The sequence below is a fragment of the Theobroma cacao genome, chromosome 2, assembly GCF_053813885.1.
Source record: "Theobroma cacao isolate CCN51 chromosome 2, ASM5381388v1, whole genome shotgun sequence".
NCBI classification, from domain to species: domain Eukaryota; kingdom Viridiplantae; phylum Streptophyta; class Magnoliopsida; order Malvales; family Malvaceae; genus Theobroma; species Theobroma cacao.
The window spans coordinates 39,795,727-39,932,694 of record NC_142640.1 but is presented as its reverse complement, the minus strand read 5'-3'; the positions used below and the strand labels follow the sequence as shown (position 1 = coordinate 39,932,694).

The 136,968-nt window shown below is 33.5% G+C and overlaps 5 protein-coding genes, 1 non-coding gene and 1 pseudogene across 7 annotated transcripts in view; 4 read left to right on the top strand and 3 right to left on the bottom strand.

Annotated features, from left to right (window-relative positions):
- Positions 1 to 3,337: 3,337 nt before the first annotated feature.
- Positions 3,338 to 3,971, top strand: LOC148764262 (uncharacterized). The gene has a single exon (XM_088803874.1). The coding sequence runs from the start codon at positions 3,501 to 3,503 to the stop codon at positions 3,744 to 3,746; it is 246 nt and encodes an 81-aa protein (XP_088660000.1). The 5' UTR covers positions 3,338 to 3,500; the 3' UTR covers positions 3,747 to 3,971.
- Positions 3,972 to 24,405: 20,434 nt separating this feature from the next.
- On the top strand, positions 24,406 to 124,340 carry LOC148764260 (uncharacterized; annotated as a pseudogene).
- Positions 61,817 to 63,659, top strand: LOC18609357 (non-functional NADPH-dependent codeinone reductase 2-like). The gene is made up of 4 exons (XM_007044425.3): positions 61,817 to 62,555; positions 62,666 to 62,909; positions 62,988 to 63,167; positions 63,281 to 63,659. The coding sequence occupies exons 1-4, from the start codon at positions 62,218 to 62,220 to the stop codon at positions 63,503 to 63,505; spliced, it is 987 nt and encodes a 328-aa protein (XP_007044487.2). The 5' UTR covers positions 61,817 to 62,217; the 3' UTR covers positions 63,506 to 63,659.
- Positions 100,969 to 102,533, top strand: LOC18609356 (non-functional NADPH-dependent codeinone reductase 2-like). Its single transcript, XM_007044424.3, has 4 exons — positions 100,969 to 101,413; positions 101,535 to 101,778; positions 101,859 to 102,038; positions 102,120 to 102,533. The coding sequence occupies exons 1-4, from the start codon at positions 101,076 to 101,078 to the stop codon at positions 102,342 to 102,344; spliced, it is 987 nt and encodes a 328-aa protein (XP_007044486.2). The 5' UTR covers positions 100,969 to 101,075; the 3' UTR covers positions 102,345 to 102,533.
- On the bottom strand, positions 102,650 to 107,809 carry LOC18609355 (zinc finger MYND domain protein). The gene is made up of 7 exons (XM_007044422.3): positions 107,226 to 107,809; positions 106,619 to 106,759; positions 106,139 to 106,504; positions 103,826 to 104,068; positions 103,577 to 103,669; positions 103,134 to 103,334; positions 102,650 to 103,048 (listed from the first exon to the last, which is right to left on the bottom strand). Exons 1-7 carry the CDS (start codon positions 107,550 to 107,552, stop codon positions 102,836 to 102,838), a joined length of 1,584 nt encoding a protein of 527 aa, XP_007044484.2. The 5' UTR covers positions 107,553 to 107,809; the 3' UTR covers positions 102,650 to 102,835.
- LOC148764261 (small nucleolar RNA R71) lies at positions 117,180 to 117,286 on the bottom strand. The gene has a single exon (XR_016024983.1). It is a non-coding gene; the product is annotated as a small nucleolar RNA R71 (small nucleolar RNA).
- An 11,163-nt stretch (positions 124,341 to 135,503) lies between the features above and the next one.
- LOC18609350 (zinc ion binding protein) overlaps positions 135,504 to 136,968 on the bottom strand; it is a 4,604-nt gene continuing 3,139 nt past the window's right edge. Inside the window, exons 8-12 of one of the 2 annotated variants that reach the window (XM_007044416.3) lie at positions 136,948 to 136,968; positions 136,738 to 136,809; positions 136,459 to 136,572; positions 135,846 to 136,309; positions 135,504 to 135,723 (exon numbers count right to left, since the gene is read on the bottom strand). The exon at positions 136,948 to 136,968 is cut by the window's right edge and continues 151 nt beyond it. In XM_007044416.3, the coding sequence (XP_007044478.2) occupies positions 136,217 to 136,309; positions 136,459 to 136,572; positions 136,738 to 136,809; positions 136,948 to 136,968 (300 nt within the window). In that variant the 3' untranslated portion in view covers positions 135,504 to 135,723; positions 135,846 to 136,216. Of the gene's footprint in view, positions 135,724 to 135,845; positions 136,310 to 136,458; positions 136,630 to 136,737; positions 136,810 to 136,947 lie in introns of those variants that run through there. The other variant, XM_018115036.2, reaches the window with a different exon arrangement.

The window sequence follows — 136,968 nt, the reverse complement described above, 5'->3', positions numbered from 1 at the left end:
TGCAATTAATGACATCTTAAAGCTGGAAACAGGAGTGAGATATACCCAATTCAACACCTTTAGAAATAAAAATCATATGTTTCTTCTAGCATGAGTTTTTAAGTCCTTTTCGTTATTTCTTAATGGTTATTATAGGAAAACATGCACAGTTTTCTCGTGAGTTCAGATTCTTGAATATGTTCTGCACTTGTCATTTTTGATGGAACTTGTGCATCAGAAAAAATTTTGTTTTTAAAGATGATGATGAATCAGAATTGACAAGATTGAGCAGTGTTATAGTCATTTAGAGCTTTCAAACAAATTCCTTAAGGTAGCTTAGTTAACTCAGTCAGTTAAGCGGCAAAGAATAAAGAATCAAATCATCCAAAGGGATCACTAGCAGACGCCTGTGGCATCAGAAAACGGCCTTTTGCCATGTTAAGGATCTGGCCTCCCATAAATTCTTTTTTAAAGCAAAGTTTGCCTCCATGCAAGGAGAAATGAGTCAAACCTTTTCTGGTTAAGTCTGAGTTAGTCAATCATAAACCCCACCAGATTAGTCGCGTATCAAAATAACAATCTTCGCATTTGTTAATTAAGTTCCAATAGCATGCATTAACATTAATTATCATCTTTTATATATTTAATGTGTATTTGGAAGTATTAGTTGTATAGTGGCTAATTAACTTATGTGGAGCACAAAAGCTAAGCGATATTACTTTAAAATTTCGCTAAATGGTTTGACATTTGAAATGGAATAATTCCCATAATTTTATATGGAATAAAAGTGTTTTATATGAATTTTGATATGCCAAATTTAATATAAATTTAAAAAGGATATATAAAATAAAAAAATAATCCCAGCATAATAAGTTTCAACTCTTCAAATATAATATAAATATATAAATTTAACTACTTAAAAATATGTAATATATACATATAAAGAATATAAAAATTAAATAATAAAAATATAAAGGGGGTGAAATATGATAACTACATAACATAAGCATCTTATTTTGTTTATCCAATAATAATAATAATAATGATAATAATAATAATAATAATAATAATAAGATCATTTTTATTTTGTTTCTACTTTCAATAAAAATTTATTTGATTCAAAATAAATTGATGTAAAATCATGAATCTTTAAATGGAATAAACTCATAAGTACTTTGGGAAAGTTGGGATGCAATAACTAGTTTTCTTGATCACACACCCAAATAAATAAAAATCCTAATCCTTCTTACGTCGATAAACTTAAAAAAAAGATTTAAAAAAGAAAAGAAAAGAGAATTATTAGTAAAATATCAATTCGCTTGGCCTGTTCTTAGGAACGCAGTCGATCCACGCTAAGGATTTTAATCACAACCACGTTTCATTTCTTCCTTATGCACGTTTCCGCCGCCACCCTAGACTCTGCTGTGGCCAAAAGCAGCCTTCGCAATAAATTAATCAGCCTTTTCTGTTTTTAATTTTAGCTGAAAGGACTACATTACCACTTTAACAATAGGCTACCATTGCCTATCGAAGCTTCCATTGAATTGCTTGTCCTAGCTAGAATAGTACTAACCTTAATCTAGTCAGACTTAAACCTAACTGAGCTTATAAAATTATGTGCTTAAATATTGAATTATTGTAATTCATTTATGAATACATTTTCATATTTGAAATGACATTTAAGGTAAATGAAATATATTAATGAATTCTTTTGTAATATAACATGCATCCATATATTTTCTTATATTTGTGGAATTAATTTCTTTGTTCTTGTGGAAAGAAAATTATCCAATAATAAATCTATATGTGAAACTAACGTAATTTCTCAGCTTTTTTTTTTCGCAGATTAAAAATGTTCTGATATAGTAAAAGTTAAAGTGATTTTGTAAGATACTATACTATTATTATATAAAACTAAAAATGAACCCGCACGATGCTGCTGGTTTATTTTTCTAAATTAAATTTTGTACATTTTTTTTATTAATTTTTATATTTTATTGAATATTAATACACATCGACATAAATATAATCAATTTTGTCAATTGTACGCATTGGAGAAATTAAAAAAGTATTATAAAAATGATTTGGAAGCGCCTTTCAATAAAATAATGCATAACTCGAGTGTTGAAGCATTTTTCAATTAATTTTATCAAAAATCAAATTAATATTAACATTTTAAATCTTGAAATTAAATATTAATTAACACTTTTTATTTAAATAATCAATAATGTGATTATATTATGAATTACATTTTACAATTATATCATAAAATAATTTTTTTCAATTAACAAAAATATAGTTTTTAATTTAATAATACTTTTATTTGAGTATTTTATACGTCATTTCAATGGAACTAAAATATCTCATAACAATTTAACAATAAAAAACAAAAAATAAATTTTATATATGGTGATTTGGATAATGATAACAAAATTTTATATATAATTTTTAAAATTTATAAAAAGGAATCGAACTGTGCTCACCTACCATGACAATTCAATTAAAAAGGCATAACTAGGTGGAAGTTGAGTTTTAACCTGACTCTCTCTTTTATTACCAACACCTCTTCCCAACTTAATGCTTATTTGGTCTGATTTTTTTTAGCTTATTTATCTTTTAAAAGTAAAAATCAAACCAAACATAAATTTTGAAAAACTCTTAAAAGAATAATTTTCTTTTAAAAAATAAAATTTTTGAAAAAGAGTTTCAGAAAAAGCTCCTATGAGGAGCTTTTTCTTTTCTTCTTTTAAAAATATAAGAGAATTTTTATTTTTGTTTCAAAATATCCTCATCTGTTAAAAATAATTATAATATTACTCTCTAAAAAAATACCTTCTATGATAATTTTAACAAAAATTATAACTTATAAAAAATAATTTATAAAAAGAAATTTACTAAACAATTTTAACTTTATTTTAAAAATTATTATTTTTCATAAGAGCTTCATGATAGATTTTAAGTTAGAAAAAAATCAGGCCAAATAGGTTTTTAGTATAAAACAAATCTAGTGCTTTACCTCCAAATTAATTCCATTTCTATAATCCTTACTTCCTAAACAGTAAAAAATATTATATTCCTCAGAATGTCGAAAAGCCTCCAACTGTGGTATTCTAAATTCCCCACAACAAAATAGTGTTAAATCTAATTTCATCACTAATAAAACTTGCTTGTGAAAAAAATTTTTAGACCCTATCAGCCAACTTTTGTTGTTTTAGGTCTTCGTTGTTTTTTTATAGTTAATTTTTAACTTTAGATAATAACTTAAGATAAGGTGAGTTAGAGGGTTGATTTGGTGTGGACTGTTAAAATTTTTAACAAAACACAAACAGAATTGCGAATAAAAACATTGTTCTATACATTTTTCGTACGGACGACAACAAACTTCCACCGAGAAGCTTAAAATGCTTGCTTTCGGCTAGACGTTGGTGCGTCTATAAACTCCACGAAAGGGAACTAAACTTAAAAATCCGAGCATTCCCCCTGTAGCTTTTCCTTTTTCTTTCCATTGGTAAAGCTTGAAAATGGAACCGCACGGTTCATCCGGGACCTCATGGGCTGATCAATGGGACTACGGGCCGGACCCCCTACCTACCGAGCCTAGCAAGAGCAGCAGCGGAGGGGCAAAGGCTAAATGTTCAAAGAAGGTTGAAGACGGACTTGGCAAAACGAAAGCTGCAGCGGTAACAGGCATGAAGAAAGCTAAGGTAGGAGCAGCTGCAGGTATTAATTGGATCAAGGAAAAGTGTAGCAAGACAACCCAGAAATAAGGTCATGATGCTTATCAATGCAAAACATACAGTTCGATTCATCGTTTCGTTTGTATTAATTTCTGTTTAGTCAGTTCTCTTTCTCCGTTTATTGTTAAATCATTTGTTTAGAATATTTTTACATGTATTAGGATTTCGATTGTAGCTTGTATAACACAAATCTTCATGTTCATGCCTGATGCTGAGTTTTATTACTTATTAATTACTTTAATTTTTTTGTGTGTATTTTGCTCAGAGGATTTTTCTGTTTCTTAAATCTTTTGCGGGCAATGGCAAGATTTTGATGAAACTGGCAAGTATCTAATTAGTCGTTTGAGATTAGTCATATGTCAAAAGATTAGAAGCAGGAGTTATATTTTGACCAGGGCACTAGATGCCAAAAGTCATGTCAACCACAAATTTTATAAAGGTTGAGAAAATGTTGGTAACCAATAATTTATGCAGGGATTGGTCAAATATCCTTGTCAAATAAGTTCATCCGTTCCAAAATTCTGACCGTGACTCTACAAATTGGGTTTTGGCTGTTGAATATCATCAGGTGTTTGTTTCGCTATGCCATGAAAATAGTTTTATTTCATTTTCAAAACAATTTTCCAAAATACAGGCATCATGGTGTAATTGAATATATGGAAGAGTGAGCTCAAATTTTCCCGGAGTTTCTAGAACTCTAATGAAATTTTCTACGTCGCAATGGAGATTTTTTCCTTTTTGTCAAATGCTCAATTTCAAAAGTTGAATTTCAGGCTTTGAAGGTCTGGTCCTCATTATGTTTTATTTCTTTTGTTGAGTTTGGATTACCTAAAATTCAATATCTTATTTAATTATGAATCTAATCTGTGAATAACATTGAGTACATAGTTTTACAATTTTTAAACTTCTTATTTCTCATTGAGTCTTAATTATCTTATTCTACTTTGATCTTTTATATTATAGAAGTATGAATCTTTAGGCTTTAGAAATTGAGTAGAACACCTTGGAACTATATGCCTTTTGCTTGAGGTGGAGTTAGATAAGGTGAGAGGGAGTGTCTTATGAAACTAATGAGAGAGTACAAGAAGTTAGGTTGGTTTATTTGAAAAACCATTGAAAGAGGTTGTTATTGTATTTTTATTTTTCAATAACATTACGTAAATTTTTATATTTATTTGATTTTTTAAAATTTATCTTTATTATTTTTTGAGTAATTTTCTTAACATCTTTAACAAGTTGACTTTTGCCCACGTGAAATTCCTCCTTCAATAGTTGCAGAATTATGTGGTTCAAGGATTACCCTATAACATGATTAGGAGCAATTCAAATCTTTATGCATCAAATATACTATAAGGTAGCGTTTGGTATGAGAAAAGTAGGAGCACATTCCCTGTAATGTATTCAATTAAATTACATTGTAGTGTTTATTTTGTAATAGACTACTGCAATGTAAGATTGCAATGCAATCACATTACAGCCAATAGATGTAATGTGATTGTAGTCTAAAATTAATACAATCACATTATATTACACTCGGTAATGTTATTAAGGACATTTTTATCTTAAACTTTGTTACTTTGTTAAAACATTTTGTAATGTTTTAATTAAAATAAAAAATATTAAAATAAAATATATAATATAAGAATTAGAAATTAAAATAAAATAAAATACAAGAAATTAAAATTTATATAATATAGGTAAAAGAAATTAAAATAAAATATATAATATAAAAATTATATTAAAGAAATGAAAATAAAATATATAAGATTATAATAAGACATGAAAATAAAATATATGACATTAAAAATATATTTAAGAGATGATATTTTATAAAAATTAATAATAAAAAATACAAGTATATTAAACTTGCATTTTAATAAATAGGAGTAATTTTGAAAATTAACATTACATTCCCAACAAATTACTTGTAAACTAAATACTGCAATGTTATTTTTCCTGCATTTTAATCATTATTTTGCTTGTATACCAAACATTGTAATATTATTTTCCATGCAATCACATTGCTTGCAATCATATTACTTGCAATAACATTACCTGCAATTACATTACCTGTAATCACATTGCATTGTTAAGTACTAAACGTCACCTAAGGTTTAGCTGAGGCTATGAGAGGAGTGAGAGTTAGGTTTGAAACTAAAATCTAATGTAAGTTAAAGTTCAATATACCCTCTCTCCCTCCCTCTCTTTCTCACTTCTGAAGAGCTTGGGGCACCAGAGAGTTATAGAACAGTGTTCAAGTAACTTTCATATTAAAGGTACGGAGTATGGCATATCCAAGTTTTTGGTTTTAAAATGGTGTTCTTTTTCCACAATAAAGAGAAATAAAATTAATGAAGTAAAGTGGTTTTTCCCTTTCAATTAAATCATGTGTTACCGGGCATATGAATCATATGGTGCATCTTTGTTGTGTTGAAAATTTCATATTTTTTATCTTTAAGCATTTGGTTCAATAATAAATGTATGCATCTTTTCTTCGAGAAATTCTCTTTTAACTGTATAAGAAAAATAGAAAATTCCAAATTTTTAGAGTCTGTTTGCTTTGTTTTCAAGACTTATATTTGTTTGGAGGATGGAAAATTTATTCTACACGTAAAACATTTTATGGGCCAACTTGAAAAATACTCATTGGCCACGTAAAATATTTACACCCTTGAGAGGCGTAAGACATTTTTCGGAGAACTGGAAAAACACTTTTATACTAAACTTAATAGTATAGGTTTGATGACTATTAACATTTAATTTAAAATATTAAAAAATTAAAAATATATTAATATTTAATGAAATTTTTTTAAACTTAAAATATCAATATTTAAATTATTCTATACTATTAAAATATTAAAAAAATATTTTTTAATGAAATCATTCAATGCAATTAAAATTTTTATTTATAAATTGAATAAATCTTACTAATAATTATAATAAAAAATATTTCAAAGATCATCATTTAATGAGTACACATTTATAAATATAAATTTTGGATGTTACGCAATTGATAAATATTGATCTGTTTATAGTGTCATGGTAAAAAAAAAAAATGATGAAATGGAAAATTTTTTGAAAATTAAAGTTTACTTTCATCATAGATATATGGTTAAATGCTTTAAACAATATTATTATTTATTTTGTCCATTTTCATTTCCGTTCTTAAGTTTAATTCGAAATTAGTGAGAATCAAATGGCAACTGTGGCGTCCCCCTTGGGGCCCGCTCCAAGGTATTGTTACGCGTGGTCGAATCATCACATTCCCAGTCCGTTGTAGCGGCCCTCCGATCTTGGGATTTGAACCCACGCCTTTTGTTTCCCCCCGAAGGGAACACTTTTAACCATTCTAGCTGACCACGCGTAACAATACCTTAGAGTGGGCCCCGAGGGGGATGCCACAGCATCGTTGCTTTAAATCAACTCCTTGTCACTGCGTGTGGTGCTGAGAACTTATCGCCCTTGACGTGAAAATTTGGAGTCGCCACTAATCTTTTTTATGAGGTACGATTGGCCACCTATTAGATTCGTTCTATTATAATAATTATAATAAAAAATATTTCAAAGATCATTACTTAATGAATACACATTTATAAATATAAATTTTGGATGTTTTACATAATTGATAAATATTGATATGTTTATAGTGTTATGGTAAAAAAATGATGAAAAGGAAAATTTTTTGAAAATTAAAATTTACTTTCATTATAGATATGTGGTTGAATGCTTCAAAAAATATTATTATTTATTTTGTCCATTTTAATTTCCATTTTTAATTTTGATTTGAAATTAGTGAGAATCAAATGGCACCATTGTTTTTAATCAACTCTTTGTCACTATGCGCGAGTCCGAGAACTCGTCTGCCTTGACATGAAAACTTGGAGTCGCTATCAATCTTTTTTATAAGGTACGATTGGCTACCTATTAGTTTCGTTCTATTCAACGATGTCCTAAATTGATTTTAGATTCGTTTAAAGAACAAAAACCTGATTTGCTATTTTTAGAGTTGGATTCGAGAGTATGGTTGTGCACGAGGAAGATTAGCACTCTCATGACGCTTGTTCCATGAACGGTATCATTTAATCATATATTATCTTATTTTAACCTTAACTTTTAATTTTATTCTTATGTTCCCTTAATCATTATTCATTATTTTGTTATTGATTTTACATGTCTTTTCTTTCCTTATCCTTATTTCTTTCTCTAATTATTTTTATTATTTATTTATTTTATTCATTATTATCATTATTTATTATATTTTTTCAATGTGTGAATGAAATATTCTTCTCGGAGAAATTTTCTAAGACTATCCTAACTCTTTGGTGAAGTCTAAGAATTTCTTGTCACCTAGGGAATTTTTTGAGAAAACTTGTCCCTACAAGCTTCTCAAGAAGATCCCATCGTCAAAAATTATCACTCATGAATCTATTGGTCCCGTTAATATGTGCTAGATGGGGGGTGAATAGCACAATTTGGCTCTTGACAAGATGAAGAACTAATTTCCAAAACGAGGAAAGTAAAAACAGAGTAGACAATGAACAACAATTTATAGTGGTTCAGTCCAAGACCTACATCCACTACCTTGATTATCCAACCAAGGATTTTCCCAACAATTCACTAAGAATCTGGTAAAATTCACAAGCTTCCACCAAGCTTTTATAATGACTTTTTGCAGTGTCACGACTCGGCACTCCCTTCGAGCCCGTGACAACAGTTGCGATGTCTCGATTGACATTACTTACTCGGAATGCCAACCGAAACCTCGCAAGGCTTTCGCATTAGTTTTACTTCTCCCTTGTGAGAAGCAGTTATTAAATATCATGTTTTAAAGGAATATAGACTAATTTCAAATAAAAAACAACCAAAAAGTAATTTCTACTACATAGGGGTATTTTGGTCATTTTACCCAAAAATTTTGAAACCTGGTAAAAATATGATACACGAGTAATAAACATCCATTTCATGTCTAAAAATAAGTTTCGTTGTCTAATTCATCGATTTAAAATGAAGTTATAGCTATTCAAATTAAATAAAAATATTTCATAAAATATTCCATTTTCTTATAAAACAATATCTATAGAACTTTGAGTAAATAATATTTGTAGTGTAAAAGCAAAATAAATTCATACATACAGTGGCACACGTAGCCAAGTATATAAAATATTCTACAATGACATGTGGGTCCCAAAATAACCAAAATAAACACAACTGTAAACCTCCGATTTCTAAGGGTGCGAATCTAACAGCAAACCCTCGACAAAATGGGCGGTCTACATATTTCCCTGAGCCTGAAATGTGTGAAAGGAGGGTGGTGAGTTTTTATAAACCCAATGAGTAAGCAAAGTTCTTCTACAACATCTAAAACTGAGTAAATGAAGACAATTTAAAATATCTCATCATAATATGATTCATAACATCAAATCTCTTTTCATTTCATATAAATCAATTTCATTTCGTAAAAATCAACAAGGCTTATGATTCTCGTAAAAACTTGGCTCGTGCCAAGATTTACACTCGATGACACCTTGCACCGGGGCATCCAATCAAGTCTACCAAGGTTGTTAAAATAACATATGAGTATAAAACTTATTCTTTTACATTTAAAAGCACAACCGTTCCTTGGCGTTGGCCGAGTTTCACCCTCACATGGCGGTTCGGTGTGAAGTGAACTCTAACGTTACCTTAGGAGATACCCTCCACGCCTCTCGTACCAAGGTAAAATATAACGGGGTTTACTATGCCCCTCTCATAGGCTGGTCCATGGAAACTCGCCCACTGCAGTAAGCTAATCAGATAACCCACCAATTCAATCAAATTTTCGACAATATGACATGGCTAATATAATATTACCAGCCTGTCAAGGTAAAGCAAAACAATTCATATATTCCACACAAACACAAATCCAGCCATGCTTGTCATCACATTGTCATAAGCCATCAATTCAAACCATATGTCAAACACGAGTATATAACACACGTATACAGTCTTCACTTACTCAATTTCCAAAACTAGTATTCAATTTCAAAACAAGTTATAAATCTCATTTCGTTTAATCAACACTTCAATTGTAAAACATAATAGTTTGCAATTTAAATTCATTTTTCTTTAAAACATAAAAATGAGTATAAACTATTTTAGATAGTTAAGATGAAAGTCTGATTACTCACAGTAGCAGGAGTATGGAACACTCCTATTCTTGGTCCTCGAGCACAATATCTTTACCCTTATCAAATGGCTCACCACCTATACATAATAAACGACACATAATTCAATATATTTGTGCCAAACTGTTATAAAACTATTTCAGGCTCTATATGAATGCATGACATTGAATGAGAATTGTCCAAATAATCAGTTAAAGACGGTGTTCTACATAGGTTCAATTGTGATCAGAATGAATTTGTATTCGACCAAATTCGAACTATACACCATTGATTTAACCAAAACATTCAATTCAACTTCAAATATATTCATTACACTTCCAATATTCCAAATTCACCAAAGTATCTCAATAAGCTTGATTATAACTTAATTCATTGTAACCGAAATTCATTCCGATTCTAGACTAACTTGCTAATCAGTGTCAACACAGTCCAATAAATCCATTTATATCATTAAGAATCAAATCCAAGTCCATTTACTATGATTTTCTCATTATTGTTCAAATCGTTTACTAAAGGAACCATATGTCTCCATAACCGTTTTCAATATCCAGCACCACAATTCATCAAATATGAGCTAAATAACATGAGATATAACAAGATCCATCATCAATATGTCCTTTAGTAAATTCGGCCAAGGAGGATTGTTGAAGAGTATGTAATTTTCTTGCTTGTTTTTCATGCCAAACATCATCAAACAACTAAAAACACTAAGATATCATGAAATCTAGCCAAATTCATCACCAAAACTTCTCTCTCTAGGTTTGGCCAGCAAAGGTTCCCTCTTAAAAACTTGAATTTCAACCATGAAAAATGAAAAAGAATGCATGGGAAAGGTAGATCACAAGCTAAAATTAAAAAATCTTACATTTACTTGCTTGATTCCTTGAAATCCAACAATTTCTCTTGAATTTTTCCTTCCTAGGGTTTGTTCTTCTCTTTTTCTCTTTGTTCCCTTGCTTGGCCGGCCATATGAGTGAATTGGGAAAGGTTTATGTTGGTTTATAAAGAAAATTATAAAAGTATTAAAGCTTGACACTTGTCACCACTTGATTGGTCCATGGGTAAACTTAACCATTAAGCATTCTCTTTTCCACCACATATAATCCCTTACTTATCCAAGACATAAAAATGATAACAGGTGGAATTTATGAGGTTGACAAGTGTTATGGTGGTGTAAAATTTCAATTACGTCCTCATGGACACGTGAAATGATCGTTTCACCCTTATACTCGAAAAATATCGAAATTGAAATTTTTCACTCTACAATTTTAAATTATGCTCCAAATAGTCAAACTTGGTCAAAAATATCTTTCAACATTCCAATTTTATCCTCAAGTGGCAAAATGACCATTTTGCCCCTACATTATAAAAATTCCCAATTGAACTCTAAATAAATTCTCGAACTCCGAATTACCATTTTAAAACATTTTAAGATTTAATAACTCTCAAATACATCCTAAAATTTTTATTTGGACTAGTTCAAGGGTTAATCGACTTAATTGTACCACTAGGTACGATACTAACGTTTTAAAAATTTTTCAGGGCATCGAAGTTTGCAGACATGCTATCAAGCACATGAATGACATGGCAAGTATATAATAGAGCTGGCCTTGACATGCAGGCTTAACCACAACCTTTACACTAGTTTTTCTCGGGCTAAACTAAAACCCAAAGTGGTTTTTCAAGGCTCAACCACAACCTATAACATTCAAGCTTTCCTAAGCTTGAACAACCCCTTAGAGTGACTCCCTCACTCTAAGTATACAAGAAGAAATGGTAAAAGAAAATACCTATGATCATTGGATGATCTGATTGGTATAGGATTGAGTGCTAATCACAATGCAAAGAGTAGGTGTTGAGGTGCAGATAAGTACAGTGAAGCTTTTCTGGTTTTTCAACCTTTTATAGCTCAAATCTCATTCAAAGCTTTTAAAAAAATTCTAAAAACTTGTTTCTCATTGTTGGAAGACCCTTTTATACTTAGAGATGCAACTCTGATGGCAGTTGGGCAATTTATACCCGTTGGAAACAGTTGAAGATGAGTTCTAGCCGTTAATCTGTCTTGTAGTGCTTTGGTTCAAATTACAGATAGAGAGCTCTTAGTCGACTAACTTGGTTGACTAAGTTGATTTTGTTTCTGTTTTGCGGATTCTGGCAGAGGGCACTTAGTCGACTGACTTGGTTGACTAAATTGGTTCTGTTTCTCAAACTTTTCAGCCTACCATTTCTTCAATTTGAAATTTGGTCAACCAATGTTCTTCCTTGTTTAACCAACAACCTTCCTCGTTATTCAGTTACATCTTGTTGATTTTATCCCTCTTTTTCTTTCAAAAATACTCTTTAAAGATTTAAAAAATTAATTTCATGTATTAATTTCCTACACACTTAAGTAAAGGAATAAGACACAAATAAATGGGAATGTTTTATTATCATCAAAAACTAATGGAGCCAACAATCTCCCCCTTTTTTGATAGTGACAAAACACTCCTTGATTAACAGCATAGTGTCATTTTAAATTCTTTTTAGTTTTCTGCAGGAATTGAGGATTGCTCCCCCTAAGTATAAGCTCCCCTTTAGTGTGTGCATAATTTGCTTACTTTATTCCAGCAAGTTTGTTCATTGTTACGTGGAAGGAATGACAATATACATTTAGATTCTATATATGTGTATATACATGTTCATCAATGTAGAGTGATTTACAGTAAAAAATTTTCAGCTGAAGTTTTGACAGATTTTCATTAATATTCCAGCTGCTGTTAACATTTAGATTTTGTCCACATTATTCATGTTTCAACTTGTAGACAGTACACACCATCTATATCTATTTATAACTAGAAATTATCCACAATTGTATAACAAAAATCATCTATCATCATGTGAATCCATATCAGCGTAGCAACAGTAAGTTTTGTTTATGGTAATCAAAATGCTCAAATCATAAGATATCAACAAATTTTAATTTTCAGCAGTTAAGCAACATAAACATGTCAACAGTCATATTTCTCATACATCCACATAAATAACAGAGTTAAAGCTAAGTGTTTAAGTGCCATCAAGGCACAAATAACAGTTAAATAAAAAGTATTCCAAAAATGCCCCTGGACTAGTTATGCTTCCTATCTCCTATTTCTCTAATTTCATGCTCATTTGGTTTTATTTTATTTCCTTTCCTAGGTTTTTGGTTCCTTTACCCTAACATTTTTTTTATTTTTTTAAAAATTATTTTTTGGTTTTTGGTTTTTGCTCCCATGGTCCCTAGTACCATACTTCTCCCCCTTTTTGTTAACATCAAATAAGGGAAATTCTACTCATCGGATGAGGCAAAGGGTGAGGATTCAATTCCATAGAAAGGGTTAAAAGGAAATGAAGAGGGTTCTCGGAGAGGAGATGACTTTCTAGGAAACGATTCTGGAGTGGATTTGTCTGAAATATGAATTGGACTGTGAGGAGAAGAGGCTGAAACTAGTTTAGACTTTTCTGCCAATCTGGAAGACTTTTTTCTTTTGAGAAAAGTTGTCTTGGTTGCCATAGTCTTTCTTCTTTTGGTTGGTTGTTTTGCCTCAGCTGGTGGTGTTGTGGTAGCTTTTGGTTTCCCTATTTGTGCCTTTAGTTTGGGAGTTGAAGCAGGTTTCTTTTCTTTTCTTACATTTGCACCATCCTTTTGAGTTGTTGTCTTGACAGTGTCTTTTTCAACTTGTTCCTCTCTAACGATTTGATGAAAAATGTCCATAATGGAAACTTTTTCTGAATTCGGAGAAGAGGCTTGCTGTTTCTCAGTTTCTACACCAACTACTTCAGTCTCTTGTTCTGAGTCATTTTTGCTTTGAGGTTCAAGGGAGGGTGATTTGGTTGGCTGTTCAACTCCTTGTGGGGAGTCCTCAGTTTGCAGAACAGGACCGGCAGACTTATAGATAGAGCCTTCTGCTTGAGTGTCAGAACTTGCAGACTTCTCTACTGGCTCTGCTGAACCTTTAACACCTTGCTGTGTAGGTGCAGTGTTGAATGTGGCAGAACTGTCTACAGCCACAGGTTCAAACCCCATGTTTTCGTTTTCCTTCAGCTTGTTTTTTAACTCAGTGATCTTATCTTCCATTTTTTGTAGTTTCACTCCTTGGTCAGTCAGCTTACCATCAATTCTCATAAGCAAATTAAAAATCATCTCATTCAAAAATTTGGAAGGAGCTTTTTCAGGTTGAGCAGGTAGACTGTGATCTTTTCTTGAGACAGTTTTAGAGGTTTTGATAAACTTCTCTCCATCTAGCATATACCCCATCTTAATTAGGCTACCATAATAAATGGCTTGGTCTCTAGTTTTCACCAAGTCCATATCATACCTTTTAGCGCATATTCCTTTCTTCTGCACCAAGGATGTAATCACATTCCTATATGGCAGATTGACCTTATCAAGTTTGCAGGTACTTTTCATTTTCTCAATCATGAATCTCCTCAGATTTAGAGACACTCTATTAAAAGCATGCTCCATCAGCCAAAGATCTTGCAGTTTGATGTAGCTAAAACTTTCACTTCTCCCTTGAATATTTGCAGCAATAAAGTAATGCAGTATACTTGGAGATGTAACTCTGATGGTAGTTGGGTAATATATGCTCGTTGAAAACAGTTGAAGATGAGTTCTAGCCGTTAATCTGTCTTGTAGTGCTCTGGTTCAAATTGCAGACAAAGAGCTCTTAGTCGACTAACTTGGTTAACTAAGTTGATTTTGTTTCTGGTTTGCAGATTCTAGCAGAGTGCACTTAGTCGACTGACTTGGTTGACTAAGTTGGCTCTATTTCTCAAACTCTTTAGCCCGCCATTTCTCCAATTTGAAATTTGGTCAACCAATGTTCTTCCTTGTTTAACCAACAAGTTTCCTCCTTGTTATTCAGTTACATCTTGTTGATTTTATCCCTCTTTTTTTTTCAAAAATACTCTTTAAAGATTTAAGAAATTAATTTTATGTATTACTTTCCTACATACTTAAGTAAAAGAATTAGACACAAATAAATGGGAATGTTTTATTATCATCAAAAACTAATGGAGCCAACAAAATCAAATTTCTTATTAATGCACATGATGCAACCATGAAATGGTGGTATGATTTTTCAATTTTAAATAATGATAAATAAAAACCTTGTTTCAAGAAAATCATTCATAAACCATCCCAATGCTTTAGTGAAGTCTAAAAGTTTTTCCTCACCTAGGAAAATTCCTGAGAGAACTCATTCATACAAGCTTTTTGAGAAAATCCTATCATCGGGGTTTTATACCCATTGGCAAAATAATCAAGTTGTGTGCGATGCAAAACCATAGATGATGCATAATGAATGCATTTATAAATGTATTATTTGATCTAGAACTTTGCAATTATATAATTGATATTATTATTTAATTGAATACCTTTTTTATTCTTATTAAATTTCAAAATATCTAATTGAACCAATGGAGTTTCGAAATATAAAATTAAGACTTTCCTAATGCTTTGGTGAAAATCCTAATTAAATTTCTCATCTAGGAAATCCAACTCAAAAATGTGACTCTTCACATTTTGGGAGAGATTCTATCATCAAGATTGGTTCAAGACAATTTACCTCTATCTTTAAATTACCTTTTTAATGGAGTAAATAAATTGACTTCAAAAATCTCTTATTTAAAATTATTACTTGAATTAATTGTTGATTACTATATTAATTTTTAATTAGTTAATTTTAACTAAAATATTTAATAAATTAATTCTCTTAAATTATTAATCCTATAAAGATAATTATTTGAATTAACGAAGTATTGGAATATAAAGATTAGGATTCATCTTGATGTTTCGATGAAAACCCTAATCAAATTACTCATTTAAGAAAGTGGTCCCAAAAATGTGACTCTTCATAATCTCGGGTGAAATTCCATCATCAAAAATTAATTCAAAATAATTAATCTAATATTATATATATATATACATATTTAATAAATTTATTCCCTTTTACTTTAAAACCCTTTTTGATCATTATTATTTAACAAAAAAGGTGTTTATAATGGTTATTTGAGTTAGAAGGCCATCGGAACATAATGTTAGGTTTTTCCAATACTTTGGTGAGAGCCCTAATTAAGGTCTTTACCTAAAAAGTTCAACTCTAAAGTGCGACTTTTCACACTCTCGAGTGAAGTTTCATTATCAAGTTAACTCAAAATAGCCATTTTTTTTTATTTTTAATTTTTTTAATTCTATCATATTTCTCTTCTTATACACACACACACACCTACCTATATTTCATATAGCTAACTATTTCATAAAAAAACTTCACATCAACACATTAACAGAAAACTAAAAATAAGCAAATAAATACTCAAACAAATATAAATAAACAAAAACCCAAAAACAAACAAACCAAGCGCAATAGAAAGTCAAGCCAAGTTTTTAAGTCCATTACCTAGCTTGGGCTCATAATGATTCAGAGGCTTGGGCCTAACAGGCTCTACCTTTTTTTACGCGTGCTAGAGCTTGGTTTGTTTCAACCCTTTCCTTTTCTCACAAAACACACCGTATTGGTGTTCAGTTGTGGGGTTTTTTGCTTCCTATCTAGTTTTTTTTTCCTCCCCAATTCCTCCCCTTTTTTTCTTTTCCTTTTTTTTGTCCTTCCTTATTTATAGGCGAGGAAGAGGATTTTAAAAACTTCCCTCCCATGCCTATTGCCATTGGTAGCGCTTTGGATGCTACCAATGGTAGCCAAACCCTTGTTTCTTTCAAACATTTCCTTTCCCCTGAAATTCGAGGAAGGTAAAATGGCAAGAGTAAAAACCTTTGCTTGAAAATAGGTAGATTTTTCTTGGGGAGAAGGGAAAACTGTCATGGTAGCCAACTAAGTTGACTATCATGGTAGGGCCTTAGCTACCATGCCAAGCATTGCATTGAGGTCAAAGTCTTTTTTTTTTCTTTTTATTTTTTACACTTAGGAGCTTTTGAATTTTAGGAGCCCAAAATGAATCCATTTAACAATGATGTTGGCCTTTGTGCTTCTCAAGCCCAAATGATGCTTAAAAGAACCAAAGTTTAAGTTAGGCTCAATTATGGCCCACAATCAAGCAAATAATAATAATAAAATTAAAATAAATTAGAATAAATAAAATAAACAAATGCTTGAAATTGACTTGGACAAAATGGGGTGTCTTAAATGCCCTTTTTTACATACTTTCTGAAATTCAGGAACTATGCATAGATATATAGATGACCATTTTGTTTGAAAGGGAATTTACGGCCACTGAGACTAGACCCATCTTAAAATGAGTTCGACATTTGATTCCTTGACTTAAAGATTTTGAAAAAGGTTACTTGGAGGTTTTACAAATTCTACTTGAGGTTTTAAAATTGTTACCCAAAGGCTTCAAAGATGTACCTGGAGGCTTTGAAAAAGGTAGTTGGAAGTTTTGAAGAATGTACCTAGGGGTTTTGAAGAGGTACCCAGAGGTTTTGAGAATGCTTGAAATGGTATCTGAAGGTTTTAAAGATCTATTCAAAGGTTTTGCGAAAAAAAAGTTATGCACTTCATCTTTCAATAGAGCTATGTAATTTAAAAGAAATCTTTTGATGATTACGTGAAGGCTTTAGGGATTGTACTTGGAGGTTTCAAAGATTATATTCGGAGGATTTGAAAATGGTTATCCAGAGGATTTGAATCTTGAAAATGATTCCCAAATTAATCAAAACCTGATATCTTTGATATGTCCTCTATGATGAATGGGCTTCTAGTTTCCAAAATGCCTAGAAAAGATGTGTTAAGTTTAATTATTGCATGCAAGTTTCCAATATCAATGTTGCATGGTTGTGTACATGTATGCATGATTATATGATGGAAGGAGAATGACTTTTCATGTCATCATTTCATTTTCAATGTTTTCCCCTATTGAAAAACCATTATTCTTGTCTTTACGCACTATTTGATGATATTTTTGTGCAGTTGTCAATCTTCTAGTCATGATAGGACCTTCTTGCTAGTCTTATTATATTAATTCAGATTCTTGAAATCATTTCCCGAAAACAGATACCAACAAGGAATTATGTATCAATTCAAATTTGATTTCAATGGTTCCATGCCTTTTGAACCTTGGAACATTGTTTTTACATGATATTCTTCTCACTTTTCCTTAAGAAATGATTCACAAAAATACTTGTCTCATTATTTAAAACTTTTGATCTTTATATGATGACAACTGAAGTTAACTTATTGCTAGTGTAGAAGTCTCAATAAGCAATATACCAAAGGGGGGTGAATTGGTATTTAAAAATTCTTTTGAATACTAAGTATAAAAATCAAAACTTTTGCAACCAAAAATCTCTTTTCATGTCAAAAATAAAGTGTGTGATCTTTCTAAACCAATTTTCAATAGAAAGTTGAAATGAACAAATAATACATCAAAGTAAAGATATTTTCCTTAGTCAAATAATGAACAAATAATAAATATGAGTAATAATATTTTCCCAAGTCAAGTAATGAACAAATAATAAATCAAATTAAGAATATTTTCCTAAGTCAAGTGCAAGCAAAATAATGAATTAAGATAAAATATTTTCCTAAGCAAAAATTAATGAATCAAGATATGCAAACAATAAATCTCAATGCGAAAAATTAAAGACAAGACACAAGATTTTTGTAATGGTCCGGCTTTTTCTAGTGTCTACATCCACTCTCTTGGAATATCAAGGAATTTCAAATCCATTACTAGAAATGAGCTTTTTACGAGATAAAGCGAAATCCTCACAATCTTTTTTCTAGGTTTCGCTCGAAACCCTTGCAAGCTTTTCACTGGATAAAGTGAAACCCACCAACAATGGTTTTTAAGGGCTCAACCATAAACCCATAAATAACTTTTCAAGGTTAAGCTAGAACCTTTACAATGTAGTACAAAGTTTAGCAAGAAAATGCCTCTGTAAAGGTTGAGTGCTTGGAGTTTAAGCTTAAGTATGTGAAGAAAAGAAATATCAGCTTAAATAAAGAAAATATAAAACTTTTTTAAGCTTGGCGGAAGAAGCTAGAGAGCCAGGATTGGCTTTTTAGAGGTTTCTTTAGGGTTTGAAACTTTATCTCAAGTCTTCTCTTGCTTCTAAATGTCTCAAAGGTGACTATTTATAGCTAGTGTGAAGTTTGGAGCAGTTAGACATAAGTTTGAATCAAATCTGACAATTGTTAAAGCTTGAGGCTTGACTACAACACTCTTAGGGTCGACTCTGTTTCCTTAAATTTCTCAAATTAGGACTCCATAGTGGAGTACATCGTTCCTCTACTCGATTTAATTCTAGAAAGCTTGATTTTGCAAGTTTGAGCTACTATAGTCGACTATACCTTCTTTATAATGGACTATGTCTGGGTAAAGTTCACTTTTTCATGTTTTTGACTTGTCAGGGTCAACTATACTTGAGCCAAGGTCGATTATGTCTATTCAATTCTTCATTTTCTTAAGCTTTTTGGAACAGGGTTGACTATAGGCTCTCTAAGGTCGACTATGACTTTATATTCTTCAAGTTTTGCACTTTTTTTGCCTTTGGATCGACTTGAGCTTCTCTAGGGTTAACTCTCAACTTGTGTCTTGGGGTTTCCTTAGCTTTTTGGTGCTTTTCTTTAGTTATTTATTCCTTGCCTTGTACTTACAATCAAATAATAATTCAAGGCATGTTTGCTCTTTATTTTCTTAGCTGAATATGCATTGTTTGAAAGCTTTTATGATATTTTCTAATGATGCATGACTTTTTCAAACAATAATGTAACCTCAGAGGATTAAAAAATTTTTTTAGACAATTTCAAATGCTTGACATTAAGTTCAAGATAACATGTAATTTTTTTCAAATAAAAACATGATGTAACTTAAGGCTAACAATTTCTCCCTTTTTGATATGACAAAAATATGAGCATATTGCATTTAAAATTTCTTGAAACCTTTCCCTAACTTAATTAGTCTCTATGCCCTTGTTGAAAACATTTAAGTGTAAGTGAGAAGGGTATAAGAAATGAATATAAACTTTGAAAATTCTCTCTCTCAATTTATGCATGGAGTTCAAAAATGTTTTTAAGAAAAATTCAGCTAATATAAGAGCATTTTAATGTGCTCATAGACCTTTTCCCCCTTTTTATCATATCAAAAAGGTTAAAAAGTGTGAGTTTTAAGCATTTAAACTCAAGAGATAATGGTTAGTAATAATCATCAAGTATAAATAAGCATTAAGTCCAAAAATAATCACTAATCATCAAATCAAAACAATAAGATATATTTCCATGCAAAGTTATTCAATTAGTAGATCAAGAAATATATCTATTCATCACAATATGAGAGCATTAAATGAAGATATATTTCCAATCAATATATAATCAAGCAAAGCGTAGGGAAATATACTCATTTAGCACAACCAATGGGCAATATATATAGATATTTTCAACCAAGATATATTTTCATATAAGATATTCAATCAAGGCATTATGAAATATATCAACAAATCAAGATATATCTCAATTTCATATATTTTCAAGTAAGTCAATAAGGAGTATATTATCAATTAATCAAGAAAGCCACCCATAGATATGTATATACATAGGCAAAAGTGTAGGCATTTTATCCTTGAAGTTCAAGTTGGATATTCATAATTAAGCATAAGACATTCATAAGTCTTTTTATAATGTGAACATGATTTAGTGATGTGTGTGCAATTTTACATACTAGTATGTTCACATATTCATTTGAAAAAAATAATTAAGTAACATATTAAGTGCACAACCAATTATGCAAATATATTCACAAGTGTATACACAACCAAGTTTATCAAAGGATATGGTAATCATTATTCAAGCACAAACGTGAGACATTATTAATTACAGGTTTAATATGGTGTTTAAGAGATATTACCAATAGAGATGAACACCACTTGTTGAGATTTTGTTAAGATCATTGTTGAAGATTTCAAGTGGTCAAGCATCATAGGATAACGTCAATGATCAACTCCCCCTTAAGCATTCATTAGAGTCCTTTCCAAAAAGAAGGAGTTAAGTGGTTACTCACATCAAAGCATAATTTTACCTCCCCTTAGATGGATCATGAGGTAAATATAGGGATAAATAATGATCATATGATAAATGAGTATTTAAATAGAATGTTTAACTAATAATTCTATTTTATAGAATTATTTTATTTCAATTTTGTTATTAAATATTAGCTAAGTCCTCAATTTTTAATTATAATTTATTTATTTTAGTTATTTTTATAATTAGTTTATTTTTAAGTGAGTTATTTTAATTTTATATTATTATTTTTAATTTGGTTATTATTTATTAGTTTTTATATTTTTTGTAGGAACTAAAAGAAATTGGGCTTAATTTTGGAAAGTGAGATTTTAAAAGACCCGAAAGTCTGCTTGCATATGCTTTTGTTTTTTGGCCATAACTCAAGTTACAGAACTCCAAATGATGCGATTCTCTAATCATTGGAAAGATAAGAGATAGAGCTACAACTTTTGTGGAGATTAATTTATCCAGTTCTACCTCGAAGATAGAGAAAATTATGTCAGAAAATGGTTGGGTGTACTGCATCGGGAATGGAAATTTGTAAAGACTGATAATTGATTTTTTTTGGGCCTCTCATTACACTTTTAAACTCAATTAAACCCTAAGTCAAATTAACGAAGTATAGGTTAAGTTATTAGTGTAAATAGGATAGTTTGAAGAACATTAGGGTAGACAACTTTTGAGAGATTTAAAAAGCTAGAAGTTGAGGCTGAAACTTGGAGATCAAGACGACAATTATTGTTTTGTTTCCTTCCAATCCAAAACCCAACACGTCTCCTGGTTTTCAACAATAAGTTAGACCACCAGTTCCTAAAAAGAAGTCCCAAGTGCATGAACTTCTCTTGCAATATATATCAAAGAATGATGCTATAATTCAAAGCTTTGGAGCATCCTTAAGAAATCATGAAACCTAAATGGGATAACTTGCAAATTCCATCAACAATAAACTTCAAGGTTCCCTACCTAGTGACACACAAATCAATCCTAAAGGTAAGGAACAATACCAAGCAATCACTTTAAGAAGTGGAAAAAAGATTAAAGGGGTGAATGAAAAAGCAGTTGAACTTGAGAATGAACATGTTGATAAGGAAGAAATGTGTGAGAAAGAGAGTGAAGTCGAACAGGAAGAAGATGTCAAGGCTAAAAATCAAGGAGCTTCTCAAGTCATCCATCCTTCACCACCATTTCCCCAAAGGCTCCAAAAGCAAAAACTTGAAAAGCAATTTCAGAAGTTCCTCAATGTCTTCAAGAAATTACACATAAATATCCCTTTTGCTGAATCTTTGGAACAAATGCATAGTTATGTCAAGTTCTTGAAGGATTTCTTCTTCAAAAAGAGAAAGCTAAGTGAGTTTGAAACTGTCTCCCTTATAAAAGAGTGTAGTGCAATTCTCCAAAATAAACTGCTACAAAAACTCAAAGATCTAGGTAGTTTCACAATCCCTTGCACAATTGGTAATTTATTTTTTACAAAAGCTTTGAGTGATTTAGGTGCAAGTATCAATTTAAAGCATTGGTCAATTTTTGAGAAACTTGGCTTGGGGGAATGCAAACCCACTTCTGTTACTTTGCAATTGGCTAATCGTTCTTTTGTGTACCTAAGGGGAATTATTGAAGATGTTCTTGTCAAGGTAGATAAATTTATTTTTTTGGTTGATTTTATAATTCTTGACATGGAAGAAGATAGGCAAATTCTAATCATCCTTGGGAGGCCATTTTTAGCAACTGCTAGGGCTTTCATTGATGTTAAAAAAGGTGAGCTCACTTTGAGAAATCAAGACCAACAGGTAACATTTAATATTTTCAAAGCTTTAAAATTGCCTGTGACATTTGAATACTGTTTTTTTTTTTTGTGAGTGTGGTAAATAACTTTACACATGATGTTTTCTTAGAAGAAAATCCCAATGATCATCTTGAAGCATGTTTAGTTGCTAACTCTGATAGGGATGATGATGAATTTGTTGAATATTCAAATTTGTTGAATGCTCACTCCAGATTTAGAACTAATCATTAATTTGAGTATTTAGATATTTCAGCTTCTTTGACGCCAACTTCTAAGCCTTCCATTGAGGAGCCACCTACTTTGGAACTCAAACCTCTACCTGCAAACTTGAGGTATGCTTTTTTTGGAAAATCTTCTACTCTTCCAGTTATTATTTCTGCTACTCTTACTAACATGCAAGAGGAGAAGTTGTTGAGGACACTTAGAGAATTCAAGAAAGCAATAGGATAGACCATATCTGATATTAAGGAAATTAGCCTTTCTGTTTGCATGCACAAAATTCTCCTTGAGGAAAATCACAAAGCCATAATTGAACAACAAAAAAGATTGAATCCTATCATGAAAGAAGTATTCAAAAAGGAAATCATCAAATGGTTGGATGTCAGAATAATTTATCCTATCTCTGATAGCTCATGGGTAACTCCAATTCAATGTGTTCCTAAGAAAGGAAGAATGATTGTGGTTGCCAATGACAATAATGAGCTCATTCCAACAAGAGCTGTGACTAGATGGAGAGTGTGCATGGACTACTACAAGCTCAACAAAGCTACAAAGAAAGATCACTTCCCTTTTCCATTCATTGATCAAATGTTGGATCGCTTGGCTGGTAAGGAATATTATTACTTTCTAGTGGGATATTCTGGTTATAACCAAATTGCTATTGCTCTCGAAGATCAAGAAAAGACTACATTTACATGTCCTTATGGCACATTTGCTTTTAGAAGAATGCCATTTGGATTATGTAATGCACCTACCACCTTTCAGAGATGTATGATGACCATATTCACAGACATGGTGGAGAAATGTTTGGAGGTATTTATGGATGATTTTTCTATCTTTGAAAATAATTTTGATGATTGTCTTTTAAATCTTGCTAGGGTACTCAAGAGATGTGGAGAAACAAATTTGGTGCTCAACTGGGAGAAATGTCACTTCATGGTACGAGAAGGTATTATTCTTGGGCACAAGATCTCTAGTAATGGCATTGAGGTAGATAAAGTAAAAATTGAAGCAATCGAGAAACTACCACCTCTAATAAATGTCAAAGGTATTAGAAGTTTTCTTGGTCATGCTGGTTTTTACAGAAGATTTATTAAAGACTTTTTAAAAATTTCTAAACCACTTTGCAATTTATTGAAAAAAGATGTGCCATTAAGTTTGATAATGAATTTCTTGTTACTTTTGATGAATTGAAGAAAAGATTAATATCTGCACCTATCATAATTAGTCTCGATTGGACTCTCCCTTTTGAATTGATGTGTGATGCGAGTGATTATCCGGTGGGAGCTGTTTTAGGACAAAGGAAGGATAAAATCTTCCATTCCATTTATTATGCTAGCAAGACTTTAAATGAGGCCTAGAAAAATTATACCACAATAGAAAAAGAGCTTTTGGCTGTGGTTTTTGCTTTTGACAAATTTCGTTCCTATCTCGTGAGGACAAAGCTGATAGTGTACACTGATCACTCAACTATCAAATATTTGATTGCCAAGATGGATGCTAAGCCAAGATTGATAAGGTGGATTCTCTTACTTTAAGAATTTGATATTGAGATTCGTGATAGAAAAGGAATAGAAAATCAAGTTATAGATCACCTCTCAAGATTGGAGATTGAAGCTTAAGGTAAGGATTCAACCTTAATTAAAGAGACTTTTCCTAATGAATAAATCCTTCAAGTTCGTAAGAAATCACTTCCTTGGATGCTAATTTTGTAAATTATTTGGTAAACAATATTATTCCTTCTGATTTAAATTCTCATCAGAAAAAGAAATTTTTACATGATGTTAAATTTTACTTTTGGGATGAGCCTTACTTGTTCAAGTAGTGTAAAGACCATATCTTCAAAAAATGTGTCCCGAAAGAAGAGATTCAAAGTGTGCTTCACCATTGCCATTCTTCATATTTTGGAGGATACTTTGGAGGAATAAGGACTACTGCTAAAGTCCTCCAATCAAGTTTGTATTGGCCTACATTATTTAAGGATGCTCACAATTTTGTTTTGCATTGTGACAGGTGCCAAAGGGTGGGGAATATCTCAAGGCGACATGAGATGCCTCTCAACAACATCATGGAGATATAAATTTTTTATGTATGGGGTATTGACTTCATGGGTCCGTTTATATCTTCATATAACAACAAATACATTTTGCTTGCTGTTGATTATGTCTCTAAGTAGGTTGAAGCGGTAGCCTTTCTCATAATGATTTGAAGGTGGTAATGAATTTCATCAAGAAGAATATTTTCACTCGTTTTAGCACTCCAAGGGCAATTATTAGTGATGAGGGAAGTCACTTTTGCTACAAGTATTTTGATGCACTTCTGGCAAAATATGGAGTTAAACACAAGGTTGCCACTACGTACCATCCTTTAACTAGTGGCCAAGTGTAAGTATCGAATTGCGAAATCAAGAGAATTTTGGAGAAACCGTATGTGTCACAAGAAAAGATTGGTCAAAGAGATTAGATAATGCATTGTGGCCATATAGGATTGCTTACAAGACCCCAATTGGTATGTCTTCATATAAGTTGGTCTTTGGCAAAGCTTGTCACTTACCAGTGGAACTTGAACGCAATGCTTAGTGGGTTGTGAAGAAGTTAAATTTTGATTTACAAGTAGCAAGTGAGCAAAGGTTGTTGCAATTAAATGAACTTGATGAATTTTGCCGTCAAGCTTATGAGAATGCCAAACTCTACAAAGAGAAAACAAAGCAATGGCAAGATAAGAAGATGTTGGAAAGAAGCTTTAAGCCAAGACAAGTAGTGTTGCTCTATAATTCTTGCTTGAAATTATTTTCGGGAAAGCTCAAATCAAGTTATTTATGGGAAAGCTCAAATCTAGGTGGCCTGGTCCTTTCATTGTCGATGAGGTATTCCCACATGGAGCGATCGAAGTTAGAGGGACAGATGGTCAAAAATTTAAAGTCAATGGACAAAGATTGAAGCATTATTGGGGAGGCAAAATTAATCGTTAGAAGTTCTCAATTCACTTACTTGACACTACCTAGAGCCCAAATTAGTCCAGCCAAAGACTATAAATGAAGCGCTTCATAAGAGGCAACCTAAGCTCCTCAACCTTATTTATTCTTATCTTTATTTTATTTCATTTTTTTAATTTATTTCTTTTAATATAATTTATTTTATGGCTTCTTTTGCAAGTAATAGGTTTCAAAAAAAATTTAAGATAGGTGCACCTTATTCATGATTGTCCCAACCCTAGGATGATATTTTAATTATCTTTTGATTCTTAGCTTTTGGGAAGCATATAGTTATGATTTAATTTTATGTCATATTCTTGTATTAGCTTTATTTTAGAATGTGACTTCTAATAATTTGAGCACTATACTCTTTTACTTAGAATTTTTATGTGATTTAGAGAAATTTTATGTTGATGAAAAAGTATAGTGAAGTCAAGAATTCTAGAATTTGTTTGAATTTCTCTCGAGGCGAAATCTTAGATAACACTTAGGATAGGAAGTGATGTAGGCCATCTTTGGATCGTTTGAGCCTTTTTGAGCCGACATTGTTATATTTATCCTTAGTCACCCTTTTTAAGCCTAATTTACCTTTTCTTTGTAATTACACAATTATGCTAGCCTTGGCCTGTCTATTTAAATCCAGCGATTTGATCCTTTCACCCTCTAAGTATTTTAATCTTTCTAAGGAATGATTTGAGCCTAAGAATAAATTGACGGAGAAAGGTGAAAGAAAGGAAAAAAAGTGATGGTCATTAGCAAAATTACCCCTTGTTTATAATTGTCAAAAACAAGTTTAGGGGTTGTTAAAAAAAAAAAGAAAAAAAGAAAGAAATAAAATGTGTGGTACAAAGAAAAGTTTACTTTAAGTTTAAGGGTGCTATAAAAAAAATTGAGCTCTTTTTGTGTCTTAGACTGATTAAGTGCTTAGGGTGAATTTAAGCATAAATATATCCTTTATCATACCTTAACCCTAGCCTCACATTACAAGCTTGATAAAGACCTATTGATCCTTGAATAAATGTTAATCTACATTAGTGGAAAGAGAGATGAAAAGCAAACTTATGGGATCCTAGTATTAATCTATGCTTAGATTTGGCATAAACTAATCCGAATTACATGATACTCTTTGTAAGAGAGCATTCACACACACACAGAGAGGAAGTCCATTCGAAAAATAAGTTTTCACTTGAATTGATGCATGAATTTAAGGATTAGCTGTATATTACCTTAAGTTGGAATTGGAGTTAATTTCTGAGGAAAAATTAAAAATTCATGATTTGGTATTTCTATCTCTTGTTCAAGGATTTTTTTTATGTTCAGTTTTCTTTTTGTGATTTTATTTTGCTCGAAGACTAGCAAAATCTTAAGTTTGAGGGTGTGATAATTCTATTTTATAAAACTATTTTATTCAAAATTTGTTATTAAATATTAGCTAATTCCTCAATTTTTAATTATAATTTATTTATTTTTAGTTGTTTCTATAATTAGTTTATTTTTAAGTGAGTTATTTTAATTTTATATTATTCTTTTTAATTTGGTTATTATTTATTAGTTTTTATATTTTTTGTAGGAAATAAAAGAAATTGGGCTTTAGTGTTTTGGCTATAACTCAAGCTACAGAACTCTAAATGATGTGATTCTTGAACCATTGAAAAGCTAAGAGATAGAGCTACAATTTTTAAGAAGATTACTTTACCCAGTTCTACCTCCAAGATAGAGAAAATTGCATTAGAAAATAGCTAGATGTATTGTGTCGGGAATGAAAATTTGTAAAGACTGATAATTGATTTTTTTTTGGGCCTCTCATTACACTTTTAAGCCCAATTAAACCCTAGGTCAACTTAAGGAAGTATAAGTTAAGTTATTAGTATAAATAGGATAGTTTGAAGAATATTAGGGTAGACAACTTTTGAGAGATTCAAGAAGCTAGAAGTTGAGGTTGAAACTTGAAGATCAAGACGGCAATTATTGTTTTGTTTTCTTCCTTGGCTTTTATTTTTTCTTGTTACTTTCAATGGTTGAATTTGTTATAATGTTATTTTTTTTTTTGCAATCATGAGTAGCTAATTTTCTTTTTCTAGGATTGCAATTGAACTCATATGTAGTCTAAATTTTTAATCTTTTTCTTACTTATCTTTAATGGGATTTGAATTGTTTATTCCAATTTGTTATTAATGCTTTTAATTGTCTGATCACCAATTAAATTGATTTAGGAACCTAAACAAACTTGGAAAAGGGAGTTTAGTATAGACTAAAACTGGGATAGCATATTATTATATTAATTGATTTGCATATCGGATAGGGATATAACTATAGGCCATATGTAGCAAGATTAGAGCCTGAACTTAATGAGTCTGTTTTAATTTTAATTCACATAGGGATATAGTGTTTTGGTTAAAATAGATATTTTTATAAGATGAGTCGGGAGACCTTTATAAATAATTTAGGACTCTAGGTTAGCAATTCAACCCATTGAAATAAGTTAAGGAAGAAAGGTAAGATTTAGATGAAGTGTGAGGGATATTGTAATCCTAGACTTGTTTGATTTGATTTTTACCCAATTATACTGTTGCTTTGATTTTTCTTTTTAGTATAAACTTTGGTTAATTAGTTTTAGTTAATTAATTTAGTTATTCAAATTTGATTGTTTGGATAAGATTAAATTGTTATAATTTTAGTACTTAGTAAAATTTTAGATCAATTCTCTGTGGGATCGATACTCTGCTTGCTTATATACTATCTATTTGATACATATACTTGCGTAGTAAAATTTTAACTGACATTAACGTGCCAATTTCATACTCATATATTCAAGGAATCAACAAAGTATGAGTATTTAAAAAAATATTCAATATATGCTTTAAATTTTGATAATTTCAAGAAGTTTATGCACATTAGCTTTAATGCATGTCCAAGATATCATTTTTCATTGAGCATCTTTTTCAATCATCATCATGCATTGTCTAAACATTATCAATCAAGCACTTTGAAGAAATTCTCTAAATTATATAAGAATAACAATTTAAGAGAGAATTTCCTCAATATTGGCAAGTCATCATGAAAACACCATCATTTAGCCTTTTTTGGTGATCTCTTTCCAACAATATTTTCAAGCAAGCATTTCAATAAGAGTTCCAACTGTCAAATCAAGGAGAACTTTTCTCATCAAGACAAATTGATTGTCAATGAAGCATTGCTAAGTCATTTTGCACTTGTTGTAATCATACATAAGAAAATATTATGATCAAGCAAGCATAAGCATGATTACCTAAAGAATTTTGACTATTTACACTAATCGTGATTTCAATTATTTTCATCAAGTCGCAAGCAAAATTTCAAATTCCAAATGTATACATATATATTTATTAAGAATATGTAAGCATTGAATTTCATTCATGTGTGTTATTTCTCAATCATCCATGATTCATAAGTGATACTAATTGTTATGAAATATTTGGAAATAAAATACTCAACTAATGAATATATCTAACGTAAGCATCCAAGCATCAATGAATATTAATTGTTAAGATTCAAGAAATAATCATTCAATTAAGGCTCAGTAGATATTCATTGTTAACTCAAGCTACAAGCCATTTATCATTTTGAACTAAGTCAATCATTGTAGCCTATAAGCTAAGGTTGGATGCACACAAGTCTTTAGATCATGCAATCACTTAAGCTCATAAAAAACATAATTAACATTCAAAAGCACATTCTAAAGATTCTTCAATGCTGTCAACACAATATATATCATGATGTAACTTGAGAATTTAAATTTCTCATTCAAAAGCATAATCCAAGTCAAGTTATAGACTTCAAATCTTAAGATCAAGCAAGATGAGATATCATGTATTCATGTGACTTGACCAAAACGATAGATGAACTAAAAATATTTTTCATTAAGTTCAATGTGTTAATTATAACTAATTCCATATGCATAATCAAGAAATTAATTTTGAAACAATCAATCAAGCACAATCATAAGGCATATTCCAAGAATTGATTCTAAACCAAGCATTTTAATATTTCAATTCCTCAAGAAATGATTAAATCAATATTACCATATGAACTTTTCATTCTTAAGAAATAATGTCATCTATGCAAGCACATAAGATCAACAAATTCAAACATTTATTCATGCATTCATTTTCATCAAGAACAAGTCATAATAGCATTTTCAATATGTGATAAACTTGCTCAAGCTAAATATCAATATAAGCTCAAGCATGGCAAATAATTCTCTCCTATAAGCTCATATTGATGAAATCAATTTAAGTAGTCAAATATTGTTCTGCTCAAATTATCATCTTATCATCCTCATCAAATCATTTATGTTCAATTGTAAGTGCATTTCATGCTCACATTTCTTGCAACCAATAATTTTGCATAATCAATATTTAAACATATATTTTGAAGCAAATGCAAAGGAAGCAACACTCAGTGATCAAATAAGTAATTCACAATAAATCAAATTTCATTCAATCAAGCATTCTTCAAATTTAAAAGAGATAAGAAAATAGATATGATCCATTTTTCATTTGATGTTCAATCTAATTGCTCCTCCTTGTTGGTGATACCTATAAAGATCACTTTTACTAGATTTTTGGTATCCGAATTGCTTTGGATCCTTGAGGGTTATTCTCATCAAACATAGTGATAAGGGAAAAAATTTTTTTAGCCTTTAAAAATAAAGTTTTTTTGGAAATAACCCTCTACATAATTTTAACTATTTTTAGACAAAATAAGAGATTTTAGGACAAAAATACCCTTAATGAGACATCTTCGTTGACGCTCACTCTCAAACACACAGAAAATGGGAAAATAAATATGCGAAGAATTTACGAACATCTACTTTTGTGCAAAACATCCATTTTTTTTGATAAGCTTGGGCAAAACAAAATAATGTTGCATGAAGTGGTTCTTCAGATATTTCAGACATGGAATTCAAATAATACTAGAAGGGTGACATTAAATTGAACGAGGAACTGGTCGTGATGAATCGAAAGCTTTGAGAATGATGTGAAACTAGAAATCTCTGATACGGTGGTGAACCGAAAGGAGAAAAATGTGAATCCAAAGCAGGAAATGGTCGTGCTACAACATGCCATATTTGACACGACTATGTCATAGTAGGGTTTAGAGTTTGTGAAACAGCATGGTGGGAATGTGTGACATGGCATGGTGGGAATGTGTGACACGTCATTGTGAGAATATATGACACGACTGTGACACGACAGAGTTTAGAGTTTGTGACATGCCATGGAGGGAATATGTGACATGACAGAGTGAGAATATGTGACCTAACTCGGAGGGAATATGTGACATGCCATGGTGAGAATATGTGACATGCCAATGTGAGAATGTGGCACGCCATGGTGTGCATATGTGACATGACATGGTGAGAATATGTGACATGATAGTGTAAGAATGTGGCATGCCATGGTGTTCATATATGACATGCCATGGTGAGAATATGTGAGACGGCATGGTGAGCTATGTGACACGGCTGTGACATGGCAGTGTTCAGAATTTGTGACATGCCATGAAGGGAATTTGTGACATGACAGGGTCGAAAGTTTGTGACACGCCATGGAGGGAATCTATGACATGGCAAGGTGATAATGTGTGAGATGACACGGTGAGAATATGTGACACGACTGAGGCACGGCAAGGTTTAGAGTGTGTGACATGCCATGGAGGGAATCTGTGATAGACAGGGTTCAGAGTTTGTGACACGTCATGGAGGGGATTTGTGACACGGCAGGGTTTAGAGTTTGTGACATGCCATGGAGGGAATCTGTGACACGGTAGGGTGATAATGTGTGTGACAGCACAGTGATAATATGTGACATGGGTGTGACACGGCAGGGTTTAGAGTGTGTGACACGCCATGGTGAGAACGTGTGACATGACATGGCTTGAACATATGACACGGCATGGCTTGAACATATGACACCGCATGGGTTGAATATGTCACACGCCATGGTCTGAAATAGAAAAAAAAATAGGCAAATAACGAGGAAAACATTTGGACTTCCACTGAATGAATGAAATGAATATTATAAGGGTATTTTATTTTAATTAAATATTTTTTAGAATTCACAAACGTTTGTGTGAAGGAACTAAGAGAGTTTGGTTCATTCCTCATTCCCAAAGGTACCAAAGTATTCGACTTCATTCTTTACATTCTTAACGACATCACAACAACAATGTCGGTTATCAGTAAAAAGGTCAGTCAATCTCAAATTAAAGCTTTCTTCTGTTCGTTGATTTTTTTTGGGTTGGTTTGATATGTTCGTGTTTTGCAATTGTTATATTTAAATTGTTTTCTTCCTAGTTTTATGGTCATACCAAAAGTTTGAAAGGGGTCTGCATCTACGTATCGTGTAACATGAACTACAACATTTGATATGGTGTGTAGTGGGTTAATTGGTTTTTGGGGTTTTTAACGTGTCACGACATTGGTTATTTTAAGGTAGTTCATGTAACGAGTCAATAATTACAGTGATTTGTGTGTCATGATACGCCATGGTTGGCGTGTCCCCACATTGCATATTTTAGGCTAGTTTGTGTAAGGAGACAGTAATTATAGTGATTGGGGTGTCAAGACATGCCATGGTTGGCGTGTCACGACACTGCTCAGCGTTGGCGTGTAACAACTTTTGACTTGATATGCATGACGTGTAACAACATTTGACTTGATATGCATGGTGTGTAACAACATTTAAGTTTATATGCGTAGCGTTTAACAACATTTTTCTTGATATGCATGGTGTGTAACAACATTTTACTTGAAATGCATGGTGAGTAACAAATTTATTTCTTTCTTCAGTATACCTTGTTACACATTATAGGTTACGTTACTTGTGCATGTGTGCCATGTTTGGCAGATGCAGTCCAGACAATATGAGAATCTTGATAGTATGCTTCTTGTGCCGAGGGAGAAGTGGGCGTTCAATGTCTTTATTAACACCCATTATAAGTGGTCGCAACTGGATTACATTAACAAGACTCTTCAAGAGAAAGGAGAGTACGATGCAGTCCAGCGTACGTGCTTTGGAATGCTACTGGATGTATATCCAGAAGGCTACTTTTGCACTGGTCTCCTGCATAACATCATGATTCGTCAAATCACTGAGAAAGAGTTAATGGACCATGAGCTATGGTTTGCCATTGGCAAGAGCAAGGCGTGTATATCAAAGTAAGAGTTCTGCCTTATCACTTAACTGAAGTTTGGTCGAATGCTTGATGTGTTCACAAGACCGTACGAGGTTGTTCCCGACGAAATTCATGCGAGATACTAAAACGGGCAGCAGAGTGTTAAGCTGTAGGCGTTGTTTGATACGTTCCACAGAGGTAGCTTTTAGCGAGTAGGAGACATGACCAAGATGGCACTCATCTTGATAGCGAATAACATTTTATTTGGTCAAGACTACAGTAGACGAGTGACGCCTTAGCTCTTGTCATTGGTGGAGGACATCGATGCTTGGAATGTCTTCCTCGGGGTCACTATGTTTGGAGGTTGACCAAGGATTACCTATTGAAGAGGTTTGAAGTGCCTGCCTCAAACTTGCAGAAGGATAATCGTTTACGCTACAACATTTATGGATTCATATGGGTGATATAGGTATTGTCACGTAACATTTTTCAGTTTCCTTTTGACATAATAATTTAAGGTTGCACTCGTTTATCATTTATAGTCTAATAATGGTTACATTTGACTTACAGTTCTGGGTAATGGAGGCAATTCTGGCATTCAAAAAAATAGTTACCCCTTTTGTTCTGAAAGACAACGTCTACCCACGTATGTGCAAATGGGCATGCAATTAGAAGTCAAAAGACTTCTACAAGGCAGTTGAGAAGTTGGAGTCATTTGAACAAGTGAGTGAACAGCTACAAATTTGTGCTATAAATTTGTATAATAATTTTTCCTAAAATTTAATCACAATACCTATTTTACAATTGTGGGCATTTGAGACCTTGGATCCCACCCCATACGAGGCCAGACAGGAGTATTTTGTGGACATCGATATCCCCTTATCTGAGGGCCACTAGTACGTGCTAATAGGGCACATGGAGGATCAAGTGGACTGGGGTTTAGGTGCGAGGGAAAAGAGGAGAAACTTGAAGGATAAAAGAGCTGTTGGTGCCATGAAGCAGAGGCACACCACTGCTATTGGAGACGATGAGCTATTAGGCGCTGAGTTGATGGAGGATGAGAACGACCATGGCAATGGCAGTGAACAGCCGATAACTAAGGTCTAATGGTTTGTGTTCAATAATTCCATAAGTGATTATTGAATAACATATTTGTGTTTACAGTTGGATCATACGATGATAACTTCTCAACCACCTAGAGGTCCTCTTCAAACACGCAGTGCTAACGAGCTGTCTGTAAGATCGGTTCTAACGATTTATGTTCAACATTTTCACATATGTTTATTGAGTAACACAGTAATTTCTGTTATTGTTGTTGAGGGAAGAGACGACAGCTCCTCAACCACCGATCGATCCTACTCAACAGCACAGTGCTAACGAGCCACCGATAAGTATATTAAAGTTCTAACGGTTAATGTTCAACAATTCCATATATGACTATTAAATAACATAGTAATATATGTTATTGCAGCTGACCCATTCAACAAGAGTTAATGATAGAGTAGCCATGAAGCGTTAGCTGCACCAGCATAAAAAAGACATGTTAGAGCTGAAGGCTTCAATTCAGTCATTGACTCTCGCAATGCAAAAATTTGAGGACTGTATCATTGGTTAGATTCTAGATGACCTGAAATCATAAGTATGTTATTATATCTTCGCTCATATATTGGTCGTTTATGTTTAGCAGATGTAGTCTTATTTTTGTTCTCAATTTATGGTTTGTGGTATTTTATAAGCTAACGGATTTTCTCATTTGTCTCGTTCTGTAGGGTAGTCCTTCATCTCACTATGATGGTGAAGACCACGATGATGCCGATGATGGGCAGCATGATGAACCTGGGTTCACATTCACCATCACGTTGTTGGTCCTAACGGAGAGAATGTAACTCATATCGATGACGTTCTCGATGATGCTGTGGCAGGGGATGTGACCCTCCAATCAGATGATGCTGAAGGAGACTATGTTCTTGTGGTTGACTCGATTATCGATGCATCTGAGAGAGGGGAGAGGGACCTTCACTCAGTCATGGCTGAAGGAGACCATCTTCCTCATGCTAATGCATTAGTCGAGGCAGTAGTAGGAGAGGATAGGAACCTGGCATCACTTCAGGATGAAGAGGACCATCTTCCTCAGGCCAATGCAGTAGTCGGGGCAGCAGCAAGAGAGGATGGGAACCTTGCATTACTTCAGGCTGAAGGGGACCATTTTCCTTAAAGCATTCCTGAAGCCAACGAGTCACGATTGTTGTCACCTAAGTCGTTTGATGTCCATCATCGTGCAGCACTAATTTCAGACCCAACTAAGCGAGAACAGGTCAAAATGGCCAGAAAATACATGGCAAGCCTGTACGTTGACCTGTCATTGAGCCTCTGAGATCTGAAGGACTCAATGGTGGAAGCGTACGAAGCTTTCAAGAAAGACGAGTGTGCGAGGTAAGCTCCTAAATAACATTGCAAATATTGTTTTTTAATGAAACATTAATCCAACAAGGCTTTTGAAATTCATTCCGTTACATATGTAGGCATAACATCGAGATCTTAGGGGATCAAGGGGCTGACTTTTTCGCAACATTAGAGGATCCCAAAGAGGAAATGACAAGTGAACAAATAGACGCATGCCTCAGTGTATTGTGTAAGCGGATGACAGGGTTGAAGTCAAAGTTGTACAACACTCGTGCATGCGTGGTTGATATGATATTCTTCACAAGTTTACTTGCAAATTTTTCAATTATGAAAATACTAAAGTTTTTGAATGCATTAAGTGTAAGCTAATGTATGCATGTTTCACAAGACACCATCCATATGTTATACACCACATTTCCAACTAAAAATGGCCGGCCCACTATGGAAATTCTAAATGAGTTACGGGGGTACGTGGAGGGTGAGAGGCCGACATACAACAAAAAATGGGAAGATGTCGATTTCATCCTCATGCCTTGCAATGTGGGTAAGCATTGGGTGGTTGCGAAGTTCGACTTGGTGAGGTGGACGATCAAAGTGGTGGACTCCGTAAGAACTTCGGATGCTAAGGATAACGGAGTGCGTACGGCTCAGATGACACCCCTTACAACAATGATGCCAATCATTTACCACCAAGCCAGTTATTTCAACAAAACACATAGAAAGACACGAGATTTGATGTTGATGCCATTGGAATTCATTTGCCAAAAGCTAAAGTGCATCATTAGAATGATAATGTCAGCTACGGTATGTTCACCATAGGGTACATTGATGATCTTTTGCAAGCAGAACCGATCAGAGTTAAGCAGAATATGATTACTAATATGTGTTGCCAATACGCTCTAGAAATTTTTTCTAATAGTTGTGAGAGCGAACGCTGAACATATCCGGAGTTGTATGTACATTTTTTTGTAGATACAATTAATTTTATTAATTTTAATATTCATACATTTTATACATTAATTTTTCAATTTAAACACAGTGCTTATAAATCTCCAAGGCTGATGCAAATTTAAATTAATATTGCAACCATGTGGCGTGTCACCCTGTTGGAGCATGGCGTGTCACCCCTCAATACTGCAACAAGTCAGCATGTCATGCCATAAATCTGCTACCACTCAGCGTGTCACCCCATAAATCTACTACCACTCAGTGTGTCATGCCATTAATTTGCTATCACTTAGCATGTCACCCCATAAATCTGTTACCACTTAGCGTGTCACGCCATCAATCTGCTACCACTCAATGTGTGACGCCATAAATCTATTACCACTCAGTGTGTCACCCCATAAATCTGCTACCACTTAACGTGTCACGCCATCAATCTGCTACCACTTAGCGTGTCACCCCATAAATCTGCTAACACTCAGCGTGTCATGCCATCAATCTGCTATCACTCAGCGTGTCACGCCATCAATCTGCTTCCACTCAGCGTGTCACCCCATGAATCTGCTATCACTCAACGTGTCACGCCATCAATATGCAACAAGTCAATGTGTCACGTCATAAATTTGCTTCCACTCAACGTGTCGCCCCATAAATCTGCTACCACTCAGCGTGTCACGAAAAAAGAGACTAAAGTGGAGAAAATTACACAATCCAGAGACTAACTTGAAATAAATTTCAATGTATGAGGATGAAAATATAACTAACCGAGTTTTTAGATTATTAAGTGTCTTTTCTTGTTTCTATCATTTCAATAATAAATATATTAGACTAAAAACAAAAGTCAGTTGAGCCATATATTAGCTTATGACCATTTCTTTCAATGTTAGTTTGAGAAATAAATAATTATTTCTTTAAAGGTAAAAATCTTAATGGTTAGACTTTTAACAAGAAAAACACCATGCCAGTCACAATCACCCCTAAAAAATAAAAATCAATGACATGGCCCTTTAGAAAACAACCAACAACCCTGTACACCATAAATTATACATAATTGATGTAGACTAAAAAAATACCTGTAACTCAACCTTAAGAAAATGTGAACATTAACAAAATGAAAACCAATAGGAACCATTGTGCAACATCAACCATCCAATCTTTCCAACATTTTGAAGCTTAAGTTATAGTACAAATAAGAAAAAACTTTATCAAAACGATCTGCTGTACCCTAAAAGAAAGGAAATCACTCCCATAAACAGCACCTTCTCTTGTAGCCCTCATTTAGTATTTGCCCTCATTTTTTCCTCTTCTTGACAACCTTTGATGCAGTGGACGTAGCAGCACCTTCACTTGTAGTAGTCTGAAGTGCACTTGCACTAGCAACAACTTCACTTAGTGCACCAGTAGCAGTTTCACTTGGTGCAGCAGCAACAACTTCACTTGCTCTATTAGCAGCTTCAGATTTCCTCTTATGACTTTGACTTTTTTTTGTGCTTGTTTGACCCTATACATAAAAATTTTAAAAAGTCAATAACTAGTGATCTAAATAATAACTAAATGAAGCAACAAGATGCATAATACATAACACTTACATGTCACATTGGACAATTTGACCTATTGTGTCCTTCTTGATGGCAAATCAAGCATTTCATTATCCTTCCCACCCTTGACATCTTTTTCTTTGGCCCTTCACCTTCTTTTTTTCTCCTCTTTTTTTTCGGTCGTCCAACAGATCTCTTTACATATGGAGGTAAGACAACCTCGACATTTCCTTTAGGACAGAACATTGGGCCTCTAATAGGACAGAGCACTTGTTCATAAGCCTTGAGGTTTTTAGTCTTTTTAAAATAATCTACTAAATACTTTGTAGGGTCCTCTCCCTCATAATAGATAACGTTAATGGCATGCTGGCATGGCACTCTATTGATGTCCCAAGCTAGGTAACTACATGTCCCATGCTGCAAAGAGGCCGTGTAACTCTCCCTTACCAGTTTTTGAGGATTGTCTTAGAATACTTCATACAAAGAGGCCCCATTTGAATCCACTTCCCATTTTATTGCTAGCCCCATAGACTTTTCTAATTTTGTGAGTATACGAGGGCCATACTTAGTAGTCCACTTCATGCCATATTCTCTGTTTTGAACCAATTACCTCATGACATAAAGTGTAATATTCTCAAGCATGTTGATGACTGTTTTGTATCTTGCTCTTATAATTACTCCATTAAAGGTCTCACACATATTATTCTTAACAACATCGCATTTGGAGAAATCGGAGAAGAATGCTTAACACCAATGCACGGCATCCCAGTTCTCAATCAAGTGATTCTATGCAACCTCATCCATGGCACATAGAAGTTCCATTTGCTTCTTAAACTCTGGCTGGTTTTGGGATCTAGCACAGCACCAAAATTGGAACTTTAAGTTTTCATCTCTGAACTTCTTCCTCCACCTCGAGTAGATGTGTCGTGCACACATTCGTTGTTTAACGAAGGGAATAAGCTCACTGATAGCACTAAAAAGACTCTAAAACAACAAAATAAATATGGTAAATAATGAGAAGATATACATTAAAGATTTATTGTCAACAATCAGCATACTGTTCTGAAAGTTCATGCACAGATGGCAACCTGTGCATGAGTTTAGGAGCTAAAATTTATGATCTTCATCGTGGAAAAGAATGATGAGATAATTTACAGCATATGTTTATTTATTTCAATATAAAAGCTAAACATTAAATTCATACAAAAGATACACAACATACATACAGTACATAACATTTAATAGTCTTATTTACTATTTTATTTAAAAAAAATGCCTGTTGCATGTTGTTGATGATGGTCCATCCCATTCCATCTTCTATGCCCAAATCAGCACATAAGAGCTCCAAAAACCATTTCCAACGGTCTTTATTCTCAACACCACTAATCATTACCCATGCAAGAGGGAACATTTGGTTGTTCCCATCTCGGCCCATAGCAACCAAAAGCTATCCTTTCACTAACCCCTTCAAGAAACAACTATCCAATCCAAATATACATATGCAACCTTTTAAAAAATTATATGCAACCTTTTAAAAAATTATTCTTCAATGCCCCAAAGCAGATATGCATTCGATGAAAAACTGCTACCTCATCTGGTGCAGACCTATCCACCTCTGTTTTAATTGATGACCCCTAATTTCTCTCTAAAAGCTCACTAGCATACTGTCTTAATCTGTTGAACTCGTCTACATAATTATCTCGTATTTCCTTTATCACTGATAACTTGACTCTTCTAGCCATTGTCAGACTAATTGCCACACCTAACTGTTTTCTAGCCAACACTATGATTTGTCTTGCCTTTAGGAATGGCATCTTGATAATATCATCTTTCAACTTACTAGCCAACCCTTGTTGTCACTCTCTTGTTCTTAATTATAGGCATACAATTGTGTGTTTTGAGATAGGTTTTCACTCTAAAGGAGTTATCATTCTCATGCTTTGAAGCTAGGATCTCCCACTCATATCCAATTCCAGCACATTTAGCTCTAACTCTGACCTTGTCATTTTTTTGAAAATGAAAGAAAACCATTTGGCCATGCTATACTAAAAAAAAACAACTTTGAAATGTCCCGGATCCTTGAAAGATTGACCCACAAAGAAGTTTGATATCAATTGATTCGAGGTACAAAACGGTCCACTCTACCTGATTCTTTATGCCATATCAGCTTCAAACCCAGAGCTTATGGAAATGTAACTCCCTGGGTCACTAGAGTCAATATAGTCACTATGATCTTTTACCGTTGATGGTCCAACAGTCGGGCCTCCATCATTTCTAGTCGCTTCAGATGGGCCTCTAGCAGCTTTAGATGAGCTACCAGTAGCTTTAAATTAGCCTTCAGCAAGTTTGGATGGGCCGTTAGCATATTTGAATTAGCCTCTAGCACCTTCAAATGGGCCTCCAACAACTTTAAATGGGCCTCCAGTAGCTTCAGATGAGCCACCAGCAGCTTTAAATTAGAGTCCAGTACTTTTTGATGGACCTACAGCTGTTGATTTAGATGGCCCTTCCTCATCTAATTCCTCTTATGCAACAGCCAGCAACCTATCTCTGTTTTCATTAAATTCTCTAATTTTCTCCCTAGCCATTGCCAACTCATAATCCTCTTAATCACTTAACCATATTGTCTTAAAATAATCTTCATTTAAACCTTCTTCATCTTCATTTAAACATTCTTCATCTCCAACTTCATTATCTGATGATAAAAACTGCACATCCTCATTGAGTGCTTCAAGCATTAAGTACCATGTTAGTATTCTTCCCATGCTCAACATAAACAACAAGAATACCCTTTTCCTTAAGTAATCCGCACAAACTATTCACACTTTGATCATCTAAAATTGCTCTCAAACTATTCCTATCTTTAAAATATAAGCCTTTAATCAATTCTATATCATATTTTAAAGCCTTTACCGTCTGTAATAGAGTCCAATAACAGATGGTATCAATATTCGGTATATCAACCATCTTCCTTTTCCCGCTCTTATATGCAAACTTGGGTTCATGAACTAAGATCCCCCCATGATGAAAGCATAATTGAAAGCGATTGTTATCTGTGTGATAAATTTGAAAAGCCAATCAACAAACATTAATCAAAATAATAGACATAGGAATATATTACAGCTCAACAATATATAGACTTAGTCATGGCCAATTAAAAGTTACAGGTCAACAGATCTAAACAAATACTAAATCCAATCAATTTTGTTCCAATCACATCCTCACATGTCAATTTCATTTACTAGTATGTTTTGAGGGTCATATTAAAATGTTTAATACACACTTTGAGATATTGCTGTCAACCATGTGTCAAAAATGGATAATTTATTCCCAACATCATACTCCTCTTTATGTGCCCTAACCACCATAAAGGACCCACATGAAGTCATATAATCTGCCAAAGTTGGAAACTGAATCAAGGAGAATCTTGGTGCATTACTTTTTGCCTATATTTTATTTGTATTATCTAACACGTCAACAATAATAACAAATTTAAAAAACAAAGCCAAATCAACATACATTAAAAACCAAACCCTAATAGTATAAACAAATACATCTACAACAATAAAAAATGAAACCACAAAACCCTATATCAATAAACATTAAAAACATAACCTAATACTATTCATCATTAACTTAATGATTCCGTACTGCACTTTTCTAGACCAGTAGCCTGTTCCTTTTCCTTTTCCTTTCCCCTTCCTTTTCTCGATTTTCTTCCTTCTCTTGAGCTTTCACCCATCAGCTTTCTCGATTTCAGCTTTCAAGTGTCCCTAAATTCAAGGTTTGTCTATTTTAGGTTGGGTTTCAAGCTTTTAAGTGGGTTTTCGATTTCAAAGTTTCTCAATTTTTCACTCTCAATTTAGTTTTTAGCCTATGTTTTAATCTTTGTTTAGTTTATTACGTACGCTGGGTTTCACTCTCAGTTTTTTGCTCTCTCTCGATTCAGCTTGTCGAAATTTCTTAGGTTAACGGCTTCGGCATGGATAGCGGTTGGTTGAGGGTTTAGCCACTGCTTAGGGATAATTATCATGATTAAGGAGAAATGGATACTAAAAGCCAAATCTCACCCCCACACCATTTGATCCAAACTACCACGTGGCATTTCTTTTATAAAATTAGCATAATATATTTTTTCTTTTATTTTCATCCTTATACATTGAAATTTTATTCACATTAGCCCTTGTACCGCTATCATACCCAATCTGATAATATGACGTGTCATTGCCACACCATAACCTCAGGTGACGTGGCACTGCCATATCATCATATGTAATGACATGGCATCTTCACATCATTCAACCAGTTACACATATGTTGCACATCACCTAGTTTGCCTAGTTAGCACCACGTCCACGTTCGCTGTTGGGGGGAAGGACTAAATTAGAGAAATTCCCAAAATCAAGAAACTAAATTGCTTTGGTTTAAGTTAGAGGACTAAATTGAACGAAATGGGCGAGTACAAGGACTGCTCAAGTCTTTTGACCATTTAGTTACAACCTTCACAATTTACAAATACACATTCGTTTAAAATTATTCAACTCTTACAGAATTTACCTTTTATTTACATTTACGTTTAAATTGATTTTATTTAAACCCTAATACCACAATCAAATTCTATTAAATTTAAATTTAAATTATTAACTTTGAAACCCTTAAAAATTAGAGGAAATTAATAAAATTAGCTGTCTTCATCCACAACACACCCTAAGTTTTTAGACATGTCTTTCGTAATGGACAATTGTTGCATGTGTGATCGGTTTGTCTATAACTTGAACATGCTTTCGGTCGTCGCACTGGTGGAGGCACCAATTGACTTGGAGATGGTGCTGGATTTGTGGACAAAACTACAAATAGGGATGGGCAATTCTATCTGTTATGCTCGTACCTATTGCATTGTGAACATCTTCGTGCTCGACTACTTTTACCAACCAATGGAATCTTTATCCTCCTAAGTCTTCCCTCTTGGCCTTGCCAAGGTGGTGGAAAGACGACAATTTGTTTCACATGAGGGGGGATGTCCCACTCACTAGGATACCTTACCGGGCGAATAGACCCCACATAACCTTTCATCAAAACGGTTGTCTTACAATAGTCAACATAGAATTCAACGGCTTCACGTTTGCATTTACTAAAAAATACAATGAACTCAGTGTTCAAGCATATTGTAAATGCTATGTCAATTAGGGTTCAAATAAGAAATAAAGATATTTTGACCTTATTTCTGCAATGGCATGGCTGCATGGTAGTAAATCTATTTGAAACTCACAACATGAATACGTCTTCTTGGAAAGGTTTACAAGTCTATCCATCTTCTCGTCTTTAACTTCGAACTCCACTCGATTGATAGGTTTAACTACAAAGCGATGTGCATTATTGAACTGTTTGCTCGACTGGCTGGTAACCTAAGGGCTGAAAGGCGTGGTCACCTTGACGGCCCCCTCGTACTGGTCATGGAACCAACGTTGGAATATGTCTCTAATGAACTCAGTCAAAACAGTTATTGGCATTTGTCTTGCATGCTTCAAGCATGAGTTAACACATTCCGCAATGTTGGATGTCATGAGTTGGTATCGCCTTGCCAGTAAACGTGCACATGTCCATCTCTCAGGGCCTATTCTCATAAGTTTAGCGTGGGCTTCGACGTGAATCTGCTTAAGCTGGTTCATATGTCTGTTGAAATCGAAAACCTGATAGTAATCTAGAGCAAGGGTGAAAATCATTGAAACGTCATCACACTCGAACTTTTAAAGTTTTTCTAAAAGTGGTAACCGCGTAAATTGTGATGCGCTTCTGGATATGCATTTTGGATTGTTTTCTTAATGCTGAGATGCTGATAAGAAATGAACATATTATTTTCAGGACAACCAACCGCATCATGCAGCTTGCTAAGAAATCACATCCATGAGTCTTTGTCCTCAACATGGTCGATGCTAAACATAATTGGATATACGCACTCGTTTGCATCTTTTCATACAGCGACAAACAGAACACTTTTAAACTTGCCTTTTAGATGTGTAGCATCAATTGCAACCGTAGGACGCATTACATCCCTAAACCCCTAAATACAAGCCCCGTATGACTAGAAACAATATTTGAATCTTTGTGCCTCATCAGTAGCAATTGCAGTGACTGTGCCGGGGTTTCTTGTTCCAACATATAAAAATACAAGGGTAGTAGTTGAATGACTCCTTAGAGAGACCAAAAACAAGCCTCTTTGCATACTTTTTCGCTTGCCAGGCCTTACCATACAAGCATTCTAATTCCTATTGAACCCTCATCTCACCAATTATGTCCTTAAGTTTCAATGCTACACCATTAGCCTGAAGCTTGTATGACATAAGTTCATCAATTATCTTCACACTCGTGATTGGAAATTGCCCTTGTAAACCATCGACAGTACAGGTGTACTTTGTGCAATGTCCGAACTTGCTAATATTCTTCTTTAGGTAACTTCGTTGCACACACACCGAACTTTCATACCTTGTCCTTGCAACCAACCTCATAGCAACCTTTACATGACCTTTTTACTCTTATCCCAAACTGCTCTTTTAGAGCCAACATGTTCAAAGCTTGTTTCAAGTCGACCTTCGAGAAAAACATTCTTCCTCTGTATTAGCGATCATCGACACATGTCGATTCCTCAGTGTTAATTGTTTGGAAGGAGAACCTTTCTGCACCTGAAATTAGCCACGTACGAGATATCCCTGTGTTTCCCATTTCTTGATAATTGTTATTGAGCAATGTATCAGGGGAATGAATCCCGTTTTCACCAGCGATAGGATTATTGTATATGGGGTCATCACATTGAACATCTCTTACGTCAACACCTCCAACAAGTTCCATTTCGCCTTAAACATTATTGCAAATTGGAATGTCACTGTCATAAAGCCAGTCATCGTCTGAACTGTCATCATGCCATTCATCAGGCCCATCATCTGAATTGTCATCAAATTTATCTTCAACAGCAGGGAACAAATCCTTATTTCCCTCATCAGATGCAGTATTATCCTTGAGTGTCGCAATGTCACCCTCCAACGTCGCAGTGTTGTCCTCAAGTTTTGTATTCTTATTTGAAATGGCATTACACCCTCTATAGTTTCACTAGATCGTTGCATTTGTTGGACAGAAGCAAGTAATTGGTTTGATGCACATCTTGATCAAAATTGTTTAGCCAACTGTTCTGTGAATGTCGTGTGTCTACCAAGCTGCACAAACACTTGTGCATATGTCAATTTCCATTATTGTGGGTTACAAATTGAATGCTGTGATATATTTGAAGCATTGTAAATCTCGTTTTGATTTAGCTGATTACCATGTTCAGCTTCTTCGTGTGACATGACATTTGTTTGGTATCCCTTAATGCTGACATACACAGCCATTCCTCTATTCTAGCAAAATTAATGCAACATCCTCATCATTTTTGATAATTAGGCGTGATAGCTCTCTGGTTATACTGATCAATACATGTAACTGAATCTCATCAATTTCTGAGTTTACCCTAACAACATCATTAATCAGCTTCATCAAGCCCGTAAATGACAAATCACTCCTAACTCCATATATTCATGACTCACCACCCTTGTAAATGCCATCAACCCACTGACCACCATGTCTTATCACAAGTCGCACAATTGGAACTCCATTGAAATTTTGAAAACAAAAAATATGTCAATCATTTTACACATTGCATGCCATATTCTAAAATTTGTCACTCATGTTGTTACACGCCATTTTCAAAAAATGTTACACGCCATGTTTAAAAAATGTTACACGTATGTTGAAAAAATGCTTCACGCCATGTTCAAAAATGTTACACGCAAGTTCAAAAAATGTTACACACCATGTTCAAAAATGTTACACACAAGTTCAAAAATTGTTACACGTCATGTTCCCAATGTGTTACAAGCCCTGTTAAATAAAAATGTTACACGTTAAGTGCTAACATATGTTATTTCAATATATTTTTTACACACCATGTGTATTATAGATGCATGGCGTATAACAACTCTAGGCAATGTTTCAAATCGATGTTCTAATTTATATAAAAAGTTTCAGAAATTTATGTGTTGCAGCAATAAATCCAATAACACACCTTGATGTCATCTTCGCTATAGGGTCTGTTTATCGACGACAAAATGGTTAAATGCCGAGAGATAGACCACAACACGATGACGATGGTGCTCAATAGAGAGTTGATAGAGCTCATACAGTTCAGAGAGCTGAGAGTGCTAATGACGATGGTGCTTAACAAAGAGTTGACAGAGTTGATACAGTTCAGAGAGCAGAAAGAGAGCGAGCTTAAACAGCTAAGCATTTATTTCTATTTTCTCTACGGCTAGAGGGAGATATCGGGAGCTTAATTTGCCACGATATTTTCAAGGGCATTTTGGTCTACTTATGCTTAGTTTTGGTTAAAAATAGATAACTTTATATGGATGGTTATTTCTGAAATCACCTTATGACGAGGGCTATTTCTCACAATTTCCTCTATTGATAACTTTACCATATAGAGTTATTTTATCACATTTTGGGGACTTAAGTAGCTAAGTTTTTTAGATTTTATGTTCAAAATTTAAGTACTTTAGTTAATTTGCTTAATTTAGTTTAATATAGGTTGATTTGTTAGTTTAAGTAATCTTAGTTTAATTTTATATTATTTTTCTTTAAATTACATTAAGTTTAGTTATTGTTGATTTATTTTATTTTTCTTGTAAGAAAATTGATGAAAATACCTTAGTTGATGAAGATCTGTGCAAGTATGGTGATAGCTTCATTCATATATATTATAGTATTTCAAGGATAACTTGAGCTACAGAAGTCCAATTGACGTGATTCTTGACCATTGTAAAGCTAAGAGATAAGGTTACAACTTTAATGTTTACCACTTGGCCTTGTTCAGATCAAATCGAGTTGAAAATTGCTTTGGAAAAGGTTGGATTACAACAGTTATGCACAAGGTAGCACAAGGAAGTGAAGGCTACGACCTTGAGTTACTCAAGGCTATGGCACCAAGATGCACTAGTGTCCCATAGTAAGACCCGAGATTTGAGGGTCATGGCGTTGGAAGAAAAATGAGCACTATACTAACACTTGAGGCTAGGGCGCTGCAATGTCAGACGTATTTCCAAAAATAAAATTTTAAGGGGATTTTTGTAAACTAGGGCTTTTGTGAATTATTTAAGGGACCTTTTAATCTGTTTTCAATAGAGGACGGCAATCAATTATTTTGGAGAAAAAGAACCATTAACAAATCAAGAAAGTAAAAGAATTTGAGAGAGAATTGAGATTGAAAAGCTTCAATTATTAGTTTCTCTCTTTACTTTTGTTTTTCTCTTAATTTCTTTGACTTGGATTAATGGCTAATTTCCTTTGGACAATGTTTTTATTAGATATCATGAGCTAAACTACCTTTCTAGGATTGTGGTGGATTTCAACATGTAGTTTGAATATTTTTTTTGCTTTTATTTACTATGAATAGATATGATTTTGCTTATTCAAATTTGTTCATAATGCTTTTGATTGTTTGGCCAATAATTAAATAATTTGTGAATCTGAATGAGACTCGACAAGGTGATTTTAGATTGGACTAAGGTTTCAATAGTTTATGTTCGCATCACTTAGGTGATTTGATTCACAATTAGGGAAGACATACGCCTAAATGCTATACATAACCAAATTAGAACACTAGTTTAATGAATCTTATTTAATTGATTACCATAGACATATAGTGACTCAATTAAGTTAGGTATTTATGTAAGCATCTCAACAGAGACTTGTGTATATGTTTGGATTCTAGGTTAGCAAAACTACTTATGAATGTAAATATTGAGAGAAACAGATGTCAGATGAAGTGTTGAATGAACACATAATCCTAAGTTTTAATCTATTTCCTTTTTTTAATGAATTTTTAGTTTCCGTTAATTAGTTTATTGTTTGATTGAATTTAGTTTTAATTGATTTTCTATATAATAGAGTTACTAGAATAAGATTAGTAAAACATTAGGAGTAAATCCCAATGGGATACAATTCTAGACTTATTGTCTCTATTACTTGTTTGATACATATACATGCGTGTGCTAAACTAACAACAAGTTTTTGGCACCGTTGTCGGGGGATTTGTGTTTCCTATTTAGTTTGCTAATATTAAAATTCAATAAATTAGTCTTAATTTGAGTTTTTTTTTCTTTGTTTTTCAAGTTCGTTCTATAATTGTATGAGAAGAGTAAAAAGCTTAGAGATTGTATTTTATGATCCAGAAAGTGAGAGAACATTCTGAAGATTTTGATGAGAGAATCAATAATGGTTTGTTCATACTGATACAATGGCTAATCAACAGGGTGAGCAGTAAATCCAAGAGCGAATAATGGAAAAGAATGCTTAAGGGATTATGTTATTCCATTGGTACAAGGGCTTCCTTCAAGCATTTGTAGGTTGGCTATTTAAGCCAACAATTTCGAGATTAAGCCGAACATCATCACCATGATCCATACTTTAGTCCAGTTTGGGGGACTTCTAAATGATGATCTAAAAGCCCACATCTCGAACTTTTTGGAGATATGTGACACCTTTAAACACAATAGAGTCACAGATGATGCAATCCATTTGATACTTTTCCTTTTTTCATTAAGGGACAAAGCTAAGGTGTGGTTGTACTCGCTTCCTACTAGGTTCATTATGACATTAGATGACCTTGCTCAGAAGTTCCTTGCTAAATTCTTTCCCACTAAGACAACAAAGATGAGGAATGATATCACATCATTCATGCAGCTAGATGCAAGATTATTGTATGAGGCTTGGGAGAGATATAAGGATCTGCTTCATGGTCTTCCAAAGTGGCTTTGAGTGCAAACATTCTACGGTGGGTTGAGTGTACAAGTTCAAACCACTATTAATGTCGCGATAAGAGGTACTATGAGGCATACGACCTATTGCAAAAGACAGCATCAAACAATTATCAATGGCCATCAGAATGATCAATGCATAGGAGAGTAGTTGAACTACATGACGTAGACACCATTTCAACATGATCAGCATAGGTAGCAACTCTAAGTAAAAAAATTGATTCTTTTGGTGCTAACTTAGTTCAAAGTCCATTTATAGTTTGTGAGTATTGTGGAGATGGGCCTGGTAGTAATCAATGTCTAAGCAGTATAGAGATAGTTCAGTTTATGGGGAACAGACAACAGAACAATCCTTATTCCAACACTTATAACCCAAGGTAGAGGAATTATCCAAACTTCTCTCAAGGCAATAATCAAGGGTCATCTTCAACACCAAGGCCGAATATGCCTCTCGGATTTCAACAATAAGCAACAGCTTCTATTCTAGAAATGAAACCATCTATGGAGGAATTGTTGATGTAGTATATGGCTAAGACTAATGCCCTTACATATAGTCAAGCGGCTTCACTAAGGAATTTTGAGACCCAAGTTAGTCCACTCGTTAACTTCATAGACAACATATTTCAAGGGACCTTACCCAGTGATATAGAGGCAAATTCTAGGAGGGAAAGTAAGGAACATGTCAAAGCCATTACTTTGAGAAGCGATAAGGAAATTGAATGCAACCTAAAGCAAGTTGAATAGAAAGGCAAGACAATTGTGAGTGGGACACAAATTGTAATTTCCAATTAGTGGTGTCAAGGAAAGGAAGCAAAGGTAACTCTACCACCATCTCCTTTTCCTCAGTGAGTCAAGAAATAGCAGCAATAGAACCAATTTCAAAAATTTATGGAGGTATTTAAAATGCTTCACATCAATATTCCCTTTGCTAAGGCTTTAGAGCAAATGCCTTTTTATGTGAAATTTCTAAAGGATATCTTGTCCAAGAAGAGGAGGTTGGGTGAATTTGAGACACTGGCACTCACTGAGGAGTGCAGTGCAATCATACACAACAAGCTTCCTCTAAAGCTTAAGGACTTTGGCAGCTTTACTATTCCTTGCACAATTGGTGCATTATTTTTTGCCAAGGCTTTGAGTCATTTGGGGCCAAGTATTAATTTGATGCCTTTGTTTATCTACAATAAGTTGGGTTGGGGGGAGATTAAGCCTACTACCATGACTTTACAATTGGCAAAACGAACCTTCACATATCCCCACAGGGATAATAGAAGATGTGCTCATGAAAGTTAATAAATTCATGGGTAAAATACCCCCACACCCTTAAATTTTAATCAAAATTTCAAGCGAGTCCATTAGTTTTTGAAATGGGCACTCTATCCCAAAAGTATAAACATCATTAATAAAGATTATGAAAGGACTAAAATGTTATTTTTTTATTAATAAAAAGTAAAACTAATAAAAAATAAAAAATATATAATTGTAATTTTTGAAATTAATAAAGGGTAAAATTATCATTTCAATATTGCCACATCGTCAAACTAACGAAAACACTAACGATTGACTAACGGTTGGACCTATATGTTTAGCAGAAGATATTTTTTTAGGAGGGAGTGTCTATTTCGAAAACTAATGGACCCACTTGAAATTTTGATTAAAACTTAAGGGTGGGTGTATTTTACCCTAAATTCATCTTTCCTATAGATTTCATAGTACTTAATATGAAGGAGGACATAAAGGTTCCTATCATCTTTGGGAGACGTTTCTTACACACTACTAGAGCACTCATCAATGTGGAGAAGGGAGAGCTTACATTGCGAGTGCAATATCATGAGGTAACCTTTAATATGTTTATTAATGATCATGATGAGTGTTTTATAGTGAATGTGGTTGATAGGATCACAAATGAAGTTTTCAGGGATAGCCACCTTACTAATCTACTTGAAGCTTCCTTGATTGCGGATTCTGAAATAAGTAACGAGGATGTCCTGGAATGTATAAATGTGTTGAATGCTCCATCTTGAGTCTTGGGGACACAATTTAAGAAATTGAATCTCTCATCTTCTTCATCCTCACCAATAAAGCGTCTATTAAAGAACCTCCTGAGTTAGAGCTTAAACCATTGTCATATCATTTGAGGTATGCATATCTTGGTAACTCGTCCACTTCCTATAATTGTTTCATCTACTCTTACTGACAAGTAAAAGGATAAGTTGTTGAGAGTTCTGAGAGAGCATACGAAAGCATTAGGGTGGACAATTACAGACATTAAGGGGATAAGTCCTTCAATATGCATGCATAAAATTTTGTTGGAAGATGATCACAGAGCCACATCAAGAATTAGAGAAGATTGATCCAATCATGAAGAAGGTGGTGAAGAAAGAAATCATTAAATGGCTAGACGTTGGCATCATCTATCTTATTTTGGATAGTGCTTAGGTAAGTCTGATGTAATGTGCACCAAAGAAAGGTGGGATGACAGTGGTTGCAACGAGAATAATGAGCTTATCCCTACGAAGACAACAACTGGGTGGAGTGTTTGCATGAACTACCGGAAGCTCAACAAGGCCACAAGGAAAGATCACTTTCCTTTACCTTTTATTGATTAAATGCTAGATAAGCTAGCTAGAAAAGAGTACTATTGTTTCTTGGATGGATATTCAGAATACAATCAAATAACAATAACTCCGGAGGATTAAAAGAAGACAACCTTTACTTGTCCTTATGGCACTTTTGCTTTTAGGAGCAAGCCATTTGGATTGTGCAATGTTCTAGCCAAATTCCAAAGATGTATGATGGCTATTTTTTAAAATATGGTGGAGAAAATGCTATAGATATTTATGGATGACTTCTCTATTTTTAAAAGTAATTTTGATAAATGTTTGTTGAATCTTGAAAAGGTTTTGAAAAGAATTGAAGAGACAAATTTGGTGCTAAAATAGGAAAAATGCCATTTTATGGTAAGAGAATGCATCGTTCTTGGTTACAAGGTTTCAAGCAAATGATTGAAGGTGGACAAAGCGAAGATAGAGACAATCAATAAGCTTCCAGTACCAAATTTGATAAAAGGTATTAGGAGTTTCCTTGATCACACCAGGTTTATCGATGATTCATTAAAGACTTCTCCAAAATTGCCAAACTATAGTGTAACCTTTTGGAAAAGGATGTTCCCTTTAAATTTGATGATGCATGTCATGTTGCATTTACAGAATTGAAAAAGAGATTGACATCTGCACCCATTATTGTAATTCTTGATTGGTCACTCCCATTGAACTTATGTGTGATGCTAATGACTATGTTGTAGGTGCAGTGTTAGGATAGAGAAAAGTGAACGTTTTCATTCTATATACTATGGTAGCAAAACCTTAACTGAAACTTAGATTCATTACGCTACTACTTAAAAAGACTTATTCGTTGTTATTGATGCATTTGATAAGTTTTCATTTTTACTTGATTGGCACCAAAGTTATTGTTTATATTAGCCACTCTGCAATTAAATATTTGATTGCTAAGAAAGATGCCAAGCCAAGGTTGATAAGGAGGATATTGTTACTACAAGAATTCAATTTGAAAATTAGAGACAAAAAAGGCACAGAGAATCAAGTAGTGGACCATTTATCGAGTTGGAGAATTACAACCAAAGTAAGGATTTAACTTTAATTGATGAGAATTTTCCTGATGAGTAATTATTACTTGTTGATCAAAAGAGATTACCTTGGTATGCTGACTATGTAAACTATATTTTGAGTAAACTCCTTCCCCTTAATTTAAATTTTGCATCAAAAAAGAAATTTCTTCATGATGTTAGATTTATTGTATGGGATGAACCATTTTTGTTTAAGAAATGTGAGGATAGAGTTTCAAAAGGTGCATTCCAAAGGAAGAGGTTGAAAGTAGTTTGACTGGTTATCATTCTTCAGAGTATAGGGGACATTTTGGAGGAGATAGAATGGCAGCCAAAGTCCTTCAGTTAGGTTTATATTGGCCAACAGTTTTTAAAAATGCTCACAATTTTGTTTTGTGTTGTGATAGTTGTCAACAAGTCGGAAACATTTCAAGACGATATGAGATGCCACTCAATAGCATTCTGGAGGTGGAAATATTTGATGTTTTAGAAATTGACTTCATAAGACCCTTTACCTTTCTGTTCAACAATTGCTACATTTTGTCGGTTGTTGATTATGTCTTGAAGTGGGTGGAAGCATCAGCATTGCCAACAAATGATGCTAAAATGGTGTTGAAGTTTCTAAGGAAGAACATTTTTACAAGATTCAGCACGCTAAGTGCAATAGTGAGTGATGTAGAAAGCCATTTCTACAATAAATATTTCACAGCTTTACTTGCATAATACAGAGTGACTCATAAGGTAGCGACTGCTTATCACCTCCAAACAAATGGACAAGTCAAAGTTTCAAATTGAGAGGTTAAGAGAATCTTAGAAAAGGTTATATCTCCATCAAAGAAAGACTGCGTTATGAAACTTGATGATGCATTCTAGGTGTATAGGACTGCATACAAGACATCGATTGGTATGTCCGCATTTCGTTTAGTTTTTGGTTGAGCATGCCATCTTTTAGTTGAGTTGGAGCATAAAGCTTTTTGGGTAATAAAGAAATTGAACATTAATTTGGAAGCGGCCGTGAGGAGCGTTTGCTTCAACTTAATGAGTTAGACGAGGTTAAATTCGATGCCTATGAAAATGCCAAGATATACAAATAGGAAACAAAGAAATTGGATAACAGAAGGACTACTCACCGATTTGAGCTAGGCCAAAATATGTTATTTTTCAATTCTCGAATGAAGCTATTTCTTGGCAAGTTAAAGTCAAGATGGTCAGGACTGTTTCTTGTGTCAAAAGTGTTTCCGAATGGTGTAATGGAAAATGTTGATGGTACGACTAACAAGTTGTTTAAAGTGAATGGGTAGCGTTGAAGCATTACTAGGGATGTGACATTGATCGTCAATGATCCTCTATCATTCTTTCTAATCCCAAGTGAGTGATAGAAAAAGTCTAGCTAAAGACTATGAAAAAAGTGTTGCTTGAGAGATAACCCAAATTTTTCTTCACTTAGTCTATTTTAGTTAAATTTTGAATTTTTACGTTTAATATTTTGATGTTTTGATTAATAATTTTTTGTTTTCTTTTTGTAGGTTTTTATGTTTCTTCAAAAAAAATTAAACCAATGACGTAACGTTTTTGGTGTGAAGGCCATGATGCCCTTGAAAAAGTCCCTTCCATACAAAAACTCGAGAGTGGAACACCGCAATGGCCTTTGCCCACCACCGAGGTGCCTTCACTCCCCCATATTAAGGTCTAAGGCCAAAGCGCTGTGGCACTCCAAGGCTAGCACCGCATTGCCCACTCAGGCCCTCATGTTATAAACTTGCCCCCTCTCTCTTCCTTTTCACTTTTTAGGTCTTTTTTCTTTCTCTACCTTCCTATTTTCTCTCTCTGGCTTCCATCCACTCAATATTACTTTCAAAAATTCACAACTTTGGCACCAAACACTCTTTTGAAGAAAGCAAATCATCTTCCATTCATTCAACAACCAATTTTTCAGTAGAAAGTTCATGTAAGTGGACTTATTTTTTGAAGATTTGTCTTCTTTGGTAGATTTAGCTATTAGAGAAGCACTTGTGGTTCTTGAATAGTGGGTTTGTGATTAATTTGAGATTTTAGTATGTGTGCTTGCTTTTAAATGCTACTACATTGAATATTTGAAAGATTGAGCGGTATAAAGTTATGAATAGTAAAAAAATTCTACACTTGAATAGTATTCGTGGTAGTGGGGTCTTTGTGCACTAGTACTTTTAGTGGAACATCTGTGGAATAATTTGTGTTATTGCGTATTTTTGTTGACACTTGAGTACATATTGCTACACATTTGTTGTTTAATGGCACCTAAGAAGAGAGCCAGAGGTAGTGGTAGTGTACTTTACTTTGATTAGAGTAAATTTGTTTCTACCAAGGTGGCTATAAGGCATTTGCAATCCATAATGCAAAAAGTCCCTTTTCTAAAGCGAGGCATTGATCTTCATCCCGCCCATTATGGTTATGTTCATAGGCTTATTTGTGAGTAACCTGAGGTGGCAGCATTACCTATTGTTCAAGAGTTTTATGCCAATGTTGTTGAACATGAGAATGGACAAATCTTTGTCCAAAGATGTCACGTACGCTTTGATAGTCAGACGATTAGTCAATTCTATAACTTACTTGACATTGAACGTGATGAGTGTGGTCAATATTTGGCTGGCAATGTTGACATCAATGAAGTTATGGGGGTACTTTGTAATAAGGGTACAAAGTGGAACATGAATAAGGGTGTACTAATGTCTTTTAAAGCCAGTGCCATGAGGAATGATCACAAGTTATAATATCACTTTTGGCAACAAGATTACTTCTTTTGAAGCATCTTAGTGACGTGACAAAGGACAAAGTCATTTTACCTTATGCAATTGTTTCTACGATGTCGATCAATGTGGGTTAAGTGGTGTTCAACAATATTATTCAAGCTACTTGCTTACCCCATGATGGCCTTTGGTTTGTATCCTTGATCACGTCCTTGTGTAAGAAAGTGGGAGTGTTTTGGGACAAAAGTGAAGAAATTTTGCATCCCAAAGTTCCTTTGGATGCGAGAATTATACAAAAGTTATATGTTTGGGAGTATTTGGCTACCAGAGGCAGTTCTTCATCAGCTCCATGCCATCCACCACCACAATGGCCTTCTCAACATTTTTCCATGTCTCAAAAGATGGAATGGCATGAACTTTGAATGGATCATCATGCGACATGTATGCAATCAATTGAACATATGAAGAGAGCTTATGTTGAACATGTTGGCATGGATATGGCTATTTTTCCCACTTTCACAAATGACCCAACAGTGAAGGACCAGAATGAAGACGTAGAGGAGGATTACCAATAGAGGTTGACAACAAGTCAAGGGAGTATTCCTTTTCCTTACTTTTTGTAACATTAAGGATAATGTTATTTTTAAGTTAAGGGAGAATTTTCACTTTTTAAGCTTTATTTTAATTATTTTGCATTTATGTTTAGTTAAGTTGATTATCATTTAATTTGTTCCATGTTTTAGAAACTTGAGCTAGATTTAATTGCGCCAATTTCTTTTAATTTACCTATGCAATGATGAGAACTTAGTTATATTCTCATTTTGATTCTTTGAAACATGTGAATATTTTTTTGAGTATTATGTAAATTCTTATGCTAAACTTCATTGTTAGTATGTGATTTTTACAATTTGAGTATTGTGTCTTTTACTTAGATTCATAGTACATAACGAGAGAAGGTTTATGTAAATGTGAATTTTTGAATTATGTCTTGAGTTCTAGAATTTGTTTGATTCTCTATCGAGGTGAATCTTTGGACCATCTGAGTATTTCGAGCCAACCTTGTTATATATTTATCCTTAGAATTCCCCTTAGAGCCTAATGTAACCTTTTATTCCTTTAAGCACTTAATTAGTAGCCTAGACCCTTACATAAATAGTTTCAATTTGTGCATCTGTCACTCCTAAGTGTATAAATCAATTTAGGAAGTGTAATGAGCTAGATAGCGGAAAAGGTAGTAAAAACGAAAAGTGATTAAAAGATCAAAAGCAAGATTGTATTCATCTCACTACTTAATAAAAGAAATAAGTTTGGGGGTATAATATTGAGAAAAATAAAAGAAAACAAAGAAGAAAAAGAATAAAGTGTTAAACAAAAGAAAATTTTGATGAAAAAAAGGTTTACTTGGTGAAAAAACTATAAAGCTTAGATAGGTCCTATAATGACTATATGCTTAGGGTGATTAGAGCTAATATATATATTACCTTAACTCTAGCCATTTATTAAAATTTGATAAATAACTATTGATCTTTAATTTAGTATTAGTCTACATTAGTAGAGAGAGGGAGATGAAAAACAAATTTATGGAACTTTTGTACTAATTTGAATTTTGCATGCGTATAAACTTATTCAGATTGCATAATATTCTTGGTGAAAAGATTGCACACACACACAGAAATCCACTTGATGGTGAGCTTGCATTGAATTGAAACATAAAGTTGAAGAGTATTTATGTGTTGCTTAGAGTTGAGATTATGAATTAACTTATGAAGATATTAAAGGTGATTGTTGAGTTGGTGCAATTTATTTCTAGTTAAATTGTTTTCTTCATTTATGTTTTTGCATTTTGGTTTATGTTTTGCTCAAGGATTAGCAAATTTTAAGTTTGGGGGTGTGATAACTCTATTATATAGAGTCATTTTGTTACATTTTGGCAACTTAAGTAGCTACGTTTTTTAGATTTTATGTTCGAAATTTAAGTATATTAGTTAATTTGCTTAATTTAGTTTAATGCAGGTTGATTAGTTAGTTTAAGTGATCTTAGTTTAATTTTATATTATTTTGCTTTAAATTACTTTAAGTTTAGTTATTATTGATTTATTTTATTGTTCTTGTAAGAAAGTTGATGAAAAGACCTTAGTTAATGAAAATTTGTGCAAGTATGGTGATGACTTCATTCATACATGATGTAGTATTTCAAGGATAACTTGAGCTGTAGAATTCTAATTGAAGTGATTTTTGAACCATGGAATATCTAAGAGATAGAGGTACAACTTTCATGTTTACCTCTTTGCCAAGTTCAGATAATATCAAGGTGAAAATCGTATTGGAAAAGGTTGGACTATTGCAGTTCTGCATAAGGCAGCATAAGGAAGTGAAGGCTGTGACCTTGAGTTGCTCAAGGCTATGACGCCACGAAGTAGTAGTGTCCCATAGTAGGACCCGAAAGCAGAGTGCCACGATGTTGGTGAAGTGAGGTTATGGTGCTAGAAGAAAAATGGGCACCATATTGGCACTCGAGGCTAGGGCACCACGACGTTAAGGAAGGTAGGGCCACGGTGCCAAACGTATTTCCAAAAATGAAATTTTGACAGGAATTTTTTAAACTAAGGCTTTTGTGAACTATTTAAGGGAACATTTCAAGAGGTTTTCAAGAAAGGACGACAAACAATTATTCTAGAGAAAAAGAACCAAGAACAAAGCAAGAAAACAAGAGACTTTGAAAGAGAATTGAGATCGAAAAGCTTCAATTATTAGTTCTCTCTTTACTTTTTCTTTTCTCTTAATTTTTTTGACTTGGATTAATGACTAATTTCCTTTGAACAATGTTTTTATTACATATTATGAGCTAAACTATCTTTCAAAGATTGTCATGGATTTCAACATGTAGTTTGAATATTTATTTCTCTTTTATTTATTATGAATAGGTGTGGTTTTGTTTATTCAAATTTGTTCATAATGCTTTGATTGGCTGGCCAACAATTGAATGATTCATGAATCAAAATGAGACTTGACAAAGTGGTTTTAGATTGGACTAATGTGTGAATAGTGTATGTTCACATCACTTAAGTGATTTGATTCATAATTAGGGTAGGCATATGCCTAAATGCCATACATAGCCAAATTAGAACACTAGCTTAATGAACCTTATTTAATTGATTACTATAGACATATAGTGACCCAATTAAGTTAAGTATTTGTGTAAATATCTCGACAGAGACTTGTGGATAGGTTTGGATTCTAGGTTAGCAAACTACCCATGAATGTAAATATTGAGAGAAACAAATGTCAGATGAAGTATTGAAAGAAACCATAATAATAGGTTTTACTCTATTGCCTTTCTCTAGTGAACTTTTAGTTTCTGTTAATTAGTTTACTATTTGATTGAATTTAGTTTTAATTGATTTTCTATATAATCGAGTTACTCGAATAAGATTAGTCTATCATAATCTTAATACTTAGTGAAACATTAGGAGCAAATCCTTGTGGGATACGATTATGGACTTACTGTTTATATTACTTATTCGATACGTATACTTGCGTGTACTAAACCAACAACACATATGCACAAGATAATAAATTGAACAAGGTCGACGATATTTGTTCAATTCTTCATTTTCTTGAGCTTCCTAGAACAGGCTCTACGATGGCTTTATATTCTTCAAGTTTCTCACTCTTTCTACCCTTGGATCGACTTGAGTTTTTCTAGGGACAACTCTTAACTTGTGTCTTGTGGTTTCCTTAGCTTTTTGGTGCTTTTCTTCAGCTATTTCTTCCTTACCTTATTCCTACAATCAAATAATAATTCAAAGCATGTTTGTTTTTTATTTTCTTAGCTAAATATGCATTGTTTGAAAGCTTTTATGATATTTTCTAATGATGCATGGCTTTTTCAAATAATTATGTACCCTCAAGAGATTAAAAATATTTTTGAGACAATTTCAAATGCTTGACATTAAGTTTAAGATAATATGTAATTTTTGTCAAATCAAAACATGATGTAACTCAAGTCTAACACTTACAAAGATCTAGAATTCTTTCCTTTCTGAAGCACATTTTTCTTTGTTTTCAGAAATAGATTGAATTTTGACAAAATGACAACAAAATTGTCCCACAATACTATATTTTATCACCAAAGATATTTAAATTTTGGTACAAAAATGAGTCAATTCAACACTTTTGTAACATGTGATACTTCAATCTCTTGAAAATTGATGATTATTGCTTGAAAGGGCTTTGGATAAGTCAAATAACAACTTGGTCTTTCAAATGAATTGGATCGTCTAACACACCAAGGTATCCATCAATAAGAAAGGTTTCGCCACTTCATGGAGAAAGCAAGAAAATTGGTATTTCTTCGTCTAAGCTCACAAATAAAATATGATTTTCTAAACTTGCATTTTTTAGAATCAAATTTTCTATTGCAGAAAGATTTAGCTTAAATCATAATAAATTTTGACACTCTCTTAGTCTCATGAGATGTGGCAAGATGATAAATGTCAAGACTAGCTATTAAAGCTAAAGACTTGCAAGGCTATTTTGGAAGAGAAAGGTTCAAAGTTCAGTATTGATTTTTCTAATAGATCTCGAATCTTTAATGGTGTTTGAGAGTCTTGAGCACTTAAAAAACGATATCCAATGCATTTTAGCTACCTTGAAATGGGCTCTCTTTGGTGCCTCTTGTTATGCCAACTAAGATTTTCATTTGACTTCCTTTTAGGAAAACAAAACAAAAAAAAAAACTCAAATAGAAGCTGAAGAAACCAAGCAAAAAAAAAAACGAGAAAGTTGAAAAGAAAAATCCTTAAACCCTAATCCAAAAAAAAAATCTCAAAATATTTTTAGACATAGGAATTCTCCACTGCAAGCTCAAAAAACTCAAATCCACAAGCCCACAATCATAAAGACATATCATCAAGATGTAAAAAAAAAAAAATCAATTTATTAAAAAACCCAAAATCTTCAATCTTTCATCTCTTTTTCCAAAATCCAAAATTTAGAAAAAAAAAGCAAAAAAAGAAGGAAGAGAAATGAACGCGAAAAGGAGAGAAAAGATAAAAGTAAATAGTGAAAGGAATCTTAGAAGAAGAAGAGGAAAAAATAAAAAGAAGGGTAGGGCAATGGGTAGGACAATTGGGGAAAAATAAAATTTGTAACTTTCCCTTTATGAAAGGAAAGTTACTTTGCCTCCATAAGAGAAGGGAATGATATTCGTTCATCACATTGTAATGACTTTGCAATGGGAGGACTTTCCTATGTCTAAATTGCAAACTAAATAGTGCAAAGTTATTGTAGCCATTTAAATTGCAGGGAATGTCTCCCGCTTACACCATACCAAACAACTCCTTATTTCCATTAGATCCCAACCCAACCCAAGGCCATATTCATTTGCTTTTCTTGCTAGAACAACAAAAAACAGAAGAACGATTCATCTGTTTTTCTCCTCGATTTGATTCCTCTATTAACCCAAGGCCATGAAACATTTGCTTTTTCACCAGAACAATAACAAAAAGAAGAAGAAAAGGATTACCAACCATTGACCGATAAAGAAAGTTGGGAAAAAATATGAGAGAGAAAGAAAGGAAAAAAATTAAACCCAAACGTGTATTATTAAGTAATAAAAAAAAATCAAGTGGCATTTTGTGAAAGTTGAGACACAAAATAAGGTAGGAAATGTATGAATGTCAATGGGTAGGGTACCTGCTAATTTTGAGGTATCCGAACTCGAACCTGATTAATAAATGAGGTAGCTGAACCCTATAATTATTTGAATATTTTTTAAATTTACTACTCTAACTGGAATCCTAATACATGCTTACAACCCGATAATTACCCAAATTTGTTTAAAAATCTGATTATGTAAAAAAATATTAAAATGCTTTTCATGGGTACCCAATTACCCGAATCCAAATCTGCACCCATATCTATATACAATAATATTTCCAATCATATTCCATATAATTCACTAGTAATTAAATTTATAAAAGCACACAAACAATAAAATTTAAATTTAAATAATCAAAAAACAAATATCTCAAATATAAAATTAAATAACTAAAAACAAATATTCAAACAACAACTTAAACATTACAAGTTTAATTAACTATATGGGTTTGTCCATGAAATTAAAAAAAAAATAGCTAGGTTCCAAAATTATTCTAATCTTACAATTTCGTTTATGGTATATATTTTATAAGTTTATAAAAACAAAGGTACTATATTATAATTAATAATTTTATAAGTTATAATTTTTGTAACATTAATGCAAAATAGAAAGTAAATATGTTTATATTTAAAATATATACACTAAAAGTATATATATATATATAATAGTAATTTTATTCTTTATAAATTAACACAATATATAGAGTATATATATTAAAAGATATTATAAATTAATTAATAATCATAATTTCATAAATTAATTTAATTAACAATATGAGTTTATCTTTAATTACATGAAATTAAAAAAAAAACATAATTGAGTTCAAATATCGGGTACCCAAGGGTAGTACCCGAACTCTACCTGAACTCAATATAGATAATGAAATTACTATCCAAACCCTACCCGAACTTGGTTATTGTATATCTTAATCCTTTATAATCGAGTCGGGTATTCACAAATACGCCGTAGCGAATTTCCCATTGCCATCCCTAAGAAAATGGGAGGATTTGAATTTTGATTTTGACGGTTAGACTGGGGACGGTGAAGCCTGGATGAAGAACTGATCCAGTGGGGGAAGTAGAAACAAGAAGATGAAGGTCCAAAGCTCTACGCTCGTGACCAAAGCTATCTGCAAGCAACAGATCAGGCACCATGTCCACTCAGAGTCCAAGGCCACTGAAGAAAGGAGAAAAACTGCAAATTTCTATCCCCAATAGAATTAAACAAAGGCCAAGCCCATGTGTTCAGTGGAATCCTGATTGCAATAATTTAGTTCACGTGCCACGTCCATCCTTGTCGTGTTCCTCGTGTACACTACACTCAAACCATCCAAAAACATGCCAAGGTCAACAACTACTACTTACTTTGCTAAATCAAGACTAAGAGCAACATTTTTGAGTTCTTGAAGAACCCAGGCTGACACTGTGAAGCAGATGGATAGCAATTTTAAGGCAACCTCTTTCAATATTCCAGAATGCGTTTTGGCCTCCAGTGGCAGGCGAATGCCGCTTTTGGGCTTTGGCACTGCAGCTTCTCCACCTGTAGGATCAGAACTTACGAAAACGGCGATTTTCCAAGCAATGGAACTTGGTTACAGGCACTTTGATACAGCTTGCTTGTACGGGACAGAGCAGCCACTTGGTGAAGCAATCGCAGAAGCACTTTCGGTTGGCTTAATTAAATGTCGAGACGAGCTCTTCATCACTTCCAAGCTTTGGTGCGGCGATGCCCATGGGGAACTTGTTCTCCCTGCCCTTCAGAGGAGCTTACGGTAAATTAGTGCCAACTTATATTTCCTCTTTTAGTTTCTTTTTTTACACAAAATTTTCTGTAATCTATGTGAAAATGTAAATTCTTTGGTTTAAACTGTTTGTCCTGCAGAAATCTCAAGTTGGAGTATCTTGATCTTTATCTCATTCATTGGCCAGTGAGCTCAAAACCAGGGATTTATGAATTCCCCATTAAGCAGGAAGATTTCCTCCCAATGGATTTCAATTTGGTATGGAAAGCCATGGAAGATTGCCAAAGGCTTCGCCTCACAAAAAGTGTTGGCGTTAGCAATTTTTCCTGCAAAAAGTTGGCTGACATCCTAGCCTTTGCAAAGATCCCTCCAGCTGTTAATCAGGTTACTCTCCTTTCAAAAGCATTTCAATCTGGTTTGAACTTTGAACAGTGATAAGGAAGTTGTTACAATTTGTGCAAGGTGGAATTGAACCCACTGTGGCAACAAAAGAAGCTAAGAGAGTTTTGCAGGACAAATGGTATCCTCTTGACAGCTTACGCTCCATTGGGAGCCAAAGGTACCATATGGGGCAGCAACAGAGTTCTGGAGTGTGAATTGCTCCAAGAAATAGCTAAGGAAAAAGGAAGGACCGTTGCTCAGGTACTTTCCCCAAATTAAAAGAAAAAAAATTGTGCTCTTTCTTTTCTCCAATATTTTGTTGTGAAAAAAAGTAAAAAAAAATCAACACACAACAATTCTACATCCAAAAACAGATTTGTCTGAGATGGGCGTATGAGCAAGGGATAAGTATATTAGTGAAGAGTTTCAACAAGGAGAGGATGAAAAGCAACCTTGAGATATTCAACTGGACTTTGAGCGAAGACGAGGTGAAAAAGATCAATGAGATCCCACAAAGCAGACTTTGCGGCGGTGAAGATTACATCTCCAAATACGGGCCTTTCAGGACTGCTGAGGAACTTTGGGATGGAGAAATTTGATTAATTTAATCATAAATTTTTAGCTACAGGTTAATCATCTGTTAAATTTTATTTTTAATAAATTATATTAAATCTAGGACGTGTCGTAATTGATATTTAGATCATAAAAGCATATTTGATTCTTAATACATGATTTGATAATAAAAATAATACTCATCAGATATTAGAATTTAATGTATTACGATTTCTTTCGCCTTAATATATAACTTTTCAGTGAGTAAAATTTTTAATGTTCTTTGCAGAGAGGAGGGGAGAACTACCATTTCCTTTATGTAGCAAATTGTTAGTCCCACTCATAGTAAGATTTGAAGTTCTCTATACAAACCTACAATAATAAGTCCACAAATAACATTTGAGTGTAATCCATTTTATTAGAATATATTATGGATTATAATATTATCATTTTATAAAGATTAAATTAAATTAGCTTGACTTTTATAAAACCTTAAAAGTAAATTAAATAATGTAACTGTACACTTCAATTATTTAAGAAAATCTAACAATCTTCCACTTGAATTACATTATTTAAATTTAAATTTTGAAAAATAAATTTTCTTGCCTTACATATCTGGAAATATACTTCACTTGCCAAAGACAATATATTTTCAAAGCTATCAATTTATGCCTCAACCTATGTTTAAGACTAACCCAAGTCTTAAGTCTTCACATATACAAAATGTATGCATATATAAATACTTTATGACTAAATATCCTTGAATAATTATTATTAATAATAAATTCAAATACATCATTAGTGATGTGCTCCACATAAAATTAAAAATAAAGCATAAAACAATGACAAATCCTCCCAATAACTAAGTGCATCAAAAGATTCCACGATACCCATGTTGATAATATGTTTCTTGAAAGTGAGAAGGCACAATCCCTTGCTTAAAGGATCAACTATTATATCATCAGTTCCAATATGTTATACTGAAAAGTCATTTTTTTCATAGATGGGAAAAGCCATCCAAACAATTTGTTAACCTAATTATCTTTTATATTTTGAAATGACAAAAAGAAATGATCAAAATTTCACCTAACTCACAAAGGATCAAAGGTCTCATGTTCTCAAACAATGCCAAGTAAGTTTGAAAAAGAAAAGATGTGAAAACAAGCTCTAAAAATGCATTTTGGTCCAAATCTATCGATACATGTTCTTCATGTATCGATACCTTTGGATAACTATCGATAGATTACAACATCTATCGATACATGTTCTTCAGCAAAAGTCAAAACTCAAAAGTCAAACTTAATCTATCTATACATCCTCAATTGTATCAATAGAATTGAGACAGAATGCATATTGACCTAAAAATATTGATACATTTCTCAAATGTATCGATATATTTTCAACAGAATGCTCACTGATCTAAAAGTATCGATACATAGTGTCATGTATCAATACATATTTAAGCAAATTACAGAGATCCCTACAGGTAAGTTCAAATATATCGATACATGAATAAATGTATCGATACATCTCGATGGGAATTCAAAACAAAAGGCAATGTATCGATACATTCACATATGTATCGATACAAAATGACTGTTGAAGCATTGGATAAAGAGAAAAACGACTGTTTTCACATTAAATGCTCTCTTAACTACCCTTGAAGCTTTAGCAACTATAAATACAAGCTTCCTCAACATTTATGAAGGTTAGAAAACTTGAAAACACAACTCAAGAAAGGAGAATTAGCCAAGATACATTCAAAATCTGTTGTACTCTTCTTAAATACAAAAAGTCTTCTAGTTAAGCATTTATTAGGCTTCCATTCTTTTCTTCAAGTATTGCACCAAATTCTTCACTCAACCTTAAGAAGCACTATTGTTGCACCTACATTTCTCTCATTGTATTTGCTTGTGTGGTTATACCCTAACCAATAGAAAAGGTAGAGTGGTTGTGCTTTAACCATACAAAGGCATTGTATTGTATGGTTATGCTTAATCCACAAAAGGCATTGTATTGAGCTTTTTGATTGAATAGTGGATTCTAAACTGCTTAGTGAATCTAAGGGAGAAGACATAGCTAAAGAGGCTGAACCTCTATAAAACACTTGTGTTAATTTCTCTACTATTCATTTTACTTGAAAATTCAATTCTCTTTCATTGATCTAAAAGCCTATTAGTTTGTTTTCTTTTTAAACTCAGCTTTTGAATTAAAGAAAATATTTTGTTCAAAAAGGAAAATAATTTTTTTTAAAAATTCTGAAAATAGTCCAATTCACCCCCTTCTTAGACCTAATCATATTGAGCTTATTAACCTAACAATTGGTATCAGAGTGAGGGCTCAATTCTACAGGTTTAAAAGCCTTGAGTGATCCGAAAAGCAAAGCTCAACTTATCAAATGAAATCCACCTTAGCTGTTCTTGGCGAAAGGCATTCAGCTCAAAGACGCCCATTCTTCTCAAGTACGAACTATCCCTATTGGAAGAAAATAATGGAAATGTTCACTCAATCAGTTGATTTTGATGTTCAGAATGTTATCTTAGATGGCTCGTATGTTCCCACTAAGGATATAGATGGAAAAACCATTATAAAAACTAGGAAAGAATGGGATGACAAAGAAAACAAGTTAATACAAACAAATTGCAAGGTATTCAATACACTTATTTGTTCTCTAAGTGCTAGTGAATTCAATAGAGTATCCATGTGTGAAACCACTAAACAAATTTGGGATACTTTAGAAACAATGTAAGAGGGAACAAATCAAGTAAAGGAATCCAAGATAGGACTTCTCACACATGATTATGAGCTATTTAGGTTGAAAGAAAATGAGTCCATAAATCAAATGTATAAGAGATTCACTCACATAGTTAGAGGAATAAAAGCCTTAGGAAAAGATTTCCTGAACGCCCAACTTGTTAAAAAGATACTTTATAGTCTTCCCAAAACATGGAGACCAAAAGTGACGGCCATAAAGAAAGCAAGAAGCCTAAATAACTTCAAACTAGAGGAACTTATAAGATTCTTACTTACATATGAGATGACAATAAAACATGAGAATGCTTTAAATGATGAAAAAAAGTAAAACAATAAAAAGAAAGGAATAGCCTTACAATCCAAAATTGAAGAAGATGAGAGAAATGTAAAAGATGAGAGTGAGAAGATGGGCATATAGCCATTCTAGCCAAAAGATTTAGTAAATTTATGAGAAAGAACTATAGGGGTAGGAAGCCTTCTACAAGAGACATGCCAAAAAGGGAACATAGAAAAAACCACTTAATATGCTATGAGTGCAAAAAAATAGGACATACCAAATATGAATGTCCAAACAAGAAGAGTGTTCCAAAGAACTTCAAGGAGGAAGCCATGGTGGCCACTTGGAGTGATAGTGATGACTTTCAAGATGAAGAGGATGAAGTTGCCAATCTTTGTTTCATGGCACTTGAAGACGCCAAGGTATGCTCTACTTCTCATAATTCAAATTCATATACCTTAGATCAAGAATCATACTTATTTGATGAATTACAATGTGCATATGATGACTTAATATTTGAATTTGAAGAAAAAGCATTGAAATACAATAACATTATATCCAAACTTAAAGTAGAAAATGAGTTTTTAGTCAAAGCAAAAATAGAACTAGAAACCATAGTCAAAGACTTGAAAATTGAGAAAAATGAGTTAAAGAGGAAAAATGAAAATTTGCATGCTACATTCTCAAAGTTTAATATTCAACAAAAATTAATTGATATGCTAGAAACACAAAGAGCATTCTTTGACAAAGAAGGAATAGGCTATGATGGAACTCAAAAGGAAACACATTTTAAAAATTTCTTTGTTAAAGAAAATGTAAAAGTTGGATCCTTTATCAGATGCATTTATTGTCATAAAGTAGGACACTCCACTTACACTTGTCCTTTGAGAACTACAATTTTAGGGGTAAGGAAGTCAAAAGTGTGTGGGTTCCAAAAGGAACAAAACCTCCACATGGTAAGATAGTGAAATTGGAGTGGGTTCCAAAAAAAGCCATGGGCACTAACATATGTGGACCTAAGAAAAATTGGGTACCAAAGTAAAATGTTTGATTTTTGCCTTTATAGGAGGAGCTCACTTGCTTGAAATCAAGAGCACAAGAAAAAGGAAAGTGGTATCTCGATAATGGGTGTTCTAGACATATGACTAGAACTAAGGAATTCTTCAAGGAATTAAAGCCAAAGAAAGGAGGAAATGTAACCTTTGGTGACAACTCAAAAGGTCAAATAGAAGGTATTGGCACAATTGGTAAAAACTCCTCCTCTTAAATTGAAAATGTTTTTTTTTTTGTAGATGGTCTTAAACATAATTTACTGAGCATAAGCCAACTTTGTGATAAGGTTATTAGAATCATCTTTGAATTTTCAATATGTCATGTTGTTGATATCAAAACAAATGAAACTTTATTTGTTAGAAATAGACAAAGCAACACATATGTTGTTTTCTTGAATGATTTATCTTCTAATAATGTGTGTTTCATGGCTAAAAAGAATGAGGATAGTTGGTTGTGGCATGGAAAACTAGAACATGCTAGCATGAATACAATTTCAAAATTATTGTCTCTAGATCTTGTGATAGGACTTCCCAAGCTAAATTTTGAAAATAATCAACTTTGTGATGCTTGTGCTCAAGGCAAACATAACAAAAACTCATTTAAATCTAAAAAGGATGTAACTACCATTAGAGCATTGCAATTACTTCACATAGATTTTTTGGACCAACTAGGACCACTAGCTTAGGTGGAAAGAACTATGGCCTAGTAGTTGTGGATGACTATACTAGATTCTCTTAGGTTTTCTTTCTTGCACACAAAGATGAAGCTTTAAAAATATTTACTTTTTTTTGCAAAAGGGTTGAAAATGAAAAAGGGTACAAAATAACAAATTTTAGAAGTTATCATGAGAAAGAATTTGAAAATCTAGGCTTTGAACAACTCTATGATGAAAATGGATATTATCACAATTTTTTAGCTCCTAGGACACCACAACAAAATAGAGTAATGGAAAGAAATAATAAGACTTTAGAAAAAATGGCATGTTATGTGAGAATAACCTACCTAGATTGTCAAACCCTGCTTTGTAAAATAATTATAATGTCATTCACATGCTCGATAGAATGTTTGTATATTTAGGAAGTTCGAGAAATCGTTAAAAGATGATATTGCCCTAATGGTACTATTGAGTCGATTAAGCCTCGAACTAGTTCAAATAGGAATTTTAAGGTGAAATTAAGAGTTTCACAGTTCAGGGATGACTCAAAATGGTAATTCGGAGTTCGAGGATCAATTTGGAGTCAAACTGAAATTTTCACTATCTAGGGGTAAAATCGTAATTTTTCCACCCATGGATAAATTTTGAGATTTTGAGAGAATTTAGATGACATTTGACAAATTGGAGAATGGTATGAGTATAAGGGATGAAAAACATGTCTATGGGTAATTTTTTCAGTTTTTGGGGTAAAAACGTAATTTTTCACTCTACGGGGGCAAAAGTGTAATTTTTAAAAATTTGCTCCACCAAAACTTTGGAAAAGTCTAGAAATTTCATGGAAGATATGGATAAGTGAAGAGGATTGAGTGGTAGAATAAGAAAGTCAAAAAGAGGGCTAGAAAAAAATAAAATAATAAAATATTTAAAAAGTAAATAAAATAATAATATTTTATTAAACCTATTAAAAGGCTTGAAAGTTCCAGAATTCTTCATTTGGAGGGTCAGCCAAAACCAGCAGGAGAGAGAGAGAAATAAGAACAAACCCTAGAGTGAGAAAATTCAAAGAAAAAGTGTGATTTTTCAAGGAATCAAGTGTTTAAAGGTATGATTTTTCAAGCTTAGCTTAAGATTTAGCATTTCCATGCATTTCTCCTTATTTTTCATGGTTAAATTATGTGTTTTGATGATGGATTCAAATCTGATCATATGGGTTTAGAGAGAGAAAGCTGTTAGATTAATTTGATTTTGAACTATGTTAGTGTTTAGTGTTAGTTTAGCATGTTTATGAGTAAAACAACAAGAAAAATATTCATTTTCTCCATGAATTTCTCTAGGCCGAATCTAGCCAATGGTGTGTGAGGATGAGGTTGACTTTATTTTAAGAGAATTAGATGAAAAAATGATGAATTATGAGGTTGGAAATTAAATGGGAATTTTTGGTGCAAAAAAATTAAAATTTTTACCCACTAGAGGTAAAAGCGTAATTTGTGATCCGAACTGATAAATTGGACCACATTCACAGTCATTGAGGTATTGTGGATATAATTGGATAATTGAAATTGAAATGGATGAAATTGGAGTTGAATTAGAGATTTTAGAAATTTATACCGTGTATAGGCGAGTTAGGTTGGACACTGTGATTAAGCGATTATCCAAACATTTCACACCCTATCTAGTGCATACGCATGGATAAGAGCCTGAAATAATATATATTGATTTGACACCAATTATTAAATTTTTTGTGTCATGTATTGTGGATAGGTGGTGAGCTATCTGATACAGGTAAAAGGCTACACCCGAGGACCGAGAATAGGAGTGTATCTACTCCTATTACAGTGAGTAAACTTACTATCGTCTTAATTATCTAGAGTAGATTTATTTAATTGTGTGATTTTATGAAAAAATGGCTTAATTGGAAAATTATTGTGTTTTATGAAAAAATGGGATTTTATAAAATAATTTTATAAAATTTTTGAAAATTTAATAATGATTTCAAAAATAGAGTAATTGGAGACCTATACTATGATTGTATTGTTTATCCATGATTTTACATTAAATGGCTTATGATAAATGTGGGTATGACTAGTTATTTTTATGATTTAAAGAATATGTGAACTGTTTTGATTTACCTTGAATGTGTTAAGTGAGCCATGTCATACTATTGTAATTTTATTGGTTAGTGGATTATAAAGTGGGCACTGCAGTGACGGGGGTTCCGTGGGCCAGCCTAGTTAGAGGGGCACGGTTCTCAATTATTGAGCTTACCTCGATTGGAGAGGCGCGTAGGATAACTCCCGAGGTAGGATTTGAGTACACTTCACGCTGGCCACCACGTGAAACTTGGACTCAGCCAACGCCAAGGAACGGCTGTGTTGTAAGAGGTGAAATGTGTTTGTGTGTGTGACAATAAACAGCCTTGGCGGTCTCAGTAAGATGCCTCCGCGGGGTATCCCCGAGAATGGATTTTTGGCAAGGGCCAAGTTTTTGAAAAGTGCATAAGCCATGTTGAGTAATTAGATGAAATCCAATTATTTATGTGGGTTGGGATGAATTATTTTAATTGTCTCCTATTACTCGGCTTTAGATTATTTTGATGATATATGTCTACTCACTGAGATTTTATAATCTCACCCCTTCTTCCTATACATTTTTCAGGCTCAGAATAGGCAGTAGACTGTCAATTGCATCGAGAAGTAAATTTCGGAGTTGCATCCTAGAAAGCAAGGTTATAGACTTAAACCTTCTCAGTTATTTAGGGGCTCACGTGTCATTGTAATTTAAATTGCATACTCTAGTTTTCTATATTATAGTATGTATAAATTTATTTTGTTTTTATGTGCAAAAAATTAATTTTTTGATGTTTCAAAAATATACATATATATATATATATATTGTTTTACATTAAAATATATTATTTTAATTAATATTTTTAGTTTATTTTATTATTCAAAAAAAAAAAGAAAAGGAAAAAAGAGAGGAATGAAAAAACTGGTACAAAAGCCTTACGAGGTCTCGAAAGGCATTCAGGGGAAGAATGTCTATCGAGGCTTCGCGGCGGTTGTCACGGGCTCGATGGGAGTTCCGGGTCGTGACATAGATACTTTTGGGTAGAAGCTGTAAATACATCTTGCTCCACCATAAATAAAGCTATGGTTAGACCAATTTTGAAAAAGACTCTTTATGAACTTTACAAAGAAAAGAAACCCAACATAAATTACTTTCATCCATTTGGTTGCAAATGCTATGTCCTAAACAATGGAAAGGAAAATTTAGGTAAATTTGATGTTAAAAGTGATGAAGGAATCTTTCTAAGATATTCCTTAACCTCTAAAGCATGTAGAGTATTCAACAAAAGAACATTAGTTGTTAAGGAATCCATTCATGTTTTATTTGATGATTTTAATCCTCTTTCTAGAAAGGAACACTATGATGATGATGCAGGCATCCTTCAAGAACAAGTCAAAGAGCTTGATCTCTACATTGAAGGATCCAAGGTAAATTGAGAGGTATCACAAAAGGAAGAGCAAAGCATTAAACCAATAATTGAAAAAGGTGAGCCTAGCTATCCAAGGGTAAGAAAAGAAGTTGATGAAAGCAAAATCATTGGTGATCCTAATCAAGGGGTAAGAACTAGGTCTAAAGTTCAAAATGTTTGTGAATATGTTGCTTTTATCTCACAAATTGAACCCAAAAACATCAATGAAGCTTTAAATGATGATTATTGGATATTAGCCATGCAAGAATAATTGAACCAATTTGAAAGATGTCAAGTATAGGAACTAGTTTCTAGGCCAAATGATTACCTAATTGTAGGTACAAAATGGGTTTTTAGAAACAAAATGGATGAAAATGGAATCATAACTAGAAACAAAGCTAGGTTGGTTCCTAAAGGATATAGTCAAGAGAAAGGTATATATTATGATGAAACATATGCTTCGGTAGCTAGATTAAAAGCAATTAGAATGTTATTAGCCTTTGCATACTATTGAACTTTAAACTTTATCAAATGGATGTTAAGAGTGCCTTTTTAAATGGATTGATTAATGAGGAAGTATATGTTGAACAACCACCCGGTTTTGAGAGTCCAACCTTTCGAAATCATGTCTTTAGATTAAGAGAAGCCTTATATGGATTAAAACAACCTCCTAAAGCTTGGTATGAAACCTTATCAAAATTCTTAATCAAAAATGAGATTAATAGAGGAAAAATTGATAAAACTCTATTCATCAAGAACAAAGGCAAAGACATTTTAATTGTGCAAGTTTATGTTGATGATATAATTTTTGGTGCTATTAACGAGATTCCTTGTCAAGAGTTTCCCGAAACAATGTAAGGAGAATTTAAGATGAGTATGATGGGTGAACTGAACTACTTTCTTGGATTACAAATCAAACAAAAAGAATAGGGCACCTTCATAAGTCAAGCCAAATATACAAAAGATATGCTTAAGAAGTTTAGTATGGATAGCTCAAAGACATATCACACACCAATGAATACTTCAATCATGCTTGACAAGGATGAAAAAGGTACGTTCGTTTACCAAAAGCTCTATAGATCCATGATTGGTTCTTTACTTTATCTCACTACTAGTAGACTGGATATAAGTTTTAGTGTAGGTCTATGTGCTAGACTTCAATCATTTCCTAAAGAACCACACTTTAGTGCTGTAAAAAGAATTTTTAGATACTTGAAAGATACATCTAATCTAGGAATATGGTATCCAAGGAGTTCCACGTTGGATCTCCATTCACACTCGGATGTCGATTTGGTGGATGTAAGATAGATAGAAAGAGCACATCCGATACATGTCAATTCTTAGGTAGTATGTTGATTTCTTGGTTCTTAAAGAAACAGAATAGTGTAGCTCAATCCACTATTGAAGCTGAATATGTGGCTGCCAGAAGTTGTTGTGCGCAAGTGTTATGGATGAAACAACAATTAGAAGATTATGGACTAGTTAAGAACAAAATTCCCATAAAATGTGATAACACTAGTGCCATAAATCTCACAAGGAATCCCATCCATTACTCTAGAATTAAACACATTGAAATAAGGCATTGCTTCATTAGAAATCATGTTCCAAGAGGAGATGTTGTGCTCGAGTATGTTGGTACAAAAGATCAATTGGCTGATATCTTTACAAAAGCACTAGATAGAAAACATTTTTGTAAGATTAGGAGTGAACTAGGGTGGATAAATCCTATATATAAGAAAAAAAAACTGACTTATAGGTACCTAAATGATTGGCTGTATTCATGACTAAATCCGTTCTTAATATCCTGATTTGTGGAATTCCTATAATGACTTCCTGCAAAGTGATTGCATGCTTCTTGTTATTGATAAACTTGCTTGTCCATGACATATCCATGTATTCATATCATGGTCATCTGATTCTTAAGGCTTATTGAAGAGTTGCTAAGTAAACCAATGCTTTTTTTTTTTCAAATTCTTGATCTTCCACCTGAACAAGTTCCAGACCTATTTTCAACAGTATTTTTAAAACTTAACAACTCACACTAGTTTACTTAACTCAAATGTCCAAACCAACTCACAAAGTTTAGGAGTCAAAAGCATCTGTTCACGGCTACAGAGGTTCATGTATCGATACATGACCCAATGTATCGATACATGAAGAACATGTATATATACATCTTGTTGTTATATTGATACATTTTACCCAGTTGCCAACATTAAAATCTCATCCTAATTGTATCGATACATTCGCCTATGTATCGAAAAATGCAAGAACATGTATCAATATCTAGAAAATATATCGATACATTTCGTCTAGTAGCCAAAATTAAAGCATTCTATTTCAAATGTATCGATACATGTACCCATGTATCGATACATTGTGAAGGTTTTAAGTGCCTAGAGGCTCATTTTCACCCCACTCTTTGACTTTTTTTTCCAAATTCTCTTCCCCCTATCTGTCACCTTTGCTTTCTTCCTCAAATGTACACCGAATAAACCTTTTCTTACCTTCTTCCCTTGCTCCTAACAATCCTTCTTTTGTGCATTTCATCTCATTTTCTCTAAACTTCAAAATTTCTCACATTTCAGAACCCCAGAACCTTACCTTCCCCTCAACCTCTGATTCGTGAAATCGGTTGCTTTTTCCACCCAAGTGTTTTGCTTAGATCAATTCTCATGCCCCCAAACACCTTCTACCAGTTCATCTCTTAATCGTTACTCCTCCAATGGTCTCTGGTCCAAAGCACTCAAAAGTAACCACTAATTGCACCCGGGCTCCCACTTTTGCAGCTTTTCCATCTGACCAGCCACCACCATCGTCGATCCCCTACTTCGATAACCGCTCATTCAAACATAATTTCTCTTATCCCTCATTGTAGACACAATTCAACAAAGACTTTGCCAAACGAGATGTCAAGCCAGTACGGGTAATTGATTTTAATTACCTAGTTATTATCAATTTTCCATATATTGATAATTTTTGACAATTAGACCGACTTAATTATCTATCCATGAACCATACTTATTATGCTGACCTTGTTCGCATCTTCTATTTCAATGCCATCACAAAATTCAAGATTATGAGGATAGTGAACCCATAGAGCACACTGATAGATTTTGCACTTATGTTATGGGTAAGCGAATTATGGTTGCACAGCAACACTTAACTTTGTCTTGGACTTAGAGATTCGTTAGGGTGATTTAAATTATGTTGAAGGTGTCATGTCATAGGAAGCATTGTCCACTGTCTACACTTATCCTCCCATGATTGAAAAAAATGTGACCAATGTCAAACGTCTATCATTTTATGATCGCATCCTCCACCTTATCATCTCACACACTCTTCGCCCTAACGGCACAAATTACTCTACAGTCAAGAGTGACGATTTCTAGTTTTTGTACCGCATCAAATGCAACCAACATGTCAACATTGCCAAGTTTATTCTTGATGACATGCTCAAGATCATTACCAAATCTTACACAACTCTTCTATATGGTATGGTCATCAGCACTATCATTGACTCCGTGGGCATTAACACTAAGTGTGATCCACCTAAGTAGCATGTGATGCACACGAAGATCAATAAGCATGTTATCAACAAGCTTGGCTTTGTCTATGTTAACAACTTTTAGGTCCAAAAGGAATCTTCAATGATCCTGAGTTTGCTGGAGATGAGGATCGTGCAAATACCTTTTCTGAACATAGTGTCGCACCTAATGCTAGTATCGATCCCAGTACTTATCCTAGTGTTGGTCCTAGTCACCTTTCTATATACATTGTCTTTGATAATGAGCAAGCCTATTCTTGATTATTATCTTTTATGGAATCTATGGATGCTTGTATCATTCACAGGTTGGACGTCTTAGAGGCTTAGAATTGGGAGCTCCTTCATCAATAGCAGCATCTTGAGGAACAATTCACTGAGTTTTGCATTCAGTTTCTGCCACCCACTTGAGTTCTTCCTATGGTACATTGGCCACTTCCTTTTCTCTTCATACCTTATTGGATCAGTTGGCTGCATTTTCCTCATGCTCATTATTGCATAGTTGTTAACTTCTTATTGTTCATTCCTTAAGGATATTTTTACTCCTATTACATGGTCTTTCATGACCAAATTTTGGTTGTCATTCTGTTTCGGGATTACTTATGCGTTGCACAGTTGTTTATGCTTACGATCATTTTGGTTTCCAATCATTGGTTATCTTGTTTACATTGTCATTATGAACGATGCTTTTATAATTTAATGGTTATATGTTATTTCCAACTCTTTATTCCATTGCGTTGAGTTTTTTTTTTTTTCTCTATATCTTTCCTTGCTTTATTCTTTTTGATATAACAAAAAAAGGTAGAATGGAGAGAAAAATCACATGATCTCTTACAATCTTCAGTTAAAAGGTAGCCATAATTGAGGGGAAGGACTTAAGATTAACATCCATTTCAGATCCTAAAACGTCTAACAAATCAAGCTTTAAAATTTGGCTACTCTATTTTGTCATATCAAAAAGGGGGAGATTGTTAACCTAATGATCTTTTATATTTTGAAATGACAAAAAGAAATTACCCAAATTTCACCTAACTCACAAAGGATCAAAGGTCTCATGTTCTCAAACAATGCCAAGTAAGTTTGAAAAAGAAAAGATGTGAAAACAATCTCTGAAAATGCATTTTGATCCAAATTTATTGATATATGTTCTTCATGTATCGATACATTTGGATAAGTATCAATAGATTACAACATCTACCAATACATGTTCTTAAGCAAAAGTCAAAACTCAAAAGTCAAACTTAATCTATCGATACATCCTCAATTGTATCGATAGAATTGAGACAGAATGCATATTGACCTAAAAGTATCAATACATTTCTCAAATGTATCGATCTATTTTCAACAAAATGCTCATTGATCTAAAAGTATCGATACATAGTTTCATGTATCGATACATACTTAAGAATATTACAGAGATCCTTGCAGGAAGTTCAAATATATCAATACAACTCGGCAGGAATTCAAAACAAAAGGCAATGTATCGATACATTCACATATGTATCGATACAAAATGACCGTTGGAGCATTGGATAAAGAGAAAAACTGCTATTTTCACATTAAATGCTCTCCCAACTACCCTTGAAGCTTCAACAACTATAAATACAAGCTTCCTCAGTGTTTATGAAGGTTAGAAAACCTGAAAACACAACTAAAAAAGAGAGAATTAGCCAATATACATTAAAAACCTATTGTACTCTTCTTAAATACAAAAAGTCTTCTAGTCTGGCATTTATTAGGTTTCCATTCTTTTTTTCAAGTACTGTACCGAATTCTTCACTTACACTTTAAGAGGCACTCTTGCTGTACCTACATTTCTCTCATTGTATTTGCTCAAGTGGTTATACCTTAACTAATAGAAAAGGTAGAGTGGTTGTGCTTTAATCACCAAATGGCATTGTATTGTATGGTTATGCTTGATCCACAAAAGGCATTGTATTAAGCTTTTTAATTGAATAGTGGATTTTAAACTCCTTAGTGAATCTAAGGGAAAGGACGTAGGCAAGGAGGCCAAACCTCTATAAAACACTTGTGTTAATTTCTCTACTATTCATTTTACTTGAAAATTCAATTCTCTTTCATTGATCTAAAAGCCAATTAGTTTGTTTTCTTTTTAAACTCAGCTTTGAATTAAAGAAAAGATTTTGTTCAAAAAGGAAAATAATTTTTTTAAAATTCTAAAAATAGTCCAATTCACACCCCCTCTTGGACCTAATCATATTGAGCTAATTAACCTAACACAATTTAAAAAACATAACAACAACTTAAAACTTTTCCCTCAAGTAAAATCATCCTTGGTTATTAAATATTGACTTAATCTTAGCAATTTGGTAGAAGCTTGTTTTACCTTTGTGGCTTTGATGTCTAAATCAATAGCCCCACAATAATTTGTGCTTCAAAGAACCGCCCACGAAGCTTGGGTTGTTACAAATTGTAAGCTACCCAACTGTGCAGTCTCCAATATTGATCCACACAAGAAACAATCTTAAAAAACCATCTAAGGTGGTTTTGGGGTTTACTTACTACCAAGGCTAGTTCTAGCTAGGTATAAGAGGTGTTGATTTCTCATTCTTCACTCAAGCAAAGACAAAAGCTGATGAGGAGAAAGAGAAAAAGGGAAAAATAAGCAACAACATAAGGTAGAAGGAGGTGAAAAGATTCTAAGGTTTTGCTGAACCTTTCTTTCTCTTTTTTAATGCCTCTCAAGTGGTCACACACAATCACACCCACTTTTAAAGTAACATAACATTGTTTAAATATAGGCAATTAGGTTTAATATATCTTTTATATTAATTACAACAATTACCTTAACTTAATTGAAAATATTCAATTAAGTCCTTGAGGTCCATAACTTCTTTCAATTAAATCCAACAAAATCCCTTATTTTTACATTCTTAAATTGACATCTTTTAACTGTGTATGACTCATTAGATTTCTAACATATTGGCAATAAATGCCAATTATAATCTAGAACAATTCGAATTAAATGAATCAAACACACATTTGCATTCATCATCAATTCCCAAATTGGATAGTTTATGTTTATAAGTCAAGATTGACTTCTAGCAATCTGTCATGACTAGCCAAATGTTAAGAAAAGACAACCCTTCAATGAACAATCTTCTCGTGTAATTGATATCTCTTCATTTACTAAATCTTGACAAGACATAGAACTTGGCTCAATGACTATTATATATTATCTTTCTTAGAGTAGCACTTAATACTTGTAATCAACTCCATAATGAGATTCAAAAAACTCCTTTTCCAATCCCATTCTACCTCGATCGAGGACTCCTTAAGTTATTGCTTATCAAGAAGGAATTGGGATATTCCCCTTAGTATCACCTAAGGTGATGAATCTTCTATCGATCATTCATTTGCCTTTATATACTTCATGCTATTCCCAACAACTATCTTTTATGAGCATCTTTGATTAGGATCACTAAAAATAGTATCAAAGTATAACCTTCCATACATAAGGCAACTTGATGATCTCAAGTTGAAAGATTACTTACACAATTGTCATATGAGAATTTGTTCCATAGACATTTGAGTGAAATATCAAATTGAGTTCTCATTTTGGATCATGTACTTGTTCACGTAACAAGCACCCACATGTTAGGTCAAGTATCCCAATACTTCAATCTATGAGATCGATAGATCACCTCATAAATGAGGAACATAACCACGTGTTTCTCTCTCAGCTTTATAAATGTCCGATCATGATAAAGCATTGATTAGGAAAATTTTTGGAATAATGCTTTGATGCAATAAGAATCTCATAATTACAAACAGAACTTATTCTATGTACTTTATCTTATTAGTTAATAATATTAATAATTACAAACATGAAGATAAAGAAAGTCTTATATTAAAATAAAGTATATAAAATACAATAATGTATCTCTACAACCAACTGAATGGCTTATATGGCATACCATTTGCACTTTCAATCACAAGTTCTTCAACTATCAAATATTTTATCTCCATATGATTAGCCCCTTTGTTAGGAATGTTAGCTTAATAACAATGAGGAAATATCTAAAAAGGGGAGGGTGAGTTAGATTTATAAAAATTCTTTTCAATAAATTAAACTTTTAATGAAGGCAACCTTAAAGACAAGCTTCTCAAATTTATTTTTCACTTTAAAACATGCCAAAGGAATTTTAATTGGCAACTTAATGAACACACAAGTTGAAAACAAATTTTCAAAACTTTTCAACGTAAAATGCACAAGTGAAAAAGTGAAGAATAAGTAAGTTGTAGACAAATTTCTAAAACTTCTTCAAGATGAAATGCACAAGTTCAAGGAGTAAAAGGTAAAGAGAAAAGACACAAAAGTTTTATAAAGGTTTGGCGTTCTTTATCGGTGCCTACATCTTCTCCCTTAGCAAGCTAAGGAATTTCAAATTTAGTATGAAAAATACTTTTTAAGGCTCATGCATAACCTTTACAATGTCTTTCAATGATCATGCACATCCTCTCTATATAATGCCTTTTATGGATCAAGCACAACCTATCAACACAATGCCTTTCAATGATCAAGCACAACCTCTCAACATAATGCTTTTATGGATCAAGCACAACTTTTCAACACAATGCCTTGTATAAATCAAACAAAACCTTTGCAACACTACCTTTTGGAGGCTAAGATATAACCTTTTTCTCTCTTACAAGATTGAAGCAAATGTACCTCTTGAACGTGGATTTTGCTAAGTAAATACAAAGTTAGAAGAGAAGGATAGTGATAAAGAAGATTACAAAAGATGGGAATGAAGGCACAAAGGAATTATATAGCACAAGAAAGCTTAAAAGCTTGGTGGAAGATTTGAATTTGCTTGCTTTAGCTTGGTTTCTATCTTTTTTTCTTATTTTTCTTCATAAGGTTTGATTCTTGTTCAAATGATATTTTTCTCCAGTCTTCGAACCTTCTAAATGTGTTGGAGAAATCCTTTTTATAGTTGGAGAAGCTTTAAAGCTATGGAGAAAGTTTGGTGAAGAAACTATCCATTTTCCTTTTGAATTTTGTGTCCAACAGTCATTATCTATTGATGGTTCGTGTGTATTTTTTGTTAGGTACTAGGCAAAACCACAATTATCGATAGATGAAAAACATCCATGGATAAATAAGAGACAAAAAGCTCTTTGAAGGTTCTTTTGAGTTGGTTTTTGCTTTACACACCTTAGCCTCTTTACTTGATGAACCTATCTTGGAAATCAAACACCTTAACATCTCAAGAATAAGTGTTAGAGAGATTATAAAGCTCATTTAAACAAATTTAAGACTCATACATCTAAATCAAGCTTGAGTAAAAGGGAAGAGGTAAAAGATAAAAGAAAAACATTTATACTTCAAGAAATGATTAAGAAGAAAACCTCTTAACTATCTCTATATCCAAGCCACCAAACCAAGCTCTCCAAACATCTCAAAAGTGAAACTAATCCGTGAACCCTATCACGTATTTCGAATCACTTTCACTATTATTCACATAATATAATTGTTCCCATTGCTCTCTATATAGCATTACTATAAAACAATTCTTAGAGAAATAATAAGTCAATAATCAAAAGCAAGCATCTACATTATACCTCTAGCATGAGAATTCTTGGTGAAAGAAGTTCTCATGAATTGCCACTAAGACAAAATAAAAAGATAATTTAGAATATAAAAATAAAGTAATTTCATTTCATTTGAGAGGCATGTATCGAGCCTTAGGGAGCAGGAATTGCTCTACGTATATTGCTTATGCTTGTTTCACCAGCACTATTTGAGGAGCAAAATTGTTTCACTAGCAAAATAATTTCATAATAATTAAAGAAATTAGCTAAGGTAAATGCGCTATCTTGTGGATTAATGGTATTAAATTCCTACAATAGTTCAAAAAATTATTTTAGTTTTTTTTATTTCTCGATTTTGCCCTCTACATAGAATTCCTTGTAAAAGCGTTTCCATGCATTTATAATAAAGAAAAAATATGTAATACACCTGAAATATATTAAATGATTTCCAATGTTACTCATGGAGTGATTACATTATGCAGTTTTGTTCCGTACGCATGTAGCAAGAGTTATTCTGTCTGTGTGCGTAAAGCAATTGCTTGCACATGGTAAGTGTGGTACATAGGTTGCTTGCATGCACCAAGCTGGCACTTGACAAGCATCAAGCTTGTGTGTGGCAAGTGACAAGTGACAAATGGCAAGCATAAATCAAGCTTGTGCAAAAAAAGCATCAACCTTGCACGTGGAAAGTCGAAAGCTTGTGCGCGAAGTCACAAGCGACAAGCCGTAATACTGCATGTGGCAAGCTTCGAGGTTGTGCGTCACTAATGACCAGCGTAAGCTTGCGCACAGCTAACAATTACCTACAAGCTTGCATGTGGCTAGAGGCAAGTAACAAGATACTAGGTTGTGACAATCATTAGAAAATACTTCCACAAGATGCTTTATATCTCCATAAAAATAAATTTATTCAAGAAAGACTTGAGAAGATGTTCGTCATGAATGTTGTTGCCCCCTAAGTGAAATAAAATAGGAAGAAAAAAAGTGTAGAACAATTTTATAGTCCACTTTCATGGTTGCCATTTTCTGTCACAACATGTAGAGCATTTGGAGTGTATTTTCAAGCACATACACTTTTCAAAGTGTAGATTCCTTCTCTGTTGTGTTGGAAATCTTAGGTAAGGCTTTGGCAGTTGTAGATATTTCATGGATAAGTAAGTATTTCTCTAGAAGAATTGAAGCTGATGTTACAGACTAGACCCTTACTTACATTGAAGAAATTGCTAAACAGTTTGTTTCATTAAAGAATTGTGAACAGGAGTTGCGAGAATAATTGAACGCTTTCTCCAATATCAAAAATATCAGCTCTTCTCCATAGGACTACATAGTTGACTAGACTTTTACTTACATTGCCGTTGCTTTAACTTTCTCATTTATTAGTTTTGTAGGCTAATATGAGTAATGCTATTCATATAAATATTTCAAATTGTTCCCACTTCACATTACTATATGCGGCCAAAGTAAAACTCTCAACTTTAATTAAGGAGCTTTCCTTTTAACCTGATGTAAAGAAAATTATTTCAACCCTATAAATAAGTAAAAAAGTTGTTGGGGGAAAAGGCATGCAATCAAATTACAACACGCAATGAAACTTGAGTGATATACTGAAAGGAATTTTTCCATAGAAACGCTTGGTGTGGGGATGGAAGCTAAAACTCAAGTTGATGCATCTGAGACTTTGTTTTGAGCTACAACATCAATAAGATGATGGTTACGCTATCAGAGATCCTTAATATTTTGCAGCAATAGAGGATTTGATAAAGACAAATAAGCCTACTATCATATTGATTGAAAAGGCAAGTGGCTTCAAGTTCAAGCCCAAGGGCAACAACAAGAAATAGAAGTTTAATGGCTCTTAGTTCTCCTAGCAGAGTAAAGGAGGAAATTTGAAGGTTGTTGAGAAAAACAAAATGTAAAGGAAATTATTTCCATTTCGGCACGCTTGGTCATTGAAAGAAGACTTTCCATCATTACTTGTCAACTTTAAAAAAGGAAAAACCTTCATTAAGTATGTTAATTATGCTTATTATATTGAGACGAATCTGACTATTGGTCCTTTTAATGACTAATGTGTAGATTCTGGCACAACTTCAACATTTTCAATATGTTATAAGGATTCAAGGTAATCTGGCAGCTAAATAAAGAAAAGTTGATCATGAATTGGGAATGGGTGCAACAGTTGTAATAGTATCCATAGAAACCTTGCCGTACTAGAAGGATAGTTCAACCTCCAACTAAATATACTTCATTAAATGAGATTTATCAAATAGAACTGGGTGAACCAAATCATGGTCCTTTACACATAAAGAAACTATGAAAGATAAAGATGTTGCTCAATGGTGAAAAGTCATAAAATCAGAGATAAACTCAATGTATTCAAATAGGGTATAAACCGTAGTGGATACACTGTAAGGTGTTAAGTCAATAGATATAAAAATGAAAATTATGACCCAGTTGAAAAGGTAGAGCCCTATAAAGTATGGCTAGTGGCAAAAGTTTATACTCATTAAGCTGGAAGTGATTATGAAGAAAGTCCACAAGGATTTTGTTACGGATTGCAGCACATTATGGTGATAAAGTTTGGTAAATAGATGTTAGAATCATTTTCTTGAATGGATATCTTCAAGAAGAAATTTACTTAGACCTATCTAAAGGTTTTGTATTCAAAGATTAATGATAACTCTATTTTATAAAGTTACTTGGTCATAATTTCCAATATATTTTGTCTAAGTTCTTAAGATTTAATTTAAATATTATGAGCTTTTAGCTATTTATTTTATTTTATTTAAATTGGGTTCAATTATGTTAAGTTTAGCTAGTGTTTAAGTTAAGTTTTATGTTTTTGTATATGTGCTTTGAAAAGAGGGCCTATTTAGTGAAGGAGATGCATTTTATATAACACCCCCAATTTTTTATGTAAATTAAGTAAACTAAAAATGAATTATAAATATGTGAAATCTTGAGGACATTCATGATATGCTATGTATGCCAAGTGTTTGAAAGTCATATACTGACACTTAGGTGAAATTTTGAGAAAATATGTGATAAATCTCATAGTTTGAGGTTTCGATCTAAGTTTGATGTTATGTTGTGAAATTTGTGTATGGGATTAAGTTAAATGAATGATTTGAGGTGTGATATTAACAGGGAATGATTTTAGAGTGTTAAACTTGGAATTTTGGAAAGTTTTGGAAGCTTAAAACTACTTATAGGGAAAATGTATCGATACATCCCCCAATGTATCAATATGTTCTTGGTATGAAAAACAATATGAGGTGTTCTAGAGGAATTCTATCTATACATTTTAGGATGTATCATTAGATTTGGCATAGGATAAACATGTATCAATACATTGCCTCAATGTATCGATACATTTAAAGCAGAGAGCACCCAGGACCATTCTGCCCAAAATGTATCGATATATTTCCTCGATGTATCGATACATTCAATCGAAATTAGGGCAAATGTATTGATACATTGCCAAATGCATCTATACATCACAGAAAAAAGGCAAAAATAAAAAGGGGTTCAAGCCATTTCACCCCATCTCTTTCTCTTAACTCTTTCCTTCCCTTTCTCTCTCTAAAAACCTAGAACCCTAACCCCCCAAATTGAGTTTCTGAGCCTTTTGAGGTCATTTGGAGCTTAGGAAACCATCTTGGAGGTAAGATTTAACTTTTTTACTAATTATTTTTTGCTTTAATCGGTTAATAACTTCGAAATATGATTTTCTCCATATTTGGTATTTTTCCTTTTTTGGCTTGGATTGGGGAATTTGAAGGTTAACTAGTTGGATTGCTAAGATTCGATTAATTGTGCAAAAACTGACATTTTTCAAAAGCTAGGTATAATTAACATTTCGATGTTCTGATATGTTGGAAAAGGATACGGAGTTAAGTCAACTCATTGGCAAGCTAGACGACTATTAGAAGCTAAGGATCGAAACTTGGCTGGGAGTACCTCTAATTTGTCACTATGAATGGGTTTAAATAAAATGCACGTAATGCATGATGCATAATAGATGCAGGACCATGTATTAGAATGAAATATCTATGCCTAGATGAAAAAACCTAGGCTAGAGAACAATATATGTGTATATGTATATATGCAAATTATATGTTATTGTATGTTGTGATGTGAGCCATAGGGGTGGCCTATGCTCTATGTGTCTAGAGGCTATGATGAACCCATAAGAGTAGATTACCTTAGGTGAATTGTAAAACCAGACCCTATAAACACATGTCAGGACATACATGCACTGAGTAGCATCTTATTACGTTAGAAAAGCACCTAAGAATAGACGAAACCCGATATTGTACCTAACGGTACACTTAAATTGATTTAACCTCGAACTAGTTCAAATAGGAATTGTATGATGAAATTTAATATTTTATAGTCAAGGAATGACTAAAAATGATTGTTCGGAGTTCGAGGGTTCATTAGGGGTAAAATTGAAAATTTTGATGTTTAGAGGCAAAAGTCGTCATTTTGCCACCTAAGATAATAATTTGCTCAGGGAGTGAAATTTTTGACCAAGATTAACTATTTGGAGTATAATTTAATGATAGGAAGTGAAAAAGTTTAATTCTGGTGATTTCTGGAGTATAGGGGCAAAATTGTAATTTTACCACTCGCGGACAAAATTTGAGATTTTGAGAGAATTTAGATCAAATTTGACAAATTGGAGAATGGTATGAGTATAAGGGATGAAAAATATGTCTATGGGTAATTTTTCAATTTTTTTGGCAAAAATGTAATTTTTCACTTTTACGGAGGTAAAAGTGTAAATTTCAAAAATTACTCCACCGAGACTTTGGATAAGTCTGAGAATTTTATCTAAGCTATGGATATGTGGGACAAGTGTATAGTGAAAATTTGGAAACAAATGGATGAAATTTTAAAAATGGGCCAATGGGAAAGTGACACGTGACATTTTTTAATGAAATAATATTATTTTAATGAAAAGTCAGCCCATTTAAACCCCATTTTAAGTGCTGGCTGGCCATAAGGAAGAACAAGAGAGGAAATAGAGAGGAAAGGAAGAAAAAAAAAAAAAACCAAAGAGAAACAAGAAAATTCAAAGGGGAATTCGCGTTTTTTGCCCGTTTACACGTCTAACGGTAAAATTTTTCGATTTTAGCTTGATTTCTACCTTTCCTATGGCTTTATTTCCATTTAGCATGCTTGAGGAGAGAGATCAAAAAGTGATATCAAGGGCTGGACGAAATTCTAGGGGAGAGAAATTGAAATTTTTAGGTTTTGATTTTTAGTTAAATTGATAGTTTTAGTTAGTTAAATGTGTTTAGAAATTAAATTGGGCAAGAAATCATTAATTTTTCACAATACCCACCCTTGGCTGAATCTGTAATGAGGTACAATGATGATGATCTGAAATTTATTCTAAGAGAAATGAAGAGAAAATGATGAAAAATGATTAAATGTGATAGAAAAACAAAGTAGAAAATTTACCGAGTTAATGTCCCATTTTTGGCCGAATTTTCCAAGGAAGGGAGTGAGCTGATTTTGTTGTTTTTAGAAGGTTATTGGCTGATATTTAATGGTTAGAAATATTGGAGAGAGAATGGGATGATTTAGAGCTAAAATGGAGCGCGTTAGCAATTTATCGGGCAAAGTACCAAAAATAGGTTAATACCGCGTTTAAACCGTTTTAGGCTATTGCATTTCATACCATGCATTAGTATAGGATTTAAGTTAATTATATAGTGATTTAGCATCAATGTGATGAATTGTGTAAATTTTTGTAATGTGTCTAGGAGGAAAGCCTTCCGAAAAAGGTAAAAAAGTCGTACCCGACGACTAGTGATCGGGGTGCTTAGAAAGCTTTTACTTTGTACAAACGGTGAGTAAACTTATTATTATTGTAAATTATCTAGAGTTTATTTTTAAATGCCCTTATGCATTTTATGAAATGAGAACGAGATTAAAACGAGATTTTTGATGTTTTAGGAATAAATGTGACAAATAAAAATGTATTGTATGGATTATGAAATTGAGTAATTGGAGGCTGCAAATTGACTTGAAAAATATATATTTTCCTAGGAATGGCTTATGAGAAATGAGTATATGTGGCTATATTTTGTGAGTGCATTGGGAAATTTATGTAAGTTGTTTTTACTATGCAGGCTGGATAAATAAATAAAAGCCGCGTTATATTGTCAAAATTTTATTAAAATTAGTGGGTTAGTCACTGTAGTGACGGGTTTCCGTGGACTGCCTATTAGAGGGGCACGGTAAACCCAGTTATATAGTTACTCCAGTTGTAAAGGCAATGAGGGTAACTCTCGGGGTAGTATTAGAGCTCACTTCACGTCGAACCCCCACGTGAATGTGTAACTCGGCCAACACCAAGGAATAGCTTGTTTTAAAAATAAAAATGTGTTTCACGTGTGAATATTTTGACACCCTTGGCGAACTCGGTTAGATGCCTAGGCCAAGGTATCCCCGAGGATTAGTTTTGGTTTGAGCCTTGTTTTAATAAAAGACATAAGCCTTAACAATTGTTTTGGTAAATTACAAATATTTTATGGTTTAAGAAATAAATTGGAAACATTATGAAATGGGTTGAAATTTGTTGTTTAAACTTGCCTCTATTTTACTCGCCTTTAGATATTTATGATAATGTCTGTTTACTCATTGGGATTTTATAATCTCACCACCCTCCTTTCCACCCATTTCAGGTTCAGTATAGACTGTAGATAGCTGATCTCATCGAGGACTACCATTGGATCTGTATTTTCCAAACCGTAGGTTCATTGTCCTCTTTACTTTTGTTTATTTGGGGGCCCTTTTGTTATTATAAATTAAATTAAATATTTTAGCTTACTGTATTTCAGTATGCATAAATTTATTTAGCTTTTACGCTATAAAAATTATTCACGTATAACTCTATAAATATTGTTTATAAGAAAATAGAATATTTCCCTTAATATTTCTTTTATTTTTTTATTATATTCAAATAACCGTAATTTTGTTTTAAATGAAGATTTTAGACTTTTAAACTCATTTTGAATATGAATTATGTGTTTTATACTTGTATATTACGTTTTAGCCAGTTTCAAAATTTTTGAAAAAAAATGACCAAAATACCCCTGTGTGGCGAAAATTTTATTTTGATTGTTTTTGATCTAAAATAGTGTATATTCTCTAAAAACTCAATATTTAACAACGATTTCTCACAGGAAAGGAAAGAAACTGATATGTAAGCCTTGCGGGGTTCCGGTTGGCATTCCGGATAATGAGTGTCAATCGGGACATCAAGGCGATTGTCATGGGCCTGAGGGAGGTTCCGGGTCGTGACATGAATGATATGTTGAGATGATTTGATTAAATGATGCATTGAAGATTTAGAGACACTTAGAACCTAATCGAACTTAAGACGATTGAAGCTTGATAAATGTGATTTGAGGTTTGATGAGAAAACTGTGAATGAAAAAGGCATGATGGCTTTATTTGTAGATTCGTGTTTTCATCCGAGGGATGAATACCGGATATTGATCTGATTTGTGGTTGAGTGGATTTCTATACCCCTATGACTGTGTGTGCTTGCAGGGATAATGGTAAGTAGGGACGGTGGCACTAATCCCACTTATGATTCCCACCTGTAGTGATTTGATGCCACCTGTCTGAGAGTAATCCGAGTGATGTCCACGTCGGGAGTTTACTGCAATCAATGATCTAATTCTCCACCAACTGCTTCAATGTTGTGCGTGATCTGTTCTCCACCTGTTACTTCTGCACATGCGTGATTATTTTCTTCACCAACGGCTTTGCCCTAAGCGTGATCCGATTCTCCTTCAATTGACCATCCTGTGTGATTTAACTGTATCCAGAAGAGGACCACTTGTTAATCTGATTTACTTATGACGTGAGATAGCCACGAAAAAGCTTAGATAAATATGATGTGATACTCCGACCATTAGAGTGTGCTGTGAAGAATGATTTAAATAACTTTGATTGGCTTTGAAGGTAAGCCTATTGATATGTGTAATGATCTTTGGAGACATTAAGGATGATGATATGCCCTCACATTAGATGTTTTAAGGATAATGATATGCCCTATATTCGGAGATGTTTGCTAAAACATCTAGATACAGGGATGGTGCATATATTTTATGTGTTTAATATACATATATATATGGGGTTTTTTATCTGCACCACTCACTGAGTATTATAGTAATCACTGAGTATTATAGTAATCACTAAGTATTATAGTACTCACTGAGTATTATAGTACTTACTCATTTGTAGACCATGTGTAAATAAATAGGCCACATAGTTGTATGGTAAACGTCGTCCCACGACAAACCAATTTTTGCATCTGGTAAGTCTCTGTTTTGATGTTTTCACTCCGCTGAGTCCGTCACAAGCTTCTGCATATGGTTGGCTTCGATATATGTAGGCACGATGTGGAACTTGTGTAAGGGTTGATATGTAAGAACTCGATTTGACTAGCCAATGCATGGCCTTATGTACATTTGTATGAATTATGTGCTAAAGATAATGTAGTACATTTGGTTTTATTGTAAATATATGTTTATGAAATCCCTTGGCTATGTGTTATATTTTTGGATTTTGAGACTTGCTCAAGTCTAGTGGGCTTGCCTGTTGGGCTCGTGTGTCGGTCATGACCCCGGGTTTGGGTCGTGACAAATTTGGTATCAAAGCGTCTAGGTTTTATAATAGTTTAAGTCATTCTATGTGTGTCAGCAAAGTGTCGAGAATTAATGTCACGACCCGGTACTCCCCTCGAGCCTGTGACAACCATCGCGGTGTCTCGATCAACACTTATTACCCAAAATATCAACCGAAATCCCGCAAGGCTTTAATATCAGTTTTTCATTTCCCCTGTGAGTAACTGTTGCCAAATATCATGTTCTAAAAGATTTTAAGCTATTTCCAACTTAAATCAATAAAAAAATGATTTATGTCTTACAAGGGCATTTTGGTCATTTTTCCCCAAAAATTTCGAAACCAGCTAAAAATATAGTATGCGAGTATAAAACACATAATTCATAATCAAAAATAAGTTTAAATGTCTAAAACCTTCATTTAAAATGAAATTATGACTATTTGAATATAATAAAAATATTTAATAAAATATTATATTTTCTTATAAAACAATATTTATAGAGTTACCGGTAAATAATTTTTGTAGCATAAAAGTTAAATAAATTCATACATACTGTAATACAGATAACCAAAGTATAAAATTTAATTTACAGTGACACGTGGGCCCACGAACGACCAAAAGTATCAAAATCGATAAACTTACAGTTTTTGAGGATGCAAGTCCAACTGTAGCCCCCAACAAAGTGGGCTATCTATCGACTATCCTGAGCCTGAAATGAATGAAAAGGAGGGTGGTGAGATTATATAATCTCAGTAAGTAAACAAATATCATCTAAAATATCTAAAGTTGAGTAAATAGAGACAGATAAAATAGATTAGCATAAAAATGATTCTCAGCATTTCAAACTCATTTTAATAAGATAAAATAGATTCATTTCACCAAAATAAACAACGAGGCTTATGATTTTCTGAAAAGTTTGGCTCGTGCCAAAATCATTCTCATACTCAGTTATCAGGGATACCTTGGCCGAGGGCTATCCCAACCAAGTCCGCCAAGTCTGTTAAAAATTTATTTATGCATAAATCATGTTTTTATTTTGAAAACATAGTCGTTCCTTGGCATTGGCTAAGCTCACCTTCACGTGGTGGTTTAGCGTGAAGTGAACTCTAAAGTGTTAACCTCATGAGTTATCCATCCGCACCTCTCATACTGAGGTAAAAATATAATAGGTTTACCGTGCCACTCTAATAGGCTGGTCCATGGAACCCGTCCACTGCAACGACCAATTTATAACCCACCAGTTCAATAAAATTCAACAACATGACATGGTAATTATTTTATTTTACAACCTCTCAAGGCAAATCAACAGTTCATACTTTTTCAGCACATTTACTAAATCCAACCACTCATGCCCACATTATCATAAGCCATTCAATTCAAACCATAATTTACAACACAGCAATTAGTCTCCAATTACTCCATTTTCAAAACCATCATTCAATTTCAAGACAATTTTATAAAATCATTTCATCAAATCACATTTTAATTACAAAACACAAAGATTTACCATTTAAACTCATTTTCCATAAAATCACAAAAATGAATTAAAATTCACTTCAGATAATCAAGATGATTATAAAGTTACTCACTATTTCGGGAGTCGAATTTCGAGTACTCCAATTCTTGATCCTCGGGTACTATCTCTTTACTTTTACAAGAATGCTCACCACCTAGACATAATGCACAATAAGCCATTTACTACATTTGTGCTAAACCGTTGTAAAACCAATTCAGGCTTTATACTAATGCATGAAATGAGATGTGAAATACTCGGGTAACTATCTAAATACGGTGTTCAATATAAATTCAATTCTGTACCTAAATAAAATGGTATTGGCCTAATTCGATCTATCACCCGATTAATTGGCCAATATGTCCAATTTAACTCTAATTAACTCCATTTTTCTTCTAATTATCCAAACCATCAAACACAAGTCAAATAGCTTGAAATATGGCAAAATCATCCTCACATTTTCTCTTGAAAAATTCAGCCATGGTGGGTGCATCAACACTATAATTTTTCCAGCTTGATTCTCACACCATAAATCACTAATTCCTAACCAAATCACTTGAAATAAAATCAAAATCATCATCAATATTCCACATGGAGAATTCTGCCAATGATGGGTGATGGGAGGAAGTGAATTTTTCTTACTTGATTTTCATGCTACACATCACTAACTAACTAAAAACACTAAAATACATTGAAATCTAACCAAATCAAGCATCAAAACCTCCCTCTAAGTGTTCAGCCAGCAAGGGATTCATCATGATTTCATGTGATTCAACCATGGAAAATAAGAAAAAATGCTTAAGAAAGAGAGATCTCAAGCTTAATTGAAAAAATCTTACCTTTTTTCACTTGTTTCCTTGAATTTTCACATTTTTCCCTTGAATTTTTTCACCTAGGGTTTTGTTCTTCCTTTTCTTCCATTGTTCTTGCTTTGGCCAGCCCTAAGAATGAGAAATTGGCTGGTTTTGTGCTAATTTATAAGGAAAATAATAAAGAAATAAAAGCTTGACACTTGTCACCTTACCATTGGTCCATTTTTAAATTCTTAACTATTAAGCTTTCTTTCTCCACCACATAAAATCCTTCAATTATCCATAATAATATTGGGTAAAATCCATGTGCTGGACAAGTGTTGGGTGGTATAAAATTTCAATTTTGCCCTTGGGGTGACAAAATGACTATTTTGCCCTTATGCTCGAAAAAATGTCAGAATTAAAATTTTTCACTTCTCAAACTCAAATTATACTCCAAATGATCAATCTTAGTCAAAAATTTCATCCAACACTCACATCTTATCCTCGGGTGGCAAAATGACCATTTTGCCCCTAGATCATGAAAATTTCAATTTGACTCCAAATCGATCCTCGAACTCCGAATCACCATTTTAAGTCATTCTAGGGTTTTACAATTCTCAATTTTATCTTAAAATCTCTATTTGGACTAGTTCGAGGCTTAATTCAAGTTAGTTGTACCATTTGATACATTGTCGTCCTTTAACGATTTTTGAGGTACCCAAGTAAGCAAACATGCATTCTTATGTAGGAATGGCATAATAAACATATTGTAAAGCCAGGCTTGACAATTAAATAAAGTCTTGTTCGTGGTTGGTGACTGCAGCACTAATTATGAATAAGAAGCTGCATGAACTCCCAAAGTTTTAGTAAGCCTACCCTTTGGATTTTGGAGTTATGATTATGAACATGGTTTGCTTCGTCTTGGTACAAAATGTTGCCTAAGATGAGAATTGCTTCAAGAGCCCTAGGAGAGCAAGATGGCCCAAATAAGCCTAAACCACCATGAGCGTCCATGTCAAGGAGTCATGGTAAGAGTAGAGCAACGAGATGCACTCAAAATGTAGAACCAAGTTATATGTACACTGGTGATCAGAATGCGAGAATCAAGGATGATTACCTTACAAGATGAAGTGTCACCTTAGAGGATTTGGCATCAAGGCTGTAAAGTTTGGCTCATGAATTTACTGAGTTCCGCAATAGAGACAAGGCACCATATGAGGAATGGGTTAATTCTAGTTTGCGAGATCCAGTTATGTGCCTCAGTGTGAACACCAAAAAAGGCTATTGAGGTCTCTTTGGCTGATTTTATGAAATTAAAGCCCCCATCATTTACTGGTTCAAATGTGGAAGAAGACCCGTAAAGGTTTTTGGAAGACATGGAATGTATTTGTTCAGCATTAGGATGCTCCATACATCGATTAGTGGAACTGGTTGGTTTCAGTCTCAAGGATGTGGCCAAAATATGGTTTGTTACCCTTAAAAAGAGTAAACCATTAGGGTTAGCACCAATCACATGGGAGGAACTTGTCCAAGCTTTTCTGGATCACTTCTTGCTTGAGAGCGTAAGAGATGTAAAGGCACAGAAGTTTAAGACTTTAAAATAGACCCCAAATATGACAGTGACAATTTATGATGTCCACTTCACCAACTCTCAAGATATGCTCCTGACTTGGTCTTAACTGAGCAAAAAATGATTAAGAGATTCATTCAAGGATTAATTGAGCCGCTGTTTAGAGTCTTAGCCACCTAAAGGTTTGCACCACATGCAACAGTGGTGGACGAGGCTAGAATGATTGAAACTAGGAAATTGGAATCTACAATGGAAAGAGGTAGTGGTCGAAGAGCTCGGACACAAGGTCATTAGGGTAGAAGAGATTCTAGCGCTGCTAGGAGTCCCATATTCATAAGCCATCAAAGTTGTGAGGAAACTACTCTTACGCGTCGGCCACTAAGAAATAGTGATTCGTTGAGCCCACCATATAGATGAGAGCAGTCTACAAAGCATTAAATCTGGGCCTCAAGTAGTGAAGTGTTTTATGTAACTCTTGTAATAAGGCACATGGTGAACTGTGCCACAAGGCAACGAGATTATGTTTCAAATATGGTCAGACCAGGCATTTGATGAGAGATTGCCCAATGCAGAGGTAAGCAGCAAAGGGTAACTACTAATATGAGAGACAAGTGGTGACTCTCACCTAGGATGGCACAAACTGATAAGAATACCAGAGGTGACAAAGGCAAGGGTATGGTTTCATCATCTCATGGTAGATCGACACAACCAGGTGATGAAAGTGGAGGTTAAGCACGTATATTTGCTTTGATACCTCAAAATGCTCAAACTTCCAATGCAGTGGTCACAAGTACACTTCTTATATGTGGTACCAAAGCATTAGTTCTATTTAATCCCGGATCAACACATTTCTTTGTGTCCCATACTTTGCATCGAAATTAGACCGATTTTGTAGTAACATGAATGAATCCCTAATTATGACTACTCCCTTAAAGGAGATATTTGTGGTAAAGTATGTGTATAAATCATGTATGATCTGCATAAAGGACAAGGATACGTTAGTAGACCTGGTGTTGCTGCTAACTTTGGTTTTTGATGTGATTTTGGACATGAACTGGTTAGTGTCTTGTTTTGCCAAGGTAGAATGCTAACACAAATTGGTGAAGTTTAAGTTCCTAGGGGAATCCTCATTTGTGATATACTAGCATGGTAGCCGATTGTCTGTGAAAGTTGTATCAGTTGTAGTCGTCGGACTGATGTTAAGGAAAAAAAGCCAAAGGTACTTGGCGATGACAAGAGATGCTTCAATGAAAGAAGAAAGTGTGGCTTTCATATCGGTAGTGGGTGAGTATCTAAATGTATTTCCAGATGAATTGCTTGGATTGCCTCTTGAACAAAAAATTAAATTTTGTATTGATCTAATTTTGAGTACACAGCCAATTTCGATACTTCCTTATCGAATGGCACCAACTAAGTTAAGGGAGCTAAAAGGGTAACTGGAGGACTTATTAAATAAGGGTTTTATTCATCCTAATGTGTTTCCTTGGGGAGTTCCAGTGCTATTCATGAAAAAGAAAGATAGTAGCCTTCGGTTATACATTGACTACCAACAATTGAATAAAGTCACTGTGAAGAATAAATATCCACTCTCGAGGATTGATAATTTGTTTGATCAATTACATGGTGCCATGTGCTTCTCTAAGATTGACTTACACTCGGGGTATCACTATTTGAGAATAGGAGAATGTGATGTACCCAAGACAGTGTTCCACACACATTATGGACATTATGAATTTTTAGTGATATCGTTTGGACTCACTAATGCACCCGCAATGTTTATGGACTTGATGAACAAAGTCTTTTTGGCATATTTGGATAAATTTGTAGTCATACTCACAGAAGACATATTGGTGTATTCTAAGAGCCCGGAGGAACATGCACAACAGTTCAGGAATGTACTTCAAACTTGAGAGAGCATAGGTTATATGCTAAATTTTCAAAATGTGAGTTTGGGCTGAGTAAAGTCAGTTTCTTAAGACATGTTGTGTCTGAACAAGGGGTACAAGCGGATCCTAGTAAGGTGGAAGCTATGGAGAATTGGCCAAGGCTAATGTTTGTAATTGAGATTAGAAGTTTTTTAGGCTTAATTGGATATTACAGACGATTTGTACAAGATTTCTCTAAGATCACATCCCCTTTGACAAGACTGACTCAAAAAGGAGTCAAGTTCGACTGGTCTGATGTTTGTGAGGCTAGTTTTCAGAAGCTTAAAGCCTACCTTACTTCCGCACCTATGTTAAGCCTACCATGTGGTTTCGAAGGCTACACCATGTATTGTGATGCATCACAGGTTGGATTAGGTTGCGTATTGATGTAAAATGGGAAGGTCATAGCATACACTACACGATAATTAAAGAGGCATGAACAGAATTATCCTATGCACGATCTAGATATGGCAATGATCGTATTTGTCTTAAATATTTGGAGACATTACTTGTATTGAGAGACTTGCGAAATATATACAAATCACAAGACCTTGAAGTATATTTCAATAAAGAGATTTGAATCTAAGATCGCAGTACCTAAGCAAGGAAAGTCGCAATGCCCAATGAAAAAGGAAAAATCCTTAAGTTGTTGACTTCTATTTAGCCTTGAACTTGAGCTCTATTTACTTCCCTTTCGAAAAGCACAAAAAAGCATAAATTAAGCTAAAGTTTTCTGGAAAAAAAAAAGCATTAAAGCTAGCAAGGAAGCAAGGAAAGCAAGGAAGATTGCAGATCAAAAGCATGATAAATATTAAAGTTCTTTCTTTTCTTGTTATCTTTATACTTTCTTATTTGGTTTTAATGGTTAAATTTCCTTTTTGGATGATGTTTACATACATTATTTCAAACTAAGTTTTTAATGTAGAATTACAACTGAACTCAATGCATGATCTGAGTTTTTAATATTCTTTTTTGGTTATGATTGATACTGTTTGAGTTGTTTATTTCAATCTTGTTCTTAATGCGTCTGATTGATTGGCCACCAATTAGATTGATTTGGAAACCTAAACGAAATTGAGAAAGGGAGTTTAGAGTAAGCCATGGTTGAAATAGCATATGTTTAATATCAATTGCATGAAATGATTGACTTGATTCGCTTGTGGGGTAGACATACACTTACATGTTATATGTAGCTATAATTAGAGTATGTTCTTAATGAATCTTTCTTAATTTCAATTTGCATAGTTATATAGTCAATTGGTTGAGATAGATATGTTTATAAGAAACTTGAAGGAGACTTATAAATAAATTAGAACTCTAGGTTAACAACTCAAACTTATCTAGTATGTAAAGAGGGAATAAAAGAAATTCAAATGAAACATTGAAAGGATATTATGGTTCTAAAATTTTGATTAATTAATTCTAGTAAAATTATTTATTTTGCTTTCAGTTTTAGTTTTAATTTTAGTTTATTTAATTTTCAATAGTTTTAAATTCGGTTGTTTGGATAAGATTAAGTTGTTTTATTTTTAGAAATTAGCAAAAAGATTTTGTCAATTCTCAGTGGGAACGAGTTTTACATTCTACTATATTACTTGTTTATGATACATGCACTTACATGATAAAATCGACAGTAGTTAATAAACAAAGTGTGCAAATTGACAAAATCAATTTATGACTTAAAGCAAGCATCTCAAATTTGAAATATTTGCTTTAATAAGGTAATAAAATCATTTGATTTTTTACAAAATTTGGATGAATTGAGTATACAAAAAAATGTTAGCAACATTACATTTTTTGTTCTTTTTGTTGATGATATACTACTTATTGGGATTAATATAAGTGCATTGTCATCAACAAATATTTGGTTATCTAATCACTTCGCTATGAGGGACCTTGGTGAAGCATCCTATATGTTCTAATCAAATTGTTTAAAGACCAAAAGAAAAGATTGTTTGGATCTTCTCAAACCAATTACATTGACAAGATATTGATCAAGTTTAGCATGCATAATTTGAAGAAAAAGTTTCTACCCTTTAGACATGGAATTCATCTCTCCAAAAGAATGTCATATAAATCCCAAGAGAAAAGAGAGGAGATAAGAAACTATCTTTATGCATCTGTAGGAGGAAGTCTCATGTATGTCATGCTATGCACTAGGTTGGATATTTCTTATGCAATTGGCATGGTGAGTAGATACTAATCTAATCCCTACTTAAATGTTGGACAATGGTAAAACACATAGTGAAATATTTGAATCGAACTAAGTACTATTGTTTTATGTTTGGTGAAAAAAAAATAGACTATACAGATTTAGATTTTCAATTAGATGTGGATGATCAAAAAAAGTCAACATCTGAGTTTGTTTTCACTTTGGGTAATGGAGCAATAATGAGAAGTTGCAACCACAATGCTAGTGTGAATTCCACCACTAAAGTAAAGTATATCACTTCAAGTAAAGTTGCAATAAAAGTTATATGGATTTTGAAACTCCTATAAGAGTGTGGAGTTGTTCCCTTTATAAATTCTCCCATTACTTAATGTTAAGTAGAGCAATAGCACATGTTGTGGAGCCAAGAGCTCACCAGAACAAAGCACATAGAGCACAAATTCTACTTAATTCATGGTGTTATACACAGAAGAGATGTTACAATAGCTAGGTTGTTTCAGTCGAAAATGTGGTAGATCCATTGATAAAATTTTTGTCACAAAAAGTGTTTGAAAAGCACCTAGAATCAATTAGTATGAAATATGTGTATGATTGGTTTTAAGTGCCAGTGGGAGATTATTATACATATACCCCTAAAAACTAACTATTTATTTACTTATTAGATAAATAAATTGTTGTATTAATTATTATTTCACATATATTATATTTTAATAGATGTTTTATTAATTTGTGACATACAATATGATCATCAATTATTTGGCGCCATTGAAGCAAAACTATGTTAATAGTAGGTTTTAAAAAAAAAAAACTATGTTAATAGTAGTTGATGAACTATTAAGCAAGGAGTTATAATTCTTCAGCTACATGCTTACGAAAATTTTTCTAGGCTATAAATGTGACAAAATGTCCAAAGCCTACATATATTATACCTCTATCAAAAGATAAAAATGTTTTAACTTTGCCACTGGGATGATAATTTTAAAGAAAATGAGTGGGTATAGTGTATTAGACACATATATTGACCAGAATCTAATTAAAGAACACCATATAAGCTTATCACTGTCAATAATTAAAGAGAAGTTTTATTACAATTTGTTAAGTTTTCCTATGCTTGAGAGTTTGATATATTTTATTTAGTATTTATATGACTTTAATGTTGCTATCAAATGATGTTGAATTTAATTAAAAGCTATACCCTAATACATTGATTATGTACATACTAAATAAATTATATTTGATATTTAATAAATGATTCACTTAAAATTTTGAATCTTAAAATAGCTATCAAAATCAAGACACATTAAAAGTTAAGTACTAATCCAAAATCAGGTATGTCTAAGATGGGCTTATGAACAAGGGATTATTATAATAGTAAGAGCTTCAACGGTGAGAGAATGAAGCAAAACCTTAAGATATTCAATTGGTCATTAAGCGTAGGAACGTGTATTCAATTAAATCGATTAAAAATTTTTCTTAATTAAATTATTTAAATTTGTTGAAAAAATTAACCAAATCGATCAAAATTTTATTTAAACCAAAGTAATCGAATTAATTCAATTAAAATATTGGGCATTAGTACATTCAAGCCAAATTTTCAGATCTAATTTTTTTAGTTTCATTTTTTGTATGTTAATTACATAGTAAATTAAATTAAATTATGAAATTTTAACAACACCATAAGCTAATAACATTAAAATGTGTCAACATCCAACAAACATGGTTAAACACATTAAAATGTTAGAACAAACATAAATAAAAATAATAATACACTAAATGTTCCAACAAAGAAAATTGTAATCACAATGATTGCCATATAATCATTTAAATTATACATATTAGTTTAATTTCAAAGTTGACTTTTTTTACTTAAAATCACTATGATCAATTAAACTTTTATGTGGAATTTTTATGTTTTTTATGCTAATGTATAAGATAAGAATGCAATTTGTATATACCTATTTAACTGTATTAAGTTATAGTCCTTTGCATCCAAATTAAAGACAAAAACTCTTATATTAAGTTCTTAATTTTTCAAATTATTATAATGAAAATATGTAATACTACGTTTTTGACCCAATTTTTAATTTCCAATATCAAAATAAAATAAAAGGTAAACATTGTTTTAAGTTGTGTGTATTTTTTTCCCTTTTATTTCTTAATTATTTTTTCATTCCTCACTTATTAAACTCAAAATTTTAAAAAACAATTTAAGTAGTAGATTATAAAGAGGAGAGTAAGTATCAATCAACTTATTTATCAATAGCAAAAGACAAAAAAAAATGAGAAAAGGTCAAAGTGACACAAAAAGAACCTATTTTGGTGATTTAATTTGTTAATAGTTTTTACATAATCTATCCTACAATGAATATACAAAATATAAATGGTAATAATTGGATTTTGAGAACTTAATTCATAATTTTCATCAACACTTTAACTACAAGATGTCTATTATACAAGTACAAATTAGTTAACAAGTTTTTTTCTTTTTTCATTATTACCCGTTCATGTTTAAGATGTTGGTATTTCATTTGATATCAAGCTCATGTGATTTAGTTTTTTATTTAATCTAAGATAAAGTTCCTTCAAAGTTTATATTCCTTTTTTTTTTTACTTTTTTTCTTATTTTTACCTTAAATAACTTATTGACTAAAGCTATAGCTCATTATCTCTTTCATATTTTTTTTTCAAGATATCTAAGTAAAAAATATTTATCAAATATTTCAATTATATGGTAAATGTAATAAGTTTACGGTTACATGTAGTTAAATGCTAACTATAGGAAGATCACCTTAAAATTTTGATCAATTAAATATAATAAAAAATTAATCCTTGATTATAAATTTTACTTTGACAATTATTATAAATTATTTAGGGTAGCAACTTACAAATAACAAATTTTTTTAACTTAATTACTAGAGTAGCTGACTTTTAACTACGAGGTTGTGAGTTTGGTTAATTTGATTAATAGAAAATGTAAAACCTCCAAAACGGCTATTTTAAGACACTTGAGTTTATTTTTATTTGTATTTATACGTCAACGTTATATGAGTATAAAATGATAAATTATTAATAATAATTAATAATAAAAAATTATTTAATTTAAAATAAAAATATAAAAATTTAATTAAATATAATATATAGAAAATTTCATACATTTTTTAATCTATTACTACTATTACTCTTCCCAATTATTTGATTGCAACAGTGAACCGACAATAAGTTGCATTAAATAAATGGTAGCCAATAATGTGGCAACTTGCACTCATTAAACAAATACCAAAAGTTTCGTTAAACAAAGAAGGAATCTGTCAATGAGTCTTCTTGAATTAAATAATTAATTAGATTAATATTTGATATGCTGATAATGTAATGCATAATAAGATAAAAAATAAAATAAAATTCATCTTTGATTTTTTTTAAAATAATAAAATTTCAAAATAATATTAATTTTTTATTTCTTTTAGATTAATAACAAAAGTTAATGACTTGATAGTATATAAAATTCACTGCAGGTGCATCAAATATTTTATCTAATTAAATTTGTTTACCAATATGATAGTATTAGATGAATTCCATCCAAAGAAGATCTAAAAGCCCAGCTTGCCTAACGCCCGCCATGATCAAACATAGCCACCGGATTTACCAAAGCCTGTGTTTCGAGTTGTTGACGCTAAGAAGATGGACAGCTGTGTGGGGCCAAATTCTTTCACTATTCCCGAATATGCGCTGCCCTCCAGCGGCAAGAGAATGCCGCTTTTGGGCTTGGGAACGGCGGCCTCCCCACCTGTAGGATCAGAAGCTACAAAAATGGCAATTCTCCAAGCAATCAAACTTGGTTACAGACATTTTGATACGGCTGCTAAGTATGGGTCAGAGGAGCCGCTGGGTGCAGGAATCGCAGAAGCACTTTCCTTAGGATTGATTCAATCTCGAGATGAGCTCTTCATCACTACCAAGCTATGGTGCGGCGATGCTCATGGCGAACTTGTTGTCCCTGCCCTTAAGAGGAGCTTACAGTAAACATTGCTTACTTTTTATTTTTTCCGTCAGGATATAATTATAATCTTAGTACATGAAATGTTTTCAATTCAGTCCATGGGAACGTGATATATATCTCTAAAAATTATATTCCTGCAGAAATCTCAAGTTGGAGTACCTTGATCTCTTTCTTATTCATTGGCCCATGAGCGCAAAACCTGGGACATATGAATTTCCAATAAAGGAGGAAAACTTCCTCCCCATGGATTTCAATTCGGTATGGGCAGCCATGGAAGATTGCCAGAGGCTTGGTCTCACAAAGGCTATTGGCGTCAGCAATTTTTCCTGCAAAAAGCTGAGAGACATCGTCGCCATTGCAAAGATCCCTCCAGCTGTTAACCAGGTAACAGCTCTCTCGCTCTCTCTCGTCCACCGCAATTTGGTTTGGAGTAATGATAGTGAAGTAGTTACAATGTTTACAAGGTGGAGATGAACCCACTGTGGCAACAGAAGAAGCTAAGAGAGTTTTGCCAAGCAAATGGGATCTTTTTGACTGCTTACTCTCCGTTGGGAGCCAATGGAACCAGGTGGGGCAGCAATAGAGTACTGGAGTGTGAGGTGCTGAAAGAAATTGCAGAGGCAAAAGGGAAAACTGTTGCTCAGGTGCTTTTTCCCCCATAAAAGTAGTTCTTGTTTTTTCTCATCATGACACATTGAATGTTTGATTACTGACTCCGAAAACAGATATCTCTAAGATGGGCGTATGACCAAGGGGTCGGTGTGATTGTTAAGAGCTTCAATGGGGAGAGAATGAAGCAAAACCTCGAGATATTCGATTGGTCACTGAATGAGGACGAGCTGAACAAGATCAGTGAGATCCCCCAAAGCAGAGGTGTCCCTGGAGTGGATTACATCTCCAGATATGGACCGTTCAAGACAGTTGAGGAGATCTGGGATGGTGAAATGTAATTTGATCATCAACTCCTTTAATGGTTGCCACTTGCCATTAGGTAACGGAATTGCAGACCTAAGTCTAAACCAAATCCAGCTTTCTCCTAGCAAGATCTTCCATCCACTAATAAGTTCACTTTTGGGAAACAATGATGTCTGTGTTGGAATGATATATGATTAAATGACAATTCCGTGGATATTTCTTAACGTGCAGCAATTTAAGTATGATATTGGTCATTGTGATTAAATAAAATAAAAAAAAAGGCATTGCTGACTTCCACCTCGCTTGCAAATAATACCAGAAGCAGCAATCGTGCATCAGATGTCAGTAATCACGAATGAAAACTTTTATTGAACTAGATTATACTAAAATAGAATACAATATTTACAGACATTGATTATATAGGATATATATATAGTCCTTGTACAGTTGTGTAAATTTTCCATCAAGGCATCTTCGCATTTAATAAACGACGGAGCACTAGGCAACAAACAGAGAGATATCAAACCTAACATCTAGTGGGCCTATCATAAATTGGAGGTAAGGACGGGCAATTCTCATTCATATTGGCATATGGCTCTAAGGTGTTATAATGTGGCAATTCCATCCAATACTCACCAAGAATCTGACAGAATGGAAACCCGCCATCCTTGTAGTTGCACCAACTCGGCAGGCGTGTCTGGTTGTTCTCAAAAATCTTAAGCATGTAGGCATCACGAATCTATAACAAAAACTCATGTCACCACCCACAGGATCAAGTCAAACCAACATTGAAATGGAAAGACAAGCAAAGCATTGAAACTTACAGTGAATTCAGTTACTTGAATAGAGTTAGCAATAGGACCAAAGACCCCAGCCTCTTTATACATCTCAAGGATAAAGGCAACGCATGTTGTTGATTTCCCATCACTGTATACCCACTCATCTTGTTCTGGAATGGTGAGTAATTGATCAAAGGCTATGCCACGCCTTTCAGTCTCATCTAAAATGCCGTACAAATCCAAATCCTGAATAGGTAGAGTTCAAAGTAATAAATTCATCATATCACAGAAAGTTTCACCTCATCCAAAGAAATCCATGACAACAGATTATCTAAGTAACCTATATCTTCCAGTGTTCCTGCTTTAGTGAAAGTCCAAAATCATTTATTAGAGAGACAGAGAGGTAGAGGAGGAAGAGGGGGGGTTCACCTCTCATCATAAATTCATAATTATAGAATTATTGAAGAACAGAGAAATAAGCACAATACCTCAGTCCCTAACCGCTTATTTAGTGCTTCATTCCACATATTTGCAGCATATGCTGGCTGCACCCTAGTCCACATAGACATGACAGAAATGACCTGCAATCAAAATCGTCTAGTTAGGACTTGGGAAGCAAGCTTCATTAACAAGCTCAGTACATCAACGTGTTGCCAGGAAAACCATCTGCTATACCCAGAACACAACTTCAGCAGCGCATACTCAAGATGCACAGAGTGATCAGAGAATAAGCCTACCAAGTGAGCATCAAGAGGTGGTGGATAGTTGTCAGCTACAGTGTCTATCCAACTAAATATCATGTTGTGATAACCATATGGCTTGCCTGACATGCTCCGAGCATACTCCCATGCTGCAGTGGAGTTGAAATCTTCACGCACATCTGGATGTAAAGGAAGCAAGGCTATCTGCGGATTAGAACTGTCTTTCAGTGACAGCTCCCACCATTCGTCCCATGGAATAACCACTATAATTTCTTCACCCTGCACAATTCATGCAAGCCAATGGGATATCTTGTCTAGGTAAAAGTGTGAACTTCGAAAGTATTAAAAGTGTATGATGTAAATACCCTATTAATTTACGAATTTATTAAATTAAAAGATTATCACTTTTTTAATTATCAATTAAATTATTTCAATAGTTTTATTTATCTTATCCTAAATAATTTAAGTTCTATTGATTTTTTTTTTCTTTTAGATTGCAATCAAAACATAAATACTATCATGAGAATCAAAATTAGTACTAAATAACAATCGCAACACACATGATCGGATAACTCAATCCCATTCAAATTAATTTAAACAATCAATTTAACTCACCTAATTACTTCACTAATTTCACTTAAAATACTTCTTCATCCTTTCTTAATTAACTTCAACTATAGTAATATAAGGTTTATTGGACATTTTGAAGTACAGCAACAATTATTCTTCTTGCACGCAAAATTGATTAGAGGTGACAAAGTTATTTTCCTTAAATCGTTATTTCCCTTTTGTTCTCATATTTATACATTAAGCTCCAAAGATATCCTTTTATTTCCTTTCCAATTTCTTAAATTATAGGTAGGTTTATCACTACCACTTTTATAATAAAGAATATGCTCTTTTATAAAACCAACTTTCATGAACCAAATCATCCACATGAATGCTCATCCAATAATCTTAGTCCACTCCACCCTTAACAAATGCAAGAAAACTTAGAACTCACTCCGCCCCAAATTCTTTGTCCTCATTTGACTTTCACAAGAATTAAGAAAAACTTAGACTTTAGTATATTTTATATTAAAATCATGAAAATAATTTAATTTGTAATATAAAAAAATAAGACTATTAGGTGCTCAAAAAAGAAAGAGGATATAATTTTGAGATATTCAAAAAAGGAAAGATGGACAAACAAATGGATGGAGGAGTAATGCATATAAACAAATTATGTTATAAATCTCAAAAAAGAAAATTTCAATTTGTAGAATATACAATTACATTCAAACAATTAAAGTACCAAAGTGAATTCGAAAGAGAGATAGAAAGTAAAGATTGATTGGCTATGTATAACTTTATCAGCATAAAAATATTAATGACAAATCATCTTTGAATAAAATGTTGTAATTTCAAATTTTCAAATTAATATGGTACATTCTTTTCTATAAAAGTAACATTGTATAGTCTTACTTTGATTTCAAAATTAGATGTAAAGCTCATATTGACCGTCTAAACAAAAGTGCGACACCCATAAAGAATAGTCATAGAAGAAGAAAAAAATGAAGAATTTGACCTTATTTTAATAGAGCATGATATACATGCATTCATTAAATGGGTGATTTGGGGGTGACATTGGTTAGGTTGATTGTGTTTTAGGTCAATTCTCATGTTCATGGTTTTTTTTATTTAAAGCTTTTTTCAATTCGAGTCATGGTTGTTTCGTGTTAGGCTATCTTCAGTCATGGTAATTTCACATTGGAAATGTCTTGAATCAATTTTGGTTCATTTTGTTTCAAATTTGGTAGTTTTAAGTAAGTCAATTCAAGTTCAAATGAGTTTCGAGTTATTTTAAGTTTACAGTTGTCCTAATTTAGTCATTTTTCTTTTGGATCCAATAGAATGATTTTGTACCTTAATTACATAATATATTAATTTGAATTATAAGGTTTAAATTTATTTACCATTTTTTCTTTTTGAAAAGCAAAGCATTAAATTTGTATACTTAATAATGAACAAATACCTACCAATCCATACTAAATTTCCAAGACATACTCATTCTAATTGAAACACTACCCAGTTCCCTCCTACATACCCCTCACCCCAATGAAAGGAAGAGGAGGAGAGCGAGAATGATGGAACAGTTAAAGTCAACTTGATAAGGTGTGATCAACATCTGATAATAGTTTAAAGGGAGCTACGTCATACATCAAATAGATAAGGTGTCAAAACTAAAAGTTAATGAATCCTGGACAGCATTTTAACATCTTTGTGGGTACTTCCTTTCTCTTTTTTCTTTTTTTTTTTTAATGAGCAATATATATTTCATCTGCAATCTATGTGTTATTTATAGCATACCTTTTCATTTTCATGTCCTGATTCAGCCACCCATAGATTACCCATTTCATCCTTCAAGCAGACCGCAGTATGACCAGCAAACGCCCCAGTCACCCATTTTTCTAGTGTCTCAAATCCCCCCCACCTACCACGGATCTTTGACACTGCCAAAAAGTCACCAGAATGCACATCTTCTGGATTTATTGCTGCACGCCATGGCTTAGGACGTTTTTCAAACGAAGCACCCATGTGCGTTTTCAAAAAAGCAAGGTTGGCATTCTGACCCCAAGCAGTATTAGAAAACAGAGGTAATACATCTACTAAAGAAAGCAATGTGCCAAGCATTCCTGATGGCATTAGAAATACAGAGATTCCGTGCTGCTTTATCTGCTCAATAATGAACCAGAACGTCATTTCCATGCATTATACTTTTTTTTTTTTTTGCTCAGTTTATAAATAGTAGCATTGATATTCAAAGAGAAAAAATTAATCAGAACATACATATTCCAACTCTGCAGGTTCTTCCCAAGAATCAAATGTCAATGTGTGCTCTCGAGCTGAAAAGTAGAAATCCCAAGTAATCCTGTAAGGTGTTGCAAAAACATAAAGATCCATACAGGTCCAGCTGTGTGCTTCAGATGTCTGTAGAAGAAAAACATTTTGTAGTTCAAAATGAAAATCGGCACTCCAAACTTTAGCATAGTATGTAAAACAATCACAGTTTTACAAAATGTATTAAATAAATGTTTTTCATAAAATAATTCTTCAATTTGGAATCTGAAGTCTACCAAAAATAAAAATTTCAAGTTCATAAACTACTCAAAGTTACTCAAACTTATTATAATACCAATAACCACAGTCTACTGAACATAAACAAATAGCCTTAAATAAATTCCATGATAAGCATAGCAAAATTAGGAAGGAAAAAGCAAGTAATTTATTTAACACTCTAAAACAACTCAAGAAAAATGTAATTCAACTCAAACCCCATCAATAAACAGACAATTAATTACATAAAATAAGTAAATAACTTGTCAACAACTGTAATTACGGTAAAAACTTCAAGTATAACGACAGTCATAGTGATTAAATGGCCAAAGACACGAACCGTGAGATAAAGAACTCCACCGCCCAATCTCGAATCGTTGCGATCGGTTTTGGTGAACTCGAGACGAGCCTCGTTGCCGTAAAAGCAAGCTCCTTTCCACTCAACTGACCCATTGTTTGGGGTAACCGATCCAACGAAAGCGGGCAACAAGTCAACGGGGGTGTGAAGATTGTTCAACACCGGCCAAGATATCTGGCGCGGAAGCACCGGGAGGACATCTTTAACCCTAAAGGGAACTTTGAAAGCTTGACCAAAATCAACGCCAAACCCTAACCCTAAAACACAGAAGAATAACGATAGAAGACAACAATGGCAGAATCGAGACATGGGAAGGAAAGAAAGGGTGAATTGGGCTTGGATTGCGATTCGGGATAGGGAGAGAATTGAAAATTTGCCCTAAAATTTGGTAGCCATTAGGGTTTGGAGTTGGATATTGAGGGAGAAAGGTCCGCTTGGGTTGTTGGGGAAAATTTGGGTCAGCTTTTTAAAATTGACATTAGTTTTGCTGACGATGAGGAGGGGAAGGGGATCCTTTTCGTCTTGCCCGGGGATTTACAGCAACGTGGCGAGACGAGCTTTTAAAATTAGTGAGTGTACGCCCAAGACTTTTTCTTTTGTACCTGATTAACAACTTTTTGAATTACCGTTGAGCTGCAATTTACTGTTTTTACGATGAAAAGACAAATTTTGACATTATTTTAGTATAAAAAATATATTATTTCGATTACAATGAAAAAATATATAAAAATTTAAAACATATATACTTATCATTGAATTCGAATATTTAAAGTTTTTAAATTGTTATACACTCATTAGTAAAACCCATATTAATACTCTATTTACAATAAGATCATATACAAAATTCTATAATTATTTTATTTTGTTCGTTTTTAATTTTAAATATTCTACTTATTTTCTTTTCTTGAATATCATTAAATGAATACTCTTCGTAACTTTTTATTTTAGAACCAAAATTTTATATTAAGCTTTTAAGATTAAAAAAAATGAGATCCAAATTTGTTACGCTATTTAATAAAATAATTTGAATTTACCACTCATATGAACTATAATAAAATAAAATAATTATCCTTTTGACACTTAAAATCTTTTTTTGATAGTTTAACATGTTTGGAAAGTATTTTTGACTTATAAGTTCTTTTTCTCTTTCCTTCCTCACCTTGCTCTTTTCACCCATGATTGCCATCTGCCCAAAAATAAATTGGATACTTTTTTCCTATCTAGAATTTTGTCTTCTTCCCTTCTCTTGTGTCCCTTTCTTTTCTTTTTATCTTTTCTTTCACACTCAAACACTCTCTCTCTTTGAGAAAACCCAAAATCCCTTTTCTCAATCACACCAATTTTTTTCCCTTTGTTTTTCATTTTTTTCCTTAAATTGACTCTTACCGATTTTTTTATTTTTTTCAAATTTGGCTGGTGTTCTTTATCTTTAAATGTTGGAATACCACTAGAAAAGTGCACTTGGCGAGTGAACAAAAGGGTGACCTCGATTTACTTTTTCTTATTATTATTATTATTATTGTCTGTCCATGTAATTAGGGGATTGTGCTCATATGATTTTTGCAACTTAGCGATTGAGGTTGATCACACATGGGTAATTATGATTGACTTGCAATTACTCTTGATATAAGATTAACATGCAGAAGTGGCGTGCGAAATAAATTTTTCTTTCTCATCTTTTTTTCAATCTATTCATCGCCCTATGTTGTCTCCTTTTCTTGTTCTTCCTTCGTTTGTCTCTTTTTTCTTCTTTCTTTCTTTACTTCTTTTTCTCTCTTTTGGCTTCGGTCTTCCAGTTTATGCTTTCTCTTTGTTTTCTGTCTTGTGGCAAAGGTCAATCCACTGTGTAATTTTTTTGGTTTCTTGAGTTATTTTTTTTACCTCTCTTTTGAGTAAATTTTTTATGGCTATAAGATTTCATGGGTTATTAACATATACATTCTGCCTCAAGTGTTTCATAGGAGTATATGTCATCACTGCCTTTTTATTTATTTAGGAAACAACAAATCTTTAGACCAAGCTCCATTACCACTTTTCTGTTTGATAGTGTTTTATCATCTTTCAAGGTGTTTTGATCCTATTTTGGAGGCAAATAAAAGTAGATGGGTTTCTTTGATTGATGAGAAATTTATCCTTTGAATTATTTTTCTGTTAGAATGAGCCTAAAAGTCAATTACATAGATTATGGTGGGTATTTTTTGTTAATTAATGTATTATGACACTTATTATAATGTAATAAAAGATATTTCTTTATCCATAAGTTACCTTGTAATTGGTTACTTTAACTTATGAATATAAAACTTTTGGAACAAACGTGCCTCGCAAAGGAATTATAAGTGAGTTATAATTGTGAAATCCTTATGCATCAAAACACTGTTCCAAAATACTTCTTGGCCATTATATTATCAAGACAAGGCATTGAAGCTCAAAAGTTGGCACATGTTATGTTTCTTACTTGTGAAGTATGCAACTAATCTCATAGGTTAAAGTATAATGAAACTTGATACTAACACATGTGTACTTGTATAAGATGTAAGTTCATTAAACATGACCTGCCACGAGAAGTCCATTTGGTAACTCAATCTAATGTATATGGAACATTTCTCATGTGTTAGTCATGTAAATACTCCATAAACTTAATACACCAAGTTGTCTTATGTGTGGAGTGCTATACTTTGACTTCATCTTTCCGGGTCCTAACCAAGGATGCCTAAAACAGATGAATGTTCGGTATAACATGAAGCAAAAGAAGACAAATGAGTGGTAAAGAGAAAAATTATCACCCCAAGTGATTTAAAAGACATATCTTACTTGTTCTTTGTTCAAACTAGCCATATAAAGTCCTTAATCAAAGTGACTTGGAGATTAGGAGAGGAGTTTCCTAAGTCTCAAATAAAACTAGTGGTGAAATCTAAAATAACTTACATAAAAGGATATGAAAGTAGACATTGTACCATACTCTCATTCTTTTTGGGATATATGTGATAAAGGAATGCATTACACTAATAGACTATATACTACAAGGTTATCAAAGAATCTTTTAACTTTCCTAATAATTGGATGGTCATGATATATTGCTAGATACTGCTCATAGTCTAAAGTATTCAAATAGTGATCTTAAGGTCACTTAGATTATAATTGAATGTTATTGCCAACATATTAAAAACTTAATGGGTCACATGCAATAAATTGCAATAAGGATTAAATTGGGAGTGTGATGATTTAAGTTGGGCTTAAACCATACACTAAGTTTTAACCTCTAAGGACTTAATTAAAATTAGTTTAATTAAGCATGGGGTTAATATTATAAAAAGTTATAATATTGAGGCCTTTAACAAAAACCAAGGTTAGTTTTAACCTTTATATATAACTCACTTTTCAACCATTCTTCACACAAGTGTTGAACAGACACTAAAACCTAATTCACTTTAGTCGCCCTTTGAGAGGAAAATTTTGGAGAAGCACTCTTCTACTTAGATTCAACCAAGAGTGAAAAGGACAATTGGTTGTCCACATTGCTAGCACATTAACGTGGTTGAAAAACTCCTTCCTTAAGAAAGATCCGTTGTAACCGTGTGTGCAACTATTAGAGGCTAAGCAATTGAGTGGCTCGAGTTCTCCTCCTTTCTTATGGTGTGCCATGGGTTCAAAGAAAGAAAAAGGGTTGCCATTATGATCACCACATCACTTAGCTAGGTAATCTTATTTTCCAAAATAATTTTTTTTATTGTGCTAAAACACCAAGGAGATCCATGGGATAAGGCATAAGATATTGCTATTTTGTTTCATTTTATATCAATACATTTATTTCGCTTCATGTGTGTGATTCAATTACACTCTCATGCCGTTTTCTTTCATTTTCCTCATATGAGTTTTTTCTCCATGACCATTTGAAGATATGTAACCTGAATACTCCTTTCAGGCTAGTTCATTAAAACATCAAGAACTTTTCCCTTACACATTGCTAGGTTAAGTCAAATCTAATCAAGTTCGAGGGTGAATGGTTGAAGTCATACATTACTATTTGCTATTGTATCGAAACCTTAGTGTAGAAGATCTTGTGGTCAGATTCCTGCTTTCAAATTTTCATTTTCATAAAAATTTTGGTTTCAGTTTTCTTTATTTTTACTTTGTTATTTTAAATGTATAATTACTTCTCCCTTCAATAATAATAATTAATAAACAATCTAATTAGGAATAAAATAAAAGAGGCATTGCTTCTGTTAAGATTTATTTGATCACCACCACCAACATAGCTTTTTCAGTCTTTATGGTGTTTATCCTATCTACCACTATGTTATTAGTTCAAGAGATAAGTAATATGGATGGTGGATGGTGTACTAGATCAAGGACTACCATGTGTTAGTTTTTTTTTTTTGGATTTGAGGGAAGTGGGAATCGAACTTTACTCTTTAAACAGGGAGATCATGCATCAACCAATGAGCTAAATGCTCATGTGCTATCATGCTTAGGTTTCCTTGACAAAAATGATTACAAGGTACATGTAATTTTTTTGAACTTTTTCCGGAATTGGCTACTTTTGCTCTTTGGGTCTTTTCCTTTCAAAATAAATTAACATGATGTATGAATTTGTACCACTTTGCTTTCTAGTAGATATTGTTGACTGTTATCTTACTATCAAAGATTTTCTTGCTAACAAGTCTACAAGCGAAGTTCAGGTATGCTTGCAACTTTATGAGAAAGAGTTGTTGACAAAGAATTCATATCTCCACATATACGGGTTTATTACTTGCTCAGCTAGTACACTACATTGTTATATGAAATTTTAAATGTCTTATGTAAATTCAAACTAAGTAATGGCATTTATTCTGCTATTTGATATAGGTTGCAAGGGGTTGTTTCAATGCTAAGCAACTAGCCATCGTTGCAATAAGTTTTTGTTGTTTCATATGCTTTTAAATAATATATGGATTGGTTGGTAAGTCATAAGAATTGTCTAATTTTAATTCAAGTACACGTACTTGATATGAAGGAAGGCTCACTACTAAAAATAGATGAATGTGGTGTCTTTTTTTAGGCTTATATTTCTCACTTAAATGGCTTACAAGTGCTTTGTGAATGGCAAGATATTATTGCTTGTGCAAAAGATGAAAGTATTGGTTACGTATTGCTGAACAAAAAACTTCTTGAAATCTGTAGGAACTTTTCAAGTTTTCATCAATTTCCACTGTGTTCTTGCTTTTAATAGTACTTATTGTTTTTTTTCACTGGTAAAAGCTAAGCAAATGCCTATAATCACTAGCAAGTTACATTCATTAATCTAAACACCCATATCTAGAGTGAAATCTTGGTTCAATTGTTAACATCATTAGGCATTCTATGCAAAATGTTATTGCATTTGAAGCTGTTGCTCAACAACTTGAGTGGGGCGTGTGCTAAATGTAAGAGTCTAGCATGATCATCCTCATTGTTAATATATAACTAACATGTTTCCTAGTTGCTTCATAATCAAATGGCTTAATTTGCAAAAGACCACTTGGAACCATTTTTTTTTTGTTTTGATTAATTGACTCACACCACATTTGGTGTAATCATGCTAAATTTGCATTGGCTCTGTTGGAAATTGCTAAATTTGGAACCTTGGCTCCCCCGACCCAAGTTTTACAACATTTCCTATGCTAACTCAATGTTGTGTAATTTTTTTATAAGATCCTCTGTGCTCACGCTTCTCCATTTCAGTGGAATTAGATGAAATGATATGGGAAAAAAGTGGTTTTCTTAATGCAGGATCTTACTTAAGTAGTAGCTTTTTTACATATTTGGTGGCTTAAGGTTTGAAGGATGATTAGAGGTCAAAAGTTCTACTGAGAATATATTAAGTTTAGATCTTAGGATTTTATGATAATGAAAACAAAAGAGTAATAAATTGTTAAATGCTATATCAGATCTTTGCTCAAGGAACATAAGCAAAAAAAAAAAAAAAAAAAGAATAAGACAAGTGTAGAAAGCAAATAGTCACACCCTTTGTGCAAGTTAAAAAAAGAAAAGAAACTCTTAATAATTCTCTCTGCTACTCTCTATGTAGGTTGTTAAGATTTCTACAGTAGTTTTGGAAATCTCTAAACCCTGTATTGAATAGGGCACTTAAGGGAACCATGCACCTCTTGAACTCATGCCTCATTGATGCATGGACAGTACCTTTTTCTTGTTTTTCAAACAATTTTTTACATTTAGTAACAATTTTATACATTTTGTAACAAATGTTATTTGTAGATATGTCGAATATTAGTTGATAGGATTATTTTTTTTTTTTCGAACAACATCTTGCACAATGATGAACAGAGCACAATTATTGTACATATTATGATAGGTTTTTTACATTTATTGACAAATTGTACATATGTCAAATATTAATTAATAAGATTATGTCAATAATAATGTTTACAATTCTTTATCAACGATTCATAATTTTTAACATCTAAATAATTTATAAACTTTTGCAAACCCGCTATGGAGCGCTAGTACTCCTCTAGTTTTTAAATGAATACAATATTATCAAATTACTTTTCAATTTAATTAAAAATGTAAAAAAATTTAGTAATATTTCAATAAATATTCCTTTCTTTTCTGACAAAATATTTTTATGATTACTTTTTTGAATCAATTGTGAGCAAAATTAAAAATTACAATGATAAAACTGTATCCATTTAAAGATAAATAATAAATTTGGAACAATTGTTTTTTCTTTTCTCAAAATCATTGGTACTTAATGTATAATGAACGATTTAATAAACCAATTTGTCCTAATATAAGTTTTGGTTCTCTAGGATGAAAAATTACTCAATTTGTCTGATCAGCTTTGGGAACGTGCATAGCGCTAACCGAGACTCCAAAATGGTTGGTCCATGGAATGTGACACATCATATTCCAAGATAACTCCAGCACGAGATAATTTAAGCACAATTGGCCCCACCAAATACCATCATTACTGTTGCCAACAGATCAACAATTCACATTCTTTATCATGCCACCCAAAAGCCGGTTGGAAGAAGTCCAAAACAAAATAAATTATATGTATAACTCAAACCCAAATGTTTGTTTGCAAATATTAAATGAAAATGTTTTAAATATGATTCAATTAACAAAAAGTTGTTACGATTATATATGCTCATTTTAAAAGCTATTTAATTTGTTCTTAGTAATTGTTTTATCAAGTCAAGACATTGATAAAAGTCAAGATACTAGCACATATTTTATTTCTTACTTATGAAATAAGCAATTGGTTTCACATATTGAAATATAAAGATACTTGAAAGTCATAATATCTTAACAAAAATCTCTAAATTTTTCAAGAAAATTTTTAAAAAAACTTTTATTCTTTTATTACGTTCAATCAAGCCATTATACTTTTATTTTGAACCAAATAAGTTTTTATATTTTTTATGTTGAGTCAAATAAGCTTTTAGAACCAGTAATAGATTTATTCAAAATATCACTTGTCATTTTATGCCACATAACGTTGAAGTGACGTGTTGACATGTCATAATGAATAATAACATATTTATTTTAAAATTAAAATACTCCTACTTTTTAGATTTTAACCTTAATTGACTCTTATTCCATTAGTATTGGAAATGGATACTCTGTCCCAAAATCTCAAATGCCTTTAAAGAATTTTATTAAATGACTAAAATGCCCATCACATAAATAACCCTTAATTGCATCATTTGGAAGCAAATTCATGAATCAATGACCATTATAAACTCCCTTTGTGCCTTTTCATCCTCTCCAACCACCAATCATTTAAGGTTAGTGTGTTTTAAGCTTCCAAATTTGTTCACTGATTATTTATCCGTCAAATAATTCTATTCTATATAATTATTTTAGTCCAATTTTGTTATTAAATGTTAGCTAAGTCTTCAATTTTCAATTATAATTTACTTATTTTTAGTTGTTTTCATAATTAGCTTATTTTTAAGTGAGTTATTTAAATTTTATGTTATTTCTTTTAATTTGATTGTTATTTATTAGTTTTTATATTTTTCATAAGAGTTAAAGGAATTAAGCTTAATTTTGAAAAGTAAGGTGTTGAAGAACCCCGAAGTCTATTTGCATATGTTTCAATATTTTGACCATAACTCGCACTACAGAACTCTAAATGATGCGATTCTTAGACCATTGGAAAGTTAAGAGCTAGAGCTACAACTTTTATGAAGATCACTTTACCCGATTTTGCCTCAAAGATAGAGAAAATTGCGTCAAAAAATGACTAAACGTACTGTGCCAGAAATAAAAATTTTTAAAGACTAACAATTGATTTTTTGGGCCTCTCGTCACACTTTTAAGCCCAATTAAATCATAGGTCAACTTAGAAAACTATAGGTTAAGTTTATTAGTATAAATAAGATATTTTTAAAAAGGTTAGGGTAGACAACTTTGGGAGACTCAAGAAGCTAGAAGTTGAAGTTAAAACTTGAAGAGCAAAGCGGCAAATATTTGTTTTGTTTTCTTCCTTGGCTTTTATTTTTCTTATTACTCTCAATGGTTGCAATTATTATAATGTTATTTGTCTTTGCAATCATGAGTAGTTAATTTTTTTTTTTCTAGGATTGCAATTGAATTCAAATGTAATCTAAATTTTTAATTTCTTTCTTACTTATTTTCAATGGGATTTGAATTGTTTATTCCAATTTGTTCTTAATGCTTTTAATTGTTTGACCACTAATTAAATTGATTTAGGAACCTAAACAAACTTGAAAAAGGGAGTTTAGTGTATACTAAAATTGGGATAGCATATGATCATATTAATTGATTTGCGTATAGGATAGGGATATACCTATAGGCCATATATTGCCAGATTAGAGCTTAAACTTAATGAATCTGTTTTAATTTCAATTCACATAGGGGTATAGTATTTTGGTTAAAATAGATATTTTTATAAGATGAGTCGGGAGACCCTTATAAATAATTTAAGACTCTAGGTTAGCAATTAAACCCATTGAAATAAGTTAAGGAAAAAAAGTAAGATTTAGATGAAGTGTGAGGGATATTGTAATCTTAGGCTTGTTTGATTTGATACTAACTCAAGTTATTATTATTTTGATTTTTTGTAATTTAAATTTTGGTTAAGTATTTTTAGTTAGTTGATTTAGTTATTTGATATTGATTGTTTGGATAAGATTAAATTGTTCTAATTTTAGTACTTAATAAAATTTTAGATCAATTCTCTATGGGATCGATACTTTTTTTACTTATATACTATCTATTCGATACGTATACTTGTGTAGAATTTTAACTGACAAGTTTTTGGCGCCATTGCCGAGGAATTGTTTTTAGAATTTATACTAATACTAATACCAAGCAATTTAGTCTTACTTTAAATTTTATTTTTCTTGTTTTAATATTAGATTTTGTTTGCTTGCAGATATCTTTGGTCATTATATGCAAAGAAGAAACAACTTGAATCTTGTTCCTTTTGATCCTGAGATAGAAAGAACTTTCACAAGACGTCGAAGGGAGAATTTGCAAGTTGTAGCTTTAAATCAAACAATGGTTGAGGATAATAATAACAATGGCAATAATGCCATTAATCTAGTTCCCGAAGCAAATAGAGCACTGCGGGATTATGCTGTTCCTTTTTTGCAAGGTTTGCACCAAAGCATTAAGAGACCTTCCATCAATGCAAATAACTTCAAAATTAAACTAGCTTACATTCAGCTGATTCAGTATTCAGTCCAGTTTGGTGGGTTACCCAGTGATGATCCTAATTCTCATTTGGTAAATTTTCTGGAGATTTGTGATGCTTTTAAATACAATGGAGTAACTGATTATACTATTAGATTGAGACTATTTTCATTTTCTCTAAAGGATAAAGCAAAAAGCTGGCTTAATTCACTACCCAATGGGTCTATCACTACATGGGAAGACTTGGCACAAAAGTTTCTAACAAAATTTTTTCTGTTTACCAAGACTACAAAGCTGAGGAACGATATCACCTCATTCACACAATTTGATGGTGAGTTCTTGTATGAAGCTTGGGAAAGGTTTAAAGAACTACTAAGAAAATGTCCACATCATGGGATTCCTGATTGGTTGCAAGTTCAGACATTCTACAATGGGTTGGTTAGAGCAATAAAAAGCACAATTGATGTTGTTGCTGGTGGGGCATTAATGAGTAAGAATGTTTCAGATGCTTATAATTTGTTGGAAGAAATGGCCTCAAATAATTATCAGTGGCCTCCATAAGGGTCCGGTTCGAGAAAAGCTGTTGAAACTTATGAAATTGATGCACTTAGCACCTTAACTTCTCAAGTGGTTGCACTGTCCTAAAAGTTTAACACATTGGGAGTTCATGCAGCTCAAAATTCATGTGTAGTTTGTAAAATGTGCAAAAATGGCCATTCAAATTTTCAATGTCCATACAATTCTAAATCAGTCCAATTTGTGGGGAACTTCAATAAACAGCAAAATAACCCAAATTCTAATACTTATATTCCTAGTTAGAGAAACCACCGTAACTTTTCAGGGAATAACAATGCAGGGCCTTCCAATCCAAAACCCATCATGCCTCCTGGTTTTCAACAACAAGCTAGACCACAAATTCCTGAAAATAAGTCCTAATTGAAAGAACTTCTCTTGCAATATATATATATAACTGATGCTATAATTCAAAGTCAAAGAGCCTTCTTGAGAAATCTTGAGACCCAAGTGAGACAGCTTGCAAACTCCATTAACAATAGACCTCAAGGTTCCTTACCCAGTGACACACAAATCAATCCTAAAGGTGAGGAACAATGCCAAGCAATCACTTTAAGGAGTGGAAAAGAGATTGAAGGGGTGAATGAAAAAGCAGTTGAATTTGAGAATGAACATATTGATAAGGAAAGAATGTGTGAGCAAAAGAGTGAAGTTGAACATAAAGAAGATGACAAGGCTGAAAATCAAAGAACTTCTCAAGTCATCTATCCTCCACCACCTTTTCCCCAAAGGCTTCAAAGGCAAAAGCTTGAAAAGCAATTTCAGAAGTTCATTAATGTCTTCAAGAAATTACACATAAATATTCCTTTTGCTGAAACTTTGGAACAAATGCCTAACTATGCCAAGTTTTTGAAAGACATCCTCTCCAAAAAGAGAAAGCCAGGTGAGTTTGAAACTGTCTCCCTCATAAAAGAATGTAGTGCAATTCTCCAAAATAAACTGTTACCAAAACTCAAAAATCCAAGTAGTTTCATAATCCCTTGCACTATTGGTAATTTATTTTTTGCAAAATCTTTAAGTGATTTAGATGCAAGTCTCAATATAATGCCCTGGTCAATTTTTTAGATACTTGGTTTGGGGGAATGCAAATCCATTTCTGTTACTTTGCAACTGGCTAATCGTTTTTATGTGTACCTAAGGGGAATTATTGAAGATGTTCTTGTCAAGGTAGATAAATTTATTTTTTCAGTTGATTTTATAATTCTTGACATGGAAGAAGATAGGTAAATTTCAATCATCCTTGGGAGGCCATCCTTAGCAACTGCTAGAGCTTTGATTGATGTTGAAAAAGGTGACTTTGAGAGTTCAAGACCAACAAGTAACATTTAATATTTTCAAAGCTTTAAAATTGCCTGTGACATCTGAAGACTGCTTTTCTGTGGGTGTGGTAAATAACTTTACACAATATGTTTTCTCAGAAGAAAATCCCAATGATCCTCTTGAAGCATGTTTTGTTGCTAATTCTGACAGGGATGATGATGAATTTATTGAATATTCAAATTTATTAAATGTTCACTCCAGACTTAGAACTAATAATCAATATGAGTCTTTATATGTTTCAGCTTCTTTGATGCTAGCTTCTAAGCCCTCCATTGAGGAACCACCTACTTTGGAACTCAAACCTCTACCTGCACACTTGAGGTATGCTTTTCTTGAAAAATCTTCTACTCTTCTAGTTATTATTTCTACCTCTCTTACTAACATGCAAGAGAAGAAGTTATTGAGGACACTTAGAGAATTCAAGAAAGCAATAAGGTGGACCATAGCTGATATTAAGGGAATTAGCCCTTCTGTTTGCATGCACAAAATTCTCCTTGAGGAAAATCACAAAGCCATAATTGAACAGCAAAGAAGATTGAATCCCATCACGAAAGAAGTAGTCAAGAAAGAAATCATCAAAAGGTTAGATGCTGGAATAATTTATCCTATCTCTGATAGCTCATGGATAAGTCTAGTTCAATGTGTTCCTAAGAAAGGAGGAATGACTATGGTTGCCAATGACAATAATGAGCTCATTCCAACAAGAACTGTGACTGGATGGAGAGTGTGCATGGACTACGGCAAGCTCAACAAAGCTATAAAGAAAGATCACTTCCCTCTTCCATTCATTAATCAAATGTTGGATGGCTTTGCTGGTAAGGAATATTATTACTTTCTAGATGGTTATTCTAGTTATAACCAAATTGCTATTACTCCTGAAGATCAAGAAAAGACTACATTTACATGTCCTTATGACACTTTTTCTTTTAGAAGAATGTCATTTGGATTATGTAATGCACCTACCAACTTTCAGATGTATGATGGCCATATACACAAACATGGTGGAGAAATATTTGGAGGTATTTATAGATGATTTTTCTGTCTTCGAAAAAAATTTTGATGATTGTCTCTTAAATCTTGCTAGGGTACTCAAGAGACGTGAAGAAACAAATTTGGTCTCAACTAAGAGAAATGTCACTTCATGGTGCGAGAAGGTATTGTTCTTGGGCACTATATCTCTAGTAACGGCATTGAGGTAAATAAAGCAAAATTTGAAGCAATTGAGAAATTACCACCTCCAACAAATGTCAAAGGTATTAAAAGTTTTCTTGGTTATGCTGGTTTTTATAGAAAATTTATTAAAGACTTTTCAAAATTTCTAACCCAATTTGCAATTTATTAGAAAAAGATGTGCCATTTAAGTACTTAGGGCGAATTTGAGCCTAAAAATATCCTTTGTCATACCTAAACCCTAACCTTACATTACAAGCTTGATAAAGACCTATTGATCCTTAAATAAGTGTTAATCTACATTAGTGGAGAAAGAGATGAAAAGCAAACTTATGGGTTTCTAGCACTAATCTATGCTTTGATTTAGCATAAACTAATCCGAATACTAATCCGAATTGCATGATATTCTTTGTAAGAGAGCATTCACACACACACGGGAAGTCCATTCGAAAAATAAATTTTCACTTGAATTGATGCATGACTTTAAGGATTAGCTATATGTTACTTTTAGCTTAAATTTGAGTTAATTTCTGAAGAAAAATTTAGAAACCATGATTTGGTACTTCTATCTCCCGTGCAAGGATTTTTATTTCAGTTTTCTTTTTGTGATTTTCTTTTGCTCGACGACTAGACAAAATCTTAAGTTTGTAGGTGTGATAATTCTATTTTATAGAATTATTTTAGTCTAATTTTGTTATTAAATATTTGCTAAGTCTTCAATTTTTAATTATAATTTACTTATTTTTAGTTGCTTTTATAATTAGTTTATTTTTAAGTGAATTATTTTAATTTTATGTTATTTCTTTTAATTTGATTGTTATTTATTAGTTTTTATATTTTTCGTAAGAGCTAAAGGAATTAGGCTTAATTTTGAAAAGTAAAGTGTTGAAAGACTCGAAAGTCTATTTGCATATGCTTCAGTGTTTTGGCCATAACTCACGCTACAGAACTCCAAATGATGTGATTCTTGGACCATTGGAAAGTTAAGAGACAAAACTACAACTTTCATGAAGATCACTTCAACATGCTATTAAGGTTATGGTTTTGATTAAAATTTGGAGATTTCACCCTTAATGCAAAATGGGTTGTATTTAGGTTAAGGTTCAATTTTCGGTTATAACCTAAAACCCTATATCATAGGCTTGAAACTTTAGCCAAGATCTGTGTAGCACTATCCAAATACAGATATAATAGAGGAGGAAAGGTCTGAAGAGAAGGATGAGAATGATTCAAATGATGACGAGAGAGATGACTCGGTTTCATTATCTGCATTTATGAAGCTAAAACCTCCATCCTTCACTAGTTTCACAGTGGGAGAAGACCCACGTAGAATTTTGGACACCATGGAAAGGATCTGTCACGCTTTAGGAGTTTCGAGCACGAGGTCAGTAATATTGGCTAGTTTTCGTCTAAAGGATGTAGCACAAAAATGGATTACGTCATATATGTAAGGTAGATTCAGTAATGCCGATCCGCTTGGGTGGAAGAAATTTGATAAAGCTTTTATGGACAGATTTATGCCTCGGAGTGTGCAAGCAACTTAGGCTAAGGAGTTGGAGGCTTTGAGACAGACGCCCGGGATGACGATGTTTGAGTATGATGTGCAGTTTACGCAATTATCTAAGTAAGCCCTATACTTAATATCTTCAAAAGAAATGAAAGTGAATCAGTTTGTGGTTGGGTGGTTTGAGTATTTGTTTAAAACGGTTGCTCCGCAGAGATTCGATTCGTATTCTGATGCTGTGGATTGTGCCTGACTAATAGAAGGACGTAGTATGGAGGCTAGGGCACTTCATAAGAGCCCTAGACGAACTAAGGTGAAAGGACATACTAGTCAAAGGCACACTGGTCGAGAAACGACCTTTAGGAGGTCAAGTAGGTCTGGTCGAAAAGAGAATATGCAGAGTAGAGGGCAAATGTCAACTAGGTCTCAAGGGTCGAGGAGAAATCCCCAATTTAGTAGTCCACCTCATCGTGGGAATTTTTTTAGAGCAAGTAATCGTAGAGGAACTGATAATGAAATGATTAGCCTTAACAGTTGATAGATTAGCTAGAGGAGTCCTTATTGTGCACGTTGTGGTACTACGCATGTAGGACCATGTGCTTAGTCATATGATGTGTGCTTTAACTGTGGTTAACCAAGGCCTATGCGAAGAGATTACCCATATGAAGGGAGATTGCAAGGAATTAGTCAGGGTATGTAATACCAGCATCAGTGATAGCATCTGCTGTTTCACCTCCTGCTACGAGAAGTAGACCCAACAAAAGTAAAGGATTAGCTTCCACCACCCGATCTCAACCTACTGAGTTAGTGCCACAGGGTACTTCTGGAGGAGGACAAGCGAGAGTATTTGCCCTGGGTCCGCAAGATATGCCTGCTTCTAATGATGTGGCGACAGGTACTCTTTTAATTTGTGATTCTGAAGCATTAGTTTTATTTGATCCTAGGGCTACCATTATTTTGTTTCCCCTAATTTCGTGTCAAAGTTGAATAGACCTTGCGAAATCATGGTAGACCCGTTGGTAGTGGCCACACCTTTAGAAGAAATTTATACAACGGAGTTTGTATATAAGTTTTACGTAGTTAAAATTAACCATCATGAGACATCAGTGGATTTGGTGTTGTTGGTGACATTGGGCTATAATGCAATATTTGGAATGAATTGGTTGTATGATTGTTATGCCAATGTTGATTGTCACTATAAGTATGTAGAATTTAAGTTTCCCGGATAAGTCCCCTTCATTATTTATGGATATAGAAGTCCGTGCAACAAAGGAATATTGGCAGGAGTCGCTAGGGTGGAAACGGGATAGAATTACTTGGCATGTGTAGTGGCCAAGGAAGATGTGCTAATGGACGAAGAAGTCCCAAATATTAAAATGGTGCCAATAGTTAACGAATTTGAAAATGTGTTCCAGGATAAATTGCCAAGGTTACCCCCAGAAAGAGAAGTTGAGTTTTGCATTAATTTGATTCCTGGCACGAAATCAATATATGAAGTTCCCTATCGAATGGCACCAGCAAAAATGCGAGTACTGCGAGAGCAATTACAAGAGTTAAGGAAAAAGGGATTTATTCGCCCAAGTACTTCACCTTGGGGAGCTCCAGTACTATTTGTAAAGAAAAAAGATGAAAGTTTGAGGTTATATGTAGATTATCGAAAGTTGAATAGAGTGACTATTAAGAATAAATACCCACTTCCTAGGATCGATGATTTATTCGATCAACTACAAAGAGCGCAATGTTTCTCGAAAATTGATCTACGCTCGAGGTACCATCAATTAAGAGTCCGATAAGAGGATATACCAAAGATCGCATTCCGTTCGAGGTATGGACATTATGAATTTTTGGTGATGTCTTTTAGTTTAACTAATGCTCCCGCCACTTTCATGGATTTATTGAATAGAGTATTCCAACCCTATTTGGATAGATTTGTGGTGATATTTATTGATGATATCCTGGTGTATTCTCGAAGTCTCGAAAAGCATGCACAGCACCTAAGAATGGTGTTACAAAGACTTCTAGAACATGAATTGTATGTGAAGTTCTCCAAGTGCGCTTTTTGGTTGGAGAGTGTTAGCTTTCTCGAGCATGTAATATCAAAAGAAAAAATTAGCGTGGATCCGCAAAAGGTCTCATCGATCCAAACTTGGTTAAGCCCAAGTATGGTTACTGAGGTTCGGAGTTTTCTTGGACTGGTCGAATATTATCGTCGATTTGTGCAAGATTTCTCGAAAATCGCGACACCATTGACCAAGTTGACTTGAAAAGGAGCTAAGTTTGAATGGACTAACGAGTGTGAAGACAGCTTCTTAAGACTGAAAGAATGCCTGATTTTTGCACCTGTCTTAAGTTTACCAAATGGTACAGGAGCTTATGTTGTGTATTGCGATGCATCGAGGGTTGGATTAGGATGTGTGTTGATGCAAAATGGTAAGGTGATCGCGTATGCCTTAAGGCAACTCAAGAGGCATGAGCAAAATTATCTTACTCATGACTTGGAAATGGCGACGATAATGTTTGCATTGAAGATTTTGCATCATTATCTGTACGGAGAAAGCTTTGAAATATATACTGATCACAAAAGTTTGAAATATATATTTCAACAGCGTGATCTCAATTTGAGGCAACGTCGATGGATGGAATTGCTTAAAGATTACGATTGTACCATCCAATATCACTCTGGTAAGGTAAACGTGGTGGCTGATGCTTTAAGTTGGACGTCTATGGGCAATTTGGCACATTTGTCTACTGAACGAAGAAGTATAGTACGTGGATGGCAGAGCCTAGGCAGTATGGGGGTCAAAATTGTTATTGATGGGCCTAGTGCCCTTATTGCCCATTTTCGAGTACAACCAATGATCTTGGACCGAATTCGTAATGCTTAAGAACAAGATGAATTTGTGATGAAAATTTTGGGATCCAGATAGCGAGATCAGGAATTTGTGTATGGAAACGAGGGATTGTTGAAGTATGGATCCAAAACGTATGTGCCAAGTCGAGATAACTTGAGAGAAAAAATTTTGGAAGAGGCTTACTTTATCGCCTATACCGTACATCCAAGAGCCACTAAAATGTATCATGATTTAAAAATAGTTTACTAGTGGCCAGGGATGAAGAAGAATGTAGCTAAATATGTAGCCAAGTGCTTAACTTGTCAACAAGTTAAAGTTGAACATGGGAAACCCCTAGGTTGGTACAACCCTTGCCAATTCCCGAATGGAAATGGGAACACGTGGCTCTGAATTTTGTGACAGGATTACCCCATGTCAGTGGAGGATATGATTCGATATGGGTAATAGTGGATCGATTGATCAAATCGGCTCATTTCATTCCGATAAAAACTAGCTATGGGTCATTTAAGTATGTCAAGATTTATATTGATTGTATTGTACGATTGCATGGAGTTCCTATGACCATAGTGTCTGATCGAGGACCACAGTTTACAAATAAGTTTTAGAGAAGTTTACATGGAGCTTTAGGCACACGTTTAGACTTAAATACTACATATCATCCTCAAACGGATGGTCAGTCGGAGCGTGTGATACAAACGCTTGAAGACATGCTAAGGTCAATCGTGTTGGATTTGGGAACCACGTGGAATCAACAAATACCTTTAGCGGAATTCGCATATAATAATAACTACCAAGCTAGTATCGGAATGGCTCATTTTGAAGCATTGTATGGACGGAAGTGCAGATCGCCCATTGGATGGTTTGAAGTGGGAGAAAGGAAATTGTTAGGTCCCGATTTGGTGCAACAAGCAACTAAGGTGGTGAGTTTAGTAAGGGAACGTCTAAAGATAGCTTAGAGTAGACAAAAGTCTTATGCAGATAATAGGCGTCATCCATTAGAGTTTCAAGTGGGAGATTTTGTGCTCCTGAAGGTATCTCCACTAAAACGAAGTAAAAGATTCAAAAAGAAAGGAAAGTTGAGTCCGAGATATATTGGACCTTTCAAGATTTTTGGAACGAATTGGGTCAATAGCATATCGGCTAGCCTTACCGATGGAACTAGCTCGAGTGAATCCTACATTTCATGTGTCTATGTTAAAAAAGTACATTAGGGACCCGACACATGTTATACATTATGATTTGGTTCCATTGGATGAAAAATTAACTTTCGAGGAACAACCATTGGCAATATTAGACCGTCAAGTGAAGCAACTGCGCTATAAGGAAATTGCCTCAATAAAGGTCTTGTGGTAAAATCGGTCAGTGGAGGAAGCAACCTGAGAACTCGAAGAAAAGACGAGGAAATAGTACCCCCACCTTTTTCAAGAATAAGGTATGCCTTACCAACCCACTTTATTTAAATTCGAAAACAAATTTGTTTTAAATGAGGGAGACTGTAACACCTCGTACCCTCGTTTAGTAGACAATAAGACCCTATCGATAAGATGAAAGGTCGCTTGATGTAAATTTAAATGCCATAAAGCAATAACGGATGAAAAAAATATTTTAAAATAAAATATTATTTTATAAATAAAATAATATTAAAATATTAATATTTTATCAATTACGAAAATTGATCCGAAAGAAGGGTAATATGACTAATTTAAGTGAGGAAAAAGAAGTAAGAAAAAATTTTGAAAGAAAAACGATATTAATGGGACTCGCACGTTGTTATTAAATTAAGACAGTGCGAGTAAATAAATATTTAAATATTATGATGATATCGCGTTGAAGTGCAACTTCGATATTTTGATTGTATATGTGTAAAGAAATAAAGATAGAAGGAAAATTGAATTTAAAACGTGTTGGAAGGATTAAATTGTAAAAGATGAAAATTTAGAGGGTATTACAGTAAATAAAAGAAAATTTGAGGATTTATATGTAAATTTTAATATTTAGAGATAAATGAAAAATTATTAATCAAAGAAGAAAAAGTCAAAAGATATTAAGCATGAGCAAGCCGCCCATGAGAAAATTATGGGGAGAAAATAAGAAAAAAATGATGAGAAAAAAAAACAAGTTAAGAAATAAAATAATAAAAATATATATATGATAAAATAAAATATGAGTGGGCAGCCGTCCATGTGAGAAATGAGGAAGTTAAGAATCTATTTTAAGCTTGTCTTGGGATGTAGGGGCCGACCATGAAGAAGAAATAAAAAATGATAAAAAGAAATCTTCGAGAAAGAACAAAGAAATGAAAGGAAAAATGGTGAAAAGGTGAAAAACAGTGTGTGACTGGGTGGCTTGTGAAAGGGGCTTTTTGCCATGTGATTCTATCTTTTAAAACAAGTGTAAAACAAAGTCAAGGAGGCCATGAACCTTGGACAATCCGCCCATGATGAGAAACAAAGGAAAAAAAATAAATAAAAAATATGGGAAATCCGCCCATGTAAGCTCACAATAGCGAAACACTACTTTGCTATTATTTCGTACGTGTATATAACTACTCCTATTTGCCAATCACATCTTACTTCGTCCAGCACACCACCGCGGCAAACTTTTCTAGCAACAAATTAAACGCAATATACTTAATCACACACATGTATGGGCAGCAGCTTAATTTAATAATTTCTTAACCAAATTGCATATTTTTCATTCAAAATATTCACAAACATCTAACATATAATTCATATATTTCAACCAACTAAAACTTGCACACCAACATTCTCACAATACTAAACTAACCATAGACCTCCAAATATAGTATTATTTTACTAATTTTTTTTCTTTCATTTCAATTTTACCGTGCACCCATTTCTTTCCCCTTCACAAGATTTCTTCCTCACCATGGTTGCAGCCTCCATCCTTCCTCCTTCACTCTAAACGTCGACAACACTATCCTTCCTTGGCTCTCTCATAAACCGGTGGCTTAATCTCTCCTAAGTTCTCTCACAAACCGACGGCACAGCCCCTCATTTTCTCTTTTTTTTTCTCTTTTCTCTTTTCTGCTAGCTTTGGCGAATTCTTCAATGGCCGACCTTTACAAATGGCTTGCCTTCCTTATTTATTTGTGAGCTTACATAGGCTAGTTCCCCATGTTTTTTAGTTTTTTTATTTATTTTTTTTCTTTCTCCTTTGTTTCTCATCATGAACGAACTGCCCAAGGTTATTGCCTCCTTGACTTTGTTTTACACTTGTTTTAAGGGATGAAATCACATGGCAAAAAGCCACTTTCACAAGCCACCCGCCACACACTTTTCTTTACCTTTTTCACCATTTTTCCTTTCATTTTTTTATTCTTTCTCAAAAATTCATTCTTATCCTTTTTTATTTCTTCTTCATGGTCGGCTCCTACATTTCAAGAGAAGCTTAAAATAGATTATTGATTCCTTCATTTCTAACATGGTCGGCTGCCTACTTATCCTTTATTTTATCATATATAATTTTTTTATTATTTTATTTCTTAACTTGTCTTCTTCTCTCATCTTTATCTTCTTCTTTTCTCCCCACAATTTTCTCATAAGCGACTTGTCCATGCTTAATATCTTTTGACTTTTTCTTTGACCAATAATTTCTCATTTATCTCCAAATATTAAAATTTACATATAAATTCTCAAACTTTTCTTTATTTACCGTAGTACCCTCCAAACTTTCATCTTTTACAATTTGGTCCTCCTAACACGTTTTAAATTCAATTTTCCTTCTATCTTTATTCCTTTACACATATACAATCAAAATATTAAAGTTACACTTCAACGCGGTATCACCATAATATTTATATATTTACTTACCTACGCTAACTTAATTTAATAACAACACGCGAGCTCCACTAATATCGTTTTTCCTTCAAAATTCTTTCTTACTTCCTCTCTCCCACTTAAATTAGTCATATTACCCTTCTTCTGGATCAATTTTCACAATTGATAAAGTATTACTATTTTAATATTATTTTATTCATAAAATAATATTTTATTCAAAATATTCTTTTTGTCCATTCCCGCTCTATGGCACTTAAATTTACATCAAGCGACCCTTCGTCTTATCGATAGGATCTTATTTTCTACAAAACGAGAGTACAGGGTGTTACACTTTAGTTTTGTATGCAAGCCTAATTATAATTATAATGCGAACGCATGAACTAAAAAAAAAAGATATGTGAGAAATAAAGTGTATTATTCCCCATGGCTGAATAGATTTATACCAACTATAATTATATTTTTCCCTTATGGTGGTAATTTTTTACCTTAAAATAAAACCTAAAGGGGTTATTTATAGTGATTGTTAACACATTAAACTTAGTAAAAATATGGCAAACCACAAATATAGAAATTACCTAAACCTAGATCTACGTGTAGTGTAAGTAAAGTAAATAACAAGGAACATAAATAAAGAAAGTGTCCTAATTTCCATAGAACACTAACTTAGCCACCATTTTTCCTAATAACTAATAGATCACCCTCATATGGGCAGTCTTCTTATATAGGGGCCTCAAGTACGCAACTTTCATCCACGCGACCCCTTTGTGTGCGATCCACATGTGTGCAACCTTCTGATGCGTGGCCCATTGATGCACACGTGTGCTTGACAACCCCCATTCCTTGCTAGCACGATGGTTGTCGAGGCTGGTCTGGTCATAGACCCACGATCCATGACATTCTCCCCCACATGATTTCAGCAATGCCCTAATTGAAAAGTAACATGTTTCCACTACATCTTGAAACTACCACAAATCTTCTACTAGTCCCCATCTAGCTTCGATTGCCCCTCCTAGTCCTAGAATGGCACAAGCATGTTGTACATCTTGCATGTAGTTACTAGCATCAGCTTCATGGGTTCATTTGAGATTGTTCCTCATGAACACCTCCAACATCAATTGTGTCAATCGATGAGGATATCGAGCTTGCATCTTGCCTTCAAATCTTTTATTGACTTTAAGATATATTGTTGTCTCTAGTGCATACCCTTCCTTTGAGTATCCGAGTTGTGGGCAAATGTTGGTGCTCAGTTTGTTGGCACCATCGAACCCTGACCTCTAACCTGTACACCCTAGATTTTCCCAACCCCTATGCGACTTACCCCGCTATACATATATTCTAGAGCTATCTACTCATACTACTACCTTGTTTGTTAACTCTGTCCCCCATCATTCTACCTTAACCTAAACTTAAGTCTCATACCTCGAAACCCCGACCTAGTCATCTAATTCCCTATGGTACGTCTACATTGCGCCCATATAAACCATAGGGTGGATCCTTCATTCTGAAAGCAAGCTTGACTTGCTTATGTATACGTCCTCATCAAAGCCTTACTGACCAAATTGCCTTTGCTTGATTTGAAGTCGCATGGTGTGACTTGCTGATCTCTGTTTGCCATATGCAACACAATCTCTTCAAGATCCCTAACGTGCTCCTCAAGTCGTCAGTTGTCATGTTGCATTGTTGTCATCAACTCATCGAGCCCTATATCTTGGCGAATTAACGTATCCATAGCGTTGTGCAATTCCATACAAAACTCATCACTATTAGATCTTAGCTCCTTAATGCTGGCCTCAACACTCTAGAGGTTGTCCACACTTCTTCGTCAATGGCTATCTCAAGACAAGATAGTCAGCCATTAAGTGCAAACAAGACGTCCTCAAACTCGTAACACTTCGCTACACCCATGCACACAATTTCCTTGTTTACAACGCTTATGGAAATCTGGATCAATGAGTATAGGTTTGACGTAGTCTTGTCACTAGTTGATGTCATCCTTATTTTCTTTAGTATACCAAAAGCTCATTAAAGAGAGAACTTTGATCAAATGCCAACTTTCCCTGAAAGTTGGTGTTGGCTCCAATACCACTTTTACGAGCTAAAATCTTTAACTTAGAATCGTGTGACGCTTAACTCCCGTATGTAAAGACTAAGCAAGCTTAATTATAATTGTAATGCAGAAATGTGAACTAAAGAAGAAGATATGTGCAAAATAAAGTATATTATTTCCCACGATCCAATAGACTTGTGTTGCTATTTATATGTTTTTCCTTATGGTGGCAATTTGATACCTTACGATAATTCATAAAAAGATTATTTATAACGATAATAAATTTACTAAGTTTAAATGTACTTGTAGTGCAAGTAAAGTAAATAAAATAAAATAAAAATAACACTCTTAAACTTACTTGTAATGCAAGTAAAGCAAATAATAAGGAAACATAACTAAGGAAGTGTCTTAATTTTCATAAAACACTAATTTGACAGTCACTCTTTTTAGTAGCTAATGGATCACTCTCATACAGGTTGTCCTCTTATACGTGGCTTGCTGGTGCGCAACGTCCATCTGCGCAACCCTCATACATGTTTCCCTACGTGAGTCCCACAAGCACAACATGTATGCAGTTTAGTGATGTGCAACCCAATTGTGCATGGCCCTTTATTGTGCAGCCCACTCATGCGTGACCCTCCCCTACGAAGCCTTCTAGTGTGTGCTCGTGATGCACACGACCCTCTGAAGTGTGGCATGAATGCGCATGACCCTCTGGCTTATAGGCTATGTGCACACGACCTTCTAGTGCAAGGCATCCTTGTGCGCGCAGCACATTTGCAATCTCCATATGCGCACTCACTTTTTCTGCAATGCCTATGTGCACGACACGTGCATGCAGCATGTGCATATTCTGCGTGTGCACAAGCATGACGCACCAAGTTTGCTATCCTATATTGCTGTACATGGCTTGTCTGTCTACGTCCTACTTGTACAATCCAATGTTGCTAACGTGTAATGCATCCGAAAACCCCCAATCAATCCTAATTCGATGGTGGCTGATGTTGAACTTACATACCATATCACCCCATGGCTGAATCGAGTCTTATACAGCTATGCAGCATGTCCTTATAATGCTAGCTCGATGGTTCAATCGAGCCAAAATAGCTTAGCCCATTACTATAACTAACTTTTGTTTGTCTCTAGGCAATTAGTTTTCCCCAAACTACCTAAACAACTTTGTTTTTCTTTCTTTACTATCTGCTTTCGTTCCCGAGTGCATGACAATTGGCATTAAAGCCACTTGACAGAAAAAGGAATATGTCATCAATTGGTGAACAAACCTTGTCATACTTGAATACCTTGGTTCAAGAATCTATGTGCTTAGCAAACACAAACTACGCACACACATGCAGCAAAATGTTACAAGTCCAAAGATGTCTTATCTGCACTTGATAGTCAAATATCTCACCGAGAGATTGTCATCGACAAAAAAGTGCTTGGCAACTTCGAATGAGTCAAAGTCGAAATTCAGCAATTGGGATCCAGTAGCGATGAGCTTCACACAGAATTGCACCACATGGTGGATACGCTATTCCACCAAGACATGGGGCTAAATGAATTAATGACATTGAAACATCAACACTAAAAGCTAGCCGAGTACGTTAAAGATCTTGAAGAAATTGTGTTAAATATGGCAAACAAGAATTAGTACGTCGCACCCCGTGGCTTCGCAACTAAATAAAGGCAATTTGGTCAATCAAGCTTTGACGAAGAAGTGACAGTCCGCAAGTCAAGCTTACACCCCTTGGTCCCAATGTGTGTTGCAAACAGAGACACTGTGCACATGGGAATCGTGCACTCGAACACTACACGAGCGTACCACAAAAGATATAGAGGCGAGATGCAAGTTAAAGATACACACCAACGAACGCATCCAAAGTTGGAGGTGTGCATAAGACAACCGACGAAGAGCTCCCTCAAACGAACCCGCAAGATAACAGAGGACTCATAAAAGAATTAAGATGGAATGAGACCACAAGGCAACGAGGAGTTGCAGAGATTAAAAAGGGGAGAATGCCAAGGTTTGTAAATTCATGACTAGTCCAACTCGATTAAACCATCGAGCCAACAGCACTAGGATGTCCCGCACAACTGTACGAGACTCAATTCAACCATTGGGCAATATAACGAGTTCAACATAAGTCACCATTGAGCCAGCATCGACTAAGAGTTTCCAGATGCATTACACGCAAGCCACATTAGGCCACACAAATAGAGTGCAAACAGATGGCCATGCAAAGCACCACGGGATAGCAAGCCAAGCTCGAACACATGCTACATGCACATGGGTGCCACACAAAAGGTAAGTGTGCCCACACATGGAGACTACAAATGTGTTAAGCACACAAAGAAGTCAGGCAACAAAAGGCCACGTGCACATAGGCCTGCAAGCCAGTGGGCCACGCACATATAGGCCACATGCATCACGAGCGCACATTACAAGGCCTCACACAAGAGAGCCATGTATAAAAAGACCACGCATTAACAGGCCACACGACATAAAGCCATGCACAAGTGAGCCGCACACATACTGCACTTGAGGGACTCACGCAAATAGGGGTCGCACACATGAGAACAATGCAAATAGATGTCGCGTATTAATAGCCCATATACAAAAGAACAACTCGTATAAAGGTGATTCATTAGCTACTAGGAAGAATGACAGCCAAATTAATGTTCTATAGAAATTATGACATGTTCCTTATTTATTTCTCTTTATTATTTACTTTACTTGCACTACAAATAAGTTTAAGATTAAACTATTTTCTTATATTTTATTTACTTGCACTACAAGTTTAGACTTAATAGGTTATTTATCACTATAAATAACCCCTTTAGGAATCATTGTAAGGTACCAAATTGCTACCATAAAAAAAAACACACCAATAGCCAGCATAAGTCTATTGGACCATGAAGAATAATACATTTTATTTCTCACATGTTTTCTTCTTTAATTCATGCTTTCGCATCACAATTACAGTTAAGCTTATTTAGTCTTCACAAATGGGAGTTAAGAATCGCGAGGTTCTAAGTTAAAGTTTCCAACCCGTGACACTTTAACCCTAAACTATTCAAATTTGAAGATTTAAAGTTTAGTCCGAAATTAGTGGTATTAAGGTTAAGGTTAAGGAACCCTAATCAATTTAAATTTAAAGACTCCATTCTTGGTGCGAAATTACGATATTTGCGTTGAAGTTTAGGGTTAGGGTTTAAGGTTGGGACTCTTAACCGATTCTAATTTAGGATTTCACCTTTGGTGCAAAATTTGTTGTATTTAAGCTAAGGTTTAGAGTTAGGAACTCTAAGCGATTCTAATCTGAAGATTTCACCCTTAATATGAAATTGGTTGTATTTGAGTTAAGGTTCGAGATTTGACACCTTAATCGATTCTAATTTAATGATTTTACCATTAGCGCAAAATTGGTGATATTAGGATTAAGGTAAAGGTTCGAGATTTGAGTTATGGTTGTAATTTGGGGATTTATAACTTATTGTAATTTGTTGTAACATATCTCAATATGGCTAACGTTTTCTACGAATTGGTGATTCACTGTAATAGTGAAGTCCTGACCATAAGAAATGTTGATCCCAATTGATGTTCTATCATAAAGTTGACCAATGACATATTAAAGGTTTGGTTGATAATTCCTCTAGTGGATAAAAATGGGTGTAACCATTAACACACGGTATCTAAAGTATAAGGAATTATTTAAGTTGAGAACCAATGAGTATGTGCTCAAGTTGTTGAAATTTATCAAGTTTGCAAGAAGATTCACTTGTACTTAGATCTTATACTTGCAATTCCTCTACAAATAATGAATTCTATATCAAGTAAGTATTCTGTCAATGTTAATAATGTTACTTGCTTAGCTGGAAATATGCACGTTGCTTTAAATGTTGATGATGTAAATATTGATGCTATTGGAAACGTTGATGATAATGTAAATATTGATGATGTGCCTATTATAAATGGTACCGATATAAGAAGAGTTTCTAGTTTAGAAAGAGGAAGAGGTAAAGGTAAAGACAAAGGCAAAGTCAAAGATAGAGTTGGTTTAGGTAGTTCTAGCAGTAAAGATCCAACTATTGTTGGTGGTGCTAATGTAAATAATGGTAGAGGTAAAAGGTATATTGACCTTGGTGTTAATACTTCAACTAATGATGGGGGTTTTAGCAATTTAGATTCAAGTTCTATTGTGATTCAGGGGACACTAATTTGGAAAAAGATATTGATGTCTTTAGTGAGGATATTGATTTGATGCTTAAAGACTCAAAGTGAAAAAAAAAAAAACAGTCGATCAAAAGGCAATGATAAGAGGAATGTTGAGGATAGGGCTATAAATAGTGATGTTGATGGTTTCTCTAATTTTGGAAGTGATGTTAAGAAGAGTAATCAAGCAAGTTTTGATACTGATAGGGAGAGTAATGCTATTAATAGGTATATGACAGACATTCCTTAAGCACCTGATGAGCGTGGAAATGTGAGACTAGCCAAGAATATGTATTTTAACAGTGTTAGTGACTTTAATAGTGTTAGTGACTTTAGAGGTTATGATAGACTATATGATTCAAGAAAGAATTGAATTATATAGAACTAAAAATGAGAATACTAGGTATAAGACATACTGTGAAGGGAATGGTTGTGAATGAGTGATTCATGCATCAATCTATTTGGATAGAAAGACATTCAAGATTAAAAAGCTCATGAGTGAACATAGTTGTATTAGAATCGACAATAACCATGTTGCTGCAACAAGGGCGTAGCTAACCAAGATGCTAGGTGCTCAATTGCATTTTGAACCCAATATGTCTTACAACTTAATGCAACATGAATTGACTCAAAAGTTTGTAATTTACCATTAGAAATTAACATTAGAGGTTAGGCATTTGGACAACTTACAATTTACTACAACTCAATCTTGGTGGCAAGAGGATTTCAATACCCAAAGTATTATGGCCTTGAGATTTTGGCATTTAAGGCATAAAGGTGTATCAATCTTCTTCCTATTAGTTAGAATTGTCAATATTAAACAACTAAAAGTTTATCATGTTAATGAGAAATTTTAAATTTTCCATTGTATATGTCATTCGATTGCATAAAATTTCCAGATGATGATATCATAGGCTCCTTTGAACTTGTTTAAAATAGAATTATGTTTAACTGCTATTGATTTCAGTATAGATTAATTGTATATTTGATTTAATGCAAAAATGTTTTGAGAAAATTTTCAAAAACTGTTTTGAAACTGTTTTTCGAAATCTGGGTAGTAAGCTGTCTTGTTTTCTTTTTTTGCTTGTTTGGTTGTCAAATTTGTGCATACGATGCATAAACATGTAGGCAACACATGGCAGCAAGTTGAGATTGATTTGATGAACTAGTGGGGACTTGTTCATGCAGCAAAAGAAAAACATATGGACTTAACTTAGTGCAACAGGCAGTGTCCTTTGTTGTATAATACATACATTTTTAAACGTTAGCAAAATCATATTAATATTAAGGATTACCTCTAGTCTCTTCATCATAATTTGCACACTAGAACTGGCACATGATCAGGCATTATTACACCTGCAGAACCACCAAAGGAGTGATCCCATACTACTTTGTCAGCAAATGTGATGTTCTATCAACCTTGAAAAGTAAATTGTACAATTTTCAAAAAAAAAAAAAGGTAAATTGTACAAGATTACCTTGGTTACATTCTCCTTTATTGTAAGACCTGCAAATATTCGATTGAACAAATGTACAATGAGAGCAGATCATTTCCTACAGCAAATAGGAAGCAGTTTGAATAGCAAGGAACAATCAAGGTGCTGCTTCCACCACCATTGCTGCCTAAATGGATTTAACTGAAAGCATCAATACAAATAATCAAATTAAACAAATACAGCTCCACAATTTGTTTGAAACTAGATGGGGAAGAGTACCTTGGTTACATTCTCCTTTGACGTAAGACCAGCAAATATTTGCCTTAAGAAAATGAAATCTATTGAATACCAGCAAATATTTGCCTTAAGAAAATGAAATCTATTGAATAAATGTATAATAAGAGCAAATCTCTTCACATAGCAAAAAGGAAGCAGTTTGAATAGCAAGGAAGAATCAAGGCGCTGTCTTCCACCACCATTGGCTGCCTAAATGGATTTAACTGAATCTACAGGACAGAAGCAACAATACCTCATATTAAACAAATACAGCTCCACAATATGTTTGAAACTATATGGAGAAGCAGATGGGAAGAGGCGATGGAAGGGGGATGTTAGGAGGGGGAGAGTGAGAGAAGAAGCAGTGATGTGAACATACAGGAAGTCTGAGAGGTTGGCTTGTCACAGCGTTTATGCAGCAAGCTGCAAGATGACAAGCTTCTTCACAATAATCAGAAAATACCACAGGGACATTTATCTCCTTCATTAGCTCCTGAAATGCTCATCAAAGAAATGGGAAAAACTTTCCGAAATGCTCAAGCAGAAAGGACTGTATAAACTTAAAAGCTTTGTGTTATACTATAAACATAAATGGACACTTGCAGCGAACATCATGAATGATAAAGTGAAAAAAACTCGGGGTATATCAAAGACATACTATAGTTGGTAACCAACTTGAATAAGCTGCAATGCCAGCATTCGGAGCAATAACTAGATGGGGAAAGGAATTCTGTCACAGAACAAATATTCACAAGAAACAGCAATGGGCTGAGCCAATCAGATGAGAAAATTCCCAAGATGACAAGCTTTGAATGAACAGAAGGGGAAAGGACAAAGTAACAAACAGGTATGAGAAAGAAGCAGAAACCTTAGATATATCTCTGAAACG

Coding starts and splice junctions, on each gene's coding strand:
- LOC148764262 (XM_088803874.1), top strand. CDS start 3,501: ATGGAACCGCACGGTTCATCCGGGACCTCATGGGCTGATCAATGGGAC.
- LOC18609356 (XM_007044424.3), top strand. CDS start 101,076: ATGGACAGCTGTGTGGGGCCAAATTCTTTCACTATTCCCGAATATGCG. Junction 101,779..101,858: donor TCCCTCCAGCTGTTAACCAG/GTAACAGCTCTC, acceptor AATGTTTACAAG/GTGGAGATGAACCCACTGTG. Junction 102,039..102,119: donor AAGGGAAAACTGTTGCTCAG/GTGCTTTTTCCC, acceptor CTCCGAAAACAG/ATATCTCTAAGATGGGCGTA.
- LOC18609357 (XM_007044425.3), top strand. CDS start 62,218: ATGGATAGCAATTTTAAGGCAACCTCTTTCAATATTCCAGAATGCGTT. Junction 62,556..62,665: donor GCCCTTCAGAGGAGCTTACG/GTAAATTAGTGC, acceptor TTTGTCCTGCAG/AAATCTCAAGTTGGAGTATC. Junction 62,910..62,987: donor TCCCTCCAGCTGTTAATCAG/GTTACTCTCCTT, acceptor AATTTGTGCAAG/GTGGAATTGAACCCACTGTG.
- LOC18609355 (XM_007044422.3), bottom strand. CDS start 107,552: ATGTCTCGATTCTGCCATTGTTGTCTTCTATCGTTATTCTTCTGTGTT. Junction 106,505..106,618: donor AACCTGCAGAGTTGGAATAT/GTATGTTCTGAT, acceptor ATTATTGAGCAG/ATAAAGCAGCACGGAATCTC. Junction 103,049..103,133: donor TTCAAGTAACTGAATTCACT/GTAAGTTTCAAT, acceptor TTTTTGTTATAG/ATTCGTGATGCCTACATGCT.